The sequence below is a fragment of the Lithobates pipiens genome, unplaced genomic scaffold (assembly GCF_037356315.1).
Source record: "Lithobates pipiens isolate NorthernLeopardFrog02 unplaced genomic scaffold, aLitPip1_a1.2 Scaffold_19, whole genome shotgun sequence".
Classification (NCBI taxonomy): domain Eukaryota; kingdom Metazoa; phylum Chordata; class Amphibia; order Anura; family Ranidae; genus Lithobates; species Lithobates pipiens.
This window is the reverse complement of record NW_027507764.1, coordinates 220,563,303-220,685,198: the sequence shown is the minus strand read 5'-3', so window position 1 is coordinate 220,685,198 and position 121,896 is coordinate 220,563,303. Positions and strand designations below refer to the sequence as shown.

The following is a 121,896-nucleotide window of genomic DNA, read 5'->3' as shown; positions in this document are numbered from 1 at the left end:
ACGTCAGAAACATGGGAAACGCAAGAAGTTGCGTGAGACACGCAAATAACATCTAATACGTAAATTGCCTGAGAAATTTAACATGCCTGAGAACCATAAATTCATGAGAACCATAAATGCGTAAGAACTGTACGTCGTTTAAAAACCGCCAACTGCCTGCGAAACGCACGAGAAAACGCAAATGCCTGAGAAACCGTAAAATTGCATCGAAAACCATCAATTGTATGAGAAACAACAACTTCATAAGAAAAGTAAATCACATGAGAGACCCAAAACGCATGAAAAACAAAATTGCGTAAGAACAGTAAGCAACGTGCTTGAAACCAACAAGCATGAGAACGTCAACTCGAATGAGAACGGAAAACGAAACGAGAACATGACCTGCATGAGAATGTAAATGAACGAGAACATACCTGCATGAAAACGTAATCGAAACAAAACGCAAATGCAAGAAACGCAGATGCAAGAAACGCAAATGCCTGAAGATGCAACAGCCTGAGAAACGCAACAGCCTGAGAAACGCAACAGCCTGACAGCAAGAAACGCAACAGCAAGAAACGCAACAGCAAGAAACGCAACAGCAAGACACGCAACAGCAAGACACGCAACAGCAAGAAGATGCAGCTGCATGAAACGCAACTGCAAGGAAATGCAAATGCATGAAAAACGCAAATGCTTTGAGAACGTGACCGCTAAGAGAACGTGAATGGCCTGAAACCGGAAACGCATGGGACCGAATCGCATGGGAAAACCATAAAATGCACCAGAACGTGAAACTGCGTGAGAAAACAGTGAATAGCACGAGAACGTGGAGCTCAGGCGGGGGCAGGCCACGTGGAGCTCAGGCGGGGGTTGGGCACGCCACGTGGAGCTCAGGCGGGGGAGGGGCACGCCACGTGGAGCTCAGGCGGGGGAGGGTCACGCCACGTGGAGCTCAGGCGGGGGAGGGGCACGCCACGTGGAGCTCAGGCGGGGGAGGGGCACGCCACGTGGAGCTCAGGCGGGGGAGGGGCACGCCACATGGAGCTCAGGCGGGGCACGCCACGTGGAGCTCAGGCGGTGCGGCTGAGTGTCGGAGTCTCGCACTTACTGATCCTCATTGACAAGAGCAGACCTGTCCCTGGGATCCCCCCCCCCAGCTGCCCCAATATCAGAGCCCCCTCCGCTCCCTCCCTGCGCTGTATTCAGCCACTTCGGCAGCTCACAATCCCTCCAGACAAGCTGACTGTAGTGCAGAGACAATCCACGTCCCTGCATTGTATTGTGGCCCCAATACTGGTCCCTCTGAATAGGCCTCTTCTCTGGCCAGGCACCAGTCTGAAGGCTGCTGGGCCTCGCTAGCATCTTCATGAAGACACAGGGGAGATCACAGCTGAAGAGCAGCTTTCTGCAGCATGATAAACACAATTAGAGGCAGTCGGGAGATAACGCATTGTCAACTTTTAGCAGCACAGAAATGAAATGCAGCCAGCGATTTAAGGGGGGGGGGGGGTGACCCAGGCTCTTTGTTTATGTGGATGCAATGAAAAACAGCAGATTTCCTGTGTGATTTGCACAACAGCATACCCTCATACATGCTCTTCTTCCTCTTCCTCTATCCCGCCGAACATACTCACTACCACCGCCCCCGCGGGCAAAGTGTGTGCAAATACACACCGTCTCCCTGCACTAGAGTGGACAAGAAGATGCGAGGGGAGAGGGGGAGCCGGCGGCCAGCCGAAACCCCTCCCTCTCTCCCGGCGGAACACCAGGAGAACCCAGGACAGAGGAGCTGACGGCAGCAAAACCCCCCCCCCTTCTCCCGGCGGGAGAAGCGGGCGGGCAGCCCCTACGTGGAGTCAGGACAGGGAAGTTGATGGTTGCCGAATCCCCCCCCCCCCTCCCAGCGGAAAAAGCGGGCGGACGGCGTGTCCCCCTCGTGGAGCCCCCCCCCAGTACAAGGAACCGAATGCACCCGCTGGCGGCTCCATCATGGAGCTGGATGAGCATACAGACGCCCCCCACAGCTGGATCTGCCCCGGGATAGGCGGCATATCACTTCCCCCTCCCCCCAGGAGAAACGGTGGTAGCACCATGTATGTGAGGGGGGGGGGGGAGGGGGAGCCGGCGCGGCCGAAAACCTCCCCCTCCCCCCACCAGGAGAAACGGCGGGCGCACTGCATATGTGAGGGGGGGAAGGGGAGCCGGCGCGGCCGAATACCTCCCCCTCCCCCCACCAGGAGAAACGGCGGGCGCACTGCATATGTGAGGGGGGGGAAGGGGAGCCGGCGCGGCCGAATACCTCCCCTTCCCCCCGCCAGGAGGATCGGCGGGTGCAAGCCCCCCACTGAACAAGCGCCTGCGGCAGAATCACACGGAGGAAGCCTGGGAGAAAGCCTCCCCGTGCAGACAGCCGCCGGTGGGTGAAGCCCCCCCCCCCCGCCCGCCCGCAGCACCACGCGGGGGAAACCAGTGGCTGGCACAGCGGGAGAAGGAGGCGGGTGGGCGGCGCCCGGAGAAAGAGGCGGGCAGAAAGAAGGCTCCCCCGAGCAGACAGATGCCCATAAACGGAGCCGGCGGGGGCCACAAGCATCCCCGTCCATGAACTCCAGAGCAGAAAAGTCCTCCTCCTCCGACCCGCCGGAAGTGACGTCAGCCACACGAGATCTGACGTCCAACGAGGAGGAGGTGGAGGAGGGCAGGCTTTATGCAGCCTGACTCCTCCTACAAATACAGGCTTACCCTGCGGTCAGCCTTACACGTATCTTTGAAATTGATGCTTTGAAATAACCAAGGATATTAGGAATCCATCAACAAGGGGTGTGATGTTCTAATTTTCCAAACCTATTTGGTCTATCTAAGGGTGCTAACCCATAGCTGTCCCCTACAAATCCATGTCTCACACATTAATGCCACGTACACATGATCTAAAATTCTCGTCGGAAAAATCTCTGATGGTTTTCCAAACAGAATTCCGCTCAAGCTGTCTTGCCTACACACGGTCACACCAAATTCTGATCGTTTAGAATGCAGTGACGTGCAACACGTACGTCGGGACTAGAAAAAGGAAGTTCAATAGAAAGTAGGCAATAGCTTCCGTCTTGTAGTTGAATGTGAGCATGCACGATTTTTGGTATGTCGGAATTGCATACACACGATCGGAAATTCTGACAGCTAAATTCCAATGGAGCATACACACTGTCGCATTTTCCGATGAAAAGCTCTCATTGGTCTTTTTCTGGCTGGAATTCCAATCGTGTGTACACAGCATTAGTCTGTAAGTGTATATCCTTAGTAATCCAATGCAACTGCCAGTATAATCCCAATCAATAAATGGTTGTGGTGACAATTTATGCCATGCAGGATAGGCATAAGCTGGAAAGAGGTGTTTGTGTGTACATAACTTTTTAGCATTTGGATATGGTATTTTTATAATAAATTTTTAGTACAATAAAAACAATATTTCTAAGATATAATTTGTATGTCATACAGTATATGGGGGTTATTTACTAAAACCTGGTGCAAAATCTGGTGCAGCTCTGCATAGAAACCAATCAGCTTCCAGATTTTTTGTCAGAGCTTAAAGGGGTTGTAAAGGTACCGTATATACTCGAGTATAGGCCGACCCGAATATAAGCCGAGGCCCCCAATTTACCCCCAAAAAAACTGGCAAACTTATTGACTCGTGTATAAGCCGAGGGTGAGACATGCCTGTCCATCCCTGTGTGTGTGTCCGTCCATCCCTGTGTGTCCGTCCATCCCTGTGTGTCCGTCCATCCCTGTGTGTCCGTCCATCCATCCCTGTGTGTGTGTGTGTCCATCCATCCATCCATCCCTGTGTGTGTGTGTCTCCATCCATCCATCCATCCATCCCTGTGTGTGTGTGTCTCCATCCATCCATCCATCCATCCCTGTGTGTGTGTGTCTCCATCCATCCATCCATCCATCCCTGTGTGTGTCTCCATCCATCCCTGTGTGTGTGTGTGTGTGTGTGTGTGTGTGTGTGTGTGTGTGTGTGTGTGTGTGTGTGTGTGTGTGTGTGTGTCCAGCCTACCTTTGTCCCGAGCCTCCGTCCCGTGCCTTGCCTCCTTGCCTCCGTCCCGTGCCGTGCCTTGCCTTGCATCCGTCCCGTGTCGTGCCTTGCCTTGCCCCCGTCCCGTCCCGTCCCGTGCCGTGCCGTGCCTTGCCTTGCCTCCGTCCCGTGCCCTCTTCGTCGGCGGCCATTGTAAAATTCAAAAGCTGCGCCGCCGCCTTCGCCTGTGATAGGCGGAACACTGAATTTCCCAGCAGCCTGTGTTCCGCCTATCACAGACGTCGTATCATCCTCGTCCGTAGTACGAGGATGATACGATGTCCGTGATAGGCGGAACACAGGCTGCTGGGAAATTCAGTGTTCCGCCTATCACAGGCGAAGGCGGAGCCGGAGGCGCGGCTTTTGAATAGAATGGCCGCTGTCTGTCTGCTCGACACGCTGATCGAGCGGGCAGACAGCGATGACTCGAGTATAAGCCGAGGGGGGCACTTTCAGCCTCAAAAAAGAGGCTGAAAATCTCGGCTTATACTCGAGTATATACGGTACGTGTTTTTTCCCCTTAAAGCATCCTATGCATTAAGAGGAAAAAACACCTGGCAGTCACCGGCCCCCTACCCCCCCCCCCCCCCCCCGTTTTACTTACCTGAACCTCTTCATTCAGTCGACGGGGACACGCTGGCTCCTTCTCCATGGGGTTCTGGCTTTTGATTGGATAGATTGATAGCAGTGCAGTCATTGGCTCCTGCTGCAGTCAATCAAATCCAATGACACAGGCGCCTGGGGGCGGGGCCGAGTCTGGTATTCTGTGTCTATAGACGCAAATGCTGGACTCTGGAGAGCACCTGCAAGGTAACCCCCTCAGAGAAACGCTTCTCAAAGGGGGTTATTAGATGCGGGGAGGAGCCGCGATAGCCGCCCGGGGACCCCAGAAGAGCAGGTTCTGTTCAAAACGAGCTGCACAGTGGAGGTAAGTATGACATGTTTGTTATTTAAAAAAAATAATAATAATAATTACCCTTACAATCACTTTAATTGAACAAGTTGAAGTTAGAAGCTGATTGGCTACCATGCACAGCTCCAACAGATTCTGAGGCCGCGTACACACGCGGGGACTGTTCGCTCAACTTTGTCCGCTGAACAGTGTTTCGGCGGACAGTCCGCTCGTGTGTGGGCTTCAGCGGACAGATCAGCGGACAGTCTGACGAACAAAGTTTTTCGGAAATTCCGAAAAACTGTCCGCTGAAACTTGGTTTGAGCGGACAGTCCGCCCGTGTGTAGGCTTGTTCGTCAAACTAAGTCTCGCGCATGCTCAGAAAGAATTTACACGCCGAAGGTTGCATTGCAGTGTATAGGACGTCGTTTTCTAGTCCCGTCGTACGTGCCGTTCACGTCATCGCGCACGGTTTCAGCGGACTGTTCGTTCGTCGTGTGTGGGCAAGTCCGTCCATGCTAATTTTGAGCGGACTGTCCGCTGAAACTGTTTGACGAACAAAGTTGAGCGAACAGTCCCAGCGTGTGTACGCGGCCTGAGTGCTTCAGTTTTAGTAAATCTCCCCCTTAATACCATTTGGAAATTCCATTTATTCTTTTGGAGTTTTTCCTGTCTTTCTGTTAGCATGTATTTGGGAGGTTGGTACAAGAATAATAAAGTTTATATCTATCTCACATGCCCATCATTAAAGTTTGTAAATCTTCACCCTTTTTTTTTTTTTGTGAACATTCTCAATTCATTTAGCAGATCAGCCTCGTTATGTTTTGTGGTGATATGCATATGTAGCAAGGTCTTTTACCTCCTTTGGTCTAATGAGAACCTCCAAGGCCAAAGATAGCTGATATCTTTCAATATGTAGTGGGTTGTGAGGCATAGTGGGTGCAAAGATGATGAAAGTCATTGGGCGCCAGACACTTCTTGGATGTATAAGAGGTTTTATTTATTTTGACAGTCCTTTTTATATATTTTGGGAGAAAGAGGGTTAGGGCCAGGACATTCTTAGATAGTTGCAAACTCAATTGACAGACTCCAAGACTTCAATAGGAGAACAGCTGTGCAGGGAAAGGCCCCAGCAAGGCGCCACTTCTGCACGTGCAGGATTGCTGTCTCCTATGGTAACGGTGCATTAACAGTTCCTAACTCAAACATATCAGTTTCTTCAGCTCCACCACAACTGCTCCTTGTAGTTTTTCAATACTGAGCTCCTGGACTCTCACTAGACCCCATGATTCACTGACTATGAATCCCTTGAGTTCCCCCAAGGTTTGTGGTGGTATCCCCTCAAGTATCACCCTCGTTTCTCTGCTGGGTCCCTAGCTTGGCACTCCAGATGCTCCTCAAGCTTCCCCCCTGCTAACCGACTCAGTCCCTGGCTTGACACACAAGGCTGCTCTGCAAGTGTCTCTTCCGCTGGTTGGGTCCCTGACTTGATCACCGCCTGAAGTTTCCCGATTCTCCACTGTGTCCATCGGTGAGAATATTATTCCGGTACTTGCTTCAGTTACTCACTGTGGTCCCTGGTAAAGGCGATTGGCCCCTTCTACCTCCAATCACTGAACGGTTCTCCGGCCGGCAGAATCATCACTTTTGGTTGGACTGCAAGCCATAGTCCCAACCCTGCGCTGCCCTCTTCCTTCTGGATAGACCCTCACACAGCCTGGCAGCCAGATGACCCATGATAGGCCCAATCTCCAGCCTAGCAGCCCAGGGCAGACGACACACATCCACCCAGATGGCAGACCGGGTGGCACAGAACACAGATCACCTGACCTCATCCGAATATATAGTCTCTCCCAGTAGGCCAAGGGATTAAAGAAAACCCCTGCCCATTGGCTGGGACACCCACATACCCAAAACCTGACCTTGGGTTGCCCTTCTCATATCTAGTACCATCAAGTACCCGGCCACCTAATGATAGAAGAGAAAAGTGCAACAAGGCCAAGCTTAGGGAGAAATCAATAGATCCATATCAATCAACCAAGATAACTTCTTAACTACTCTTGGCAAGTAAATTTGTGAGGAGCTCCCTTACTAAACTCCAGGGTGCTACACATAATTTAGGATACATCTAAATGTTTAAGTTGGACTTTTATACCTATTATGAATTTGAATATTAATTTTTACATTTTGGTGCTATAATCTCACCATGCATGCCCGTTCATGTATCCCTCCCCTAAGCACAGACTTACATTTCAGCTGAGTCTATCATCATGACAATGTGGTAATGCTGTTTAGATTTCAAATCATTACATCACATATGGGTATATTCAACAGGAGTTGTTCACGATCCCAGTGTTGATCCTAGCATTTAACCAACCTCCAGGACACACACACCAAAGTGAATCCAGATCGTTTGAGCACGTTCCCAAGAACAAAATGATTTGAAGGGAGTTTTTCCGATGGTTAATGGGAACAATTAAAAAGAAAGTGCTTCCATAGTGAAGTATGACACAGTTTTATTCCATAAAAACAGCAAATTCTTGCAGCTCAGAAATCCATATGCATGGAAACACCATAGTGTATTCCAGCTGCGCTTCAAGGGGTCATAAAGTGTCTGGTGAGTAGGATGTGTGACAAGTGATGGTGGAAGATATTTCAGTCAAATTTACCAATTGTTCAGCAGGGATTTGAAGAGTATATACAATATCTGAAGAAGTTGATACATTGTCTGAAGACTTTGATACATTGTTTGAATATTGATGTGCACTACTGAACTTATTTTGTGTTTGGACTTTTTCTACACATATTATTATATTATCATGTTGGTGCTCAGTTGAAATCACTTTTGCATGTTTGCACTTTATAAGGGAAGGATTGCGGTTTAATCATTTTAGTATTGATTTTTACTTATCCATTTCTCTTTTCTACAAGGTGTGGCTCCTTACCAACTTTCACCTGTTTAATTATTCTAGTTGCACTAATTATTGTTCCATTTTGTGCTGGTTCTGGGGTTTTTAACCCCTCATTCACATTTATTACATCATATGCTGTTGTCGCTTCCATGTGTTGTGCTTGGCCATACCGAAGAGCACTGTATGATCCCGTCAGTTGTAAACTTGGTTGGAATGCATTCCACCTCCATGTCAAATTATCACTATTCCTCTATGTTCAGCCTTCAAAGCATGTTCCTTAGATATTCTTCTTCTAATGCCCTGTAAACACGGTTGGACTTTCCGATGGAAAATGTGCGATCGGATCTTGTTGTCAGAAAATCTGATCATGTGTGGGCTCCATCGGACTTTTTCCATCAGAATATCTGACACACAAAGTTTGAGAGCAGGATCTAAAATTTTCCAACAACAAAATCCGATCGTTTAAATTGCGATCGAGTGTAGACAATTCCGATAGACAAAGTGCCACGAATGCTCAGAATAAATTACGAGACGAAAGCTATTGGCTACTGGCCTGTTTATAGTCCCGTCGTATGTGTTCTACGTCACCGTGTTCAGAACGATCAGATTTTCCGACAACTTTGTGCGACCGTGTGTATGCTAGACAAGTTTGGGCCAAAATCCGTCGGAAAAAATCCAACGGATTTTGTCGTCGGAAAGTCCAACCGCGTGTACAGGGAATTAGAGATTGTCTTTTTATTGTTTATGACTGCTTGATGTTTTATTCAGAGCAAGAGGGAGGTGTTCTATCCTCTCAAATGGGGGAATGGGTGGTGATTAGGAAGGCTAAAGTTAGTATTTATTGTCACACTTTTTGTTACTCAATTGCACTTAGGAAGGTAAACTATGTCTCACCAAATGTATGTCTATTACATTAATAAATTAAACAATAAAATAATCTATTATTTATTGTCTAGCAATGATACTAATTTGTATTTATGTTAAAGTGGAAGTAAACCCATGGATGTAAACAGTTAAAAAAAAAAAGGCATGCCGGGAATGCTAACTGCACATTGGCTGTGCTCTTAGCCAAACTATCAAACCATCCAATGGCTGGTGTCATAACGAATCACATGTGCAGCATCATAGCACTTGAAGATTAAACAGAGGCAAAGATGGCAGCTTCCTTGGCTGAAACGATAGGGGAGTTTACTTCCACTTTAAGTGTAATATTCACTATATGTCTTATATTTGTTTGTATGCATATTTATTTTTTTGCATGTATATTTATCGGGAAAGACAAGATTATTGGATCAGACAGAAAACCACTGAACACAAAACAAAATAATGCATGAATAATATGTAAAGATATAACATAATTGGAGGTTACCACCTATGATAATGAAAACAATTTAAACAGTAACAAAAGCAAAAATAAATAAGTTAACTAAGTAAAATAAATGTATTCAAATATATGGGAAGGTAAATGGGATGATAAAGAAAATAATATGACAGTTTACTGTATATTCGTAAGATATATCCTATGAATAAAAGTACATTTTCATACGGATATAAGCGGATGATTTTATGTGTTATTAATATTGCTTGCTTACAACCTGGCTTTGCTGTAATAACCAGCTACAATCATTTTAAGCACCTCTAGAGAAACAGAGAGTGCATGTCAAGACGGAGACTTCCTGTCTTTTTTGAACTGCTCTCAAAGGGATGGTGGAATTGATCCATTTATTGATTAATTTCTTTTCTCATTAAATCACGTTGATTTTCTGGAATACATATGACTTCATGTAGAAGTGCAAAGCCACCCTGGATTTTCCTTTTGTTTGTATATTGGTACTTGCACATACCTCCCAACTTCTTGAGAAGAGAACAAGGGACACCTATTAGCAAAAGTATGTAGGCATAGGACACCCTGCCACGCCCCCTTAAATGAGAATTATACAAAAAATGATTTGTTAAACCCACAAGTGCTCTTTTTTACCACTATTCCTTTATATTGGCTTTTGAAATTTACAAATGCAGCAATTTAGAAATTGTATTAAAGGTTTAGCACTGGGAAACACTTTTTGAAAGGTAAAAAGTGCATTTTATATACAGCTATATAGATTATACCAAAATGAGGAGGAAATAGGAGCAGAGGGACTTTGTTCCAAATCAGGGACAGTCCCTCAAAATCAGGGACAGTTGGGAGCTATGCTTGCAGTCTTTGGTTGATATTCATACAAAGTAGTGCCTTTTTGGCTTTTGTTTTGAGTGGACAAAAAAGGAAATTTTCTCTATCACAGTAGACACAATGCACGTACATTGGAGTTGCAGTGTCTTAACGCATTGGATCGCCTTTTTAATGGCTTGTCACCACTACATGCTAACAATTGTAATGTGGTTGCGCTAATATGCACATTACTGCAACACACTACATCTTAGATGTGTATGTAAGCAGTTGCTTACGGAGTACCACTTAACATATTTTTGTTAGGTGTACTGGGTAGCCATGTAGTTAGTTCATGCTGCCCGGTATGGGAAGGGATTAACTGTGTCTCAGATCTTTCCAGAGTTTTCATAGGTCCTACCCCCTGGAGTGGATCTTTAAATACCATTGGAGGGCTCAGAGGAGGGTTCTCTTCCTCATGGGATTTCAGAGAAAGGACTACTCCCATGTAGTCCTACTGGAGCACATGGTTCCTTCTGGGTCACCCTGCTGGGATTCTCCCTGGAACCGGGAACCTAATATTACTGGACTTGAGCTAAATGGATTTTCCTTTAGGCAAGGTAAGAATTTGATAGTTAGATAGTAAGTACTGGACTCTATTTCATGTGTGCTGTGTTGTTTAACTTTACTGAGCATTCAGTAACACAGTTTGTTTCATTACCTGTTAAATGCCTGGTCTGAAGCTTATCTAAAGGGGTTCATGAAGGTACATGCCATGTCTAAAGAACTGGGCCTGTAACATCTATGGGAATGAGGAGGAGAAGCAAGAGTGCCACCAAGGAAAGGTTAACCCTGCAGAGGAAATGGTGGGAAGTCATGTCTTACAGGTGGTTGCTATAGGTAACCGGGACTGGTGGGAATGCGATAGCAGGAGAGTGGTACTGAGTTTGGGTGTCGAGTCATCTGGTTAGCAAAGGGGTTGGTGGTCAGACTCCCTACTATCAGTTGGTACCCCACAGCATTCAGGACTGAACCCGCAGCACAGAGACCCCATGAACCTAGGGGCAGGTAAAGGAGAGTGAAGGAGTTAACTTGTGCATGCATGGAGATCCGTGCTTAGTGTGATCTCTAATCCACCACTGGGATTGAGGTGGCAGGGTAGCAGGGCTGGTGGAGTGGGACACAGGCTCTGCAATGTCGCCCTTAAATGCTGCATTCAGGAAGATAAGGTGTATAATAGCACAGCTCTCACAGCAAATAAGCTCCAGTACAGGGTGCCACCTTCTCATGACCTGGTCCAGGGCACTAGTCAATGTGTTCACAAAAGAGTCCCTCATTTACAGGGTGAATAGGCCCCACCTATAACCAAATGGGCCTTTTACTGCACCATGAGATGTGGCAGTAGAGTTGGGGCTGCACGTGGAGTTGTTGTGATATATAATTGCACTGGAGGCATGTGTGTAGGCAGGTTAGTTTGTTAGTTGTTCAGGTTGCCCAGTAGGGAAGAGGTTAAGCCAGTCTCTAAATTTTCCCAGCCGTTTTTTGGGCTTTGTTCCCTACACCCTGTGCTGTATATACAAAGGGGGGATGGCTCTGCTCAGGGGGGCCTGAAGCCTGCATGGGAAAAATCAAGAGACCAACTACAACCAACTATGATAGGTTTGTGGGTGGGGCCTACTCATCCTGTACATGGGCTACAAGCTCACTAATGCCCAGGACCAAGCAGGGCCACCGTCATGTGAATTCAACATTAAGGCAGAACCCCAGATTAGAAGTGAGCTGTACACCTTGTGCAGCTGTATAGCAACAAACAGATTCTGTAATAAAACTCTGTCCCATATGCTGTACACCTTGTCTTCTAGAATGTAGTATTTAGAGTGGGACACCACTGAGCCCATGTCCCGCTCCACGAGTCTAGCTTTTCTTCTGCCACCTCATCCCCAGTGACAGAATGGGGTCCTGTCTTGCACTAAGCGTGAACTTCATGTGTGCACTTAATTATTGCCTTCAGCTCTCCTATATCATGTGGCTGGGTCCTTGGGGTCTCCATTCACAGGTTTGGTCTTGATTGCTCTTGGAGAAATGACCACTAGGGAGAGAGTCAGAGTACCAACCCCGCTGCCTGGCTGCTATTACATTCCCACCAGTTCACGGTTAACCATAGTAACTATACACTTCCCACCAAGTCCTTTGCTGAGTTAACCCTTCATGGTCGCCTTTTGTTTCTTAAACTTCACCCCGTATGTGCTTTACAGACCCTGAGCTTTTGATATGCCATGTACTTCCAAGCTCCCCTTTGAACAACTATGCAAGAATCAGTTGAACAATCTTTACTGAACAACCCGAAGAATACAGTCTAACAATGCAATGCAGTTCATTATTGACTAACTAAACCCAGGCTGCTCGATGCACACCTTTCCAGAGGTGAGAGTCCTTGCTAGGAAGGTTTCAGTGTAGTCCAGGTGCCAATTATTCTTAATAACCCCCCCCCCCCCCCCCCATTTAAAAGTGCAGCATATTTGCAAGTGTAGGACCCACAGGGAAATCACATGGTACAAAAGCACCATGCAATTTCCTGGCCACTGCGTTTTTAAAATGCTGCAGCAAGATGGTGAGGTATCTCATCATTATGGTGTTGGAACTTCACTACATTCACTTTGCAGTCACAGCTCACTAGCATGTCCTGGTTAGATCACCCATACTATGTCTCTACACCATTGACATAAGCCAAAAATCTGTTGGAGTAGCCTTTGCAAAGTGTTTTAGGGATTCTTTTTTTACCGTGTTCATACTGTAGGTACAGTATATAGAGCTGATTAATTATTAAATCCTTTTTTAAACTTAGAGTGCTACTTAACCCACAACAGTAAAATCAAAGAAGTTAATCCTCTGCACTGTGTAAAAAGGCTGTTTGATCCTGCCTTCTCTGACCCTCCCCTTCTTCCACTGTACCTAAAAAATCATCTCCTAATAGAACAGAGCCTTGGGGGCACTCTGCACATGCTCAGTCTGGTGCATAATACTAGAGTGTTTTTTTTTTTTTTGTTGTTCTTGGGAGGGTGTATGTGATCAGCACAGGGCCAATCGGCACTGTCCAGTTAGAGGGTCAGGGGTCATGTAACCTCATAGGTCAATCAGAGGAGAATGAAAACTCCTTCTACAAGCTTTAAACAGAGACTGATAGAAGTCACAAGACTGATCTAACTGCTGATGAGAAAAGGTATTTAGTAGTTCATATTTACTAAAACTATTGCATTTCCATATTCTGTGTACTGTGGAAGACCAGATATAGTGAATGCAGGGCCTTGGGTTTAGTAACATTTTAAAGGATAAATTCCCCTTTTACATAACCTGGCCCATGCAGAAAAGGTGCTGCAGTAGTTTAAACTGAACTGTGCTTATTGTAAAAATATTGTTTAACCACTTGACCACTGGGCACTTAAACACCCTTAATAACCAGACCAATTTTCAGCTTTCGGTGCTCTCACATTTTGAATGACAATTACTCAGTCATGCAACACTGGACCTATATGAAATTTTTGTCCTTTTTTTCACACAAATGGAGCTTTCTTTTGGTGGTATTTAATCACCGCTGGGTTTTTTATTTTTTGTGCTATAAAAGTACAGAAAATACAGAAAATTCTGTAAAAAAAAAAGAATTTTTCTTCGTTTCTGTTATAAAATTTAGCAGATTAGTAATTTTTTCTTCATAAATTTTGGCCAAAATTTATACCACTACATATCTTTGGTAAAAATAAGTACAAATTGGTGGATATTATTTGGTCTTTGTGAAAGTTATAGAGTCCACAAGCTATGGTGCCAATATCTGAAAATTGATCACACCTGAAGTACTGACGGCCTATTTCAATTCTTGAGACCCTAACATGCCAGAAAAGTACAAATACCCCCCAAATGACCCCTTTTTGGAAAGAAGACATTCCAAGGTATTTAGTAAGAGGCATGATGAGTTTTTTGAAGTTGTCATATTTTCCCACAATTCTTTGCAAAATCAAGATTTTTTTTTTACTTTTTGTCATATTATCAGTTTATTTCTCACACAGCATATGCATACCACAAATTACACCCCCAAAACACATTCTGCTATTACTCCCGAGTACGGTGATACCACATGTGTGAGACTTTTACACAGTGTGGCCACATACAGAGGCCCAACATGCATGGAGCGCCATCAGGCGTTCTGGAGCACCCAGGACAATTCTGACATTTCTCTCCTACATGTAAAAATCATCATTTATTTGCTAGAAAATTGCATCGAATCCCAAAACATTATATATGTTTTTTTAGCAAACACCCTGGAGAATACAATGGTGGTCATTGCAACTTTTTATCTCGCACGGTATTTGCGCAGCAATTTTTCGAATGATTTTTTTTGGAAAAAAAACTGTTTTTTGCTTAAATAAAAAAAAACACAGTAAAGTTAGCCCAATTTTTGCATAATGTGAAAGATGAAGTTACACCGAGTAAATCGATACCTAACATGTCACTCTTCAAAATTGCACAGGCTTGTGGAATGGCGCCAAACGTCGCTACTTAAAAATCCCCATATGCGATGATTTCATTTTTTTTTACTGGTTATATGTTTTGAGTTACAGAGGAGGTCTAGGGCTAGAATTATTGCTCTCGCTCTAACGTTCGCAGCGATACCTCACATGTGTGGTTTGAACACCGTTTTCATATGTGGGCGGGACTTACGTATGCGTTCGCTTCTGCATGCGAGCACATGGGGACAGGGGCGCTTTAAAAAAAAAAAAAAAATGTTATTGTTCATTTTACTTTATTTATTTTAGTTTGACATTTTTTTTCCCCAAAAATAAATTTTTTGATCACTTTTATTCCTATTACAAGGAATGTAAACATCCCTTGTAATAGGAATATGGCATGACAGGTCCTCTTTACAGTGAGATATGGGGTCAATAAGACCCCGCATCTCACCTCTAAGCTGGGAAGCCTGAAAAAAAAAAAAAAAAGATTCTGGATTTAATCCTATTGGCGAGTCGGTAGAAGCTCCGGAGGGCGACGGGAGGGGGGGGGGGGTGTCTATGGCTGGGTTTTGCAGGGTATCACCGACTATGGCTGGGTATGGCTGGGTATCTCAGAGTATGGCGTTGCAGAGTATTGCATTGCAGGGTATTGGTGGGTGTTGCAGAGTGTTGCAGGGTATTGGCGGGTGTTGCAGGGTGTTGCAGGGTATTGCAGGGTATTGCAGGGTATTGCAGGGTATTGCAGAGTAATGGCAGGGTATTGCAGAGTATTTGCAGGGAATTGAGGGGTTAATTTTCGGTGAGCAGCGATGTGGGCACTGCAGATGCAGCCCACATCGCTGCTGACACCGATCTCTTCCCCCTCCGCTGTTCCGATCGGTACAGAGAGGGGGAGGGAGGAACCGGCGTCATAACATGACGCCGGTTTGTTTACAAGTGATCACTCCGTCATTTGACGGAGCGATCATGTGGTAAACGGCCGCTATGAGCGCCCGTTTACCGTGATCCGTGATGCGCCGGGTCCTGTGGACCCGGTGGTCACGGATGCTCTCGAGTGCGCGCCCCAGGGGGCGCGCGAGAGCGGAATTCTGGGAGGACGTCATATGATGGCCTCCCAGAGTTAAGAAACCGCCCTGTAGCTGTCATTCGGCTATAGGGCGGTTATTAAGTGGTTAATGTAAATGCCATGCCTGTGGGCCTTTTCTGTCACCCAGGAAGCCTAGCTAAAATACTCTGAATTAAGAATGAGCCAAAGGTTCAGTCTGAACGCAAATTAAAGCCATATCAACCTTGGACGAACACTCAAACATTTACCCATTCGACCAGAGATGAATGTCAGTATTATTTCCACTATATACATGACAGCTTACCCTTGTCAACGGTTCTTCAGGATGCCAGTGGGTGCAGGCACCTCCAAATCCTTAACAACCAGTGACATCACCAACCACATTCACTTAAATGGCATCACCCCCCTCTCTTGAATCATACCAGGCAACATGCCCTTAACATTTTTATTTTCTTCTCACATTTAACAGTCAGTTCATAGCATCTCTCATTTACACCTGTAGCTTGTCCTATGAAAATGTAGTCGATACTGAGTTTCTGGTTCCTTTTCATAAACATAGTTCATTCAGGATTTTGTTTCATTAGCGTTGCTTACCCGAGGAAGCGCTTACTTTGCCTGAAACCTCATACATTGATGGAACCCTGTTGAATTACACTGTGATTTCTTAATAAATTTCCTAAGTGCTGCAACCTGGGACTTTTTCTTCTCTCCCTTTCTCGTTCTCTCTCTTGTATTTCTCAATTCCTGTCAATGGTTGTTAAAGTGACTGTAAAGTATTTTTTTTTTTTTTTATAAGTAACAAGCATCTCATACTTGCCTGTTCTGTGCAATGGCCCCTAGGCATGCACTTCCCTGGTTTGAGGTTAAGGGTCACATCAGAGGGCTCCAAGGGCAACAAGTTGAGCACCCCTGATCTAACCTTTTCTTATTTTCAGAATGTATTGGCAATGACATCTTTTCTGAGAAGTACAACTAAAAAGATTACATCTCAACTTCAAGCACAAAAATGAACAAAAACGTTTAATAAAATATATACCTGAATAATCAAAAAAGGATATAAATCCACTTTATATGCCACAAATACCTTTCAAACCCCAGATATTACCTTGTAAAAGTAGCAGTGATATCGGCTGTGTATAACCTGTACAGAGCGCAGAGTTGTGGGAGGGGCCCAGCAGCTCCACCCACTGCAGACTGCCTGCAGGAGGGGGCGGAGACAAGACTAGCCACCCTGCACCAGGATAGAGAGCACCAGTGACTGGTCTTTACTACAGGAAGCTCCTGCACAGAGGAAAAGTTTCACACTGGATTACTGTCAAGATCTGGAAAAAATACACAAAACACGTCAAGATTAAAGTAAGAATACACATGCCTCTTGTATTTAGGCAACATTTGGTTATCCTGTAGTTCAGTTTTAAAGCGGGAGTCCACCGGGACTCCGCGTTTTTTTTTTTTTTTAAAAGCCAGCAGCTACAAATACTGCAGCTGCTGACTTTTAAAATAGTGACACTTACCTGTCCAGCGCGCCCGCGATGTCGGCCCCCGAAGCCGATCGCTAGGTCGTCTGTCGGGTCCTGCCGCTGCCATCTTGGGTATGGGAATCAGGAAATGGAGCCTTTCGGCTTCATTTCCCGGTTCCCTACTGCGCATGCGCGAATTGCGCTGCGCAATAAGGACGCTCCCCGCTGCCTCTGGGAGCTGTGTGTTTCCCAGCAGGCAGCGGGGCACTTGCGGAAAGGGGCGTAAGTTACGCCCCTTTCCGCAGAGAGCTGTCCCGGAAGTGGGTGCAGTTACCTGGATTATCCAGGTAACTGCACCCCCCCTCCCCCCTGAAAGGTGCCGATTGTGGCACCGGAGGGGGGGAGGGTTCCGATGAGCGGAAGGTCCACTTTAGGGTGGACCTCCGCTTTAAGTGAATAAATGAGATACCAATTTGTTAAGGGCCGTTTTGTTACTTTCATTGTTATATTTTCTTTTATTTATTTTTATTGAAAGGTAGAATTTGATATTAGGGTGGCTATTTTATATTTAATGTGTGTATATATATATATATATATATATATATATATATATATATATATATATATATATATATATATAAATAATGTTTTAAACACACTAGGCTGCATTATTAGAAATGTCCCATTAAAGAATAGCTTATCCACTGTTCTAACTCATTCATGTAACTGTCAGTAAACTTGCATCATCTTTGTGTGATATCATTGTCTAAAACCATTGCAGACATCAGTGTGTGGCTCTTTTTTTCTTTTCATTATTTTCTTTGTTACAAGATTAATTATGTTTTACTTGATTACGTAAGGTCAGAATCCCAACAAGATTATGTATGAGAAGCTACAAATACTTTTTGAAGCTCTTTGCTTGGTCCCAGACAGACTGTTTCCATGGTAACTCATGTTCCAATCATTTAAAAGGAGTGCAGAACAGAAGGCACGGTCAGCTGGACCAGCAACAAAGCCTGCACAAAGCTCCCACACAGTCCTGCGCTACTTGTAAGTACCACGTCTTTGATCAAACTTCAATCTTCTTTCTACCTACTGTTTTCTATTTCACGATTCTCAATAATAAGCCAATGCTACCATTATTGCAATATATTATATTTCCTTTTAAAAACAGTAAAAACAAAACAAAAACAAAAACAAATATATATATATATATATATATATATATATATATATATATATATATATATATATATATATATATATATATATATATATATATATATATATATATAATAATTTTTTAAAACGGTTTTTGAAAGGAAATATAATATATTGCAATAATGGTAGGTTTGACTTGAGAATTGTGAAATAGAAAAGGGTATACCATTTGTTTTAAAACTGTGTGTGTGTGTGTGTGTGTGTATGTGTGTGTGTGTGTGTGTATATATATATATATATATATTTATATATATATATATATTATTGTGTAATTTTAACATCTGGTGAATATTTGTTTAAAAAAAAAAAATAGACTGGAATAAAGTGATAAAGTGTCAAAGGTTTTCTTACATTTAATTTAGCACAGCCTTGTATTTATGATAGCATTCAGATCACTTTAGGATATATATATCTATATATATATATATATAGATATATATAATATGTTTCTAGCTGTCTTCTTTCGACCTAGCTATGTACTAAGGATGACAGGAGCACAGAGGTAAGGTCTGAAGCAAAATAAATAACCAGCAAAGAGAATGAGAAGATGTCAATTGACAAAGATTTGTATTTTATCATCTACTGTAATTTTATATCCAGAGAATGGTACAAAGTGTTTTGTTTTAAAGTGTTTTTTTTTTGGGACTAAATACAGTAGTTACAACTCTAAACTTTGAAATAGTTTAACATTGTATAAAATATGAATGGCTCGGTTACACCCTGATATCATTTAATTTTTCAAAACTAAAAAGGACCATACACTGTTATATATTTTTGTTTGTTTGTTTTTATAGAAAAAAAAAGTTGTATTTTATTTATTTATTTTGCGCCATTGGGATCGTTTTGCTAGCAGAAAAGAAAGCTCCTAACTGCTGCTCAAAAAACTATTATGAACATTTTTAATCCAGCATTTGCTGTCATTTTTTTTAGTTTATAGTGTGCATGGAGTCTAAGGCTTGATTCACACCTATGCATTTTTAGTACTTTTTGCATTTTGCAGATTTGCACTACAGAACGTGTTCCATAGGAAACCATGTTAAATGGACTGTAGTTCAAATCTGCAAAATGCAAAAAGCACTAAAAATGCATAGGTGTGAAACCAGCCTTAAGCCCCATACACACTATCAGATTTTCTGCAGATTTTTTCCTTTAGATTTACCAAAACCATGTAATATGAGGTCAAACCTTAGGCGTTTCAATTTGTATGCAATCAGGCAGGCCCTTGCACTACATGGTTTTGGTAAATCTGAAGACAAAAATCAGCAGAAAATCTGATAGTGTGTATGGGGCTTTAGTGTTGATATAGATAACCACCAAAGGGAGGAGGATGTCACTATTTAATCAGGTTGGGTAGCACTGACATGTTGATGGTAACAGTGGATTTATCAAAATGTTAGATATCTTGCATAGAGATTTTCCAACTTAATGGAAATCTGTCTGATTAATTATGGACTTTCCATTTTTATTATGAAGCAACTCATCCACTGCACACTAGTCAGGGCTAAACATAAAAAATAAAAATTTAGTGGATTTGAAAGTGTGACAGCTGTGATAGTGGACAGCTCTCTCACTTCCCATTGTAATCGATATCACAACTGCCCGTCTCCCATTATTCCTGCAATTAATAATTTAGATGAACTTCTCTGAATCATAGTGAATCACTCAACTTTGGAGGTAGTGCGACCTTGCTCGTGGGGAACATTGGTCCTTTTACTTAGAAACAAAAGATATTAGAAAAGAAGTAATTTGCTAGAATGTATGTTTTTTTTTTTTTTTTTTTTTTTTTTTTTTTAACAACCATATCATAGCTTTGAAACAAATTGGAACAAATTAGGTTCTTTATTCAAATATACAAAGGGAATTGTATCAGTAACCCAAAATAATCTCTGCAAGGTTCTCATAATACATAGTCAAACTATGTACAATAAAATATTCTTCATTTACAGATTTTTTTTTTCAAGCACGTTGACTGTTTTATACTATTATCTATTTTATATCTTCATATCCAGCCAACAACTTCAAATAAATTATTCATAGATATTGAATCAACAAGCCCATATCTACAGTATGATATATAGTAGACATGTCATGATGTTGTAGAATCATTTTTTAATTCTGATATAATTTCAAAATGATCAAGAAAGATATGTATGTCACTGTACTAAATACTGTATGTGTCAGTTTAATATACTACATTTGTAAGTAATTGTAAATCCTCATTTATTTATTTTTAAGTAACAAACAGTGATGCCCAGTGCCACCACCTGGGATGTGGGAGCTGGCTGTGATTTTGTGCTGTTTCACAGCCGGCTCCCTACAGAGTATGCCCAAGATTGCACTGCACTGTCGGATCTGCAGTGTGACTTGTCCCAGAAGGTTGCAGGTGGGCATGGGGCAGGTCATGCTTACGTAATTTAGGTCTAGGAGAGAATTGCAGAAGTGGGAGCAGGTACCTGGTAGAAAAATGTATCCGCGGGGAAGGAGGAAAGTTGATGAGCGGTGCTTTCACTTTGAAGTGAGGGTCCACTTTAAAATGAAGAAATAAAATATGGATCTCTCCAATGAACACTATGGGGGTTATTTACGAAAGCCAAATCCACTTTGCACTGCAAGTGCACTTGGAAGTGCAGTCGTTCTAAATCTAAGGGGTAGATCTGAAATCAGTTGAAGCTCTGCTGATTTTAACATCCAATCATGTGCAAGCTAAAATACTGTTTTTTATTTTCCTTGCATGTCCCCCTCGGATCTACAGCGACTTTACTTCCAAGTGCACTTTAAGTGCAAAGTGGATTTTCCTTTCCTAAATAACCCCTTATATGGGCACCACTGTATCCAATGTTGGGTGGAGAGATTTTTTTTTTTTTTTTTTTTTTACATGTCAAAAAAGGTGCAGCTATAGTACCATATTCAAATTACACTTTCTACACTAACCATCTTAAAGTGATATTAAAGGAAAAATGTTTTTTTTAAAAACAATACTGTAAATATTATTCTTGGTTTTGCACAGAACACCCCCCAATCCTCCTCTTTTCGGGTCCCCTGCTAGTGCTCCTGGCCCCTCCCTTCTGTTGAGTGCCCCCAGAGCAAGCGGCTTGTGTCCATTCACACAGAGAGCAGCGACTCGGCCCTGCTCCCTCTCTCTCCTCATTGGCTCACTAGCTGTGACTGACAGCAGCAGGAGCCAATGGCGCCCACTGCTTTCTCAGCCAAAGAGGAGGGAGAGTCTCCAGAGAGCCAAGGCTCTTTTGCACATTACTGGATTGAGATGGGACTCAGATAAGTATTAGGGGGTCTGTTGCACACAGAGTCTTTTGCCTTCATGAATAGAATGCATGAAGGTAAAAAACCTTGAGCCTTTAGAACCACTCTAACCACTTGCCGACAGCACTAAAGCCAAATGAAGGCTACAGCGTGGCCAGCCGTGTTCTGGGAGGGTGTCATATGACGTCTTCCAGACACAGCTGATCACAAATCTGGGTAAAGAGCCACTCAGCAGCTCTTTACCACATGATCAGCTATGTGCAATCACAGCTGATCATGATGTAAACACAAGCCACATTGGGACTGATTATCAGTGCAGTCCCAACAGTGCCCCCCCCCCCCCTGTGCTGCCCAATAGTGCCTCATCATCAGTGTCACCTATCAGTGCTGCTAACCAGTGCCCATCAGTGCCTCCTCATCAGCCCACATCAGTAATTGCAAAATGTTATAACAAACTATGAAAAAAAGTTTTTGGGGTTTTGTTTTCAAAAATGTTGTTCTTTTCTCATTTATTTAGCAAAAAAAAAAAAAAAAAAAAACAGTGGTTATTGAAATGCCCAGTCATACAACACTGTACCCATATGAAATTTTTAAAAAAATTTTCACACAAATAGAGCTTTTGTTTGGTGGTATTCACAGTTCAAAAGTGTTGAAAGCTGAAAATTGGCCTGGGCAGGATGGGGTGAAAGTGCTCAATAGGTAAGTGGTTAAAGACATAAGAATTAACAGGCTAATTCTACAACTTGTATTACAAATACATGTGTGTGATTATTTAACCCTTATTGGGGCTTTTCTTCTTACAGTGACAAAAAAAATCAGTTATGTCAACAGAATTTGTGCCGCCACTAGATATCTCAGAAGACATTTTGGATAAACGAGAACAGCACTGTAAGCTTTTAGGTAAATACCATTATTTGAGTGTCTTATAATTCATTGGCTATGATGAGTCATCCGGAGTCACTCTCAAGCACAATAGATAATGACTGACCCTGCCGAAATTTAGAAAGCCGATATCACATGTCTTCTGGTAACAGACATCCTGCCAGATGGGAAGGGAAAGTGTACTGTTTCTCCTCCTGGGGTCACAAATTGAATGACTGGGATTGTTAACTCTTGATGGGATAGTTCAGACAGATTACATGCTCCATGGGGTTACATACGGAATTGTGAATGGAGATTAAACTGTATTGCACCCTGTTAGCAATATATGGCAACAGTAACGTGAAATTAGAGGAAATAACTTTTTTTTGGCTAAGGGATTATACTATGTCATGCAAGCTTTTTAGAATGCTGAATGTATTTCTATCCAGTTTAAACCATTTTGTAGAAATGGTAAAGTCCTGTTGTTCTTAGCGAAAGAAGCCCATTAAAGCAATTGCAGAGAAATATTGAAACCTGACATATAGATCAGTGAATCCGAATATTTCTGTTACAATACAAGTCAATATGTTTTTTATATAATACATTCTTTAACCACTTGGGATCCGCGCTATTGCAAAATGACGGCAACAGCGCGGACCCACATTTCCGGGACTACGTCTATTGACGTGGTCCCGGTTACGAGCGGCCTGCGCGCCCCCTGAGGGGCGCGCGCGGCGCGCTCTGTGATCGGCGAGTCCGTGAGACTCGCCTGATCACCGATCCGTGTAAGGGGTCGATCCCGACCCCTTATCACGTGATCAGCTGTCAGCCAATGACAGCTGATCATGTGATAAAACGGAGCCGGTAATCGGCTAGTATTCCTCCTCGCGCTGACAGCGCGAGGAGAAAAAAAAAAAGCCGATCGCCGGCGGCCGTGTTCGGGACATCAGTCCCGATCACGGCCAGCAATTCAAACGGACACCTGCCCCCTGCCAGTGCCCACCTGCCACCCGCAGTGCCATCCTGAAATAAAGTAAGTGCCCCCCTGTCAGTGCCACCCAGCAGTGCCCATAGTGCCCACAGTGCCACCCAGCAGTGCCCACAGTGCCACCCAGCAGTGCCCACAGTGCCACCCAGCAGTGCCACCCACAGTGCCACCCACAGTGCCACCCAAAATCTGCCTCAAAGGTGCTGCACCCCAGTGCCGCCCATCAGTGCCCAGCAGTGCCGCCCATCAGTGCCCAGCAGTGCCGCCCATCAGTGCCCAGCAGTGCCACCTATCAGAGCCACCTATCAGTGCCACCTATCAGTGCCCATCAGTCCCATCTATCTGTGGTACCTATCAGTGCCCATCAGTCCCATCTATCTGTGGTACCTATCAGTGCCCATCCGTGCCACCCATCCGTGCCACTTATCCGTGCCACCCATCCGTGCCATCTTATCTGTGCCCATCTTTGCCCATCAGTGCCGCCTTATCTGTGCCCATCGGTGCCGCCTTATCTGTGCCTATTAGTGCCGCCTTAACTATGCCTATCAGTGCCCACCAGTGCAGCCCATCAGTGCCCACCAATGCAGCCCATCAGTGCCCACCAATGCAGCCCATCAGTGCCCACCAATGCAGCCTATCAGTGCCGCCTAATCAGCGCACTTCAATGAAGGAGAAAAATGACCCGTTTGCAAAATTTTATAACAAACTATTAAAACATGATTTTTTTTTTTTTTTTTTTTGCATCTTTTTTTGTTTGTTTAGCAAAAAATAAAACTCCGAGCTGTAACTAAATACCACCAAAAGAAAGCTCTATTTGTGGGAAAAAAATGATAAAAATTTCATTTGGGTACAGTGTTGTATGCCCGCGTAATTGTCACTCAAAGTGCATCAGCGCTGAAAGCTGAAAATTGGTCTGGGACTGAGGGGGGTTTAAGTGCCCAGTAAGCAAGTGGTTAAATACATTACTCATTGCTCAATAAAGCATAGGAAGGACAAAACATGTCTAGTGTTTGTCCAATAAACAACATTTGGTTTTGATTAGTGTGTCTCTCAAATGACATTTGTTTCATCAAGCAATCTTTACAAGAAAACTTTTGAAGACAATAGGACAATTGGATAAAAATGATAAAAAGAGCACATATCTGCAATTGTTCCTATTATGGTAGGGAAAACATCAGATCCAAATATTGCTGGTCTTGCTTTCTAGACAAGAGCGTATACCTTTTGTTACAGATGCTTTCCAAATAATAGTTTGATCTGGTCATCTGTCTAAACCAAAGGACGGGATGGAGACTTAATTTCACAAATTATTATAACATTTTCTAATTTTTCACTTTTATGTGTAGCATTACCCCCGCACTAGTAACTGGTTCCCCTACTCCTGCACAGCCAGGCAACACATTCTCCGATTGCATCCAAACACAAGGAGTTAGCCCCTTGACTTTGTTTTTATTAGGATGGGGTGAAGGGATATATGGGATGCCCAACTTGACTTAAAGAACAAAAACCTGGGACAACTTCCACCCTATGTACAAGGTCTTGAACTGTCCTACTTTCCGGATACTGGCAGTCTCTGAAGATAGAATGCAAAAGCTCCTTAAGGACTAGGATCTCTCATTCCCTTAGAAAGTAGCACACTGTGTTGTACGCTGCATACAGCAGTCTCTCCAACTCCATCATAGACACTGATCCCAGCTCATATGCCTGCAGAACTACCAGCCCACCCATCCAATACAGACTAGGAGCTCTCAGCCACTCTTGAAAATAGCACAAAAAGATGAGGCAAACTGCATGCAGGAGTGTATCCTCTCCTTGTGTAGGACTGCTCCCAGCTACACTGCTTGCGGGCACTACCAGTCCTCTTGGCTGCTCTGAAGATCTCCCAGGGCAAGGATAAAATTGTTAAGCACAATATTGTCCTTTAGAAAGCTTGCTACATGTGGCAGTCTCTCCCCTTGAAAATCCCTGGGTGTGCTTATGTACTCACTCTGTCCTCCTTTCTCCCACTGCTCTGAGGCAAGATTCCAAGTCAAACTGCTTTGCTGAATGGATCCTCCTGAGCCAGCCAGGGCCCAACCTAGAGCTGGGGTCTCCCCTAGACCTAGGAGACCCCTTCTAGGCCACCAACAGCCTCCTCATTACTCCATCTTCCACTCAACTCCCCTGCTAGTGTGACTCATTCATATTTAAGGGTTGACTCAACCTCCCTGCCAGGACATTCTGCCTGGGGATTGGTTAAGTTCCCTCAAGTATGCAGATCAGCCCTCCTGGCCTCCACCCCCCTAACTCCTAAAAGTCTCCCCAAACTTCCAGACCCAGGGGGAGATACCAGAGACCTCCCTGTATGAGTCATCCAGCCTGACCTGCAATAAACCCTGACCCAGATTACAGACTCACACTTAACATGAGTCATAAATTTGCCTGCACTAAACTAATAACACACTACATATACTATTACAAGCATTAGCATTAAAGCGGAGTTCCAGCCACAAACATTTTTTTAAATTAAAGTCAGTAGCTACAATCACTGTAGCTGCTGAATTTTGTCCAGGGAGCCCCCGAAGTCGATCCGGCAGTGGAGCCTTGCATTTTCACAACCGGTTTCCTATTGCACATGCGCGAGTTGCGCGGTGCTTTGTGAATGGCCAGATTGTCTTCTGGGACACACTCAGGTCCCAGAAGACAGCAGGAGAGAAGGAGGAGGGCTCGCTGTAGAAAAGGACATGACGTCCTGGGCCGCGGCCGACCTAAGACGGAAGTACACTTAGTACTTTAAAAAAAAATATCCAAAAATTAGGGGTGGTCTTTAGCTGAAGACCACCTTTCAAAAGTGGGTGGAACACTGCTTTAACATGCATACAATTCATGGTCATATGGGCATAATAAAGACAAAAATGTATTCAAGAAATATAAAATCAGTACTTTGTTTCATAGATGAATCAACATGGAAGTGTTCTACCAGGGCATTATAAGCCCCTGTACACGCGGTCGGAGATTTCGACAACCAAATCCGTCGGATTTTGTCCGTCGGATCTTGTCTGAAACTGTTGCATACACACGGTCGGACTAAGTTGTCGAAAAATCCGATCATTCAGAACGTGATGACGTAATATCGTTACGATGGGACTACGTTCAGGCTAGTAGCCAATAGCTTTGATGTAGGAATTTGATCTGAGCATGCGTGGCACTTGGTCCGATAAAAATTCTCTACACATGATCGGAGTATGTCCGATCGAACCAGTTGGTCGGGAAATATTTCCAACAAGTTGGAAAATTGGGTCCGACGGATATTCTGACGGAATCAGTCCGATGCATACCACACACAGTCGGATTATCCGACAACACGGTCCGATAGGACACATTCCGACGGATTCTCTGACCGTGTGTATAAGGGCTAAGAAGTTTTGGCATCGAACAGGAGCTCCAGTCATGTCTGTAAAAATTTAAAGTCAGCAGCTATAAAAAATTTACCTGCTGACTTATAGTAAACAGACACTCACCTGTCCCAGAATCCAGACTCGAGCCTATTTCTCCACCTGTTTTCATTCCCCAGTGCCAGAATATTAACTGTGGGTGCCCAGCTGTTAAAGCTTGCAGTTTCACAGCCAGGTGCCCGCTGCACATTGTAAATGGTCCCACAGTCTTCTGGGACCTGTGATGTGTCTCAGAAGACTGTGGAGAGAGAGGGGGAGAGGACAACTTCCGCTCAGATGGCCTAGGCTGTCAAACCAGGTACCCACTCCCCACCCCTCCAAAAAAAAATGCCACTTCTAAAAGAGGAGCCAGGGAGGAGATCTTGAAGTGGAACTTCTGCTTATGGGTGAAGCTCCACTTTAAGTACTGTTAAGAGGTGTTGTGCTATTGATTATATCCGGAAAGTATTCACAGCGCTTCACTTGTTCCACATTTTGTTATGTTACAGCCTTGATCCAAAATGTATTAAATTCATTATTTTCTTCAAAATTCCACAAACAATACCCCATAATAACAACGTGAAAGAGGTTTGTTTGAAATCTTTGCAAATTTATAAAAAAAAAAAAAAAAAAAATACATCACATGTTTATAATATTCACAGCCTTTGCTCAATACTTTCTTGAAGCACCTTTGGCACCAATTACAGCCTCAAGTATTTTTGAGTATGATGCTACAAGCTTGGCACACCTATTTTTGGGCAGTTTCTCCCATTCTTCTTTGCAGGACCTCTCAGGTTTCTTCAGGATAGAAGGAGAGCATCGTATCACAGCCATTTTGAGATCTTTCCAGAGATGTTCAAGTGACTTCAAGCCTGCGCTCTGACTGGGCCATTCAAGGACATTCACAGAGTTGTCCCATAGCTGTGTGCTTGGGGTTGTTGTCCTGTTGGAAGGTGACCCCATGCCCCAGTCTGAGGTCCAGACTGCTCTAGAGCAGGTTTTCATCAAGGATGTCTCTGTAAATTGCTGCATTCATCTTTCCCTTGATCCTAGGCATGTACTGGCCATTGGGACTACCGGGAGTTTCCCGGTGGGCCGATGGCTCAGTGGGCCACTCTGATGTAAGGGGGTTGGTGATAGGACACTCTTATGTAAGAGGGCTGGTGATGGGACATTGATGAAAGCAGGTGCTGATGGGACATTGATGAAAGCAGGTGCTGATGGGACACTCTGATGTAAGGGGGTGCTGATGGGGCACTCTGATGTAAGGGGGTGCTGATGGGGCACTCTGATGTAGGGGGGTGCTGATGGGGCACTCTGATGTAAGGGGGTGCTGATGGGACACTCGGATGTTAGGAGGTGCTGATGGGGCACTCTGATGTAAGGGGGTGCTGATGGGACACTCTAATGTAAGGGGGTGCTGATGGGACACTCTGATGTAAGGGGGTGCTGATGGGACACTCTGATGTAAGGGGGTGCTGATGGGACACTCTGATGTTAGGAGGTGCTGATGGGACACTCGGATGTTAGGAGGTGCTGATGGGACACTCGGATGTTAGGAGGTGCTGATGGGACACTCTGATGTAAGGGGCTGCTGATGGGACACTCTGATGTAAGGGGCTGCTGATGGGACACTCTGATGTAAGGGGGTGCTGATGGGACACTCTGATGTAAGGGGATGCTGATGGGACACTCTGATGTTGGGAGGTGCTGATGGGGCACTCGGATGTAAGGGGGTGCTGATGGGACACTCTGATGTTGGGAGGTGCTGATGGGGCACTCGGATGTAAGGGGGTGCTGATGGGACACTCTGATGTAAGGGGGTGCTGATGGGACACTCTGATGTAAGGGGGTGCTGATGGGACACTCTGATGTAAGGGGGGTGCTGATGGGACACTCTGATGTAAGGGGGTTGGTGATGGGACACTCTCATGTAAGGGAGTGCTGATGGGACACTCGAAAATGTAAGTGGGCCGGTCTGGATGAAGTCCAGGGCCAAATTTCTGTCCCAGTCCAGCCCTGCTTGATCCTGATTAGTCTACCAGTTCCTGCTTCTAAAAAAACATCCACACAGCATGATGCTGTCATCACCATGCTTCATTGTAGAGATGGTATTGGCCAGGTGATGAGCGGTGCCTGGTTTCCTTTCAGACATGACGCTTGCAATTCAGCCCAAAGAGTTCAATCTTTGTTTCATCAGACCAGAGAATTTTGTTTCTAACGGTCTCAGAGTCCTTCAGGTGCCTTTTAGCAAACTCCAGAATATATAATAGTTATCATTTACTAATAGAAAATGCTCAGTTTTGAACATTCTATTGTTGCTTACAGAAAACCTTTCCGAACAACTGATGAGGAATTGTGATCTTCAAATGAAAGCAAGAAGTGGCAAAAATAGTCAAGTTTCAACGGTGATGAATGAAATGGTTCAAAAACAGCCTAGAAGAAAAGATACACCAGCCTTACACAAGCAGCCATTTGTACCAGGCAAGTACAACAATTATAATAGGCCCTCCTTATTTACAATAGCAAGGCTTTCTAGTAACAAACACAGTGACATAAGGATCACTAAATTCATGGATTTAACCAAACCAGAACAAGACAGATCTTCTGCCACTCAAAGAATAAAGAGACTCTTATGGGGACCCTGATGTAAGGTGAGGAGCTGATGGGGATTTTCATGTAGGGGGTACTCTCATGTAATGGGTCTTGGGTGGGGATTGAGAAGTTAAGGGGACCCTGTAAAAAAATGTACAGAAAATTTTTCAGGTTCTAAACAATGTCTTGTTGATAATAAAAAAAAATATTCATAAACCATTTTTAAGGGTCTATGATTATTTGTAAAATATATGATGTGGCCCTTGTACTGAAAATTTTGGAGATCCCTAGGCCACTGTTTGAAACCATGGCCATGTAATTACATTACCATTTGCTGAATTAAAATATATTAAGAAAAAAAAAACATCTGAGACTCTGTAGTTAGATTTGTAAGTGTTTAATACCCACATCCACATATTCTTTAAAGGTTTAGTGTGCATTTTACATTAGACCTAAAGTGATTGTAATCATCAGACATGAAATATGAACACATATCCTCCCGCTCTCCTCGCTGTGTAAAGTGTAATTTCATCTCCCTGCCCCCTGTTTTCTGAAAACTCAGAGAAGTTAAATAAATTCTGTATTTTAAAACTAAAAACAAAGTCAAGGGACTAAGCTACAACATATGTAGGAGGATTTGTTTCTCTCTCTGTTTCACCTGGTGCCAAACACTTCACTGGGTATATGTAAGGGTTTAAAAACACTTTAAATAGATCAGAAGGCCTTTCATGTTGTTTTCGGAGGTATGGGTTTAAATTTCTTGATCAGAATATAAAATAATTAGTCTGATGTTGTGTTTTTTCATTTATTCTAGATTTTTCTGAAATACTTTTGAAAAAGTTTGATGAAATAGAGAAAAAACAAACAGCCAAAATCTCCCCTGTTCTTTCTAAAGAGCCAAACTTGATGAAACCCAGAAGAAAAGACACTCCTGCACTACACACGTCACCACTTCTCCCAGGTACAGATTAATACATTTTGTTTTACAATTGAATGCTAAAAGAGCAAAAGCCCCTTTTAATTTGATCAACTTGACCTTGATATAGAAAAACAGCCATTACTGGATATCTACAGTCCAATTTCTTGGCAGACTTATTTTCCCAAAGATTAGAACAGATAAGAGTGGTGTCTGTATAACTTTTGCACACTATAATAACATCTATGTTTTGGGAATAATAACATTTATGCATGTGCTGTGATCATTTATTATATTTCTATGTCCAGTCTAAGAACTTATTGAGATGGAGTGTGGCTTACTTCTGATGGCTCTGGGTGTTTAGATCTGGAGCTCCTCATCTTATACTCCTAGAGAACAGCAACTACAGTAAAGACCTTACAGCAGTTGTAAACTACTGGACTTTTTTTTTTTTTTTTGTAACTGCAAGGTAATATCATAATGTTCTAGTATGCATTGCATATTAGCAAATTATGTTAAACTTACCTTTAAACAAAGCTCTTACAGTGCCTAGAAATCAGAGCTGTAGGCGCTCCCATCTTCGCCCATCTTGCTTCCTGGTTCACGGACTCTGGCTCTGTGACTGGCCGGAGCTGCGATGACGGTTACCTATAGGTAAAAATTAGTGATAGAAGTTTACGCAAACTTTAAAATGGGTAAAACCAAGCAGCAAATAATCCCAAAAATCCCAAGCAGAAAAAATAACGAGAGGAAAGAGAAAAAATGCCTATCACAGGATAAAAAAGGCTGGAAGCAAGAGGTGATGAAATAGTGACCTTAAAACTTCTGTAGTGACCAGCCAGCCCCCCCCCCCCCCCCATTTTACTTACCTGAGTCTCTTCATTCGCTCGGTGGAGAAGTGCTGTCCCTCCCTGCACAGGGTCTTGATTGGATAGATTAACAACAGCGCAGCCATTGGCTCCCATTGCTGTCAATCAAATCCTATGACACGGGCGCCGGGGGGGGGGGGGGAAGGGCTGAGTCCGGCATTCGTGTCTATGGCCGCAAATGCTGGACTCGGGAGCGCGCCCACAAGGTAACCGCCCAGGAAAGCACTTCTCCTAGGTGGTTATCTGATAAGAGGATCCGCGATAGCCGCCCAGGGACCCCAGTAGTCGATGATTGGGACCACTCTGTGCAAAACAAGCTGCACAGTGGAGGTAAGTATGACATGTTTGTTATTTAACCTCCCTGGTGGTATGATTATTTCAGATTTTAGGTGCTGAAAGCGGTACAATTATTTTGCACATAAATTTGGCGTTTTATATTATAGGCCTGTAATTCTTAGGAATAACTCACTTAAAGCTGTCCAAACCAGAGTCTAGTAGACAACCCGGGTATGATAAAGTTTGAAAAATGAAATCATAAATTATAATATAATAAATAACTATAAGTATACCAAATAATAATCTAACAATAATAAAAAATATGCAATAATGTGATCAAATCAAAAACACTGAAATTTGCTCAGTTGCAGAACTGTCACTGTCATTACTTTTCAATATTTGATGACGGATCTCCCCACAAATCATTATCGCTCAATTCTGTGAGTGATTCTAATTTATTATCGCTGTTTTCTAGCTGGTCTAAAACCGTTTTTGATGTAAAGGGACAGTTTTGGTTGCTATGGACAATCTCCAGTTTCAAGGCATAAAGAACAGTTTTTATAATATAAAACTGCATGCAGGGCACTGGAGAAACCATTAGGGACAAAGGGGATGTGAAATAATTACCGTATATACTCGAGTATAAGCCGAGATTTTCAGCCTCTTTTTTGAGGCTGAAAGTGCCCCCCTCGGCTTATACTCGAGTCATCGCTGTCTGCCTGCTCGATCAGCGTGTTGAGCAGACAGACAGCGGCCATTCTATAATTCAAAAGCCGCGCCTCCGGCTCCGCCTTCGCCTGTGATAGGCGGAACACTGAATTTCCCAGCAGCCTGTGTTCCGCCTATCACGGACATCGTCTTATCCTCGTACTACGGACGAGGATGAGACGATGTCCGTGATAGGCGGAACACAGGCTGCTGGGAAATTCAGTGTTCCGCCTATCACAGGCGAAGGCGGAGCCGGAGGCGCGGCTTTTGAATTTTACAATGGCCGCCGAGGCGCCGACGAAGAGCGGCGATCCTGGCAAGGCACGGGACGGAGGCAAGGCAAGGCACGGCACGGGACGGGACGGGACGGGACGGGACGGAGGCAAGGCACGACACGGGACAGAGGCAAGGCACGGCACGGGACGGAGGCAAGGCACGGGACGGAGGCTCGGGACACAGGTAGGCTGGACACACACACACACACACACACACACACACACACACGGACACACACACACAGGGATGGATGGATGGAGACACACACACACAGGGATGGATGGATACACACACACACAGGGATGGATGGATGGATGGAGACACACACACACAGGGATGGATGGATGGAGACACACACACACAGGGATGGATGGATGGATGGACACACACACACACAGGGATGGATGGATGGATGGACACACACACACACACAGGGATGGATGGATGGATGGACACACACACACACAGGGATGGATGGACGGACACACAGGGATGGACGGACACACAGGGATGGACGGACACACAGGGATGGACGGACACACACACAGGGATGGACAGGCATGTCTCACCCTCGGCTTATACACGAGTCAATAAGTTTGCCAGTTTTTTGGGGGGTAAATTGGGGGCCTCGGCTTATATTCGGGTCGGCCTATACTCGAGTATATACGGTACATACAGCAATGTAATCTGTAAGATTACATTGTACTGTATGTAATGTGTGTGTTTTACTTTTTGAATTTGGCACCGTTCTCCATCCGCATGCGCCGCAATGCTCGCAGGGAACAGAGCTCGGCGATGTGATAGATCAAGCGGAGCACGGCTCGCTCGTACAGCGGGGGGACATCGCTGGATCCAGGGGAGAAGGTAAGTAAGCTCTTCCTGGATCCAGCGATGCGGTCCCGAGTCTGGCTCAGGGTTACCGCTAATGGTACTAAAATTTCACCCCGAGCCAGACTCGGGAATAGCGCCAGGGGAGTTTAAAAAAAAAAACTGAAGCCTTACAATCACTTGAAGGAATATGAACTGAATGTCACTCAGGTCAATCATTTCTTTTTTTCAAGCAGCAAAAAAAGTCATTTAAAAATAAAAGCTGAATTCCAAGTATGGATTTTTTTTTTTTTGCATAGTCCAGCTTGCAAACTGTAAGTTTGCATATTCCATACCTGGCCTATCCTTGTGGAAGCAAAGAATCAGTGTAATAGTCCCTGCTACTACTGTGATCCTCATTATCTTCCAAATCCCACATTGAGTGGTTGCCCTGCTGCATAGTTACTACAGGGAGTTGCCCCATGTCGAGTGGGTGCCATTTGGAAATTGCTTTGCATTTTTCTCAATTAATTCAAGGCATTCTGTGATTGGACAAAGTGAGAATCGTGTTGTCACTCTCCACCTTCTCTATCAGTATAGATAGAGGTGCTATAACTATGCAAAAAAAATACATGGAATTTAACTCTAAAGTGGTTGTAGGCTGAAGGTTTTATATCTTAATGCATTCTATGCATTAAGTTAAAAAACTTCTGTGTGCAGCAGCCCCCTAATACTTATATGAAGCCCCATTTAGATCCAGCAATTTTGTAGCAGTGTCTCGGCTACCTAGGACTCCCCTCCTCATTGGCTGAGACAGCAGTGCGGCACCATTGGCTCCCGCTGCTGTCAATCAAAGTCAGTCAGCCAATGAGAAGAGAAAGGGAGCAGGGCATGAATGGACACACAAAGCTGTGATTTGGCTCAGGTGCCTCCATAGTAAGCTGCTTGCTGTGGGGGCACTCAACAGGAGGAAGAGGCCAGGAGCACAGAACAGGGACCCGAGAAGAGTAGGATCTGGGCTGCTCTATGTAAAACCATGTTTGTTAAAAAAAACAAGACTTTACAATCACTTTAAGATTGTATATAAGTGAACTCTAAAACAGATATAACTGATACAATATTCTCACCACAGAGCGTCCATAAAGGTTTTGTATACACTGCAGTGTTCTCTTTTCATGACATTAAACCTGTCATGAAAAAGATATGGAGGATGACTTTGTTGATCTCCTTCAAAAAATGGAAGCTGTTTGACTATCATGCTGACATCTCTGCCTCAGGATTTTAGGTCACTGGTCCAGAAAAAGTATACAGATAAGGATTTCTGATTTTCTATATATGTGTATTTTAGATTTATGAGTTATAAATTATTACAGCCAGCCAGTCAGCATAACAGCCAGGTGGCTAGAATTTTCAGAGAGATGACCGTTTTGGTAGCCACTGTAACAGGTTTTTACTTTAACACTAATATGAGGTTATTTTACCCCAGTCATAAAATATACAATTTAGCCACAAGATGGCAGCAGACTTCAAGAAACATCACGATATCCTCTTTTTTTTTTTTTTTTCTACAGTATATATATATATATATATATATATATATATATATATATATATATATATATATATATATATAGGATGTGAAGTATTCTACTTTGCTCACTATGCTCTGACCATGAGCACCAGACTATAAAAACTTGACTTTTCTTTAATGGTTTTGAAATATAGCTGTGAAAGAGGTGGCTTAAAGTATATCTGTACTTCTAGTACAATTATTCCTAAAATGTTGCCTTCCCCCTGCAACTTTCCTGTCCACAATCCAGAGAGATCTTTGCTGTGAGGCTGCTGGGAGCTATATAGCCTTTCCAAAGACAGTAACCCAGTCAGAAAGCCATTGATTGTTATAGGAGGCAGAAGGCATAATGGATGCACAATGCATTGCACAATGGGCAGCTAAATAGGTTTATGGATGAGTTGGGTTAAACGGAACATGCACGCCTTACGTGCCAAACTTGAGCAATGGGTATGCCAATTGGAACAAGTGTTTTTAGACAACCCTACAGACTCTTCTAGGGGTCTTTGTTGTCTGCCAAGGATGCTCTTAATTGTGTGGATCATCCACAGTGGATAAGAAGTAATTCTTCTCTAAATTGGCTTTCTACAAGGAAGGTGAACAAACTGGGAGGCTACTTGTCAAAATCGGCAGAAAACAGAACTCAGGGAGTTCTTTAGGAGCATTACGAGATGCGGATGGTAGGTCAATACACCAGATTCTGACATGACAGGATTGGTCTCCTTCTACTCCACTCTCTATCAATCAAAGCAGGCTTGTACAGCTGATAAATAGCCTCGAGTATTTGAGCAGTATCCTCTTACCGATACTGTCCACCCAAAACAGGAAAAAGATAAATTCTCTGATTACCATGGAGGACTTGCAGCAGGCAACTGTTGCATTCCCCAACTGCAATGCCCCATACACACGATTGGATTTTCCGACAACAAATGTTGGATGTGAGCTTTTTGGCTGAAAGTCCGACCGTGTGTATCTTCCATCGAACAGTTGTTTTTGGACTTTCTGTCAACAAATGTTGACTAGCAGGTTCTCAAATTTTTCACCAACAAAACTTTGTTGTCGGAATTTCCGATCATGTGCACACAAGTCGACGCACAAAAGTTCATGCATGTTTGGAATCAAGCAGAAGGAGCCGCACTAGCTATTAAACTTCATTTTTATCGGCTCGTCATACGTCATCATGTTCCCACATAATTACGTAATTGTTGGCCAACATTTGAGTGACCGTGTGTATGCAAGATAAGTTGGAGCCAACATCCTTCGAACAAAAATCCAGTTTTGTTGTCGGAAAGTCTGATCGTGTGTACGGGGCATTAGGCACCAGGAGATGATGGTTTACTGGTAGAGGTATAAAAATGTATAGGGAACAGATCTTGCCTTACCTGTTAAAGGTGTTGAATGCTGCCAGACAATGTAGTGTTTTACCTTACTCTAGGAAAAAATCAAATATGATTCTTTTACTGAAGCCAGGTAAAGACCCCACAGACCCTGGTTCCAATCTCCTTACTTCAGAATGACATAAAAATTCTAGCAAAGGTACTGGCACTACGTCTTAAAGCTATTTCTACAATTGTCCATCCAGATCAAGCCGGCTTTACACCCCAAAAGTAAATAGATTGTTCCTTAACCTGCAGACCAGAGCAGATAATATGGGCAGTAGAGCATTGCTATCCATGGATGTGGCCAAGGCCTTTGATAGTGTGGAATGGCCCTTTCTTTAGGCTATCCTATCTAAATTCAGCTTTGGCCTTCTCTTTACATAATGGGACAAAGTGATGTACAGTCATCCGGTGGCGGCTATTAGGGAGGCTGGTAGGATCTCTCATATGTTCCATCTGGGTAGGGGCACTTGCCAAGAATGTCCCCTGTCACCATTAATGTTTGCACTGGCAATTGAGCCCTTGGTTGCATCCATCAGAAAAAACCCTGGTATAGTAGGATTTCAATTTGTTGATTTGCAGGAGAAAGTCATGCTTTATGCTGATGACACTATGTTATTATTGGGGAATACCCATTGGTCACTAGAGGTGGCAATGAGTTCTATCACCAAATTTGGGCAATTCTCAGATCTCTTTACAAACTGTGATAAATCAATGTTAATGCCTCTTGGGGATAACCCCTTGAGAGCCATCACTCCCTTATGCCCTGTACCTATCACATTAACTTTTTTAATACCTAGACATACAGGTTCCTCCTCAATTGGGAGACTTTTGGCCCTTGAATATAGTGCCTTTGCTATGTCGCTTCAGGAACAAAATAAAAATGTGGAACAAATTTGGGCTATTACTGGCGGGTAAAGTTAATTTAGTAAAAATGATCTTCATGCCCCAGCTATTATATTTCCTACATAACACCCCAATAGTTATCCCATTCCAAATCTTCCAAGAGGTGAATTCCATTTTTTAGGCACCTGCTCTGGCATAATAAGACACCTAGATTGAGTTTTGAATACTTACAAAGACCTAAGGATGCTGGAAGTCTAGCCATGCCCAACCCTTGGTTGTACTAGTTGGCAGCACAATTACAAAACTTATGTAAGGGCATAGTACTCACTAATCTGGGTCTTAACCAGGCTAACCTAGGGTCCTCTCTATACATTTTGCTACATATGTCAAAGGTATCTAACCTACCTGCTGGTTTGGAGGATGAAACTTTTGCTAGTTGCTAATCTAATCATCTTCTACCCACCTACACTCATCTAAAAAGTTTGGAATAAAGCTAAGCAGCACCAGCAGGTCACTGGCTTTACTTGTTTTTTTTTTTTTTTATCACAATAAAGTTTATTAAAGAGAATGTAGTAGATACAAAGGGTGTAAGCGTTACAGAAAATGTATAACAAAAAGGAAATTATGGACATTATGGACATTAATGTTAGTCAAAAAAAAAAGAAAAAATCTTAGAGATGAGTCATATGATTATAGTTACAACAGAAATTAGGATATAACAGCCAATCTATAAGTATGAGCAATGGTGAGTATGATCATACTATTGTGTTGTAATAGTCTGGGTATGAATGGGTTGATGGTTCGGGTAGTATGGTGTAAGATATATGCAGCAGAGTGAGGCATGTATTGTGCAGTATAACAGAACTTTCCCAATAATATTCTATTATAGAAATAGGAAATAGTCATGTGTACACATCATGTTATGAGATTACGATAGAATTGTGACTCGCAGAAATTACACCAGGGGACCCACAAATGCCGAAATTGAGTGATAGAGCCCTTTTTGATGGCAATAATTTCTTCCATATCATAGATATGATGGACTTTACGGAGCCAGTCTCCAGTTGAAGGTAGGGAACTTGAGTTCCAATGCAGTGGGATCAGATTTTTGGCTGCGTTGAGAAAATGTCTGATCAAGGATTTTTTATATGAACTATATGAGAGGTTGTTTATATGCAATAGGCACCAGGCTGCGTCAAGGTTTGTGTGTGAGCCTATAATGTGGTTGGTCCAATAGCGGACTTGGTTCCAAAAGGGTCTCAGGAGTTTGCAGTTCCACCAAAGGTGTAGAAAGGAGCCCGTTTCGGAACCACATCTCCAACAGGATCTGGAATGTTGATGAGACCAGTTATGTTTGGTGATAGGTGTAATGTACCATTGTGTGCGTATCTTATAAGAGATTTCTTGCATTTTTGTACTGAGTGCACATTTATGTGTGAAGAAATTTGCTTTTTCCCATTGTTTTGTGGAGAATTGGGCGTTAAGATCTTTTTCCCATTTGATTTTATATTTGTCTCTTTCAGTTTTGTTTTGACAGAGAAGCCATTTGTATAGTATAGAAGTTGTTTTTCTAGTTGGTGTTTTCTTTAAACATGTGAGTTCAAATGTGGACATAGGTCTAAGGAACTGGTCTTTGTGTTTGTTGTTGGTTATGAAGTCATGTATTTGTCTGTATGACCATTCTGATAAGGGATGTGTTGAGAGTGATTTGTTCAGTTCCTGTCTAGATTTTAGGTTGTTATTGTGGATACAGTGAGTTACTAGCAGAGGGTCAGAGGGGCAGGTAATGTACATCTTTGGGTTGTTAAGACCGGGTATGAAATCTGGGTTATTGGCTAGTGACGAAAGGGGTCCGTGTCTGATGATAATCCTAGCAGGACTGCAACTTTTTTTAAAAATTTTAGAGTATTATTAATAGTGAGGTGTTTTTTGATTGAGAGGGGGAGATTTGAATAGGTAGTCCAAGGTAGATGTGGTATGTCTAGGATGGAGTGGGCTTTTTCTAGGTTTACCCAGTCCTTGTGATTGGCATGGCAATGCCAATCTATAATTCTGGATAATTGTGCAGCTTGATAATATTTTCTGAAATCTGGGAGTCCTATTCCCCCTTCTTGTTTTAATCTATGAAGGTATGTAAGTTTGATTCGTGGTTTTTTATTCGCCCACAGAAAATGTCTTTGTATGCGGGAGAGACGTGTGAAGAAATACTCGGGTAACTCTATTGGGAGGGTATGAAATAAGTATAATAGTCTTGGCAGGATTGCCATTTTTAAAATTGCGGCCCTGCCAAACCATGAAAATTTCCCTTTCGTCCATTTTTTTAGGTCTGTTTCTATTTTTGTCAGGAGAGGGTGGAAATTAAGTGAGAATAAAGAATTAGGGTCCTGGGAGAGACGTATCCCCAAATAGGTCAGGGAGTTTGGTTCCCATTTAAATGGGCAATTGGATTTAGTCATTTTTTCAGTTTGTGTATCTAAGTTCAGACCCAAGGCCTCACATTTTTTTTTGATTAATTTTAAAATTGGAAAGATGGTTAAAATCCTGGAATGTTTTCAGCAGGTTGGGAATTGATATATGCGGCTGTGTGATGTAAAAGAGCAGGTCATCTGCATACGCTGCAGTTTTGTATTCTCTGTTCTGGACCTTGACTCCGTGAATCGCTTCGTGTTTGTTTATGGTTCTGATTAGGGGTTCGATCGAGAGGATGAAGAGTAGGGGTGAGAGTGGACAGCCCTGTCTTGTACCATTTTTGATAGAAACTTTTTTTGATAATGAGCCATTCACTTTAATGTTAGCACTAGGGTTCGCATAAATAGCATGCATCCATTTCATTAGATTTTGTCCAAATCCCACGTATTCACAAACTTTGAACATGAAGTCCCACGCGACTCGGTCGAAGGCCTTCTCCGCGTCGGTCGACAGGAGAAGGCCTCCGACACCCTCTCTCCTCATCCTGTGTATCAGATTGATGGACTTAGTGGTGTTATCTTTAGCCTCCCGATTGGGCATAAAACCTACCTGCTCAGGTCCAATAAGCTTATGTAGTAATGGTCTTAATCTGTTGGCGATAATTTTAGTTAAAATTTTGAGGTCTAAGTTGAGGAGTGATATGGGTCTATAGTTTGTGCACTCTGAGGGGTCTTTGTTAGGTTTGGGTATGGCTGTTATGTGGGCTGCTAAAAATTCATTGGAAGGTCTACTGCCTGAGGAAATTGAATTAAATGCAGTGGCTAAATGTTCTGATAAGGTGTTGTCAAAGATTTTGTAGTATTGGGCTGTCAGGCCGTCTGGGCCGGGGGTTTTCCTGTTAGTCAGGTCGCGGATAGTCTTGGAGACTTCATCTGTGGTGATCAGTGTTTCTAGGGAGTTAGTATCAAGTAGAGGCAGAGATGGCATTGTACATTCCGTTAAGTAAGAGATGATTGCTTTATCTCTAGTGTTGAATCCTGGTTGCATCCTTGTTTGTGTTGGTATGTTATATAGAGTTGAGTAGTAGTAGTGGAAAGTGTCAGCTATTCTTCTAGTGTCATGGGTAATAGAGCCTTGTCTGGTGCGTATCTTGTAGATATTGTTTGAATTCATAGTGTCTTTAAGTGCTCTCGCTAGTAATCTCCCTCCCTTATCCCCGTGTTCATAATATAGGGAATTTCGGAAGAACAAATTCCGTTTAGTTTTATTATCAAGTAGGTCTTAGAGTTCTTTCCTGGCTGATGTGAGTTCTGCTAGGCCTGAAAGAGCTAAGGATCTTTTGTGTGTTAGTTCAAGCCTGTAATTTTTTTGTGCAAGGTCAGTTATCTGTTTTTCTTTCTCCTTCTTTTTTCTGGCCCCCCATCTGATCAGTTCTCCTCTTATGACGCTTTTGTGAGCTTCCCAGATCATTATTGGGGAGGTTTCACAGGAGATGTTCTCCGAGAAATAATCTTTTAATGTTTTGAGGGTCTGGGCCTGAATAGCTGGGTCTGCCAGAAGTGAAGGGTTTAGCCTCCAATTAAAGGAGGAGGGATGGTTGTTGAGTAGGTTGAGGTGGGATGCAATTGGAGCATGGTCCGAGAAGCCAATAGATCCAATTTTAGCCTTTGTCAAATTATGTATATCTCTTTGTGTGATGTAGAGGTGGTCGATTCTAGTGCATCTATTGTGGACTGAGGAATAGAACGTGAAATCCCTTCCTGTGGGATGCCGTGATCTCCATGTGTCAATGAGGGTAAGAGATTGTAAGAGACTTTTAATTTTTTTTAAGGCGGAATAGGCTATACTTGTTTTGCCAGAGGAGGTGTCAAGGTGTGGTTCTAATGGAATGTTGAAGTCTCCACCCAGTATTATACATCCCTCTGCAAAGCCTTTAAGTTCGTCTACTACTAGTTTACAAAACGTTACGTGGGAGGAGTTCGGGAAATATACGTTTGCCAAGGTGATCGGCTTGTTGCCTATTGTCCCTTTCAAGAATAGATATCTACCTTCAGGGTCGATCAGTTGGTGGTGGACATCTAATTTAAAGTTTTTGTTTAGGAGGATTGAAACTCCTTTCGTTTTAGCCTGTGGGTTTGTAGCGTGGAATGCTCGTGTGAAAAGGTTATTCGTCAGTTTGGGGACTTGCGAGCTTTTGAAATGTGTTTCTTGTAAGAATATTATCTGTGAGTTGCTTTTTTTGAGTTCATATAATAATTTATGCCTTTTTGTGGGAATGTTTAAACCATTAACATTGTGTGATATTATGGTGGGTGCCTTACCCAGTTCTAGATATGCCATAATTAACAGCTAAGAGTTGAGAGAGTAGAAAGAAGGGTATAAAGAGGGGAGAGGGGGGTAAGTCTAAGTAAAGAGTATAAAGGTGGAGGGGGGAAAAAGAAGGTTGGGCTACAGAAAAGAGGGGAGGGGAAGAATTTAGAAAGTGAAATAGGGGTGACAACGTATGTGACGTAAGCGTTGCAACAGTCGCCTTTACGTCTTTACAATTGTGAGAAAAAACTTATAAAAGGATGAAATCCGTAAATAAGCGTGGTAAAAAGAACGTTTCTCTGTGGGAGCGTGGCGTGAACCCACTGAGAGCAAATACCTATAGATATTTACCAAATATGAAATAACAATAAGTAAAACAAAACTGTGTAATATCATAAAAATAACCGGGAAAGCAACGGCTCTCAATTAGAAAAAGAAAAAGTTAGATCCGGGAGGACAAGTAGCTCAGGGCCCTGAGCAACTCCGCTGGTCCGGGAGACCAAAAGGTTAGCCTGTGAATTAAACGTGTGCAGAAAAAAGGGTCGTATTAACAAGTTATGTTGAAGTATATAGAGTTATTTCCTTACAGGCTTGAAATAAGCAGGAAGCTCATCTGGTGTGCGCAGCATGTGGTTTTTCCCATTGTAAGAAACCTGTATGGCGAAAGGAAATTTCCATCTATACTGTATTCCTTTTTCTCTGAGGACATCAAGCAATGGTTTGACAGCTCTCCTATTTCTCAGAGTGTTAGGAGAGAGGTCTTGGAACAGTTGAATTGATGTGTCATTGAAAAATATCTGTTCATTTTGTCTCGCTTTTTGGAGAATTTCCTTTTTCAGTGTAAAACTTGTGAGACAGCAAATGATATCACGAGGTGGAGCAGGTTCAGGAGCTCTAGGACGTAGCGCCCTGTGTGCTCTGTCGAATTCTATGGGGGATTCTTGGGGCCTTTCTAGCAGCTTGTTAAAAACTGAACAGAGTACTGGTCTGATTTGGTCGGGGGCGATCGTCTCCGTTATTCCTCTGACTCTAATATTTGATCTCCGTCCTCTGTTGTCTAGGTCCTCTAAATGTCTATTAACGTTTATCAGATGCAGGGAGTGTTGTTGTGAGACTTCTTCTAGCCTTTGGAGCGCTCTATCTCTCTGCTTGCCTGCCCTCTCCCCTGCTGCCATCTGCTCAGTCAGCATAAGTAAATCTGCTTTAAGGTCTGTAATGGCCGTGGAGAAGGACGATTTAATGTCTGCAGCTATCTCCATCATTGCTGCGTGAGTAAGAGGGTGGTCTGAGGTGGAAGAGTGTCTTACCAGCTCCTCGGAGTTCGCCAGGGATTCTGTGTCAAAGTCCTCTTCCTCCTCCTCCCTCGTGTCAGCCTGCGCCATTTTGGCTTCCGACGGGCTTCTCCTTCCTTGGCCCTGGGACAGAAAAATATCGGGGATCGCCTTGTTTTTGGCAGCTCCCGGTGTCCTCATGTGGTTGTGCTGGGGTCCCCCCTTGGAGAGTCTGCCCATGGTGCGCTGTGTCGTTCCGGATTGCTGTTAAAGCCGTCGCTCTGTACCGGAGCTCCGTCTCAGGCTTCCATCACCCTCGCGCGCCAGGCCACGCCCCTCGGCTTTACTTGTTTTAGACCCATATGGCATAATAACCACTACCCTGAGTTAGCTAAATTACAACAAGCTCCAAGGTGGCATAAATGGGGTATAACTCACCTCCGCCATATTTTTCAGAATGGGTTCCTATGCTCATTTGAGGAGTTAAGTACAACGTTTTGTTTACCTAAGTCTATGTACTCCTATTATATACAACTTAAACATGCTGTGGTGGCACAGGGCTCTGCGGTAGAGTGGCAGCAATCCCCTACACCAGTGTTTAATATGATGGCTGAAATTGTCTCCACCAAAGGATTTATTTTTAGATGCTATACAATGCTATTAACTGATTTTTTTTTATACTAATTTCAATTGAGGGCGGCGGCGAGAGATGGGAGAGGGATGTTGACCCCTTTTCTAGATGACCAATGGGAGGAGACCCTACAGGCAGTGCTCCAATGTTCCCTTAATGTGACACAAAGCCTCACGCAACTGTACCTGCTCTTAAGAGTGCACTTTATCCTGGCCAGATTACGCACAATAGGTATCCTAGACTCCCCAACGTGCAAGTGTTCCAGAGATCATGGGGATTGGATCCACTTAACTTGGAGATGCCCCAAGCTCCACCTATACTGGGTGGGAGTGCTGAATACCATCAATTGCTGGCCCCCACGAGAGAGAGAGAGGCGGTAACCAGAGCTCTTTTCCAAGCGCAGAGGGTAATACTCCGAAACTGGAAGTCTATAGACTCTCCTTTACACAAATAATTGATGCAATGTATGGGGAAAACCCTAAGATTAGAGAAGTTTATATATCAAGTAAATTTGTTAACTTATGGGGTCCTTGGTTCTATGCTCCAGGTTTGAACCCGTTGGATCTGGTGATGGACAGACTACTCATTGCCTAGGTTTGCTTTCTATTATTACTGTACAATTTACCAACTGTATTCAAGGAGGGATTTATATCCTGAATGTCTATGTTGGTGTGGGCACTGTACTAATGATTGTGTGGATAGCTGGGATTGTTATTCCATCTTTCTCTTTTTTATATGCTAATTGTTGTATGTTGTGGTTATTTTCGCATTCCAGTGTATCTTTAAGACAGCCCTTTCATTACCTTGTCTGTATTGTTTTTTTTCTTTATTATTTCTTGATTTAAAATGGATGGAAGTGCAGTCGCTCTAAATCTAAGGGGTAGATCTGAAATTAGTGGAAGCTCTGCTTATTTTATCATTCAATCATGTGCAAGCTAAAATGCTGTCCGGATAAATGTGGGAGTGATGGGGGGGGGCATGGGGTTTTTTTTTTTTTTTTCCTTTTTTCTTTCCTTTGTTATTCCCTCTCTATATGTGCTGGGTTGTATGTTGTTATTGTTGTCTATGATGTTTGTATATAAAATAAGTAAAAAAATTATTTGATTTAAAAAACAAAAAAAAATGTTGTTTATTTTCCTTGCATATTCCCCTCGGATCTACAGCGACTTTACTTTCAAGTGTACTTGCAGTGCAAAGTGGATTTGCCTTTAGTAAATAACCCCCTTTGTCTCACAAATGGGACCATGTGATACAATCAAACCCTTATGGTTTATCCCTGATCTTTTTTATTTCATTTTTTAAACACTAGCCGATCAGCCAGTTGCAATTTGACTGCTCCTCTGGACACCGCAATGTACCAGTACGTCACGCTGACCCTCTTTGTTTACACACACATGTTTGTGCACCCCCTGCCTTTCATGCTATGGTTGGGCACAGCATGAGTTTGGCAGCAGTCTCACAGCCAATTATTTTTTTTGTGGCCAATCACAGCACAGTGTGTGTGTGTGTGTGTTTGTGTCTGTGTGTGTGCGTGTGTTAGTAAGCACAACACAGATCTGGCTGTTTTTATCTCTCCCTGATTTCACTTACCATACAGAGCTGAAATGTGGAAGAAAAGCCAGCTAGTCTGTATATGAGTAAAATGAGCACACATACACTTGTTAGGCATACAGTTAACACCCTTTGATTGCCCTCCTGCCGACCACTGCCACCTAGCCAGTGCCATTAGTAAGATGTCAGTGAACAATATTATCAATAATTACTGTATTAGCGTCATTAGCGATGTCGGATAGTGTCAGTTAGAGAAAGTTAGCGTCCCTTCTAGCCAGTGCCAGTCCCTGATTGAACACCATACTATCACAGAAAATAAAGAAGACAATTACACAATAAATAAAATTAGATTTTTATTACAAAGATAAAAAACATGAGAACATTGTTTCATCCATATCAAAAGTCGATTGTTCTATAGGAAGGCCTAAATTACGGACACTACCACTCAACATGTTTAACTTTACAAAGCTTCCTCTGGAGATCTGGGGTGACATTTTATATGCTATAGACAACAAAAATATTTGAATGAATGCTCATGTTGATTTGTGTTGGTACACAACATTTTTTTTATCAATCATATTGACATAAAATAAATATTCAAATATTCAAAAATAATAATGAAATCAATATCATTATATGGAAATGTATAGATATTAGGGATGAGCCGAACATCCCCCGGTTAGTTCGCACCAGAACATTCGAACGGACTGAAAATTCGTACGAACTTTAGAACCCTATTAAAGTCTATGGGACTCGAATGTTTGAAATCAAAAGTGCTAATTTTGAAGGCTAATATGCAAGCTATGCAACAGACATCACCAGCAATAAGGGGTATCTTCAGGTGTATACTGTGCTGGAGGCACACAACACCCACTAACTCCTGCAGATGCCTGTATTAGAGAACACCAGCAATAAAGGTTAGATACAGGTGTATACTGCGCTGGAGGCACACAACACCCACTATCTCCTGCAGATGGCTGTATTAGAGAGCAACAGCAATAAAGGATAGATACAGGTATACACTGTGCTGGAGGCATACAACACCCACTAACTCCTGCAGATGGCTGAGAAAAGAACACACTGTCCCTGCCTATCTAGCTCTTTGCCTGCATGCCAACACACTACACAAGGCCACCACGCTGGCAGCCTTATATAGTGTGGGGCGTGTACTACATCCTGCCTGTGGCCAATTATGGTCCCCCTCGCTGCCGGCGCTGTGATTGGCCAAGCATTCGGGGTCACAGTGCATGCTTGGCCAATTATGAGCCAGCAATGCACTGCGATGGTGTAGTGCATTGTGGGCCGTTCATGCCACACAAATGTGTTGCGAATGGTCCACAAAGTTCTGAATTTGCCAAACAGACGAACGACCGATGTTCGAGTCGAACATGCGTTCAAATCGAACACCAAGCTCATCCCTAATATATATATATATATATATATATATATATAAAAAGAAAGATGAACCTCACCCGGGCTGCTATAAACCAATATACAAATTGAACATATATGGAAGTACAGGTTTCATATATGCACAAGACATCCCATTATAGAAATGTCCTCCAGTGTTTGCAGACGGAAAATTAACTAGTAGTAAAATATTTTTTCCTGAAAAACAGGAAAACCTATATATAATGGATGTATAAAATGTATGTATAAATAAATGTATAAAACATCTATTTGTAATATTGAGGAAGAAAAAAACATCTAATGATAATTCAAGGGAAGACTGTCACAGTGAAGTTACCTTAAAGAAACTTAAGAAGATTGAATCCATTTATAACTTGTTATACTTGCTGGTCAGGATTGATGTCCAGCATACATATGCTAATCCTGAAGGAGGAGTTACTGCAATTCAAACATACACTGCAAGATAAACTCCAAGCATGATAGTATAATCCAGGAACTGATGCTCCCAAACAGAAACCTAAAAGATAATAATAAATCATCATGAGGTATACAGCCTCATGAGTGTCGAAAGACAGAGACAATGTCTGCTTTGTTTGAAAAAAGGGAGGTGCGGTATCCATGAAGGAAAAGCAGACTTACCAGCATGAAGAGGACAAATCAAATTGAGAGATGTTTCCTCTCCCTCTCACTAGATGCCTCTGGCAGATTGTAGCGGCACAATGCCGCAATTTATAGTTTCCTTCCGACCCAGCGGCGTCTGATGTCACCACCGGGTCACGGACTTAATGTAGGGATGCCCGCGCGCATGCGCCAAAGCTTTAGGCGGCACATGTAGTACGACGCTGTGACACGTCATGCATGTGGCCACCATTTTTGAAAACGAATGCCCTTAATAGATGGAAGGTTTGGGACACAGACGATGTATACAGATGAGGGCAGCAAGAATCATTTTCAAACCCAGATCTGCCAATACGGAGGAACAAAGGATCGTAATGAAAACTAAGGCTTAATGAGCAAAACCAGGATCATTGATTAAAAGCCGACCGATGGGTGCCCAGGGCGTCCGTGCAAACAACAGGATAAGGACAGGAATAAATGGGAATATATTATGCCTACTGGATAGTTTAACATCAATTTGTTAAAATCAATTTAATATAATATGATGTTAAAGTACTATGATCTGTTAAATTAACATGATCAAATAAACAGCAGCTTCAGGTGAGGTTCAATCTATACTCACATCTAGAAGGGAATATACAACTTTACAGCAAAGATCATCATTATACAATTTTGTATTCAAAAAGGCCAATAATTCAATTAGTTTTTGAGGAACATACAAATATATATATATATCTCATTATGGCCTGGAGCAAAGTAATATATATATATATATATATATATATATATATATATATATATATATATATATATATATTATTTTTTTATTTTATTTTTTTTGCTTTGTACATATTTAATTTTTCTATTATTGTGAGGATCCGGGATGATTAGGTTCAAGTGGTGTATGCAGTTTTCCAGAAACGTGCCACTCCAGACTTGCATTTTTAGGGCATGGCAGCCCACTTTTATTTAAAGGTAAAGAAAAAGTTCAAACAAACAGTAATCTTCCCTTGCAGGGGTTCCACCATCACTGTATAACCAACGATAGCCTCCTGGCTTACTCACTGTCAGCTTCGTGCTGTTTTGGTCACAGTCACATATGCCTGCTTCAGACGTACACACAGACTGCCACCTGCAGTCTTAGCCCTTGTACACACGGTCTAAGATTCCGACAACCAAATCCGTCGGATTTTGTCAGTCGGATTTTGTCTCTTGCATACACACGGTCGGACAAAGTTGACGGAAAATCCGATCGTTCGGAATGTGATGACGTAATTTCGTTACGATGGGACTACGTTCAGGCTAGTAGCCAATAGCTTTGATGTAGGAATTTGATCTGAGTATGCGTGGCACTTTGTCCGATCGGAATTCTCTACACATGATCGGAGTATGTCCGATAGGAGCATTTTGTCGGAAAATATTTCCGGCAAGTTGGAAAATTTGGTCCGACGGATATTCAGACGGAAACAGTTCGATGCAGACCACACACAGTCGGAATATCCGACAAAACGCTCCGATTGGACACATTCTGTTGGAATCTCCGATCGTGTGTACAAGGGCTTAGACTCCGAGACCTCCTGTCTCTTTCTCCTGGAGCTGTTTCCTACTGAAACCCTCCCAACCTCCTAGGCCAGACTCCCTGTCTGCCGGGCGGAGCTGTCTCCAAGTCTGGGCACTGACTTCTCTTCCTGGGACTTTTATGAACCCAGCCCACTGGTGTGTAATTAGTATTCCTGCCAAAATCAGGCATACACTGCACATATTTAATGGGAAATGTTGTTCCAAAACATCTGGGGTACCAAGGTTCGCCATCACTGCTATAGGACATCCTGGTGGATTTACGGAATTTTTGTGTATTTTAGAGAGGGCATACAGGGTTGGTGTCCTGGGGGCTGGCACATTCAAAAATATCCACATTTTCTTGTTAATGAGTTCCTGATAGTAGGTTGAACCAATTAGTTGTCTGTAGCCGATCACAATGTAGTTAACATGGCTTTCCAGTACTTTTTTTGTACCATTCCCAATTCTGTAGTAATCTCATAATCATTGACTCATATTGGTGGCTTGCCATTATATCCAATTTGCCTCCCTTGTCAGACGGTTTTATAATCAGACGCTTATATTGTTGCAGGGTGGTTAGCGCCTCTTTTTGTGCTGGCGTTAGATTTGATTGGGATAAACCCTTCCATTTGTTTTTACAAATCTCGTTTTTTATTTGTTGGGTTAAAGCCCACACATTAGGGTTACCCTGTAAAGTTGGAAAGGTCCTAGATTTGGGTTTATAATCTTTGGGTATTGATAATACCCAAAGTCACCATACTATCATAGTCACACTATAAGTCACTGATCACTGCCGTTACAAATATAGTTTCTGCCCGGGTCCATATCCTGGTTACATTTATATCCTTATAGTGCAGTGCTATATAACCTATAAATCATTCTTTTAATCACCAATGAAAATTAGAAATAAACTAACTGCAACATTCCTTACAGTATATACGTGAATAAAAAAACACCAGTGTAACCAGTTCATATATATAATTTTTTTTATTAGTAATGGCGGCAATCTGCGATTTTTTTATTGTGACTGCGACATTGCAGACACATCGGACACTTTTGAACTATTTTGGGACCAGTGACATTTATACAGGTATCAGTACTATAAAAATTCACTGATTACTGTGTAAATGACACTGGCGGGGAAGGGATTAAACACTAGGGGCGATCAAGGGGTTAAGTGTGTCCTGGGGATTGATTGTAACTGTGGGGGGGATGGGCTCACTAAAGCATGACAGAGATCACTGCTCCTAATGACAGGAAACAGTAGATCCCTGTCATGTTGTTAAGCAGAACAGGGAAATGCCTTATTTACATAGGAATCTTCCCTTTGTACCACTCCGTGTCACGATCGCGGGCCCCCCGGGAGACTTTGAGTCCATGAGACACGTGGGCACGCTCACAGAGTATGCGGCGGGTGCACGCGTGCCCACAATGCCATGTCTTAAAGGGAATGTACAGGTACGCCCATTTGCCCAGCTGTGCCATTGTGCTGACCTACATAGTCGTGCGCTAGTTGGCAAGCAGTTCATTTGAGCGGGGTCCCCCTGAATAGAGTACTAGATAAGGGATTAAAATTTGCCCCCACAAAGAATCTTAATAAATTTGAAACCTATGTTAACATTCAGAAGTATATGCGAAAGTTAAATATAAAAAAGTATTTTATCTCTAACACTGAAGACAAGGCCACTCAGAATAATTCATCAGGCACAGGTTTGCACAATAGATCAAAATTCAAGCGTAGTTCCAGGTAACCCCTGGACATGGCACATTTGGCATGTCATTTTTTTTGGGGGGGGGGGAGCTCTCACTTCCTCCTGGGGCACCGCAGCACCGGAAGCAAGTTCACCTCTCCCCCCTCAATCATCATAGGTCCCAGATGATAGCCTGGCCAGTCACAGTGCTCAGCGTGGCTTGCGCATGTGCAGTGCGTGCCCGGCTGTGAAGACCAGTGATGTAAGTAACTCAGTTAAAATAAACTGAGTTACTTAACGCAGTTACTTTAGAGGGTAACGAGTAATCTAACTGATTACTCTTCGCCTCATGGTAACGCCATTCCCATTACTTGGGCGGCGTTACCACAATTACATCCTGTCTGGACCGTCCCATCCCGCCTATCCAGAGAGAGAGAATGTAGGGAGGCAGGGCGGACACTGAAAAATGAAGTCATCTGACCAACTTAATTTTGAACGTAACTCCAGGTAGATAGGACCAGCGAAGGAAGTGAATGTCGCCGCCTCCATCGGCGAGATTGACACCTCGCGAGTGCCGTCGCCTGGTATGGATTTAAAGGGGAACCCCTATGCCGAAAAGACGGCGTGGGGGTCCCCCTAAGGTCCATAGCAGACCCTTATCCGAGCACGCAGGCCGGCTGGTCAGGAAAGGAGGTGGGGTCGAGTGGGCGCCCACCTTCCTGAACCGCACCAGGCCGCGTGCCCTCAACATGGGGGGTGCTTTGGGGAAGGGGGCCCTGGGGTCCCCCCACCCCAAAGCACCTTGTCCCCATGTTGATGAGGACAAGGGCCTCTTCCCGACAACCCTGGCCATTGGTTTTTGGGGTCTGCAGGTTGGGGGCTTATCAGAATCTGGGAGCCCCCTTTAATAAGGGTGCCTCCAAATTCCGACCACCTACCCTATGTGAATGAGTATGGGGTATGATGTACCCCTACCCATTCATCTGGGGAAAAAAGTGTTAATAAAAAAAAAAACACAACACAGGTTTTTAAAGTACTTTATTAGACAGCTCCGGGGTCTTCTTCCAACTTCGGGGGTCTTCTCGCCAGGCTCCTCCGCTATCTTCTGCTCTTTTACCGCTAGCTCTTTTACTAGCGGAGGAGCCCGGCTTTCTCCTTCGTCACCGCCGCCTTCTGGGGGTCTTCTTCTGACTTCGGGGGTCTTCTTACGACTTTGGGGGTCTTGTCCCACTCTTCGCTTCTTCTACCAGGCCTCCGCTATCTTCTTATAGCTCTTTTACTAGAGTTGGCTGCTGCTTGAGGTGGCGACAATCACTTCCTTCGCTAGTCACATCTATAGAATATTAAAAAAAAGGCACAGTTACTTTGCTGAGTAACTAATTACTTTTGTAGTAACCAAGTTAATAACGCAATTACATTTTGGGAGAAGTAATTTGTAACTTAACTTATTACTTTTTTAAAGTAAGATGACCAGCACTGGTGAAGACACAGCCGGGCGCCCACAGTGACAATGCCGGCGCCGCAGAGAGCAGGGGGAGAGGAGCAGGGCTTTGTACGCCCGCATTGCTGGATCGTGGGACAGGTGAGTGTCTGATTAATAAAAGTCAGCATCTACACTTTTTGTAGCTGCTGACTTTTATATGGGTGGAACTTCGCTTTCAATCCCCCGGCCTCAAATAATAAGTTTACAGAAGTTTTGAGGAACATGGTTGATTTGGAACAAATAAAGATTAAGAAAGGATATGATCCGGAGTATATTAGGAGAGGTATTCAGTCTTTGGAGGAGAAAAAAGGTGGTCATTAGACCGGCAGATAAAGGGTGGGGGGGATTGTTTTGATGTCCATATCATTTTACAAGGGAGGGATGGAGAGATTATTAGGCGATACCAACACATATATACCACTGATGGCTGAAGGGGTTGTAAGGGTGATTTTTTTTTTTTTTTTAAACAACAAACATGTTATACTTACCTCCACTGTGCAGCTCGTTTTGCACAGAGTGGCCCTGAACCTGGTTTTCTGGGGTCCCTCGGCGGCTGTCTCCGCTCCCCCCGCAAGGACTTCTTACGTTCATGCGAGCTCCCTCGCATGGTGAGGAGTGCTTGCGGGCATGCTCCCGTGATACAGCCGGTGGCCATAGCCGCTCACTGTATCACCCGGCCCCGCCCCCCGGCGTGCCACTTCATTGGATGTGATTGACAGCAGCGCGAGCCAATGGATGCGCTGCTTTCAATCCATCCACTGTAACGAGTCAACGGCCAGGCTGAGCGGCGAAGAGGATGTCGGAGGCGAACGCGGGACTTTTGAGAGGTCAGGTAAGTAAAACCTAGAATGCATTAAGGTGAAAACTTTTTTTACCTTTACAACCCCTTTAAGCAATATAAAGAAGCGCTCTCAAAGTTAGTAACAAAAGGAGTAAAGAAAATATCTTATGTTAAAAAGAAGCAGAATATTTAAATCCTTCCTCATGTCAAACCCCAGTAATATACTTTCTCCCAAAAATACACAAGGATAATCAAAATCCACCAGGGCGGTCTGTAGTTAGTGGGGTGGATTTCTTATCAACTAGATTTAACCAATACCTGGACATTTTTTTTTTTTTCAACCTTTGGTGATAAAGCCCCCTGCCTATTTAAATGACACCAAGCATTTACTGCAGAAAGTGAAGTCTTGGTCGGTTAGGTGAGTTAGACACCAGATGTTGATTAAGTTCATTAACCTCCCTGGCGGTATGATTATTTCAGATTTTAGGCGCTGAAAGCGGTACCATTATTTTGCATGGAAATTTGCCGTTTTATATTGTAGGCCTGTAATTCTTCGGAATAACTCACTGAAATCTGTCCAAACCAGAGTCTAGTAGACATCACGGGTATGATAAAGTTTGACACACAAAATCATAACTTATAATATAATAACTGTAAATAATAACAAATAATAATAATAATACTTTTTATTCAATAAATTTTAGTAAGTAATATAATCAAAAACACTGACTTTTTTTTTTATGCCAAACAAGGGTGCAATATTGGTAGTCATATTGCTTCAGTAAACGTCCCGGGTATGGAAAATTTTAAAACATGGTACAGCACAAAGTCTTACGTCACAATCAGGACAGTAGAACCTGGTTTCTTTTCTGATTTTCCTTCCAGTGTCATCACGCTTAGAGAAGCAAACCATACACATCCTTGTGGGTGATGCCTTATTTTCCATTGGTGGAATGTGGTCCATAAAGTGCCGACCAGTCAGGCATTCTGGGTTCACAACGCCAGCAGCACGGCGTCCAGATCTGTTTACAGTCGTCGGTGTTTGCTGCTTGAGAAATATAAGTTCGGCAACTTTCCAAACAAAGTCAGCATGAACAACAGGCTTGTCACTTTTTTTTTAGAAGAATGAAAGCATTCCACAGGCACTGCTCCAGAAGGTGCCTGAAGATTTTTTTGTAATATTTTTTCTGTTGCTTCCTCATGGCTGGGTAAAAAGTCATGGCTTGGTCAGCTTGGTAAACACCTCCCATAGTATGGTTGTAGTCCATCTCACAACTTGGGGTTTCATTATGTCTTTTCCACCTTTTGTCTGTACCATGACAGTAGAGTTGGGATTCGGGAATAGTACTCATTAGGCACTCATATTTTTTGTAGCGCCATCTCAGTGCCATCATTTTGCCTTTCTGCAAGGCAACTATATCTCCTGCCTTGAGCTTTTTATTGCCAAAGGCTGGTGGCATGTCACGACGGTTAGCTCTAACGGTCCTGTATGCATCTGTCTTATGCTGTAAAAGGAACTCTTAGCCCTTGTACACACGCTCGGAAATTCCGACGGAAAATGTCCGATCGGACCGTGTTGTCGGATAATCCGACCGTGTGTGGGCTCCATCGGACTTTTTCCGTCGGAATGTCCAACCAACAAAGTTTGAGAGCTGGATATAAAATTTTCCAACAACACGATCCGATCTGACTTTGTCTGATCGTTTGTAGAGAATTCCGATCAGACAAAGTGCCACGCATGCTCAGATCAAATTAGGAGACCAAAGCTATTGGCTACTAGCCCGAACGCAGTTCTGTCGTAACGAACATAACATCACGTTCCGAACTATCGGATTTTCCGACAACTTTGTCCGACCGTGTGTATGCAACACCAGTTTTAGACAAAATCCGTCGTAAAAAATCTGACGGATTTTGTTGTCGGGCATAGAGTTCTGGAGAACTGTAAAAATGATCTGTGGTTACACAGTAGCCCTGATTCAGCAGTGGTTAAATCAAAGTAAGAACGGAAGTAGTTTCTGTTCCATAGTTACTGAATCTTTCATTGAACTTGGTTCCTTTCCCGTTGTAAAGTATCGAATTCCATATGTAACCAGTGCTGGATTCACAGAGCATGAATGATTTTATGCCAAAATGTGCCCTCTTAGACGCAATATACTGTATCCAGCTGAGTCTTCCTTTGTAGGCCATCAGACTTTCATTGATACTGATGTCTCTGTCGGGTACATAGGTCTTCTGGAAATTTTGAGAAATATAAAAAATCTGCGCTTAGTAAGAAAACAATAAAAAATCAGCAGCTGAACACCATAACCAGGATACTGGGCACAAAGAAAATAAAAGAAAAAAAGTGCAGCGCTTAGCCACTAAGTGTGAATGTGACCTAAAAAATGTGCTAAAAAAAATTATATCAGAAAAAAGCTGTGAAACCGAAAACACAAATACTGTGAAAAAATGGAAAAAAAAATTTAAACTCAAGTGTCCAATAAAATAATATAATATAAAAAAAACAATTGTGAGTTCAAATGTCCATATGTAAATAAATACAAAAATATAAGTAATGTCCAGTGTATATATAAAGTAACTGTGGAAATAACTGAAACTTGTTTATTCAATGAAATTATACTTGACCACGTGGATTCATCACCTCTAAACACCACTAATAGATGGAGGCTTACCAGATTCCCAGTGACCCCCCTGCTAGGGGAGGTCAAACTGCGCGAATTCGATCACAGACCACATAGACATCCCGATGACCAGATGCCAGAGATTATCTCGATCGTTTGGATGTCCCATGCCTCCAAACGACATGACACCATAAAGAGACAGAAATGTGCCAAATCATGTGATATGGTTTCAACAAAATGTATTTAAGCCGAATACTCAAGCGTTTAAAACGACTCCACCGAGTCATAAGAAAAAGTACAAATGCCATTCAAAAAACGAACGAAAATGCTAGCAAAGATAAACAAAATGAAAAAAAAAACTCATCAACGTGAGTATGTATTGCGATCGCAAATGCACAATGGGTGTGAGCGTGGCATTTGCGATAACTTTTCGCCCAATAGTGAGGTTTAGCTCACATTACAAAAACATTATAACAAAAATCAATACATCATATCTATCAAATTCCTATGTCACCAGCAAGAAGAATTTAACCAGTAGGGCGTTCATTTTAACCTATGGCAGGGCTCCTTTCCTTACCAGTAGGCTATAAAAAGCTTTGGCACAATGGCGTGGGCGTACCCCTGATGACGTCAGACCTTTGACGAAACGATCATCGGGTAGCCACGCTCACACCCATTGTGCATTTGCGATCGCAATACATACTCACGTTGATGAGTTTTTTTTTTTATTTTGTTTATCTTTGCTAGCATTTTCGTTCATTTTTTGAATGGCATTTGTACTTTTTCTTATGACTCGGTGGAGTAGTTTTAAGCGCTTGAGTATTCGGCTTAAATACATTTTCTTGAAACCATATCACATGATTTGGCACATTTCTGTCTCTTTATGGTGTCATGTCGTTTGGAGGCGTGCTGACAGCATCTGTGCGGATCCGAAGATCACGGGACATCCGAGCGATCGGGATAATCTCCGGCATCTGGTCATTGGGACGTCTATGTGATCTGTGATCGAATTCACGCAGTTTGACCTCCCCTAGCAGGGGGGTCACTGGGGATCTGGTAAGCCTCCATCTATTAGTGGTGTTTAGAGGTGACAGGTCTATGTGGTCAAGTATAATTTCAATGAATAAACAAGTTTCAGTTATTTCCACAGTTACTTTATATATACACTGGACATTACTTATATTTTTGTATTAATTTACATATGGACATTTGAACTCACAATTGTTTTTTTATATTATATTATTTTATTAGACACTTGAGTTTAAAAACATTTTTTAATTTTTTTCACAGTATTTGTGTTTTCGGTTTCACAGCTTTTTTCTGATTTTTTTAGCACATTTTTAGGTCACATTCACATTTAGTGGCCAAGCGCTGCACTTTTTTCTTTTTATCTTTTTTCTTTTATTTTCTGGAAATTTTGTTGAATAATTTGATATACCCCCCAAATTTTTTTGAGTTTTGGTGCTGGATGAGAAGTCTCGTCAAATTCTTCATTATTCTCAAAGTACAAATATTTCATAATAAGGGAAAATGACAGTGCCAAAAAAAGGAGTGGCTAGTAATTTGTTGGTTGTCCAGTACCACTTCTGCAGGGGTTTCCCCACCACTCCCTGAAGAATTATGAGGCCCAGAAACTTCCAGATTTCCTCCTTGGTTACTGGTTCCCACTTTCTGCTCCTTGCAAACCTCTGATGTGTAGCAGCTTGTTGTTCCTGTTACCGATTTGTCTCCGTAACAATTTTTTCTATAACCTCATCCGTCAAAAAGAGTTGGAGGTATGCCAATGGGTTGTCATCTTCCACATCCACTTTGATACCAAGTGTTCCAGTAAATGGGAATCTTGGGGGCGCTGCGTGCTGCGTACCGCAGTCAATCGAGCACCAAGTCCGCACATCACTGGGCAAAGTCGCAGGATCATCACTAAAATCGCTTTCCGTGCCTGATGACGAACTTCCCCACGAATCGCTATCACTCACTTCTGCAAGCGATTCTGTATCGCTGTTGCTGTTTTCCAACAGGTCATATGCCGCTTTTGAGGTAGAGGTGCACTTTTTTGATGCCATAGGCGCTCTGCAGTTTCCAGACACAAAGTACAGTAAAACTGCAAGCAAGGGCAATAGGATTACAAAGTATCAGTGTGTTTGTGTTTTATACTTTTTGAATTTTGCATGCATCGGGCGGAAGATCCGGCCGCCGTACACAGCGGGAATACATTGCGGGATGCCAGGGACAAGGTAAGTAATGTCTTCCAGGATCCAGCGGTCCAATCCCAAATATGGCTCGGGGTTACCGCTAATGGTACTAAAATCTCACCCCGAGCCACACTCAGGAATACCGCCAGGGAGATTAATGAGACAGCTCGGGCAAGGGGTGTGGTGTCTGTTGTTGGGGGTTTGGGGTTACATGTTGTTTGAGAATTCTGGCCTGCCCGGTCTTCTACTGGGAGCATGACAGAGTTAAAATCTCCTCCGACTAGGTGAAGAGTCTCAGGTGAGTCTAGAATCCAGGCCACCATGTCCTGAAAGAATGTTAGGGGCGTATATGTTAGTGATAGCAATGCCTTTAGATGCTAATGAGAGGCATAGCATTAGCTTACGGCCAGTTGAATCAGCCCGGACGTTCCGGATAGTATGTCTCAGATTTTTGTGTAAAAGTATAGCTACTCCTGCTTTTCGGCTTTCCGCTGGGGAGCCATAAACCTCTCCAACCTATAATGTACAGAGACGTGGGAGATCGTCAGCGGGCAGATGGGTCTCTTGAAGTCCCTTGACTTCAAGAGTCTCTTGGTCTCTTGAACTACATCCACCCGTTTTCCAGACGTTTTAAATGTCTGAGAACTTTCATATGTTTGTTGGGAGACCAAAGCCCCTTAAAGAGGGGTTCCACCCTAAAGTGGAACTTCCGCTGATCGGAACCCTCCCCCCCTCCGGTGTCACAATTGGCACCTTACAGGGGGGAGGGGGGTGGAGATACCTGTCAAAGACAGGTATTTACACCGACTTTCGGACATAGACTCCCATGGGAGTCTATGTCATTTCCTGTCCTGCCGCGCTGTATGCTGGGACACACACGGGTCCCAGTGACAGTGCGGACAATTCCTATTGCGCTGCGCGACTCGCGCATGCGCAGTAGGGAACCGGGAAGTGAAGCCGATTCGCTTCACTTCCTGATTCCCTCACCTAGAATGGTGACGGCAGCAGCCGAGAGCCGAGCGATCGATCGGCCTCGGCTGCCGGCATCGCTGGAACCCGGGACAGGTGAGTGTCCATTTATTAAAAGTCAGCAGCTGTAGTATTTACAGCTGCTGGCTTTTAATATTTTTTTTAAGGTGGAATCCCTCTTTAACGTTCCAAGAAATTATCCTCAAGTAGTCCTCTTCGTTGTACGCCATATCTGTCATGTAGGGGTTTCGGTATGGGATAGCATGTTTTCTAACTCTAAGAAAGTCACTGTGTTAGTAAGATGAGGAATACGCATATGTCGGAGGGTATACAGGTGTCGCAAATGATTCAGGGTAACATATGCAAAAACAGTCACACATAAACAACAAAGCCACGTGTAAAATCCAGCTGGTATACAGAACTGACTACATCTTTTTCCACATGAGGGTCGTCACTCACGCAGAGCTCCTGTCTAGCGCTCACTCCTCTTTTGGGGGTGTGCTTAAGCCCTCAGGGAGGGGAAAGGGAATCAAGGGGGGAGGGGGAGAGAGAGGCTAAAGAGTGACTCTCTAGAGGGGAGTGGAGAGGGAGGAAAGGGTTGAGAAGGGGGGACGGTTGAGTGGGACCCATGGGCTACGGATCTAGGCCGCCAGGGTATGAACTAATGCCCAAAGTGGTACTTTTTATCCCCCGAGAGTGGATAAGGGCAGCTGGGGTTGTAAGACGCAAGTATAAAGGGGGGAGAGAGTCTCCCCAACTGACTTAATTAACAAACTAGGCATTACTGAACCACAACTTATCTATCAGCAGTTAAGACAGCAGTGCTGTAATATAGATCTTATCACAAAAGTAATAGAGGAGCTGAAATGCATGTTACCAGTTCCTATCAGATCTCATGAACTCTGAAGAGACCAGGAGTATGTCAGCGGATCTCTGAGCGATGAGTTTGATAGGTTGATTGACTGCGTTTGTATGGGGGTTTTTCAGGGTCCAGTCAGTTCTTGATTGCAGCATGGGAGTCTTTGACAGATCTTAAGGAGGACAAAAAAGTGTCAATGTGACTATGACTTATATTATAAACCCATATATAGGGATAACATCTTAAAGCAAAAGAAAAAGAAAGAAAAAAAAGATTTTTTATAAGCAATCAATCACAGATAATGGTGAAAACAGCAAATCCAAATCTGTAGTAACCATAAGATCAATTCCACCATCGTGCCTATCCCACCACCTTATGGAGTACAGGCTTACCGGAAAAAAATTACCCAGATAGACTTATGTCTAGGGGGTCAACAATGGCTTTGCAGTACCAGCTACTGAGGCATTGGGTTCAACATTTCATGTTTGCGTGGATCACAGGATGAGTAGTCTTTGCGATGTAGTGGACTTTATATGGTCACCGTGTTTTAGAGAGACAACTCCGGCATCAACTCAGACATGGAGGACGGAAAGATAGGGCCAAGATAGTGTGATATCGTTTTTATAAAAAAAAAAATTTAATAAAAATAAAATATCAAACTCACATTTCCATGGATATAAATAGACATGTCACAAAAGATGGGCAGTGGTAGAGTCCTCCCGACGCGTTTCGACCTATGGGTCATCATCCCCAGATGATGACCCATAGGTCGAAACGCGTCCGGAAGACTCTACCACTGCCCATCTTTTGTGACATGTCTATTTATATCCATGGAAATGTGAGTTTGATATTTTATTTTTGTTAAAAACATTTTTTATAAAAACGATATCACACTATCTTGGCCCTATCTTTCCGTCACATTGACACTATTTTGTGCTATTTACATATATTTTCTGTGTCTGGCACGTATATTTTTCACTTCTGTATGTGTATGCTTTTGGTTTTTTTGGGTAAAAACTTCCCCGAATATTACATTAGTACGAGTTTAGGGCTTACACTCCACATTTTGATATTTTCCTTAGATAAAAAATCCTAGTTTTAGTGTGTTGGCAGCTTTATTTCTTTATATATTTTTTGTATTGCGCAGTGTTTTTTGTTTACACATAGATCTTAAGGAGGGGCTTCCTGTTGGGTGATTGTGCTCTGTATCCATGTCCATAGGATGGTTGAGGTAGTGCTCCGCTTCTGCTGGAGATGTGAAGGTGTGGCGTGTTCCTGTTGGAGAAGTAATATGGAGGACCGCCGGATAGGTCAAGGTGAATTTGACATGGTTGTTGAATAGGGTCGAGCAAATTGGAGAGAATGCTTTACGTTGTTTCATGACTTCTATCGTATAATCGGCAAACAGCAGCAGGTCTGCTCCATCAATGAAAAGGGTTAAAGGGTTCTCTTGTTGCGGAACTTTTGTAGGATGGCGTGTTTGTCTGCATAATTGAGGTATCTGATGATGATTGCTATAGGTTTAGTATGTTGCTCGGTGCGTTGGCCCATGCTGTGGGCACGTTCAATAACACACGGTGTGCAGAGGCCCAACTGCTCAGGGATGGTTATTGCACATATGTCCGCAAGCTTCTCGCTGGAAAATGATTCTGGTAGTCCAACAATCCCTAAATTATTTCTTCTCCAACGATTCTCTAAATCGTCCATTTTTCTCAAGTCATCTTCCAGGACGGCACACCTGAGAGATGAGAGGCTCCTCCCTACAGGAAACACAATCAATCGACAGCTGTTTTAAGTCCCCACCCTTCCCCTTGATCCTCAGTTTTTTGATTGTGTTTCTCCCTACACAGCGAAACTGTTTGTTTTTTTCCAAATGACCCGAAGCCTGGGGCTGGTGGTCTCCCCCTGGGAGCCGGACCACAAGCCTGGGAAGCCTCTGGGTCTGGTAGGATATTCTTGTCCTTCCTGGGGGGTTCCCCTATCTTTTCCTCAGGGCGGGCAGCAGAAATTGGAAGAGCCCCCCTGAGAGCTGAAGGACCCTGGGTACAGTGGTGTACCCAGAACTTCAGGGGCCATTATCCTGTCTCCCCCTCCTTACCTGTACAGGTGGCTGTTCAGACGGGGGTGCTGGCCATCGGTTCTTTCCAGGGGGCTTGTCCCCGACTCCTGGGTCCCCGGTAGCTCGCGTGGGCTGCCGGAGAGGGCGTGGCAACAAGCACCCGCGTCATTTTCAAACTTCGGGAAAATGGCAGCGGCGTTCTTACCCAGGAGGGAAGGCTGAGAGTCAGTAGGAGCAGGCGCCCACATCCTCCTTTCTCTAGAGCGAGGAGGCACCAGTTTACTACGGTGGATGTCTGCCTTAACCACCTCAGATATGAAGATGGGAATGAGGAATGGAAGGCATTGCCCCCCCCCCCCATGTATATAGACTGACTGGTACAGTGCAGGACACAGCCTAACCTGGCACCTCCCTATGGGGACAGCAGTTGGGGGGGGGGAGCACTTTGGCGGCTATCCTCCTTGCGTGTGGACCATAAGGATGGAAAAGCAAGCCCGCTGGCTGTGGCAAAAAGAGGAAGACGACAACGGTGAGTACTTTACTTTCCTTTTGCCGTGGGAATTTAGCTGCAAAATCCCCAATTCCAGCCAGAGGGTTTCTAGGCATTTGAGATCTCACCTGGGGTCTGGATTCAAATAGCCCTTAAGCTTCTGCTAAAAACACCAGCTGCAGCCCCTCTTACATCAGAGAAGCTGTATGGTGGACAGGTGGTGCAGAGGAACGAGTGTGCCTAAACCACCTCAGATGAGAAAGAGGTAGGTAGGCCATTGCTCCCCCTTCCCCGTGTATAATATACTGACTGGTGCAGTGCAGAACCTGGGGTCGGGATACAAATAGCGCAGACGCCACTGCTAAAACCACCAGCCACAGCTCCCTCTTACAGCAGAGACACTGTGGTTATCGCAGCAGTAGGTTGCCAGCCTCTCCCTACATGCCCAGTTGTGGTACATTTAGTAGGGATGAATATAGCGTACAGAGGGGACCTGGTAGATACAAAGTTACTTACAGGCCAGGTATACCACTGAACAGGTTATTAATTGGGCAGTGGTTGGTGGATTCAGAAGCTCCCCTGGTCAGCAGGTGCACTAGGTTACCGGCCCTATTAGCCCAGCTGCTAGGAATCTGAAGTTGCTTCACAATGTTTAAAAGCTGACCTAAAATTCAAGGATGGGCAGAGACCAAGCTACTGTGTGGCACAGTAGGGGTTCCCTTGTCACAGATCCTCCTTTTGGAGGTTGCCTGCTATAGTTAACTTTCATAAGCTCCAACCTCCCACTCCACCTTTACACTGTGTTTATATTATAGTGTAGGAGGTAAGAAGAAACTTTTTTTATTGGTTTGGGCTACAATCCACTCAGTGGCAGATCTAAAGGCGATTCACCATAGATCGCTCCCTACATCCTTTTAATTGAGGATTTTCTGTGCAAACCTATGCAAGAGCTACATAATTGATTGTTTGAAGCCTGCAAATAGCTATTTACCTCCCAGGCTAAACTGGTAACCACCTCTTCTAGAGAGGTCTTAAATCGGTCTCTAGGGCTGGGCTCATTGAGACTTTAGTTGCTAATCAGCACCACCTGGATATGTGCTGGCTAGCGTTTGCTCAGTCTATGGAGGTAAGGTAGGACAACAACTACTACTAATAGTAGGGTGTCCAACCATTTTAGGATCTGTTCCTTCTCTGGTGGTGAAGGTTTAGTATCTACAGCCCAGGCTATGCCTATGAAATAAATTGCCTGTTGGTTATTTCATAAAGGGATAGACCATGACTCCTCATTGGCTGCACACCAGTAGACCTCAGTAGTGAAGGTTTGTGCTTGCTGGGATGTTTTTGTGGCACAGCAGAAATACACATTGAGATTTGTGACATCTCTGCTTAATAAGGGCTATATTGCTGTACATCAGAAGTGCACTGCACTGAAGCTTGTTTTCTGTCCTTTATATACTAAAGGTACTGCTTTGTTTGGCTACAGATCAGAAAAATACAACAGTGAAGGTGGTCTGTACTTTCTGGTTTTGTGTTGCACAGCAGAAATGCACATCGTTGAGTCAGGTGACATCTCTGCTCATAATGGTTATATTGCTGCACATCAGACATACACAAGATTGAGGTCTGTCTGTGGGGCTTTGTGTCCTGTTTTACTGCCTTGTTGGTTACTTATCAGAAAGGCAGCAGTGAAGTCTGATGGTCCTGATTTGCGTGGCGCTGTGCTGATTCAGACAGTGCTATTAACAGCAATGGCTGCCGAGTTTAAACATGCGATTTGACATGTTGAGTCGCATGACAAATCATTTCAATATGGATGTGCTATCTCTATTCATAGTGTTTTATTGTTGCACATCAGATTTATACAGCATTAAGGTCTGTGAGGTTTTTGTGTCCTGTATTACTGCCTTATCAGAAAGGCAGCAGTGAAAATTGATGGTTCGAATTTGTTGGGCTACATAGTAGAAATACAAATTGAACCCCTGCCAGGTGTAGTACATATACTGCCTTTGGTAATCCATGTAGCACCACAAAGTGGTGTTGTGCTGATTTTAGCCATGCGATTTGACATGTTGAGTCGCAAGGCCAAATCGCTTCAATATGGATGTGCTATCTCTATTCAGAATTGTTATATTGTTGCACATCAGACATATACAAGATTGAAGGTTGTCTGTCCTTTTATGTCTTGCATATACTGCCTTATTGGCTGCATATCAGAAAGGACACAGCAGTGAAGGTTGCTTGTCTTTTTCTGATTTTGTTTTTGCTGCTCAGCTGAGAGACACATTGAGGATGGTGGCCTCTCTGCTCAGTATTGGTATATTACTACACATCAGACATACACAAAGATTGAATGTTTGTGTCCTGTATGTCCTATATTTACTGCCTTATCGTTTGTATATCAGGCACAGCAGTGAGCAGTGTTTCTCATGGATCTACCTTTCTGCATCTTAGGGATACACAGCAGGGGTTTGTTGGCTGCAATCCTCCAGGGAGTCACAGCATTGGGGACCCCTTACTTGTTCGACCTGAAAATTGCTATTTGTTTTTTTTTTTTTTCCCTGCGACCTGTGTAATCTTGAGGTCTGTGGATCCAGGAATCAGGGACTGCTGGTGTCGCACAGACACAAATGGTACCCATTGGAAGCCATAGTATATGACTTCTCATGCGTCTTTCAGTCCCAAGTCGCAGGTTGGGTCGCACGGGTGTGGGAACCCTAAACTTATCTGTCCCTTCTGATTGAGGTTTTGCTACACAGCAGGAATACTCATCATGACGTTATTGTTTTATTTTGCAGCAGACCAGAAAGATTGCAGCTGTAAAGGTTGTCTGTCTTTTTCCTCAGTTTCTGCTTTTATGTTGTTGCACAGCAGAAATACTCAAGATTGAAGCTTGTTGGTGCTTTCTGTTTCAGAAAAACACAATGCTGCAGGTTGCTTGTGTCCTTTCTCAGTGTTGGTTCTATCTGAACTACACTACAGAAGTGCATGACAGAAAGGAATGTCTTGTGTTCCATATTTTTTCCCTGTGGCATAGCAGAAATGCACAACACGGGAGTTGGTGTTCATATTAATCTTATAACTGTGGTGGTTTGTCAGAAATACATAACATAGAAGTTTGGGTCTTTCTGTCTTTATAGCCTTGTTTTGCTGTACATAGGTAAAGCACAACAGTAAAGGGGGTTCCTGTCCTTTCCGTATTTATATATCAGTTATGACCTAGCTAGCTGCACTAAAGAAATACGCAGCATTTAGGGTTTGCTTGAGTCTTAATGTTTTTACGTCTTGGCAGCACATCAGAAAACCAGACTATGAGGACTGTTTGTCAACATTGAGGTTCAGATTTGGGTCTCTTCCCATATTTGATATATTGGTTTAGATAGTCACACTCAGGCACACAACATTGTTGTCTATGCTTGTGTCCTTTCTGTCTAAATCTATTGTGCCGTGCCCACAATCTATGATCATTTTATTTGTGATATTAATAATGCATGTATCACCTTTTTGTATTTCAGCCTTCTTTTCCATGGAGGGGCCAGGAGTTCGGGCTGCAGCTGCCACATGTCAGAAAACCTTGACCACTTGCATTCAGGGATGCCAGAACCATTTCCTAGGGTTGAAGCCCTGTAGGGTTATGGGACACTGGAGGAAGGGGATAATGAATCCCCCTTTTAGTAAGAACTTGGAGAGCTCTGTTCAGAGGAGTATTAGGGCCTGAGGATGAAGTATAAAGATGTATACCCGATCGAATAGGTTTCGGCTTGGTGCATGGCCTTCATTTTGCCCTTTTAGCAAAACTAGACATAGCAATATGGGTAGTCTACTCCTGCTAGGGACTTTAATCTCCTGAAGAAGGCTCTCAGGCGTAAGTAAGGACATAGATTGGGCGTGCCTTAAACCCAGGGTTCAAGCTTCTGTTAATCTATTTCCCTTAAGTAGGCTTCCCTTTAGTCTTTTGCTGACATAAAGATAAAAAGGAAGCAGTTTTATTTCCCTCAACAGGATAGTGTTAAGACAGGCCCTCTTACTGATTAATGTAGTGTCCTTGTCTTACACAGGTCTCTTATTTATCTTTTTAGTGGTTCTAAGTAGCACCTACAGGCATAATAGGCCATGGTTGTTAGATGTGTGAGATAGGCAACATTGCTAACCTACAAGTTTAACATGTTTTCTGATTCCATTTTTAAGAGCCCATTTCACCTAGATACTGCATCTGAAGCGGAAAAGGCAGGAACATCTGTGGAGCAGACCTGCAGATCAGCCGCATGATCCAGCTAAGATGCCTTCATCAAGCATATGAGCGTATGGAGTGGAGGTAAAGCTCACTGCAGAGCCAATGTTCGCCAAGAGGGTTTTGCAGTGGCCCCACCCTAAGGTAGGCCTGAGGTACTTGTTTATCCTCTCAGGTGTGCCGTCCTGGAAGATGACTTGAGAAAAGTACCAGTTACTTACCGGTAACTGTCTTTCTGGGAAATCTTCCAGGACGGCAGGCCTACTTCCCGCCCGTTGGAGGAGGGAAAATTCTAGAACACTAGAAGGTGAGTACCTATGAGGAATGATTTCCCTTGTGAACCTGGTTCAGGAGTTACTTCTCTACAAACTGAGGATCAAGGGGAAGGGTGGGGACTTAAAACAGCTGTCGATTGATTGTGTTTCCTGTAGGGAGGAGCCTCTCATCTCTCAGGTGTGCCGTCCTGGAAGATTTCCCAGAAAGACAGTTACCGGTAAGTAACTGGTACTTTTTCCCACAGTTCTTTGTTAGAATGAGTGAGGCGTGCAATGGTGGCAGCATGGGCTGTGGTGTCATCCTCTAACAGAGAAATCCTCTCCTCTGTCTGTGTTATGTGCTGAGCCTGTGAGCGGAGTTCAGTGTGGAATTGTTCCAGTGCTTTCTGCACTGCTGTATCCACTGTGGCTGCCAGTGTGGGAGTCAGGAAGGACACTACCACTTGGGCTATGCCTGAAGGGGAGGTGGAATCAATGCCCGGTATGCCGGAGGGGGACAGAGCCAAGTCTGTGAGGGCTGGTGCGGGCGCCATCTTGGCCGCAGCCGCCGCTGCTGAATGCAAGGTGGTGGAGAGCGATCGGTTGTGGGACAGCTCCACAAAGCGGTCCATGTTCATCTCACCCTTCTCCGGTGAAAGAGGGAGGTGTCCCCAAGGTTTTCGCCGGCTTTAATCACTGGTTTAGAGGGGTGTGCGGCGGGAGCTGTGTCCGCTTACCTCCTCCTCATGTGGCGCCAGAACCGGAAGTTTTATTTGAGCTTTTTAAACTTATCTGTGAGGTAAGCAGGCAATTTGGCTGGTGGTGATGTGCACATGATACTGATTCCAGTGAGGACGGATGAGCACAGCGGTGGATGGTTTCACACACTGTTTGATATGAACCAGTTCTCTATCAACACTGATGTTATTTATTTTATGATATATATGGACTGGTTGCACTGGTGTTTTAAAAAGTCAGCAACTACAAAAAGTGTAGCTGCTGATTTTTATTAATCGCTCCTCTCCCCCTGCTCTCTGCAGCGCCGGCATTGTCCCTGTGAGTACCCGGGCACACACTGCGCATGCGCGAGCCGTGCTGAGCACTGTGATTGGCCAGGCAATCATCTGGGACCTGTGACGTGTCCCAGATGATGGCCCAGAGGGAGGGGGAGAGGTGAACTTTCTTCCGGCGCCGCGGTGCCCCGGGAGGAAGTGGGAGCTGGACACAGCATTGTCGGCGCATGCACACCAGCCGCGTACTCCGTGAGCATGCCCACGGGTCTTGTGGACTCAATGTCCGCCCGGGGCTGCGATCGTGACACGGAGTGGCACAAAATTGAGATTATTATGTAAACACGGCATTTCTGGGAGCAATGATCTCTGTCATGCTGTAGTGAGCCCTCCCCCCCCCCCCACAGTTTCAATCACTCCTTAGGACACACTTAACCCCTTGATTGCCCACTAGTGTTTAACCCCTTCCCTGCCAGTGTCATTTACACAGTAATCAGTGCATTTTTATAGCACTGATTGCTGTATAAATGTCAATGGTCTCAAAATACTGTCAAAAGTGTCCAATATGTCAGCCGCAATGTCGCAGTCACAATAAAAATCGCAGATCGCCACCAATACTAACAAAAAATCTATATATGAACTGGTTACACTGGTGTTTTAATCGCGTATATAAGAATATACTGTAGGGAATATTGCATTTAGTTTATCTCTATTTTTCATTGGTGATTCAAAGAATGAGTTATAGGTCATACAGCGCTGCACCATAAGAATATAACTGTTTACATTTCTGTAGTGGATCACTGTGAATCTTACAGCAGCTGTGGAAGTTTTTTTATACATTTTATAATTTTTGTACATTGCACTTTAGAAAGATATTTTGGCGCTGATTGTTATTATACACTTTATATCCTGGTTTCGGTTAAAACTAAGTGACACTAAGTGTCCCCAATAGTACAGTGTCCCTAAAAATGCAATCTTAGCAGGATCAGCCCCGATCACTGGCAGCACGTGCAAAATTTAGCAGAATACATTTTGGCCTAAATTTATGTAAAAATGGAAATTTATTGGATACGTTTTATAACAAAAAGAAAATACCAGGAAGAGTTTTTTTCATTTATATAATAAAGAATAAAAAACCCAGTGGTAAACAAATACCACCAAAAGGAAGCTCTATTTTGGTGAAAAAAATAATATAAATTGTATTTGCGCACAGTGTTGCGTGACTGAGCAATTGCCAGTTAAAGTAGCATGGTGCTGAATAGCAAAAAAATGGTCTGGTCATGAAGGGGGTAAAACCTTCTGGAGGACACTTTATGTCGTTAAAGATATTCTGCAATAACATCTTGCAAACAAAGAAAAATTATTTCTTCATATCTAATATTATCTAATCATGAATTGTGCAAATGTAATTTAGTGTGACATACTGTATATTTTAAATGTAATGAAGTCATTAACATCCTGTGTACATTGCATTTAATCAGTGACTTTGCTAGGACTGTGAAAGACCTGGGGCAACCTTGAGCGCTCAAAGCAGAGGAATGAGGTGGCGTGTGTATCGCCAATTATTGGATCTCATTTATTTTATGCACAGCACACATGTCACTGTACCTACAAAATTTGCTTTAATTATTGTGCCTCAAGCAAGAGTCTAGCAGACACATACAGTATAAACCTCAGCGCTATCATTAAAAGACAAATAATCTCTTTCATTATATATACTTTTCTGCACATAGCCTACCTCAAATAAGAACTTTACTAAAATAGTTAGTGACTACTTAGCAACCACTAGGACAATAAATACTTTGCGTATGTAATGTATAATTAGCATAAAGTGAGCCGTGTTTTAGAATATATAATGTACTTAGAGCGCAGGGGTCACGAGTGTGAAATGCACAGAGCATAATGGTCAGGAATGCGTAAGGCACAGGAGTCAGGAGTATACAACACACAGAGTGCAAAGCTCAAGATTGAGTAATGCAATGACTGTAGGAGTCAGGAGTATACAACACACAGAGTGCAAAGCTCAAGACTGAGTAATGCAATGACTGTAGGAGTCAGGAGTATACAACACACAGAGTGCAAAGCTCAGGAAGGCATAGAATGCATGGATCAAAAAAAGGTAATGCACATATTTATGTACACAGTAAAACAAAAAAATTACCCCATCCTTCCAGTATTTTAATTCCCCCAGTAAAGATCACCTCCCCCAATCTTCTAAGTAGAGATTTCTCCTCTCTTCTAATACAAATATCCCACTGCAGAACAGACCCCCTCCCAAATCCTCCCTACAGATCTTCATGTGACACTGCACAAGGAGCCAAGGAGGAGCTTAGAAGAACTCTCTACGGGCTCATGCATGCGGCATCTCAAAGAAGTGGCTCCTACAGGCTTTTGAGTTCTCATTTTTTTTCTACCTGGAAACTCTCCTCCATGTTAGCCAATGTGTCCATGCACACTATGGCTTTTTCAAGCGTTTACAAACATATGCTCCTACAAACAGAAAAAAAAAACAACCAAACGCACATTTTTGAGAGGCGCTTTTGAGCAGAAAAGATGCCTAAATGTCCAATAAACTTGTGAAAAAAGCGCAAAAAATCTCAGAGAAGTTTGAAATAGCACAAATAAAATGGGAAAAAACAAGCTGAGAGGAGGGTTTGTGGAAAAAAAATGCTTATGCACAAAAAAAGCTTAAAAAGCTCAAAGAAGCTCAATAAAAATGTGCAAAGGAACATAAAAAAGCCCAAGCTTCTTCAAGCTGAAATAAAAGCTTAAATGCCTGTAAAATCCGTTTTTTGGGGGGGGGTTTTTGAGCTGCAGCGTGCATGAGCCCTACTGCTGTGGTTACTGAAGTCTGAATAAGATGGCGGCTTGTAATAAATAAATATAAGCATCATGACCCAAAGTATCCAGCAAGAAATATGGGACATGTGCTCGGCGTGTACAGTGCTAGTAAGACCCATGCTTTTAAAGTGGTAGTAAGCCACAGCATTAAAATAAAAATTTCCCTGCAAGGAAATGGCATAATGTGCTAGTATGCATCGCATACTAGCAGATTCTGAAATACTTACCTTAGAATGCAGCCCTCCAGCGGTGCGCTGTCACTGCTTGCAGAGCATCCTTCTTCACCTGGTCTTCGTTCTGGGTTTGCACGTTTCGGCTATATGAGTGGTCGCGATTACGTCACTCCTGCATATGCACGGGAGCCCTTGGTTTTGGCACAGTATCCCGGACCTTCAGAGCGCATGCGCTGGTGACATCTCTGGCTACATCCAGCGTGACAGCGTGACAGAAAATTTACTTTGTTAGACGTATTATATAAATTTAGACGTATTATATAAAAAAAAATGCTACTCATTATAGTTACGGCCAAATGCAACCAAACTATTTCACAAATTAAAATGTTATTTTATTGTGCCGTTTAGATTCGTTTTTCATCAGGACAAAATCTTTTATCATTTATGGATGGTAAAAGAAAAAATGACCTTTATCGTAAGGATCTAATACAAAACTAAACCAACATTATGAAGAAAAATGTATAATTCATATGAATAGAAAACAGGAAATGAGTTTAATGAATACAAATGAGGGTACAACACATTATTGATGACTCTTTTCTTACAGGAATAATTTATAAAGTGCCCCTTGGGACCTGTGTTCTTAAGACTATCATTAGTAGTGTATTACTGACATACTTACAAAAGACTCAGTAGAAACAATTAACAAAATAATAGACATTTTGAGTAATATATCATTCTGTAATTCACATTGAATGGCACCTTGGTTTTAAACACGGATATTCCCATGCATATTAACAGTAATGTGCTTAAAGTGGTATTAAACTGTCACATTTGTTTTCCTTTTTATGGGCCCTCAGAAGGTTTATGTCATAATGTGCTAATTTATGTACTGCATTATGACAGAACCTGTCAAATGGAGCCTTCCAGCGCTGCGCTCCATTTGAGCAAGCCCTGGGCACTTACATCTTCGACTCGTCTTTCTTCTGAGGTTTGTGCTCTCTGGCCGCGATGACGTCATTACACTACGGCACAGACTGGGTCCCGTAAATGTGGACTGAGCTGCACAACTCAGATTAACCAGTTCCCGTCTGCTCACAGTACATTTACTGTGGGTTGCACAGGCAGGATAAGCGACGTACATATGTCGCTTAGCATATGCGCACTGATGTGCCCCTTGGGGCACTCAGCACACCGCTCCTGTGACCGATGTGTCCAGTTTGTGTATTGCGAATCCCTCCTGCCAAGCCGCTGTCCCCACCAGGAGAAGACAGTGATTATTGCTATCGGCTATACCAGCCGCTAGCGATAATCGTATGTACAATCTGGCAGGGTGGTTTTTCCCAAGTTGATCAATCGATCAACTTGGCACATTCAGTCTGCCTATATATGGTGCTCAAGATTCGAACCAGAGATTTGAACGTCTATGGCCAGCCTTAGGCTCATTCGCACTTGGCATAGTGGGAACATGCGTTCCCGCTCTTGTTTTTTTTTCTGACTTTCCATGGGTAGCACATACTGCAGCCCATTCACTAGAATGGACTATCCTATGTGTGACAAACACGCCAAAGAAGCTCCAGAGCCTTTTCGGGTGTAGACCGTTGAGCAACAAAATGCACACCTACTAACCACATTTGGGGTTCCATTAGAAATCCAATGGCACCCAAACACAAGTTATGAGTTTTGCATGACTTTAGTGAGATCTGCCCACAATTCCCATACACTAAGGTGTGAACATAAGACATAGATCAAGGGTTCCTTGTTTGGGTTGATAAGCACATGATCTATCCTATGTCAGTGTCAACAAAACTGTTATGAATGTATGAATCTCCATACATTTCATTTTTCACTTTTTGTATGAACATATTTCAACAGGCTGCCACGCGGTGCACACGCTGAGGTGCTTTGAAAAAAAGTACAGCCTGCCGTATGTATTTCTGGCGCACGTCATCCGTACACCACTGCAGCGCAGTGCTGTGAACTGGGCACACGGAAGACAAGACTTGGTGTGAATGGACCCTGAAAACTGAATCCTGCACAGGTCAAGGACACGTCTCCACGGGCCTGCCTCCAACACTACAAAAAATGTTCCACTCTCAAGCCACCAGTTAGATAGATCATATGCTTACCAACCCAAACAAGGAACCTGTGATCTATGTCTTATGTTTACACCCTAGTGTATGGGAATCGTGGGCAGAATCGCTTGATTCTTCCCGCGATTCCAAATCTCACTAAGATTAATTGTGTTTGGGTGCCATTAATTCTTAAATGTGGTTAGCAAGTGTGCATTTTGTCTCTCGATGGTCTACACCCAAAAAAGCTCTGGAGCTTCTTTGGTATGTTTGTCACCCACAGGGCAGTCTATTCAAGTGAATGGGCTGCCCTATGTGCGACCCATGGAAAGTCAGAAAAAAAACAAGTGCGGGAACGCATGTTCATAGTGATGCCAAGATGAATGGGGCCTAAGGTTGGCCATAGATATTTGAATCTCTGGTTAAAATCTCAGGCGCCAGATATGGCCAGACTGAATGTACCAAGTTGATCAGTAGATCAACTTGGGTACAACCAGCATGCCAGATCTTACATAGATCATCGCTAGCGGCTGGTATAGCCGCTACCTATAATCACTGTCTTCTGATGGGGACAGCTTTGCTCGCTGGAAGAATACAATGGCTCGCCAGGAGGGATTCCCTTATCAACACTGTCTGTTAGTTGCAGAAAAGAAATTTGCTCTGTGTATGACCTGCCTAAGTGGTGGAATAATCTATCTTTATAAAGTGTTAAGATTATTTTTCACATATTCTGTGAAGGCTTTGGACTCTTTTTTTTAACTATATTATTTTTTTCTCATAATAGGTGGTAAACTGCTGAAAGAGGACAGTGGAGCCATAATTGTGGAGAGTGAAGAAAATGAAGGCTAACAAGTGAAAACAGCTGTCCTTAATTTCTTTAATTTATACAACCACTATTCCATAACACCAATGGAAATATCAAAACGGGTTTTTAAAATTTAGAACAACAAACTGTATTGGGGTGTTTTGTAAGTTTTATATCTTATTTGTACACATTTTGTTGCTATAATACATTAATACATTTGCGTGAAACCATGTTTGCAGTATAATTGTTTTTTATTTAATATAGATCATAAGGCTCAAATACATACCATTTTATTGTGCTGCTATAAAATACCAATAACTCAATGAAGTAGCAGTACATTTAAGTATATCTAAAAAAAACAAGAAATGGTGGTTGCATTTGTTTTTTTATGCTTTTTTTTTTTTTTTTTTTTTCACCTGGCAATCCTATGATATACTGTATTTAACAGATAAATAGGAAAAAAATAACGAGTTAATTTTTAGGTTTTCTGTGTACTTTTTTTTTATTCCATAAAAGTTTTTATTTTAATCCGTAAGAAAAGAGTGTACATAAAGAAAAAAAGGTACAGAAAGTCAGTACAGTCTCAATATTCATAACAAAATGGCTTTACAGTCTAAGGATACAGTTTAGTAGAACAGCCTGGGATAAATTTACCAGGAATCAAACTTGTGCATAAACTTTAGCATCGTTGGTTGGAGGATCTCTTTTTCATTTTCACCTCCCTCCCCAAAACCCCCCCCCCCCCCCACTGTAGGGGACCGAACGTAGGAGGTAGCTTAGGCGTTCGCTCCAGGTCGGAAAGGCGAGCCTATTGTAACCTAGGATGGCATGGTTAGTGACGACAGAATGAGCATAGGGAGGATTGGGGTGGGAGGTAAAGATAAGATTCCAGTTGATTCTAGGGTGATCGACTCTAAAGAGAGAGAAAAATGGGGTAAGACAGTATATGAAAAAAAGAGGGGAAAAGAAGTAGATAGGATCAGTGTATACAGAAAAATGGGGGGGGGGGGGGGGGGCAGGTATGATTGAAGTGATGGAGGGGCATAAAGGAAGAGGTTGAGTTAGTGGGACATTCTCATGTGGTTTCACCACCCAACCTCCCCCAAGTCCTCCGGAGCCTTATGGAGGTTTGAGAATACTTCTGCGCGGCCATTCTATGGAATGTATTGCCGTTATCTGTCAGATGTTGTAAAGTGGTTCCAACATGGCCAAGTGAATGTAAATTTGTGCATTCTATCTTGAGAGATATAGATCAATTCTTCCATGTTGTTAATGTTTGAGATACTCATCAACCATTCCCTAATTGTAGGGACGTTTTTAGAACGCCAATGGTTCTTTCTGTGTACTTTAAATTGAAGTAGAACTAAAGTCTTTTTTTTTTTTCATTCTGGTTAGAGTAATGGAGGGTTATAAGTTTTTTTTTTTTGGCATTGTTGACCCATTTGGGCTATTTCCCTTCAGTTCCTGTCCCATAGCCAAAACAGGAAGTGAGAGGAAATCCCTACAAAGTGAGGGAATTTTTGGTTGCCTCCAGGGTCACTATAACTTGTGTCCCCATTGGAAGAGTTCCTCTCTGTCCTGGGGGCAACCCAAACTTTTGGATTTTCTTTCACTTTCAGGCTGCCATTACACCTGAGCATTTCGCTTTCAGGCAGAAAGTCACGTTTTCGCACAGGTCAAAAGGCCACCAATTTAAAAAGCAGAAAAACGCCTGTAATCTGACCAAAAAGAAGCTCATGTACTCTTTTGAGCTTCATGCATTTTGCTGCAGGCTACAAAATGCTCAGATGCGAACAGGGGCCATTTAAATGAATGGGGAATTTTTCTTGTTGGGCATTTTTTGGGCGTTTCTTTGCGTGTTTTAGGAGCTGAAAACACTCAGGTGTGAATGCAGCCACAATGATAATGCTAAACATGACAAATAGAGAGAGTGAATCTCCTTAATAGGAACACAGCAATAAGAATCTGACAAGTGTTCTACTACTTCTCCATTTTATCCAAAACAAAAAATAAAAATTGCATTATACTTTAACATATGTTTTGTTTTTTATCAGCTTAGTACCTATACAACAGAATAACCAAGGATGCAATGACAATGAAACAAATAATTAGAAAAGCAAAACTAAGTTTATATTTATTGTTTTTTTGGGTCCCAAGGGCCCATTCACTATATTACATGTGACCTAAAACACATAGAGCACCATGCAAAGCACCAGCCTAGACTCATCCGGTGACTTTCACTCCTAGTGGGTGTCGGCATCGAAGATGCTCATCCTGGCTTACTCAAGAGTATCTAGTATCGGAGGGTGGGATGCTACACACTGGAGACAGCCAAATCAATGAGAGAAAAACGGCTTCAGCCTGTCTCCTCCCAGACCACACTCTTCTGATGCATTTTGCCCCACTCACAGGGCTTAATTGTAGAGGTCCTCTATGGTTAAGCCCTATCGGCAGGACAAAATGCGTCAATGATATGCGGCCTGGGAGGAGACAGGCTGAAGTCATTTTTCATTCATAGATTTGGCTGTCTTGGGCTGCTTTGTATCCCACCTTCTGCTACTAGATACACTTTCACATGTGTTATTTATAATGACACCTTTTTTGATGTATCAAGATGGACCATTCATTTGAATGGACTGCCTAATACAATGCATGCTGCAATAACAAGAGTTAACACATGTGCGCTACAATGGTGGAATTAGCTCTTTTGCATAAGGTACCTTTCATCCTTATAAAGATGCACTTTGTAAGAGGTGGAGCAAGCAGGATTTTAGAGGCCACTATCATAACTCACCATTCTTATGCATTGCATTAACACATGTTGCATCTAGTGCTAATGCGTATGCCATTAAGGCAATCCAAACAATGCAGCAAAAGCTACTATACTGCAAATTTTAAACACAATGCATGTACCAGTTGGTGGCTTAAAATCTTAAAGTGGTTGTATAGCCAAATTGGGGACTTTTACCTACAGGAAAGCCTATAATAAGGCTTTATTATAGGTAAAAAAAAATCTCCTAAACCTGTACGGTTTCGGAGATATTCCCCTCGCATTGCGCTGCTGACTGCAGCGGCGCATTAGCACAGACGCCGGACCCTGCCGGAGAGAAATCTCCCACGCGCATGCGCGGGAGTGAGGATATCGCGGCTCCAGGCCACTCACAGCGCCGGAGCCGCGATACCCGGAAGAAACGCAGAGGGAACATGTCAGCTCCCTCGGCGTGGATCGAGACAGATGTCGGGGCCTCATTCTAAGGTAAGTATTTCATAATGAGCTAGTATGCAGTGCATACTAGCTCATTATGCCTTTTGCTTTGCAGGTGAGCAAAAAAAGTAAAAAATTCTGCGGGTATACAACCGCTTTAAGTTCAAAATAACTCACAACAGACAGAATGGGGCTGATTTACTAAAACTGGAGCATGCAAAAATTGGGTGCCGCTGTGCATAGTAGCCAATCAGCTTCTAACTTCAGCTTGTTCAATTAAGCTGGCCATGCACCATACAAATTTCTTATTAAGCCCCTTTCACACTGGAGGAGTTTTTCAGGCACTTTAGTGCTAAAAATAGCACCTGAAAAAAGTTTCATCTGCAATTCCAATGTGAAAGCCAAAGTGCTTTCACACTGGAGCGCTGCACTGGCAGGATGTAAAAAAAAAGTCCTGCAAGCAGCTTCTTTGAAGCGCTTTAGGAGTAGTGTATACACCACTCCCAAAGCGCCCCTGCCCAATGAAATCAATGGCTAGCGGCACTTTGTGGGAGCTTTTAACCCTTTATTCGGCCACTAGTGGGGGTGAAATGCGCTGCAAAAACGTTGGTAAAGCGCCGCTAAAACTAGAGGCAATTTATTGCCGACGCCCGGGCTCTGGCAGTGTGAAAGGGCTTTTAGTTACATAGTAGGTGAGGTTGAAAAAAGACAAAAGTTCATCAAGTCCACCCTATGTGTGTGATTATATGTCAGTATTACATTGTGTATCCCTGTATGTTGGGTCGTTCAGGTGCTTATCTAATAGTTTTTTTTTTTTAAACTATCAATGCTCCCCACTGAAAAGAATTCCACATCATTGCAGCTCTTACAGTAAAGAACCCTCTACGCAGTTTAAGGTTAAACCTCTTTTCTTCTAATTTTAGTGAGTGTCCCCGTGTCTTATTAAACTCCCTTCTGCAAAAAAAGTTTTAGCCCTAATGTGGGGTCACCAGTATGATATTTATAAATTTAAATAATATCCCCTCTCAAGTGTCTCTTCTCCAGAGAGAATAAGTTCAGTGCTCGCAACCTTTCTTCATAATTAATGTCTTCCAAGCCCTTTTTGTTGCCTTTCTCTGTACTCGCTCCATTTCCAGTACATCCTTCCTGAGGACTGGTGCCCAGAACTGGACAGCATATTCCAGGTGAGGCCAGACCAGAGTCTTGTAGAGTGGGCGAATTATAGCTTTATCTCTGGAGTTAATCCCCTTTTTAATGCATGCCAATATTCTGTTTGCTTTGTTAGCAGCAGCTTGGAATTGCATGCCATAGCTGAGCTTATTATCTACTAGGACCCCCAGGTCCTTTTCCATCCTAGATTCCCCCAGAGTTTTATCCCCCTAGTATTTTTGTCACCCAAATGCATTATTTTCTACATTAAACCTCAGTTGCCCACCCCATTAATTTGTTCAGATCTTATTGCAAGGTTTCCACATCCATTATTCAATTTTCTTTAGATTTGCCTTCAACTATGTAGTGCAAGCGCCTGCCTGATTGCATACACATTGAAAGTGTTTAGGTTTGACCTCTTATTATATGGTTTTAGTAAATCTAAAGGAAAGTTGTACAAGTAAATTGTATAATGTGTGGCCAGCCTTAGGCTTTGACAATAAAATCAGATTTTGCACGCTCCAGTTCTAAACTCTAAGGCCCCTTTCACACTAGCGCCTCCCTTCTAATCCCCGCTGAGGAGGTGGATGACAGGTCCATCTCTGCTTACTGTGCAGAGCGGAGATGGGCAGAGTTCCGCCCTCCTCTATGGGGAGATTGGATGAAAATGGACTACTTGTCCGTTTTCATCTAATCCACCAGACAGATGCAAAATAGGACCTTCATCCATCTTGGTTTGGTGGAAAGGATGGGATCGGATAGCAGCAAGTGTCAGCAGGCATGTCACCGCTGACATCCTCCGATCTATAGAGATGAATGGAGTGTCCGATCAGGTCCGCCTAAAAAACTGACAGACCTGATAGGACAGCTTGTGTGAAAGGGGCCTAAGTTGCAGGGATGACAGCTGTCTTAAGAACTCCAAAAGACTGTTCCAAATTCTTCAATTTTGGATGAACCGTGTAAGGCTTAGAACCCCTGTCAATTTTTACTAATGTCTGGTCAGTGTTCCAGGAACAACCTTTCAGTCAAACAGGAAGTATAAGAATCTCTCAAACAGCAACACAGATGGAAGTAACAATGCACTATTGAATCCCTGTACACTTTTTACTATTTGCCCCTGTTGTCTCCAGAACAGAAAGTGAGGAAAAACCTAAGTCCCAGTTAACACTGATGGGGAGTGGGATTGGCAGTGATTCCTGTACTTCTCCCACACCACATCACAATCATACACCGTTCATGTGAAACGCTGTGCGTGGTAATTGAATTGAACTGGATTGCATAGCTGTGAACATCAAATTCCAGTACAGCAAAAAAATGCATGTGGTGCGATTTAAGCCATACAAAATGAATTAGCTAAAATTGCACTGCAAAGAATCGATTTGAACAGGAATGTGTTGCATTTCCTTTTCAAATCACATGTAGTTCCCTGCACCGCAGCAGGGTGAACCGGGACTTAGGCTCGGTTCACACTAGTGTGGCGCTGTGGCCTGCGTTTGCTTGGGCATGACAGCTTATTCATTTGAATGGGCCGCTGTGCCACATGAACTGCAGAAAAAAAGGTGCACGCAGCTTCCCTATGGTTCCTGATTGCACTACAGACTGAGATGTGTGGAGGGTGCCATTCAGAATGAACAACAACCCCACGCATCCCACAAGAGCAGCGCGATTCAGCTGCAGGTGGTTGGGGGTGTAGGAATCTATGCAATTCCCGCACTCGCAACTGGAACACTGCTGGCTAGTGTGAACTTTGTTTTATAAGTTGTACAACCAAACACATAAAGAGCAATCTGACAGCTCTGGGTTGAGATTTGGAAACACTAGAAAAATGGTTCCTGAAGCAATCACAAATCATGAGTGTTAAATATTTTTTACAGAAAACATAAAAATCAACCTTTTAAAAGATGCAGTTCAGAAAAAAACAAGGAAGCTTGACTACTCCTCCATGCTCGTATTAATTGAATGTGTTTACCACCTTGCATTTTTAAATGGTCAGTGATTACAAAGTAGTGAAGGATATGAATATTTATAGGATAACAGACTGTAGATAGTTTAAAGTGTAAATGTTTAAAAAGCAAATATTATTAGCCTATTTCCTCTGTTGTTAAAGTGGTTATAAACCCTTACAAACCACTTTGACCTACAGGTAAGCCTAGATTAAGGCTTACTTGTAGGTCCAAGAAATATCTCCTAAACCTATACGGTTTAGGAGATATTTACAAAAGGACAGGCACCGCTGTCTACGGCGCGCAGGTGCACTGAGCACGCCGCAGGTCACGGTGATATGCCGCTCGTGTCGGCTCTCGTGCGCATGAGCGGGAGTGACGTCATCGCTGCTCCGGCGAATCACAGCGCCAGAGCAGCGAGACCCAGAAGTCACTCTGGGATACATGGCAGCGGTGAAGTCAAAGGAGGACCACTTCGGGGTGTTCGTTCTCAGGTAAGTTATTCATAATGAGCTAGTATGCTATGCATACTAGCTCATTATGCCTTTGCCTTGCAGGTTGCATTTGTATTTTTTTTTTTTTAAAGTGCCTTTGCTTCCTCTTTAAATTTTGTTTGTTGATTTAACCTGGAAAATTCTGTATTTTGTCACTAGGCGGCGCTAATATACAAGCATGGATAAACAGAGCAGGAATGTATTAAACTGCTCTGGTCCAAAGTGTAAACAGGTGTAAGAGCTGATGTGGTTACAATAAGCGGAACGTTTTCTTGTTAAAAAAATAAATAAGTGGAACGTGATAAAATGTATTTACATAAAAAGGTAACCTAAACATTTAGCCCCCGTTGACATCGGGATGATTTGATACGTGATTTGACATGTCAAATCGGAGCCTTTTGCCAGCAATGGCACCGTCCAAATTAGGGATGAGCTCCGGCATGTTCGCACACTCCACATGCAGAGCCCGCCAGGAAGTCGGCGCAGCGTTGCACTAATCACAGGCAGTGAGACATTTCCCGATGTGTAGCTGCAGAGATCAGGAAATGTCTCACTGCCGGTGATTAGCGCAGCTCTGCGCTATTTCCCGATCTCTGCAGCTGCACATCGGGAAATGTCTCCCTGCCTGTGATTAGCGCAGCGCCAACTTCCTGGCAGGCTCTGCACGTGGAGTGTGTGAACACGCCAGAGCTCATCCTTAGTCCAAATCGAATCGGACCGCATTTCCGAAAGTGGTTCCTGCACTACTTCTGGCGACTTCGGGGGCAATTTAAAAAAACATCTGTGCACGAACCCGCACAGATGTTTTTCAAATCGTGTGGGTTCAGTTGAATTTGCGTGATTTCAAACCCGTCTCCAATGTGAACGAGGGCTTAGGTGGCATTTTTTAGGACTAAACTGTGAGAAGAACATAAATGATATGGTTAGGGTTCACAGGCTGCCAGCCTGTGAACCTGTTTAATATGTTAATAAAAGTTTAACAAAGTGAGCGGTTTAAATGGTTAAAAAGTGACATCATGAAGGTGACATAAAGATATTGTATAATTTTATTTTTAGGGCTAATATATTTGTTAGTTAGTATTAGTTTAACTCCTTATGCCAGGACTGTATAATAAAAGAACACTGGGCCATTAATAAGATATGGAGAAAAGATATTGCTGCATCACTCTGGAAATGACACTCTTAATCTACCAGGTTGTCCACACCTGGTCTGCCGTTAAATGTCTTTCCAGCTGCCCCCTATGATCCCAAACGAGATCGTTTGAAAGCTGCTCCTTTCAAATTTTAAGGATGGTGGTTCTACTCTAGACAAACAATTGTTCTATGGCTGGCCATACATGGTCAAATTTCAAAAAATTATTTTCCTTTGAAAATCAGAAATCTTTTGCGTTTTGTAATCCGATGGTGCCACCATTGATTTCGAAATTTGGCCAACCAAGCCTCAATTTCACCTCCTGTTACTACAGAAAATAATTTTTGTGGCTGGGAATCTTCTTTTCTTTCACGTGCGCATTTCTTTTTCGATTACATTTCTTGCACGATTCTCCCATCAGTGGTTTAGAAAATCATTTGTTTTTCAAAAAAATTTACAACATGCCCGATTATTCAAATTTGATCGCCGCACGAAAAACGGCTGTTGCTGCAGCCCACTAATGGTGTGAAATTTGAATGAAAATGTTTAGATTCTTTCAAAATTTGACCCATTTATGGCCTGCCTAAGGTCACTTTCACACTGGGGCGGGTAAAGTAGTAAAGCGCAGCTAGTATCAGAGGCGCTTTACCTTTATTAGGCTCCATACACACTGGACATTAAAATAATGTTATAAAAAAGCCAGTAACTTTGCAGTGAGTTTTTAAAAAAAAAATTAAATTTGCAATAGCGTTTATTAGCAGTTTTTTTTTCACTGGATCAAAAACGTTAAATGCTGGTGAGCCACGTTTTTGAGCGTTTAACGATGTTTGCCGTTTTTTGTGGTCAGAAAAACGACTCCCGACACCCGATTTTATGACGTTTAGAAAATAGCCTGTCCTAAGGGATCGCGGGTGTCTGGCAGTCTTCCCACCCGCCGCGCACTCGTATCGGCTCCGGGCACATGCTGGCCCTAGTGGCCAAAAGGCAAAGTAACGTAACGTAAGGTAACATTGTTTCGCCCAGCCGTGCCATTCTGCGGCAGTAAGGCCTGATTCACGCCTATGCATTTTTAGTGCTTTTTGTATTTTGCAGATTTGCACTACAGTCCATTTAACATGATTTCCTATGGAACACGTTCTGAAATGCAAATCTGCAAAATGCAAAAAGCACTAAAACTGCATAGGTGTGAATCCAGCCTCAAACTGTTGTGGCTGGTCGGAAAACAGTTAAATCAGTGATACAGTTTTTATGCACCTTTATATTTATAACCCTTATACTATAACTGTTACTATAAAACCGGGATGAGAAACAGAGAGATCTTTAGTAAAAAGCAGCACACTTTACACGCATTACACATAGTTAAGCAGAGTTTTAAGCCTTTGATCGCCCTAGAGGTTAACCCCTTCCAAGCCAGTATCATTAGTACAGTGACAGTGTATAGCATTATCACTGAACACTGTTCTAATGTCACTGGCGATGTCATTGGCAATTAGTCAGTCCCCCCCCCCAGCATCAGTTAGGCTACTTTCACACTGGGACGCCTGGCCGTTAGTGACAAAGCACCGCTCGTTTCAGCTGCGCTTTTGTAGCACTTTTCAGATGCTAGCGGGGAGCTTTTTGCCACTAAATATTGTTAAAAGTCCAGTTTTGCAACGCTTTCAAAATGCTTTTAAGGCGTTTTGGAAATGTTGCCCATTCATTGCAATGAGCAGGGCGTTTTGGAAGTACTAAATACAGCGCTCCCAAACCGCCCCAAAGATGCTGCTTGCAGGACTTTTCAGAACATCCCGCAAGTGCACCGCCCCGATGCAAAAAAGACACACTGCAATGAATGGGAAGCAGATTTCAGGCACTTTTCAGAGGCTATTTCTAGCGCTAAAGCACCTGAAAACCATCTTAGTGCCAGATTGATCGCCACACTATTACTGTCCCTAATGGCTGATCGCCGCCATTAAAGAGGAAGTAAACCCTGATGGGTTTACTTCCTCTTTGATTCCCTGCAAAGGTAAAGCATAATGGACTACTATGCATCGCATAGTAGTCCATTATGTGTCTCTTACCTGACACAGGAGCCAGCGAAGTCACCGCTGTCCCCTGTAGTTCCGAGCGTCCATCTTCTTGGTGGGTCTCGCTGCTCCGGCGCTGTGATTCGCAGGAGCAGCGATGACGTCACTCCCGCGCATGCGCACGGGAGCCGACACTCGCGGCATTGCCACGATCTGCGGCCTGCCCAGTGCGCCTGCATGTCGCTGTCTACAGTGCGGTGGCTGTCTTCAGGTAAATATCTCCTAAACCGTATAGGTTTAGGAGATATTTCTTGGACCTACAGGTAAGCCTTAATCTAGGCTTACCTGTAGGTCAAAGTGGCTTGTAAGGGTTTACAACCACTTTAATAGTATATATAAAAAAAAATCCAGTGTATATATATAATGTATTACCCAGAGGTGATGAAATACCACCAAAAGAAAGCTCTATTTGTGTGAAAAATATATATCCATTTTGTTTGGGTACAGTGTTGCATGACCGCACAATTACCAGTTAAATTAGCACAGTGCTGAATAGCAAAAAATGGCCTGGTCATGAAGGTTGGGGGTAAACTCTTGCGGAGGTGAAGTGCATAGATAAAGATTTTACCATTCTTACTGACATGTGCACAACCACCTGACACCCACAAGACTGGCACATCTGTATGCATATAGCAGCCCTTTATATGGTGAATGCAGGGTGTTATGTACAATCAGCATTAACGTATAACTAGAGGATTCTTCCAGTGGGGACACTCGTTCCAGTGATAACTAAGGGCTTGTTTACACCAGCGACAAGGACTGCCACTCCTTTGAAAGGCAACCCTCAGATCGCTTTTCAGAGAGTGCTTGACAGGCGAGTGGATATATTGCCTCTTCCCTGTCCGTTTTAAGCCCCTAAATGCACCCATGTGCATTGTGTGTGGTGGTTGCTGTGGGGGGTCCCATTCACTTGAATAAGTCATGTAACAGGGGGTAAAATTCCTGCCCCAGGCATGAAGCAAAACGCTGTGGCCATGGCATGCATGTCTCCCCCTGGCTGCTTTCTTTAAAGGGAGAGTGGTAATGGTCAGTAAGCCAGCATCTAAACTGCAGGGTTTTACTGCCCCTAACCATGAGTGTAAACAAGCCCAGAAAACTTCAGGTATAAATGCACTTCAGAAAATAACCACAAACTGGGTATATATTTGTATTTATTTATTCTAACAATACAATCTCATACCAAATTGTATTAGGCATTAAGCCATCTCTGATGATAAATCAAAACACCTGTGTACATGAGCACTGCTATACATGAGCACTGCTACTAAGATTAGGATCCCCCCCCCCCCACAGTAGAATGCCATCTAATTGCCAAAATCCTTTGTACACACCCACCAATCAGTGCAAGGAAGCACTCTGACATTCCTAGTTCAGACAGAGCTACATTAAGACTCTGATAACAAAAGTGCGACTTTGCACTCGAATCACAATAAAGTTGCATTAAAGTAGTGCAGGAACCTTTCCTAAGTCGCATAAATTGGACCAGGTGAAATCAATGGGCTACGACGTGTTCAAAGTTGCATGACACTAGTGCGAACAAAGCCTAAAGGTTAACTAAACCCAAGAACAAAAATTGAATATATTGTAGCTTAAAGACCTTTAGAACCCTTTCCCTGGAGGCAGTTTTCAGGTGTTTTACAGCTAGAAATAGTGCCTGTAAAGCAACTGAAAACTGCCTCCAATTCTCTGCAATGGGTCCTTTCACATCGGGGTGGTGCACTCAGAAAAGTCCTGCAAACAGCATCTTTGGGGTGGGTTGGGAGTGCTCCCAAAACTCCCAGGCCCATTGCAATGAATGAGCAGCGCTTCCGAAGCGCTGCAACACGGAAGTTTTTAACCCCTTTTTTAGGGTTAAAAGCACCCCGCTAGCAGTTTAAAAGTGCTGCATAAACAGTGGTAAAGCAGCGCTAAAGTGAGCAGCAATTTACTGTGAACCCCAGTCTGAAAGGGGTCTTAGTTGTGCTGAATATAAGGGCTCTTTTACGCTGATGCACTGCTGTTTCCTGTGTGTTTCTGCTGCATTTTTGGGTTGCCTGCACCCGCAGAAAATGGACATGCGACTCAAAATCGCACCAAAGATGCAAATAGCCGTACATTTTTATTGCGATATTGCTGCATGTTTAACCACAATTTTACAGCGATTTCCATTAATTTTAATGGGAAGCTGCGCTTTTTTAAAATGCATCAAAGATGCAGCATGCAGGACTTTTCAAAAAGCACCGCACCTTTAAAACAGTGGTATGAAGAGTCACATAGGATTTAAAGGGAAACATTTTTCTTGCAAAATAAAAACGCAGGAAAAATGTGAAAGGACCCTTACATGCTTGTACTCGAGAAAAGATCTTTATGGGTTTGAAACTGTAGCACAAGCATGTAACTTTTGTTATATTTACAAGGTGCTGCAGATTGGATTGTTTTTCCTTTATTCAGTGTGTGTGTGTTTATATATATATATATATATATATATATATATATATATATATATACTGTATTTATCGGTGTATAACACGCACCCCAGGTTTAGGAGGGAACTTTAAGGAAAAAAACGTACATTTAAATGCCCATCAATGCAGCCTTATCAGTCAGTATCCATCTGCAGTCTTGTCCCAGTGTCATTTTCAGACTTTAAAAATGGTGCCGCGGAGATACAGCTCCGGATGTCCTGTGTATCTGGCTGAAAGCTGCCGAGAACGGGCGAGAGTCGCGGCCGAGAGGCTCACATTCGGCAGGGGATCGGTGTATAATACGCATCCACGATTTTCCCCTGATTTTAAGGGGAAAAAGTGTGTCTTATACACCGGCAAATACTATATATATATATATATATATATATATATATATATATATATATATATAATATTATATAACATGAGATATAAGGGCTGCAGAAATAAACGATTAATTCCTTGATTAATCGTGAATTTTTTTTGATCAATCAAAATTCTTTTGATCGTAAAGTGTCAAAAACAAGCATTGAGAAATGGTTCTGGAACAGACTTGGAGTGCGTTTTTGTGGTGTGAGAGGCAGGATCACCGTGCAATGGAGCAACGAGTGAATTGGGGAGAATGGTGCCGGAGACGCATGAAACATTGGTACAAGTGTACGGGACAGAAGCCGCGAGCAGAAAATGTGTTTATGACTGGTTCAACCGCTTTCTCTGCAGGAAGGAAACGACTGCGAATGAGCCACGTTTGGGTCAGCTGTCAGCAAGCAGAACCCCACACATGATTAAGCTATTACATATATATATATATATATATATATATATATATATATATATATATATATATATACACACATATATATATATATATATACATATATATATATATACACATATATATATATTTATATATACATGTATATATGTATAGCAAACAGCTGATAAGTAAATCGCTTTTTCCTGAGGCGTGATATGAATGGCATATAAAGAAGAGCACACAGCTGCACACCATCAACAAAACTATCCATCACATCAAGGGTTAAACTTTTAGCTACGTCACGTACTTCCTCCAAAGAAGTCAGGTGACGATGAAGAACCTATTAGAGAGCACATAGTACACGTGATCTGAGCTAGCTAGAGAAGGCATTTCGTTTCATTCACAGTGCGATGTGTGGGGGGAAGGATGGGAGTGAGGGGAGTTTGGAGCTCGGTTAGAAGTAATGTTGGCTGACTCACATGTACATATAGGCTTGCCGCTTCGCCCAGCACATGAATACTTTCTGATATAACACAGCCTGCAGTGTATCAACGTGTTTTATGTCAGGAGATTCGGCGTGCATGCAGAAATCCCTAGCGAGGTGTACTAATCACTTCAGCAGTTGAAGGGCTTGAACTGAGGAGTAACCAAGTGATTTTCGAAGGGTTTATTATTAAAGGCATGCAATGCTAGAGAGTGACGGTGTAGTAATTGAGGTGTACTCTGAGGCAGTTTTGTAGTTGAACCATATAATGGCCCTTTTGAAGTGAACATGTGCTTTAGTCCAGGTAGTGTGAATTGACCACTTCACTTTGCACACAGGCACTTGTAAACCGCCAGTAAAAAAAGTGCTTTTGAAGAGCTTTCCGTTGGTTTCAATTGAGAGGGGTGTCTTTACACTGCACTGCTCAAGTGTAAAAGCATTCATTGCGTTTAACCCCTTTTGCCAACTGGCCCATAGCCGAATGATGGCTACAGGGCGGTTGCATAACTCTGGGAGGGCGTATAGTGCCATCCTTCCAGAATCCCGATCTCTCGCACCCCCTGGGGTGCACATCTGAAAATATGCGTGACCGCCAGGTCCAGAGGACACAGCGCATCATCATGGTAAATGGCCGCTGATCGCGGCTGTTTACCACGTGATCGCTCCGTCAAACGCCAGACAATTAGTTGTAAACAAACCGGCGTTATGACGCCAGTTCCTCTCTCCACTCTGTGCCAATCTGTACTGTATGGGAGAGGGGGGAGATCGGTGGCAGCAGTGCTGTGGGCTGTATCTGTAGTGCCCACAGCACTGCTCTGTGACAATTGCAGTCACATCCATGCCCTGCCATACCCTGCAATGCTCGGTTATACTCAGCCTCTGTATGTTGCCAGGCTGTTGAAGTCTCACACATGTGGTATCGCCATACTCCGGAGTAGGAGAATCTCATTTGGGTTGTCATTTTTGGTATGTACATGTTATGTGTTAGAAATCTTGTATAAATGGACAACTTTGTGTTTAAATTAAAATGTAACCACTTTCCACCCGCCAGCTGTAATATGACATCCTTGACTTTGTGCAGGGATATCTGAATGATGTCTGTCTGCAGCTACAGGCATCATACAGACATCGGCTTTTTCAGTCGGTGATTCCCTACACCATAAGAATGATCATAGCAGCTGTTCCACTGCTTGATCTTACAGGAGGCGAGAGGGGATGACCCCCACGTGCTTCTACCTACTCACTGCTACTACTTTCCTGGTGCTGTACATAGTACAGCGTATAGTGTAGCATGGTTTTGCTAAACAAAATTTACAGCATGTCCGGAAGGTCACCAAGGAGAGGTAGACACTCACAGGCCACTAAAATAGGGCAAGCAAGCTCTGTCTACAGTCGACAGTGCTGGTTGTGGACACGGTGCATCCTCAGCATGTGGCCGTGGGGCACACTTGTCCTTCTTTTCTGGGACTGGCCATGTTACTGAGCCACATGTAGAAGAGTTGGTGAAATGGATAACCAAGCCCTCCTCATCCTCTGTCACCCAGGCTCAGAGTAGTTTGTCTGCCAATGCGGCCTATTCCACCGGCTCTATCTCAACAGTCACTCCTTCCCTAGCCCCATAAAGGAACGGAGGAGTCCTCTGAATTATTCGACCACTGTGTCGGTACATGCCGCAGTAGGATGCGCAGCGAATTGAAGGCTCTGATGTTGGTACTCAGGTTGAGGAAGGGAGTAACGTGAGCCTAGAGAGAGGGGGTGCCCAAGAATGTCAAGAAACTGGCAGTCATGTTCCCCGAGCTGCAGCATACTGCCACGTTTGGTCCAGCGACGAGGAGGGAGGGGATGATGAGGTCACTGATTCTACTTAGGTGCCTGATAGAAGAGAGAAGGGAGGACATCTCCAACGAGGCAGGATGCCCTACAGGGGGCAGATTAAGGGCAGCCACCATATTGCATCACACCACAGAGCTAAGCAGGGTGCTGCTGATTTCCATTTGGTGTGGGCCTTTTTTGAGACGTGTGCAGCATGCAGATCACATCGTTGCTATTTGCAACATGTGTCTGATGCGTATCAAGCATGGCAAAAACAGCAGCTGCTTGGGCACTACATGCTTGACCAGACGTGATGACCTCCCATGCAGTCCATTGGCAACAGCACTTAAAAGACCCACATCAAAGAACAAGGGAGACCCCCCTTGCTTCTCATCAGCTGGGATCTCTAACCCTACTATACCTCCAGTCCTCTCAGAAACCTGCACTGAGAGGAATGAAGGTATAGAAATTGGCCGCAAGTACTTGGGACACCTATCTGCTAGCAGTACACCAACATCTAAAACTGTCCAAAGAAATTTGGTCACAGCCATCCACATGCGCTGCATCTGATTGCTAAATTGGACAAATTGCTAGCACTGCAACTGCTGCCTTTTCAGCTGGTAGACTGCCCCCTTTTGTGAATTTGTGGAATGTGCGGTACATCAGTGCCAGGTTCCCAGACTCCATTTCTTTTCACGGAAGGCCATTGCGGGTCTCTACCAGCATGTGGAAGGCAATGTCTTGGCCTTGTTGGATAGGGCAGTCAGCAGTAAGGTGAATATTACTGCTGACTCATGGTCCAGCAGGCATGGACAAGGATGTTGCCTTTCTTTCATGGTGCACTGGGTAACTCTGCTGGCAGCTGGGAAGGATGCAGGACAGGGTTCAGTATTGTTGGCACTTTTTCCACCACCACACCTCCAAAATGCTAGTAGTGGGGATTCTGCCACAGCTCTTTCATCCACACCCTCCTCCTCTTCTGCAGATTTCTTCTCTGAACCAGCGGTGCTCCGTAGGCGTTCCAGGGGCTTTGCAAGCACTCAGGCAAAAATATGCCATGCAGTGCTTGAGTTGGTCTGCTTAGGGGACAGGAGCCACACTGGGGCAGAGATTCTGTCAACACTGCAGGGGCAGGCTCAGAGTTGGTTTATGCCATGCCAGCTTCAGCTTGGAATGGTTGTATGCGACAACGGCACCAACCTCCTCTCCGCCCTCCGACAGGGACACTTGACCCATGTTCCCTGTTTGGCTCACGTCCTAAATTTGGTGTTGCAGCGGTTCTTGATCAGGTACTCGGGCTTACAGGATCTACTGAGGCAGGCCAGGAAAGTCTGTGGCTATTTCAGCCGGTCATATAATGGCAATGCTTGGCTGGGTGACATTCAAGGAGAATGTAACCTGCCCAAGAACCGCCTCATTTGTGACATGCCCACCAGGTGGAACTCCACGTTGGCAATGCTGCAGTGCCTGCACATGCAGCAGAGGGCCATCAACGAGTACCTGTGTTAGTATGGCACCAGGACAGGATCAGCTTGTGTGTGTTTTTTTTTTTTTTTATTGTAATTTTTTTTTTATGGCTACTGATCAAGGATGCATGCACTGTCCTGTCACCATTTGAGGAGGCCACAAGTATGGTGAGCAGTGACAGTGCATGCATCAGTGATACTGTCCCTCTAGTCTTCCTGTTGGAGCACATGCTTCACGGAATAATGGACAGGGCACTTGAGGCAGAACAGTGGGAGGAAGAGGACGAATTCCTTACCTCTCAAGGCCTCTTTATCCAGATACTAGTATTTCTGCAGGCCCGCCGATTACACAGGAAGGAGGAGAATTGTGTCAGCATGGAGGTGGAGGATAACACACTGCATCAGCAGCAGTCTTCATGGGATTATTTTCAGTCCCCAGAAACCCATGGAGTTGTCCGTGGCTGGGAGGAGGTGGTTGAGGATCATGTGATCCTTAGTAAATCAGAGGACTCAGGATCTAATGCCTCTGCAAACCTACGCTGCATTGCCTCCCTGATCCTGCAAAGCTTGCAAAAGTACCCTAGGATTTGTCGTATCAAGGAGTGGGATCATTACTGACTGGCAACCCTTCTTGATCCATGTTACAAGGGTAAGGTTGTAGAACTTCTCCAGCCTTCGCAGAGGATGAAACATCCTATTATGCTGAGTGGCTATCCTATTCCTCCTCAATCTTAATGATGATAGCTTCTATGAATATTTTCAGTTCAGGGCACCTCTGCCTAAGGCCCAATTTTTCTGCCCCTGTTCAACAGGGGCACGTAATTTTTACAATTTTTGATCTAATATTTCACAGCAGGGCTTGTTCCTGTGCTCAACAGTATATGCAAGGCTTTACAATCTTGTGCCACCACTGCCTAAGGCCCAATTTTTATACCCCTGTTTAACAGGGGTATGTAATTACAGTTCTTGATATAATTCACATCAGGGCCCTTTCCAGCACCCACCAAGAGTAACTGTGAGGGCTTACGGTGTTCTGGTACCACCAACACCTAGGGCCCAATTTTACTCGGAGTGTATAGGGCAGGCCGTATAGTATATACAGGCGGTCCCCTATTTTTAAAAAAAAACGACTCCTACTTACAAATGCAGGGAGACAACAGGAAGTGAGAGGAAATTTACCCATCGGAAGGGAAATTCTCTCCTGTAAGAGTTATGGGGCAAAAGGTGTCTCCGCTGATGCTTTATCACCAATCCTTGTTTATACAACAACCCAAAATTTTCAAAATCCAATTGTCATTGGGAGAGAAAGTGAGGTGAAATCTTTTGAATAGGGGCACAGACATCAAAACAAATGTTACAGGAGTGATAACCCTTCCTTATGTTATCCAGAAAGCTTAAAATAGCTTTTTTGGTTGGAGCTACACTAAGATCCCTTGCACACTGCTAAAAATAGCGGTGTTTTACCGCCAGTGCACCCACCGCCCCAGTGTGAGAGGGGTCTTACAAAATCTACCTGTTCCAAATTACAAACAGATTCAACTTAAGAACAAGCCTACAGTCCCTATTTTGTTTGTAACCCGGGGGCCGTATTTATACTGCTGCTGTTCATAGTATATAGGGCCTAGGGGCCCCACGCTTTTTTATTTATTTTTGTGCAGGGTTCACATTAATATCCATACCAGACCCAAAGGGGCTGGGGGGGGGGGGGGGCGCGCAACATTAAATTACAGCTGCAAGCAGTTTTAAATAACTTTTTTATTCCTTTTTAGAAATTTCATTTTGTGAAGGGACTGTTATAAACAAAGGGAAAAAAGTGCCACTTTACAGGCATACTATAGACACCCCTGGCACGATATTTAAAGGAATATTTCACTTTTTAAATATTAGATGGGCTCCCGCGCTTTATATGGAACTGGGGGGCAATACTCAGATTAGCTGGATGCCGCAAACACTTTCATGAGACACCTGCTCATGTATTTAGACCGAAAAGAAGGGGAGTAGTGTTGCGCTAACTTGTTGCTAACTTGGACAGCTTAGAACCATCCCAGAAAAATAAAACTAATAAAAAAATGGAATTACCCAAACACAGCGTGGGAAATGGTATAACCTCTAAAGTGCTCATATGCATTGAGCTGTATATAAACAATAAACATAAGATTGCATATCAAAGTGCTAAGTGCATCTTGTGCCTATAGAACACATTTAGTATCAAAAAGTGCTGAGTGCATATATAAAACAAAATTTCAACACACATAATGGTCTAATTGTGAAACGAATATGCATAAAAAATGCTAAGTGTATATAATAAACAAAAAATAATTAGGACACCCATAATGGGCAAACTGAGTGAACACAGTCCAGTGAAAATATAAAATATAAGTATAAAGTGACTCCGTGCTTATAAAGTGCATAACCAATCTTCTTCCACACAGGTGAATCCACGTGTTGGTGTACACACTAGGAAATTACCTCCCCGCTATATAAAATATAGCGTATATGTAGCCGCCTCGAAGATACACCAGGGGTCAGAGGGGGGGGGGGGGGCAAGGGGGAACTTCAGGGAACCACTCTCAGAGCTCCGTCCATGTCAATTCCATCAATATACTCCAGTATGGCTCAAAGAACAAATATAAGTGCAACTATAGTGTAGCAAGTTTAAAAACTGTCACTATTTTATTTAAAGGTTAAAATACTCACAAACAAATGGGGTGAGTCAGGCAATACTAGCAGCAAAAACAATTCAAGCGAACCGCTCAGGTTGCAAGCGCCACTTCCGGTCTCCGTATCCTACGCGTTACGTCACTTCCTGTGACTTCAACTGGGATTTACACAGGACGATGACGTCGGCACATTCAAATACAGGGATATCTCCTAAACCATGTACCTGTTCCAAATTACAAACAGACTCAACTTGACGACAAACCTACAGTCCCTAACTTGTTTAACCCGGGGACCACCTGTATACTGCTGTTCAGAGTATATAAGGCCTGGGGGCCCCACGCCTTAATTTAATTTTTAAGCATTATTAAAATCACTGCTCCTGAAAACCTCAGTTTTTAAAACTTTTTTTTTTTTTTTTTTTTTTTTTTTTGCATTGATTCATGTTCCCTGGGGCAGGACCCGGGTCCCCAAATACTTTTTATGAGAATAACTTGCATATTAGCCTTTAAGATTAGCACTTATAATTTTTCACTTTGAGTACCATAGACTTTAACGGGATTCACGTGTTCGCACAAATTTTTGGTCTGTTGACATGTTCTGCCACAAACCCAACCTCATTGCATGTACCCTAGTGTGAACAGCCCGGTCAAATGCTAACCCATACAGGGTCAGTGAAAGACTGTCCCTTCAGTCAAAAACACAGACAACACTGATGCGCTCCACTCATCCTTATTTTCCTTATAGAGATTAACAGAACTCCACAGATATATGGAATAAAGGAACAAATATAGTGCTCTCTGCATCCAACTTGATTTATTTAACCGCTTGCTGACCAGCCGCCGTCATTATTATACTGCGGCAGGTCGGCACATTCCCACAAGCCGTTGTAGCTATACGTCGGCTCATTTAGTGGGATAGAAAAGGGGTGCTGATGCTCGTGGCCAGGTGTAAACGCACAAATCCCTGTTCTGTGAGGAGAGACCGTGAGTTCCTAATAGCTAGGAACCACGATCTGTCATCCCCTCCCACTACAGTTAGAACACACAGGGAACACAGTTAACCCCTTGATCGCCCCCTAGTGTTAACCCTTTCCCTGCCAGTGACAGTTAAACAGTAATCAGCACATTTTTATAGCACTGGTCGCTGTATAATTGTTAATCGTTCTAAAAATGTGTCTAAAGTTTAAGATGTGTCCGCCATAATATTGCAGACACGATAAAAATTGCCGCCATTACTAGTAAGAAAAATAAAATGCCACAGATCTATCCCCTATTTTGTAGACGCTATAACTTTTGCACAAACCAATCAATATACGCATATTCCAATTTTATTACCAAAATATGTAGAAGAATATATGTAGGCCTAAACTGAGAAAAAAATTGCTTTTAAAAAAAATTTAAAAAAATGGGGATATTTATTACAAAATATTAATTTTTATTTATTTATAGCGCAAAATAAACAAAAACACAGATGATCAAATGGCACCAAAAGAGAGCTCAATTTTGGGGGAAAAAAAAAGGATGTCAATTGTGTTTGGGTACACCGTCACACAATTCCCAGTTAAATCGAATCGCAGTGCTGAATCGTAAGAAGTGCTCTGATCATTAAGGGGGTAAAAACCTTCCGGGGCTGAAGTGGTTAAAGGAACACAATACTGCAAACAAAATATACCTGCAATGTCTATTTGAGAATGAAGGAAAAAGGAAGGGGTAGAATAGCCACAGTCTCATGACAGTGGGTCCAAAGGATTGTGCCCCTCTGAGACTGCAGGCCGCAAAACCCCCACTACCCATAAACACCATTAATACTAATAATAAAAACACTACACAGGAGATGGCATGAAATGGCTGTGATACTTTATTGATCTACCAATAACAACATAAATCATTGTAAAAACAGACAAATTCGCCAACTTCTTTGCTCAGTTATCAGAACTCCAGCATAGAAGGAGAAAAACCATGCCCACCAGCCGGTCCTCATGCAATGAACAGGACTGGCCTATCCCATACCTGTGGCCATTTCAACACATGTTTGAAAACCTAAGTTGAAGATTTCCAGTCCCACAGCCTATAAATGAATCCCTGTCCTGGCGATACAATCCACCAATCCCGCTCTCCAAGTCTATATGAAAAAACCATCAAGAGGAGGCAAGAACTTCTAGAACACTATTTTTATCGTCTTCCTAATCTTATCCATAGCAAGGCATTGCGGAGAGTGAAGACAAGACAAACGGGTGACAATCTCGGAAAAAATTACATGTGTAAAATCTTTATTTGTGAAAGACAAGGCGTTACATCTCAATAAGCAGTGCCATTGGCATAAGCAAATGATATTTCAAAGTATAAAACCTAAACAACCTAATTAGAATAGGTAGCACCACTAGAAGTGTGAAAGGCTTAGCAATCATGTAGCAGGGCGGTGGGGTACCCTCCCTTACAGGGAGTGAACTCCAACTGCGCCATTTTTCTACATTTTTACATGTCTCCTTAAAAGGAGTTGTAGTGTGGGAGTGGACAAATCAGCTTTCCAAACAAGTAGTTTGTGGTTTGGGTGGAGTGCAAGGGAAGGGGGGGGAGGGGGCGCAACTATGGGCCTCCAACTGACCTTACTCTGCACACCACCTGTACCAGGGCCATCCTAAGGTAGAGTGATTGCTCCATGTTGGCAAAACTATGCCAACCCCCGGGTAAGCCGGGCTGTCTCATGGTAACGAGCTCTCCAGCTTGCCGGTCCCCTCACCACCAGATATATAAACAAATAAGCAACCATTGGTCAGGGGACCAGAGTAGGTAGAGGTAAAAGTAAGAAAAAGTATAGGGAGCAGGAAAAAAGGAAGACTGATAACTGGAGCATACCTGGAATCTCGCATCCAACACCACCTCTCACGCTCCGCCTCTGATACCTAAGAAAAATATTATGGGTAACTGAGAGATTATCCCCCCCCCCCCCCCCACCTCAGATGGCTAGATTAGGTCTCTGTTCTCACTTGTGGAGTCTGAGTGCGTCACTTAAGGGATGGCTCTGCCAGTTCCAGTAGGGCCACGTCCAAGCTGGAGGACGCTTATTCTATAATTTTAAACAGCAAGTCCTCAATTTCCCAAAATCATTTCCTCCCAGGTGTACAATCCAAAATACAAGGAGGCCAATTTTTGATATAATCTGGAAAGCGTTAGGTACAGTATAGTATACCCTTCCACATTACCGTGAAGTGATCAGGGGATACATTTTAAAGGTTCTCCGAATACTTCAGTTGAGTCACACTCTTGCGCGTCAAAAGATATACGAGTGCCCTATTATCCAGACATAGCATGGACCACTTGGAGAAAATCAAAGAAAATGATTAGGACAGACATATACTTGGAAACGCTTATACGGGAGGTGGGAGCCTACCCAAAGACCTGATGTCTAAAGTCCCGCCCCTCAGAGCATCTTCAGAGGCAGCTCTGATGATAAAAGAATGGGATGTAAACTTTTTAAACCTGAAGTCTTTGTAAACCCAAGTAAGTTTAAACCTTACTTGACAAAATATCTATTTTGTTTTTGAGAGACCATCCACATGTATCAGTAATTGACCCAAGCCCGAAGGGCTAACCAAAAGGTATTGGCGGACCATCCTGACTGGACAAATACTACCATCGTCGTCGGCAGGAATGGAGAGCCAATGACCTCTTCAGATCTGTTTTGGATAGTCTAATAAATATTTTAAATAAACGATCAAAAACAGCGCATCAAAGAAACTCATAGTGTAATATGAAAAAAACATTTAAAACGTCATTTATTAAATATAAAGAGTAAACAAAGACATCTGATCCTCTCAGGATCTGGAAAGCATAAAGTACACCAATCGTAAAAAATGACGGATGTTTGGTGATGAAAGCCCCTCGGGTCTCTCAGTTGTGACTTCGGGGTAGTGAGAACAAAGACAAGTCTGCACTGCTACCAGTTTCCTGTACCTGATAACTATAAACAATCTTTTCTCATAAAGAAGGGGGAACACAAAATGTATGTGAAAACCAGTGCAAATGAATGGAACTGTGTTCCTAGAGTCACTCACTTCATTGATGATCTGTTGGACTGAGGCGCCACCGTGCCGAGCCTGTGGAGTGGGGGGGGAGATGTTTAATTCGACTCGCTTTGGGGCAGAGGTGTAATGCACGCTGGATGGTGTGTGTCAAAGTTGAACACCAGGTGGCGTCCGCTTGACGTGATGGAAAGCTTGGAGCGCACCGCACTGCGTGTAACGCCGCTTGTCCGAGCGGCTGTTTGTCACGTGGAGGGCTGCTGGATAGGAAGCGTTGCTATGCCGACTCTCCTGCTTACATGTTTCGCGCGTCTGCGCTTTGTCAAAGCTGGAGCGGCATACGGCAACCAAGAAGATAAGAAGCATCGGGTTGTGTATGGGGGCGGGGATTGTCGGAATGACTCAGGTTAACCCCTTGTGTGTCACTAAGCCTCCTGAGTTGAAGACTTATTGAACGGGGATCTGTACCAGTAAAAGAGCTATTGAGAAACAAATCACTGGACAGATCACCGTGGGTGAAGCTGGTGTAAATGCATGTGGGAGTGAGGTAAAGGTGTATGTGAAAACATGATTAAAAGAAAAATATATATAAAAATTATTTCTAAAAATATATCTAAAAACATGTGTTTGAATAAAAATTGTTATTGAAAAGTATAGAAATTGAGATGTGGAAGGAAAAATGCTATGGGTAAGGAAAAAAGGGAGATAATAAGAAAAAATATGGAAGGCAAGGAAAAGGGAGGGGGGAACTTTTTTTTTTTTTTTTTTTTTTTTTTTTTTAAGGAAGCTAAATGTTGTTTCATTAATATTTGGATATGCTATTGTATCCTTTCCTTGTAAAGTGGTTGGGATAAGTATTTTGAATACTCCCCCATCATGGTAATAATTTGTAAAAAAAAAATGTTTGTAAAAAAAATGTATATAAAAGTAATAACAGGATAAGAATCATAAACGATAAGTTGCGTTTATGTCTGGGTGGCCTGTATCAAGAGGTTATGCTGAGGATATCAAGATCTTCGTTGATATCCTCAAAGAGGATCTGATCAAACCAAACACCATTTCTACTTTATTATGTGGAATCGGCACAGAAATCCTTAAGGCTGCAAAAAGGTCAGTACAAAGGCTGTCCTAAATGCCAAATCCTCATATGAAGAAAAACACAAATGACAGGTGTTACACTACACAATTGCGCTAACATTACCCTGGATACAGGATGCCTGGCATCTTACACGTAATGTGTCCATTTATATCCTTTTTCAAGGACTGCTTCACTGTAAAGAATTGCGTTCAAGCCGGGAGCTTCAACCAAAAAAAGAATGAAAGCACTGCCAGTGTTTTTAGCTATGTGAGCATAAGAAAAGTGCAACTCCATCAGAGAAGAGAGGACAAAATAGTAACCTCAGAAGAATCAGTCAGAGAGACCGCTATTCCTGCAGAAAACAACCCATTTTCCCCAAGTGGATGAGTAATCTGCCCAAGTATGCGGTGCAACTGAGTTCTTGATAGTCTAGAGTACCACTGTCAAATCAGGGCCATGCATGCCCATAGGTGCACAGGGCATGCATGGCCCACTGGGTCTGCACTTGGAAGCAGTTGACAGAAAAGAGGGACCTCAAAATGAGATGGGGAGTCAGCGAGAGATTTTGATTTTCCCAGGAACAAAATTTTGCCTTCAGCCAAATGTATTTTATATTTCAATATGTTTATCAATGAAAAAAGAACAAATAACCAAGTTCCATACAGCCAGACATTATAGATAGATATACTGACATTAATTTTTCCAAACAGAACGTAACAGCCTTTTAATATGTGTTCATAGAGCTGGTAGAACATACCAGTGGTATCCCACCGTAGCCAAAGTATTTTAATAAGAGGGGGTAGTGGAGACCCAAAGTTCTGGGAGATTTTGACTGCAGTTTCTGCAATAATCCCAGGACCCACCATATTGTAGGGCCTCCTACTATATCATTTGTGTTGTACATAAACATTTCAAGAAATAAAATAATAAATAGAGAAGAGGAGAGAAGAAAGGGAGAGAGAAGGAAGAGAAGAGAGAGAGAGACAGAGAGAGTCATCCTGGAGTTCACTATGGAGTTGAAATGTAATCAATAGACGTGCATTCGTTTTCGTCCGAATTTCAGGTATTTTCATTTTGACAAACGATAACGAAAGTGCAGATTCCGAAAAACGAAAGATCCGACATAAATAAATGCTTTTTTTCGTTGTTGTTACAACAGTTCGATATAGAATAGGAGATTCGAAGTGACCGTTCGATATAGAATAGGAGATTCGACGTGACTCCATATGTCTGTTGAACCTGTGGTCGAATGTGCCTAAGTTTCGTTTACCTCTATTAGTCCTATTTATATAGAAAAGCTTCGACAGAGAGTAAATATTCGACATAGAGAGAACAGAATCGACAGAGAGAAACGATACTGGAATTGGGTGGGGGAAGTAAAATAAAAAAAAAAAAAAAATGATGATGATGAATGTTATTGGCTGACTGTAACCAGAGAGGAGGAGCAGTAAACTAACAGAACACGTGTACAGCCAACTTACATTCACTTACGATTTGCTAGCAGAGAGAGACAGACACACTGAATTATTTCAGAAGACAGTCAATCTTAGCTAGTCCATTTGTGTTCCTGAATCATTCAGCAATCAAGCATAAGCAAGCTACAGTTGAACTTAGCTTTTTCCTAAAAATCTGATGCTATAGTGTTAGTGTGAGAAGCTTAGTGATTCTAGTGTTGCTGCTATAGCCTCAGAGGCTGCCTGTGTTGTGTGGGGATCTATTAGACTTGTGTTACCTGTCTGATCATCAGTGATCGCTATCACCAGTCCACCAGTTTCTGTTCGAACGAGTAGTAGTATATAATATATATACAGAAACAGCAATGTACCGTTCTGGAAACGCGAAGGTAGGTAGAGGTAGTGGTTGTGGACGCGGTCGCGGTGGACGCCTTGCTAAAAAGTGGCAAGGTCTCTGCTACTAGTGTCTCTGACACTTCTGCCACCACAAACATGCTGTCCACAACAGTGGGTGCCACCACCACCACCACCAGTTCTACTATGAGTTTTCCTGCCAGACCACCATCTGCTGCAGCTTCCACTGCCAGTGCAGTGCTTCCTTCTGCTTCTACAGGTGTCATGGCTTCTTATTTTTATGGGATAGGCAAGAAACCTAGTGTAAAACAAGTGGCGTTGCCTGTACACTCACAACCACCAATCACACAGCCAGTGACACTGCCCAGCTCCCCAAAGAAGCAATTGAGGAAGACAGCAGCAGAGACAGAGTGCGAGACTTTTATATCATTGTCCCAAGAGAATGATTCTGAATGTGATGCTCCTCTTTCCCCAACCACTGCAGACGTTTTATACACTCTTACCCCACAAGAGTTGCAGCATGACGTAGAGCACGTGCAAGAGGAATATTCTGTGAGGAGTAGGACAGGTAGCAGTCCACTTTTTTCATCTGCTGCTAACTCCCCTTCTCCCTCTGTTATTATAGAGGAAGAATCCTGTGATAACACCGACCTCCCCAGCACCCCTGCAACAGCTTCCACCACTGGTGTGCTACCTGCTGCAGCTATATCAGCCCATACTACTACTAGTGATCAGGGTAAAGGGGCTGCATCCCGCCGCAGCAATGTGTGGAAATACTTCCAAACAGTGGAAGGCGGGTTCTTTGCAAAGTGCAAGTTGCGTGGGAAGCAAGTCAGCAGGGGTAAAAAGTTGGGACATTTAACCAACGCTGGTATGAACCTGCATCTCAGAAATCACCACAGTTCTACTTTACTGCGGGCAGAGGCAGAAAAAGATGGTAGAGCAGGAAGCAGCATAACAGACTCTGACTGTACTGGTGGTACCTCCTCAGCCACACCACAGACTCAGAGCACAGCCCATAGAGAGGGTTCAATTAGGACAAACCGTCCACATGCAGTAGTTCCACTGCAGGCCCAATCAGGCTCCTCATCCTCCCAAGGACATTATCAGCCCACCCTAGATAGTTTTGTTGGCTTTAGCTCCAAGGGCATGTCAAAACAGCAGGCCAACAAGATCACCCGCCTCATTGGCCAATTCATTGCTGTTGGAGGAGCCTCTTTTCGCATGATTGAAGGGGAGCCATTTAAACAGCTGATGCATGCCCTTGCTCCACGATACGTTATTCCTGCACAAACAACTTTCAGCAGAAAGATTGTTCCAGCACTGTACCATTCGTGTGCTGCATTATTAAAGGAAAAAATGGCCAAAGCTGAGGGTCAGACAATACATTTGACCACTGATTTGTGGACAGCTCCCAGCGGTCAACATGCTTTCCTGTCTTTGACTGCACACTGGTGGCAGGCCACTGTGCCTGTTGGTGGTGGCACTACTGCAAGAGCTCAAACTTCATCAGGAAGCAGGTCTGCAGCTCAAGACCAGCAGGGTTATCAAGCTTTCCTGCTGCACACAGAAGTCCGCGATGATAGACACAGCTCTGCCAACATATTGCGGGCAATTAGAGCGATGTTGGCCAATTGGTTTGGAGAGCAGGCAGACACCAATGTTTCTGTTGGGTTCATAGTGACAGGCGGAGGTTCAAACATGGTCAAAGCACTCCAAGATGGATCTTTTGTTTGGTGTGCGCTGTTCTGCACACATACTGCATTTAGTGGTCAAGGGTGCAATCCCAGTGGAGAAAAACAACAAGATTGCTCACATTTTGGACCTTTGCAGGAAAATTGCAGGGCATTTCCACCGCAGTGTAGTTGCTAGTCAACTGTTGAGGGAGGAGCAAGAACAATCAGGGCTCCCCATACATCGCCTGAAACAAGATGTCAGCACCCGGTGGAACTATACCCTGGAAATGCTGGAACGCATTTTGGAGCAAAAGACAGCCATCCACAATATATCATCTCACCATAGCATTGGGATTGATTCCACACTGGGACGTGATGACTGGTGTATAATTGGCCAGCTTGTTTCTGTCTTAAAACCTTTTCGCAATGTGACGGAAAACTTGAGTCAGAGCAATGCCAGCCTAGGACAGGTCATACCCTTGTTTACCTATCTCATTGATAAGATGCGATCATTCCTAGAAAGCAGTGAGCCGGTTTGTGGCAGCCCACTTCATGCCGATGTAGCGTCTTTCATCAGAAAGCTACAAGACAGTTTAAAAGATCGGCTAAATGACCGTGTCCGCAAAAGCCCTGAACTCATGCTGGCTACCCTGTGTGATCCCAGGATCAAAGGTAAACTGGCACTCAGAGACAACAGCCTTTCCTACTGGAAAGAAAAACTCATTGAAAGAGTCCATAATTTGCAGCAACAAAGAGGTATGCTGAATGAGGCCGATTTGGAACATTCACCTGCAATGACTGCTATTTCAAGGCCTGACACCATCACTCAAAAACAGAGTGGAACATGTGCATGTTGGGTAGAGGCACTTGACAATCTGGTGGATGCAGGTCAAGCAGCAGGTAATCGAGAGGAGAGCAGTGCCTCTGAAATGGTCAGGGCCTACCTATATGAAGCCCCTTTGCTTCCTACAGAGGACCCTTTGACCTATTGGGATGGTAAGAAAAGTGTGTGGCCTGGTCTTTGCCTGGTTGCCCAGAAACTACTATCCTGTCCTCCAACCAGTGTGCAAAGTGAGAGAGTTTTTTACTGGGAACATCCTTAATCCACACCGTGCACAACTAACACCCCATTTGATGGAACAAATAACTTTCCTCAAATTTAACCTCCCCAAGCTGGGTTACCCTACCCTTTAACTTGTGAGACCCGAATTATTGCCACCATGTGAAGAAGATACATGGAGCTCAGAGGAACCATCCAAATGTTGAGGAAAAGCATTTTTTTTTATTTTCTTACCACTTGAAGTTGACATTCACAATAGCAGTTCTCTTCGGTGTGACCCCAAGATTTAAATAGAATTTGTTTTTGTCAAGCAATCCAATTACTCCCTTTATTCCTTCCATCATCCTTTTTTGTAATGAATGTGTAATTGTGTATGTGTAGAGTGACTAGAGTGTGTGTGATTGCATGAATGAATGTTGTGTGAATGGACAGTAGCAAGGGTTGAAGCCTTGACGTGGCGCTACTGCTCACGTGTTGCTGTCTTTGTACATACAAATAGCAACCTGTGCTAATTTAACCATTTTTTTGTATGATGGTCTGGAAATAAGATGTTACCAACACAACATAGAACAAAGAAACATACAGCTGGAAACGTGATTCTATGCAAGATAGATTAGTTGGTCACTGCTGAGCTGCACCCAGATGCCCATGACCCCTCATATTTGCCATCTCTGACCCAGGGGACACCAGGGCCCTCTCTTATCCTCTGCCTGTAAGGTCTCCTGAGACCAGGTGACAGATGCACTCCATAGAAGTGCACTGCTAGGTACAGGTAGCTGATCTTAGGACTGACTGCTGCGGATTGTACCCAGGGAGATTCAGGACACAGGTCTACAGGATCACTAACACAGATCCCAATGGGAGCTGGAGCATAGATTCCCCCTGGGCGCGGAGTCTAAGAGCCAGCAGGTGTTCACCAGAGCCTCCAGTGGTGAGGATGGACTTCGCAGCAGTCTGGCTCCAGGACGCGGCCCCTAGGGTCTCACAGCTCACACTCTCAGTAGACTACAAGAGAAGGAAGCAGCAGGCTGGGACAACAATGATAGTAAGGGTATAAGGCAGAGTTCAGGGCAACTAGCAGACTGGAACAGAGTACACACCAAAGGTTCCGGGTCACAGGCAGACAGGGATGGTTGTGGACATGCCAAAAAGTGAAGGTCACAAGCAGACAGGAATCGCTGAGAACACACCAATGTCAGTAACAGAGACAAACGTAGAGCACACAGCAAGCAGGAACCCAACCACACCTTGGATACTTTAGTGGTTTCTAATCACTACTAGCTTGCGGTGCACAGGTTAATATAAGGTTCCCTGATAGGGCCTGGGGTGGAGCCATGCTTAGAGGAGAGGTTATAAAAACCACCAGGTGGAAGTGTCTGGCCTCTTAGTCTGAACACATGAGGGGAGGTATTGGTAAGCAGACAGAGGAAGATCACTGCATAACAAATAACAATTACACCGCCTGTTTCATGACCATCTGCAATTGTCTGAAGTCACTGGTGTGAGTAATCTACCCTGCTGCCATGTTACTCAAGCCCTGGAAATGATGCCTGCCCTTTGAGCTGTTTCCCCTTGTGATTGAGCTAGCCTCAGCCTGTGAACCTCTGTCCAGTTAACTGTTGCCCTCATGATTGCAAGCCTTCAACCTATGCCCTGTAAACTGTTGAGGGCTGTATGGTTAACCCCTGCTGTAACTATCTGCTGTGTATTCTGGTGGAGGGAAAGCTGAAAGGCGTGACTGGACACCAGAGGCGTAACTAAAAACCTCAGGGCCCGGTGCAAGAAATCAGGAAGGCCCCCCCCAAAAAGCATTATTTTGATACTTTTTTTTTTTTTTTTTTTTTACAATGTATAACAAAAGTAAAACATTTCTGCTTCTGATTTAAAGTAACCATAACTGTCAAGAGGAAGCTTCTATGAACAACTTTATCCATGCCCAAAAAATGCAGCCTGCTCATGTCCACCAGTGCAGCATGTGTCCCCCCAATGCAGCCTGTGACACCAGTTCAGTGTGTGTCCCCCAGTGCAGCGTCTGACCCCCCATGCAGCTTGTGACCCCCCATGCAGCTTGTGTCACCAGTGCAGCGTGTGACCCCCCATGCAGCTTGTGTCCACCAGTGCAGCCTGTGTCCCCCAGTGCAGCGTGTGACACCAATGCAGCGTGTGTCCCCCAATGCAGCCTGTGACACCAGTGCAGTGTGTGACCCCCCATGCAGCTTGTGTCACCAGTGCAGTGTGTGACCCCCCCATGCAGCTTGTGTCACCAGTGCAGTGTGTGACCCCCCATGCAGCTTGTGTCACCAGTGCAGTGTGTGACCCCCCATGCAGCTTGTGTCACCAGTGCAGTGTGTGACCCCCCATGCAGCTTGTGTCACCAGTGCAGTGTGTGACCCCCCATGCAGCTTGTGTCACCAATGCAGCGTGTGACACCAATGCAGCGTGTGTCCCCCAATGCAGCCTGTGACACCAGTGCAGTGTGTGACCCCCCATGCAGCTTGTGTCACCAGTGCAGTGTGTGACCCCCCATGCAGCTTGTGTCACCAGTGCAGTGTGTGACCCCCCCCATGCAGCTTGTGTCACCAGTGCAGTGTGTGACCCCCCCATGCAGCTTGTGTCACCAGTGCAGTGTGTGACCCCCCCCCATGCAGCTTGTGTCACCAGTGCAGTGTGTGACCCCCCCCCCATGCAGCTTGTGTCACCAGTGCAGTGTGTCCCCCAGTGCAGCGTGTGGACACCAGTGCAGCCTGTGTCCCCCGTGCAGCCTGTGTCCCCCGTGCAGCCTGTGTCCCCCGTGCAGCCTGTGTCCCCCGTGCAGCCTGTGTCCCCCAGTGCAGCGTGTGGACACCAGTACAGCGTGTGACCCCCCATGCAGCGTGTGACCCCCAGTGCAGCCTGTGTCCCCCAGTGCAGCCGTGGTACTGCAGGGGGGCAATGGTGGTACTGCAGGGGGACTTCTTACTGATCCCATCCCCCCACCGATCTCATCCTTAAACACTGTGCAATCGCAGAGGGGAGAGCTCCTCCGTCGCCTTCAATGAATTGGTCAGCCCAGTTTAAGTGTCTGCTCCACATCCCTTACAGTATCTCTGCCTATGGATAGGCGGGGGCGGAGTGCTTCTCTCTCACGGTCTCTCCCCTCACAGTTGATGAAAGCCCCCCCTCCCCGCGGCATGAACCCAACAGACACAAACCCCTGACAGGCAGGTGTGCCCCCTGAAGTGGTGAACTACAGGGCCCTATCTCCCGGTAGAGGAAGACACCTAAGGGGCTCAAAGGTCCCCCTCTGAACCCTGAAGCTATTGAGACAAGCTCGCCTACATTTTACCTTGTTGGAGAAGATACAGGAATTGGCTAACTGAATTTAAGAGTATGGTGCAAAATCACCTCCCGTTGATGCCTTATACCATAAATATCTGAAGCCCTTATGCCAACCGCAGGCTCCTATACATATAAAAGTGTGATGTCGATGTGAAAATCGCTCTATCTGCCTAGAGAAATACTTTCTTGTGGTTCTCCTTTTTCTTCCTGCATATTTCTCTTGGGGTGCCCCCATGAAGAAATGTAAAAAATTGATAAAGCTCCTAAGGAAGCGTTGACCAAAACACGAAACATGTAGAGCGCCAGAATATATTTAAGATCGGTTCTGTAATTAATACCCTGTCTAGCGTAATCCTTTCTTATATTGAATATTAATGTACAATTTTTCATTCTTCGGGTATATATAACTGATAGATATGGTTAGGTTATTGCCTAAAATGTACTAATGTAGACAGGATATAAAGCAGTACTTGATATGCTTTTACTCTTCTATATTTTATATAAATAAATATTTTTTTCTATATTCCTTTTTCTTTTCTTGTTTTTCCCTTTTGTGTACTTAAATATAATATTATGCCTAAAAAGTCCAACATAACCAACAGTTTTTTGAGGTTTTTTTTGTGTGTGGGTTTTTCTCCCCTTTCCCTGTTTTTTTTTTCCCCTCATTTTGCTTTATTTCAAGCTATTTTAAGGATGTGGCAATTGGATTTTTTAACTTTGAGTGTATCCACAGAAACCACCCTGTGATAGATACACACTACTTTTATTGTTAACTACAGGGCCCAGTCACGCTTGCGACTGTTGCGACTCTGATAATTCCGCCACTGCTGGACACAATATACATGGGATTACCCTCTGCACAGTGAAATAGTGTAGAGAGAAATCTCTTAAATTTTCTAAGTTCAGCCTGATGGTTTAAATGTAGGAAAAGCACAATTTTATAAGGCCTCTACTAAGTTTATAACTATAAATGGAGTAGTTAATTTAGAGAAACAACATCACATACATATCATAATGAATCGAACAAGGAAAGCAAAACTCAAGAAAACAAGTAGTTTTAAACAACAATTTTTTTTAATGTAGAAAAATAAAAACAGACAAAAATATATACAAATAAACTAAAAACTATTTACATATCCTGATCCTCCCCCAACCTGGTGAGCAGACGCTGTAGGGACATATTGATCCCAGCCATCTGCTCACCAAGGTGCCGAAGGCTCCTTCGGCACCTCTCCAGAGCCACATACTGACGGCGATTGTGGAGGCCCAAGGAACGCCCTAGCCTCCTGGAATAGGCGTAATGTCTTTCTTGGACCTCCAAAATGCACCGCAGGTAATCTATATGTGGCTCTGGAGGGGGGGGGGAGGGGTGGGGAAACCGCGGCTTGAGGCACGGAGGAGGAGGAGGCAGCACCCATGGCTGTATCCAGGTGGGGGGAGGATACTGGAGGATGGAAGGGCCCTGGAGAAGCTGCTGAGGAAGGACGGTCAGGCCAACCAGACGCGGGCAGGTTGGACTCATCCACCGGGTGAAGTTCCAGGATAAAGACTTCACCTGTGAGGAAAAGCAAATACATTAGATAGATAATACAATACATACATTACACATGGCTTCTTCACTCTAACCATACATAACATGGTAACATGGGGACGGTTACTTTGATTTAGTTAATCGGCGCAGAGCACTAGCCTATTGTCAGATTAGCTCAGTGTCATGAATTTTGGTGATACGCAAACAACTGTGTTAGGCTGGGTTCACACTTGTGCGATGCGGGAACCCTGCGATTCCACTACGGGTTCCTCCATCGCACCCGACTCGCACAACAGTTCACAACGACCTATGCGAACTGCTGGGGAGTGTCATACAATGTTAATGACACCCCCATTTCAGTTAGCATGTCGCACTGCAAAGTGTCAGTTTGGACATGAATCAGATCGCATGGGTGCCATGCGATCCGATTCTGGTGCGGAAACAAAAAAGGTTCCAGTGCGAGTTTAGTCCGAATGCGATACGATTTCAGTCATACTATCTGTATGGCTGAAATCTCATTGCACGGACATCGCCTGTAATTTGCACTGCAGTGCAAATCGCATGCGATTTTGCACTATGCAGCAGTGTGAACTGGCCCTGAGCCTAGGTTTCCACAAATTTGATGGTTAGCAATGTTAACTGTAAAGTTGACTCAGAATGCAGTTCACATGCACACTAACCCCGCTTTTCATTTAGGCCATTTTAATGTGACTTGAGGTCCATATACCTCCAGAATACACAGGCATGGCTTCAAGTTACGGCAGAATCGTGCAACTTTCAGGCTTTTCAGGCCAACACAGCCTGAAAGTTGTACAATTCTGCCGCAATTTTGATGCGACTTTAAAGCAATGCCTGTGTATTCCAGAGGTCTATGGATCTCAAGTTGCATCAAAGTGGGGCCAAAGTAGTGCAGGGACTACTTTGAAGTCGCACAGATACGAATAATACTCATTGGAAATCATAGAGTACAAAGTCGCAGGACAAGTTGCACAAGTGGAAATGGAGCCTAAATGAAAAGTGGGTTTTTGTGCATGTGAACTGCATTCTGATGGGCCAACTTTCCAGTTAACATTGCTAGCCATCAGATTTGCCCGTAGCCTTTACAGCGCATGCGCAGGAATGATCAGATTTTACTACCACTACCATGAGCTAGTTTCACACTTGTGCGACTTGAAAGTCAAATGCTTTTGCCATGATTTTTGCCATGACTTGAAGCAATGTTTGTGTAATCTTGATGTCTCTGCCACAAGTCGCATCAAAGTCAGACAAAAGTAGTACAAAAACTACTTTGAAGTCGCACAGATATGAACTGAACTCGTTGGTAATCATGGTGTGTGGCTTGTCATGCGACTTTGCAGTCTCAAGTCGCAGGACTAGTCGCACAAGTGTGAAAGGGCCTGAGGCTGTCCGTACCACCTGATCACTGGTTTAGTGTATTTTTTTACTGGTGGTGACTCGTGATTCTTTCAGTGTACTGGGTTCTAAAAACTGATATGACTCTTTAACTCGGTAACAACTTGTATGATTCTTTATTTAACCACTTGCCGCCCGCCCTATAGGCAATTGACGGCGGCAAAGTGGTTTCATAATCCTGACCGGACGTCATACGACGTGATCAGGATTATGAGCCGCTGCGCGCCCCCGGGGGCGCGCATCGCGGCGATCGTTGTTGCGGGGTGTCAGTCTGACACCCGGCAACTACCATCTCGGTAAAGAGTCAAAGTCGTACTCGTAGACGGAGACTCTTTACCACGTGATCAGCCGTGTCCAATCACGGCTGATCACAGTGTAAATGGGAAGAGCCGGTGATCGGCTTTCCCTCACTCGCATCTGTCAGACGCGAGTAGAGGAGAGCCGATCGGCTGCTCCTCTGACAGGGGGGGGTCTGTGCTGATCGATTATCAGCACAGCCCCCCCGAGGATGACCACACTGGACCACCAGGGACACCACCAGACCACCAGGGAAAAGGTAATCCTCCCTAGACCACCAGGGATGCCAGTTAGCACAATGGGTGCCAATCAGTGCCCATAATGGATGCCAATCAGTGCCCACAATGGGCATCACTGATTGGCATCCCTTACTATAGCATAACACCTGTGCCGCCTATGAGTGCCCACCTGTGCCGCCTATGAGTGCCCACCTGTGCCGCCTATGAGTGCCCACCTGTGCCGCCTATGAGTGCCCACCTGTGCCGCCTATCCATGCCGCCCATCCATGCCGCCCATCCGTGCCAATTTGTGCCGCCCATCCGTGCCAATTTGTGCCGCCTATCCATGCCGCCCATCCGTGCCAATTTGTGCCGCCTATCCATGCCGCCCATCCGTGCCAATTTGTGCCGCCTATCCATGCCGCCCATCCGTGCCAATTTGTGCCACCTATCAGTGTCCGTCCGTGTCGCCCATCAGTGCCGCCCATCCGTGCCGACCATCCGTGCCAATTTGTGCCACCTATCATGTGTCCGTCCGTGTCGCCCATCAGTGCCGCCTATCAGTGCCACTTCATTGGTGCCCAACAGTGCCGCCTTATCAGTGCCCATCAGTGAAGGAGAAAACGTACTTATTTAAAAAGTTTTGAAACTGAAACAAAAAAATATTATTTTTTTCAAAATTTTCGGTATTTTTTTATTTGTAGCGCAAAAAATAAAAACCCTAGAGGTGATCATATACCACCAAAAGAAAGCTCTATTTGTGGGAAAAAATGATAAAAATTTCATTTGGGTACAGTGTAGCATGACCGCGCAAATGGTCATTCAAAGTGCGACAGCGCTGAAAGCTCAAAATTGGTCTGGGCAGGAAGGTGTTTAAGTGCCCAGTATTGAAGTGGTTAACTCGGTGTACTGTGAACTCCTGACTCTTGTTTTAAGTTTGTATCCAGTTCCTGAGTGTCACTGTGCTTAGAGTCAGCTGATCTCACTCAAGGATCATATTACCAGGCCTGCTCTGCTATGTACTGAGTGCACAGAGTGAAGTGTTTCAAACGAATCAGTTCACTCAGATAAATCGATTCATCCAGTTCACTGAAAATAATCGATTCAAAAGAACGATTCATTCATGAACTGGACATCACTAAATCAGACATCATGAGGAAAGTGTTTTTTAACACCCTAGGCGAAACCTAATTTTGCCGCCCCTTTGGCCCCACCACTGACTCCACCCCTTTTGCCCTGCCCATGTATACCCCACCTTTTTATAGATTGCTAACATTTTGGGGGTGGAGTCCGTCACTGAGCCTGGAGGTGGTGGGTGGGGGGCATCGGTAAGGCACCCAGGATTGATGTGTGCTCTAGGCCAGCACCTACCTTGTCTATAGGTAGCACTGGCCCTGTACAGGGGATATGTACACAGATAATTTAAGGCACTGATAATCAGTGCAGGCCCTTCAGTACCACCTATCAGTGCCCATGGGCACTGAGTGATACCTAGGCTGCACTGATGGAGGTGACACTGCATATATCGGTGGGAACCCGTCATAATGGGCACAACAGGTGTACAGACCTGGGAACTCGGCACAGGGATGGTGAGAACCCCTCATAATGGGCACAGCGGGTGTACAGACCTGGGAAATCAGCACAGGGATAGTGGGAACTCCTCATAATGGGCACAGCGGGTGTACAGACCCGGGAACTCAGCACAGGGATGGTGAGAACCCCTCATAATGGACACAGCAGTTGTAAAGACCCCAGAAACTAGCACAGGGATGGTGGGAACCCCTCATAATGGGCACAGCGGGTGTGCAGACCTCGGGGGGGGGGGGGGGCAGCATTTTAGAAATTATTGGCTATATTTTTTTCCTGCAGCTGCTGGTGGAAGGGAGAGGAGAAAAAGACAATTTCAGATGCTGCAAGTGAAGGAAAATACAGCCCAGTTCTAGTAAATGCTGCACTAGTATCAGCAGCAGTAACCTGGAGAATCCCTATGGACTAGTAGTGGGCAGCAGCCTGGTCGCCAGCAGAAGAAAGAAACAAACAGAGCCAACACACTGACTGCCCTGCACAGCACTGATATCAGTAATAGCATTGTGTGTGTAGCTGGACACTGATCATCACTCACACACATCCTCTGCTTCCAACCTGCTGTGCAGTGATCAGGGGAGGGGGGACATTCCAGGGAGCTCAGGGGTTATCAGGAAGAGCTGAACTGAACACTGATATCATATCATACTGTCCTTAAAGTTGCAGACAGCGAAGGAACGATTTACTGTGCCATGTAATGGGTGGGCTGAGTGTGTACAGAGCAGTCAGTGTATGCCACCAGCATTTCATATTTAAAATACTATTTCCCTGGAAAATACTAAAAAAGTTGTACTTACTCCCTGCATCTGCCCCTTCCGGCGCATCCCCAGCAGCCTCTCCAGGGCAGGTCTCCTCCACCTCCTGCTCAGCAGCTGTTGATCAATTAAATATAGAAAAGACAATTACAATCTGCAGTGTACAACAATCTCGCACACATTAGTACAAAAACATTGAAACATGTATGATCACTCAGCAGCAGATATACCAGCAAGATTATACTAACTTACATGTGGGTGTTGCTGCCTCAGCCTCCTCCTCCTCCTCAGTCTCCCCTTCGGACTGCACGATGACGAGACCTATTTAATAATAAAGGAGAAATGATGAACTTTACAATGTTCAAGCTTTAAAGATATTACTATAAATAAATACTGTATAAAGATAAAATTAAATAATTATCCATTAGCATGGCAATCCAAAAATAAATTACAAAAACAGTAAAAAAAATTAAAAACAGGGAGGCACTTACCTGTCCTGGTTCCAGCGGTGAGTGCTAGGTGCACGACACTGATCAGGCGCCTCAGTTCAGAGCGGCGACGTTCTGTCAGATTACGTAAGTTACACAAGCGCTTGCGTTACCTGACAGAACGTCATAGAGGCTCCACCTGTCACTGCTTGGGTGAGAAGCAATGACATTGGAATCGACAATGGAAGGCTGGATAAATGGAAAAGGATCCACTGTATTAGTGTCACTACTACAGTACTACTTACTGGGTGTTGATGCAGAGGATGATGATGAGGAGGACTCCTCCTCCGGCCTCGGCTTCCGGCGGCGCTCCTGGATACGATCTTTAAATAAAATCAAACACAACATGGTGAATGCCTGATGCTTGACAATCAAAAAACCCTCCTGCACAATGTAATGCTGACACCAACCTTGATGAGCCAGGAGCTGGCTGATCTCCTCCTCCCCTATGCCCTCTAACAGCTCCGCCTCATGGGGGAGGAGAGGCACCCGCTTCCCTCTGCGACCCGACTGCCTGCGTTTACGTGCAATGGAGCTGCAAAACAAAAAGAGAAGAGAAACGGGTTCCATAATTAATCTACAATTGTAATCTGAAAATGACATCAACACAGGAAACAATTGTAGAATGAACCAGTAGTATGAAATGCAAATGGAATTTTTGGATTAGGCACTTTTTTTCATTTAGCCCAAGATTTTCACATTTTTTTTATTAACCAAATTCATTTTAAGAAAAAGGTATGCTTTTTTGGTCCATAATAAAATATAAAAGACACGATTGGGATTGTGCCGAGTAAATAAATATTCATATAAATGTCCACTGTCCAGTCCACCTTTCTAATTAGGCGCTTGTGTGAACTGTGTATGGTGTAAATTTCCTTTCTTGTGTCTTTTGCATTAACCACTTGTGGATTTGGACCCCTCCACATATGGTGGCAGGTCCGCAAGCTGGTTAAGTCCAGCCACCATAACAAATATTTTTATTTTTTTTTATACTTTAGGGCCGGTTCACACTGCGGGCGATGCGAGGCGACACAACTCGCCTCGCCGCTATCTTACAAGTCGCCCCCGTTCTGTACAATGGAACCGTTCTGAGAGGAGCGACTCGAGTCGCTCCGACTCAGAAAAAAGGTTCCTGTACTACTTCTGGGCGACCTCGGGGCGACTTGCATTGACTTCTATACAGAAGTCATTTGCAAATCGCCGCTGAGGTCGCGGCAGGTCGCGGGGAGGCAAGTCGGTGTCGCCTCGCATCGCCCGCAGTGTGAACCGGCCCTAACTCTTTTTTTCAATAACAAAATATGTAAAACCCAGTGTGGTGATCTAATGCCACCAATAAAAGCTCTATATGTGGCGGGAAAAGGGCATACATTTAATTTGGGTAGTACATCGCAGGAGCGTCCAATTGTCAGTTAACCACTTCCTGACCGGCGCACGACCATGTACGTCGGCAGAATGCCACGGGCAGGTATGGGCATTTCTATATGCCACCCTGCCATCGCGTGCGTGCCGCCAGTCGGGACCCCCATGAGTCCGGTCGGGGGTCCCGCGGGCTCCATCGCTGTGGGGATACCCGCGATCGTCTCGCTGGGCGGATGAACGGGGAGATGCCATTGTAAACAGCATCTCCCCATTCTGCCTAGCAACAAGTGACTGATCTCTGCTACATGTGATTGGAGCAGAGATCAGTGTTCAGTCACTAACACACAGCCACGCCACGCAAAGTTAAGGCCCATACACATGGTGGGACTTTTTGACAACAAACATGCAAATTAGCTGTTTTGGAGCAACATCCGACTGTGTGTACGCTCCATCGGACAAACTTTTTCTGTTTTCATCGGACTTTTGTTGGCTGTGCGAACGGACAAACTTTCTGGCAACAAAAGTCCGATGGAGCAAAGTCCGAACCGTGTGTACGCAAAAGTATCGGACTTTTGTACAAGGTACAAACACGCATGCTCAGAACCAATGCAAAAGATCAGACTACAATACAGAAGTTCACCAAAGGTAGCGCTGGAGTCACTGAACGTCCTCTTTTGAAGCAGCGTCAGTACGTTGTGACGTCATTACGTTCGTGTTTGTTATCAAAAAGTCCGACCGTGTGTATACAATACAAACTTGTGGACCACGCCCTTTGTACAAAAGTCCACGGAAAAGTTTGTACAAAGTCCGACCGTGTGTATGAGGCTTTAGTAACACTCCCCTAGGACAGACTTAACCCCTACACTGCCACCCCCTGGTTAACCCCTTCACTGCCAGTGTCATTTACACAGGAATCACTGCATTTATATAGCAGTGATTGCTGTATAAATGACAATGGTCCCAAAAATGTCCGATATGTCCGCCATATTGTCGCAGTCACAATAAAAATCGCTGATCGCCTCCATTACTTGTAAAAAAATAATAATAAAAAAAATGCCATAAAACTACCCCCTATTTTGTATACGTTATAACTTTTGCGCAAACCAATCAATAATCCCTAATTGAGATTTTTTTTTTTTTTTTTTACCAAAAATATGTAGAAGAATACGTATCGGCCTAAGCTGAAGGAAAAACATTTTTATAAATAATTGTTTTTTTATTGCAAAAAGACAAAAAGAAAAAAGAGAGCTTTATTTGAGGGGAAAAAAAAGCCAATTTTATTTGGGAGCCACGTCGCACGACCACGCAATTTTCAGTTAAAGCGACACAGTGCAGAATCGCAAAAATTGGCACTGTAATTTGGCAGCCAAATCCTCTGGGGCTGAAGTGGTTAAAATGTAAATACATTTTTTTTTAAATAAATCAGAAACGTTACTTACCGTTTTTAGGTCGCTGAATTTTTTACGACAGGCAGTCGGGTCACGCTGGTGGTGGTACATCTCCTCCACCTTCCGGGCTATCTCCTCCCACTTCTGCCTCTTCCATTCTGGTGTGGTCTCTCTAGAGCGGGGGCCACACAGCTGCATCCAGCAAGGAAGAGTTTCTCTTATGAGGACCTGGGACTCTATATGAGGTGATATTCCTCTTCCTGCTGGATGCAACCTGTTTCCCCCTCTTGCCCTGTGATCTCCTGACTGGTACATCTGCTGCCACAGTAGATGGCCCTGCCAGTGCTTCCTCCGATGAATCCGAGGCCGAGCGCATGGTGTTGCTGCTGCTGCTCGCCGCCATTTTCGATCTCCAGTCTCCACTGACTGCCTGGACGGCGGACGCTGGGGCGGAGACGCACGGAAATGAACGACGCAGATTCGACATGAGCGACGCAGTTTCGACATAGCAACTTAAAACATACACGTATAATAATATTCGACGGGATCGTTGCACGTTTATAATAATATTCGACGGGATCGTCGCAACTATACGACACTGCAATCGTACATTTCGGCAATCGAATGCTCCGCCTATAGGCTATATAGTTTAGCAGCTCCATCGAATCTTCTTTATCCATTCGACAGATACCATAAGCCTTCCAAGACAGATTCGACCATAATTCATGTGGATTTTCGGACGAATGCAATTTTTGCACGAAAAACGAAATAAATAAAAACTAATTTCGGGAGTAACTAAATAAATTAAAATTTACGGACGAAAACGAAAAAACGAAACAAAATATTCTAGTCTGCACATGTCCAGTAATCAATCCATGTATCCCATATCTTATTAAATATCTTTGTTTTGTTAAGAATATGAGTGAGCTTATCGTTGATCATAATCCAATTAAGTTTACTTTTAACCTGGTCAAAACGAATTCCAGACTCCAGTGTCTTGCAATTGTAATTCTCGCCGCCAATAATATGTAATTTATTAGTCTTGATGATTTTTTAATTTTTTTTGGGTGTTTCATCAGGTAAATTATGAAAGCGCACTCTCCGGAGACCTGCGGATGTTTACTCCTGTCACCGAATTGATTAAATTAAAAAATCCGTATCCAAAATCTGATTACTAGTAGGCAGTGCCACCAGATATGATGCATTGTCCCAATCTGTCCGCAGCATTGGAAGCAACTAGGCGAGGTAGAAGGATGCATTTTAGCTACTCTAGTGGGTACCAGGTACCCACGTAAGAGCATTTTGTAGTTGGCCTCAAGGGTGGTATTAATGAAAATTTTGTATAGCTGATAAGCAATATCTTGCCTATCTGTCAAATCAAAGGTGAGGTTCAGATCCCTTTCCCATTGGTCCATATAAGCAAGCTTAGTATCTGGTTCAGTAATGGAGGAATATATTGCAGATATCCGACCCCTCTGTAATCCTCTAGTTTGACAAGTCAGTTTGAATGTGGTAAGCGTAAGGGGGCCCACCACTTGCTTAAGCTTGGATTTAACAAACTATGAGATTTGATTGTATCGAAATATCTCAGCAGGCGGCATTAAACAATTGTCTTCGAGATACCCTGTGTAGTGTATAGTTGGATCCCATTAAGAAAGTCTCCAATTCTCAGCAGTCCTTTATTGAGCCGCCATTGAAACAATTGCAGAGCAAGACGAGGTGGAAACACCGGGTTGCAGAAAATGGGAGCCAGTGGTGTGTGTGTGTGTGTGTGTGTGTAGGGGGGGGTGGGGGGGGGGGTGATAAAAGCCTCGGTTTGTGCGTTTTATCCCATACCTCTAAGGAGTGTGATAAAATAGGTGGGCACTTACGGTTGGGAAGCCACATGTTGCAAGCAGGTGGCATGCAAGTGGCTCTATGTAGACCCAAAGGGGGACTGAACTTTTAGCTGGGGTGTAAGCCAGCTGGGCTATCTGGGCTGATTGATAGTATGCCTGTAGATTGGGAAGACCAAGCCCCCCATGGGTTTAGGTGTGTAGAGCGTTCGCTTCTGTAGCCGAAGCTTCTTGTTACCCTATATGAAATGTGGACTTCAACTTGTAGACGTTGCTTATCTCCACTCGGAATCGCCAATGTCCGGAAATAGTCTAGGTAAGAATGAGATTATATATATATATATATATATATATATATATATATATATATATATATATATATATATATAAATAAAAAGAGAAAATATATATTCTCCTTTTTTATTAATTTGCAATTAAAAGAAAAAAGAAAACAAACAAACATACTTTGGTCTTGCATGGTAATAAGGCCACCTGCATATCTTATCTATAATCAGCATACATAAAGCTCGATTCGTCATACCATATATAGTAGCACCGTTCAATGGGTCACTCTGTAATGCGGTTCATGCTGGAGCACAACAGGGGGGACCCTTGCTATATTTGCTGTGCACAGTCCACACCCACCCGAGAGCCACCGTGGGCCAAGTCTGTTAAGAGGGTTCCGAGGCAGAAGAGGGGTCCGCCAGCCATTTAGACCAGATTGTCATATTTGGGGCAAACTCTATTTGCGTATGTGTCCTTTTTATAGAGAGGTAGGCTGTTGATGAGTTGTTTCCATAAGGAAAGAGGAGGGGGGGGGGTTGGTCTGCGCCAGCTAAGGATTATGGCTTTGTGGGCTAGGAGTCCCACTAGCGTGCGACGCGCCACCTTAGGGATTAGTTGTTAAACCAGACCTAGTATGCAGATCGCCATGAATGGTTGTATTTGCACAGATGTAATTTGCGTGGCAAAGTCCAATACCTCCAGTAATCGACAATTGCCAGGCAGGTCCAGAAAATGTGAGTGAAGTCACCAGGAATCCCACCACATCTCCAGCACCCAGGAGGTGAGTCAGGGTTCGTTTTCTGCAGTCTATGAGGGGTAAAATAAAAAAGGTGAGCTATTTTTTTAAATTGTATCAGGTGGTCTCTTGGAGAGACCAGGGATGTAAAAGGGAAATCCCATATGTCGTCACTGTCCAACTCCCAGATGTCGTGGAGCCACTTAGACCTCAGCTTTTCCAGAGTTGGGAGAGAAATGGTGATCAAATGTGAGTATAGTTGAGAGGTGTTTTTTTTTTGCACAGTCGGATCTAAGGAGGTCTGTAGGAGGAGACTGTATCAGTTGAAGAGGGTAATTAGAGAATTGGTAACCAAAGGCATGTGATAGTTGCATGAATCGAAAAAAAAATAGGACTGTGGAATGTTAAAATCGGAGTTCAGTTTGGAAAGCGGGATTTTTGATTTTGAGACCTGCCCCCACATGCACGCAAAGTGGTGCGCATGGAGGGCGTTTAGCTGGTAGGGGGCCGCGAAAAAGTAAGAATTGGAGCTCTTCAAGGGATCCTAGCACTGCCATCTCAAGTTGGGTAGTTGGATTGGAACTGTCCGGATTGACAGCATATTTTGGTGCATTATTTGTGGTATACACATGCCACGTGAGAGAAATAACCTATTACAATGACAATTTTGTGGATAAAATTAAAATTAAAATAAAAAAATCTTCATTTTGCAAAGAATTGTGGGAAAAAATTACATCAAAAAGCTCACCATTCCTCTCACTAAATACCTTGGAATGTCTACTTTCAAAAAAGGGGTCATTTGGGGGGTATTTGTACTTTCCTGGCTTGTTCGGGTCACAAGAAATGAGGCCACCAGTACATCAGATGTGATCAATTTTGTGTGATTTGCACCACAACTTGTAGACTCTCTAACTTTCACAAAGACCAAATAATATCCACTAATTTGGGTGATTTTTACCAATGATATGTAGCAGTATAAATTTTGGCCAACATTTATGACGAAAAATTTATAATTTTGCTACATTTTTTCACAGAAACGAAGAAAAATGCGTTTTTTTTTTTTTTTAATTTTTGGTCTTTTTTTAATTTATAGCGCAAAAAAATAAAAAACCCAGAGGTGATCAAATACCACCAGAAGAAAGCTCTATTTGTGGGAAAAAAAGGACAAAAAGTTAATTTGGGTACAGTGTTGCATGACTGAGTAATTTTCATTCAAAGTGTGAGAGCACCGAAAGCTGAAAATTGATCTGGGCAGGAAGGGTGTTTAAGTGCCCAGTAAGCAAGTGGTTAAGCGACCACGTAAGGCGGATGTGAGAATAATGGGATTTCAAACCAGCAGTAGCTAAATACAAGCGCCTGGAAAACACCCTACACATAGGCAGAACTCTGCATGTGAATGCTAAAAGGCCCAGCAAAGACTGCATCTCTTAAATGTGATCTTTTTCCATCCAAAAAGATCGCAATCGTGGAACTGATTCTGTCCATTTTTGCTGAAGGTAGCAGAAACCCCATTGACGTATCAATAGTAATAACTAGGTATTCTAAAGATGCTGATGGGAAAACCGTTTTTTCGGCTTCCAAGGGAACACCGAAAAACATAGTTACCTCAACAAATAGCTAAAGCAACTCTGCACAAACGCTGGGTTCCAGACGGCCTATGAACAAAAAATCATCTAAATAATGTACTATACCCTCCCAACCTAATTCAAAACACACTACCCAATTCAGGAAGGAGGAGGAACCCTCAAAGTATGCATATGATAAGCAGGCATTTATCAAAAAAATTAAAACCAAAGATTTGAACGCCAAAGGGTGAATGGGCAAGAGCCAAAAGGCCAACTTTGCCAACAAGACCCCAGCACCAACCGATCTAATCAGAGATCGTATCTTTGAAAGTGGAATAGGATACAGAAAAAAAACCTAATCAATCTCATAATTAAGCGAAGACCCCTTGGGAAAGGAAAGATGGTGAATTAATCAAAACAAACTGGGTTATTTTTTGGGGACCACAGCCAAAGGCGAAATTTGAAAACGGGGATAAGAAAGGTGATCCTCCTCCATCTCCTCCTTTTTTAGTATATTTTTTCCTTCTACCTGCTGGAAACAAGTGACAGATTTAGGATTAGGTAAAAAAACACAACCTTCATCCAAGAGTTCAGGCAAAGGCAAACCCATTGCAAAACTCTGAAGCAGAAAAAGGGCCTTCGCCATGTTTAGGTACTGCTACAATCATTGGAGCATGTTTTGTAGCCTCACTAGAGTGCAAGCTTTTCTGAAACATATCGCACTTAGTGGGAACAGCGCTTGAAGCCTTATGGCATTTTGCCACAGGATGAACGCCTGTACAAAAAGAGCATTCATGCCTGTAGCGACAGAATGTTCTTCACTTACATTGCAACTCATAAGCAAAGCAAACTCCTTTCCAATAAGCTTGAACTGTCGATTGACTAGCAGGCAATCTAAACACAGGTTTTTTTTTTTGGGTTTTTTTTTTGCAGTAGGATAAGGTTTAACCACAACCCTGCATCCTTCTTTCCCCATCTCAAAGATGGATGTATTGCTAGCTTTTGACATAAAGACTCATCATAGTGAATCCACCCAAAACCCCCAAAGTTTTGGAAGCCTCTAGTACATCGACATGCTGGAATAAGCTGCCACATAACTTAGGGCACTTTTCAGCTATAACACTGGTGAATGTGCAGAAACCCTGCAACCAGTTAAAAAAGGAACGTGGGATTGGCCTGCGCCTATCCTCATTTGACCCGTCATGAACTTTGTCAGGGTTCCTAAAAGAAAAATCCTCAGCCGATGGCAACAGTGACAATGTCAAGGAAATCCCCTTGCCAGATCTTTTCCTTTAAAGCACCAAGCAGGTGAAACCCCTGTGGGAAATCTTTGTCCTGTAAAAGCCAGTCTGCTTATAACAAACTTCTGGCGCATGTATCTGTACAGCTGCTTAACAGGCCTCAGTGAAACCTGTAGCGGCTGTGTAAGGAGCATTAAGAGACTGAAAGCCAAAAATATCCACAGAATCAAGGCGCAAACATGGGTGACCAGGGTAGTACTATTGGCAAATTATTTGCCAAACTAAGGCTACTGCTCCCAATCTCAAAAGACAAAAAGAGAAGAAACATATGAAAAACAGGTGGAGTGGTGTTTGTTTTCGAAGGATGGTTAAGCAATAATGGAAAATCCATATATGATAACTATTGGCAAAATAATCAAAATATATGTAGCTGACAGGGGATACGAATGTATCCAAAATAAAATAAAATTGATAGTATAACAAAACTTCAATGAGGCTGTAAAAAACACTCAGGAGCCCAGGGAGATGGACGTGAAGAGTGGAACCAAGATGCCAGAGGCGAGGGACTGTCCACCAGCCAAAGACCACGCAGCACAAGACGCCTGGGGAAGACTGAGCAGGATTGCCAGCGTGTTCCAGGGAAGATCGGAAAGGGTCTGCAGCACAGGTAAGACTGAAATGACTTTTTTAATTCAGAAGTTGCCGATGCTTGAATAGTGCAGGGACTACATGTTTACCCTTCCTCAGATCACGTGTTCAAAAGCCAGCAGGAAGCAAACATATAAATGACCATGGGGGGGCGGAGCAATCACCCCGACCACCTCCCCAGGGATGACAATAAAAAAAATATAACAAAAGGATATAAAAATATCATTCCTCTAGGTTCCTGATTTAATTCTAAAATAGATGACTGAAACAAATTTAAACTAAAAAAGGTGTATGTATAGAAAATAAAGTTGGTGTGTGTATGTGTGTATGTGTATGTGTGTGTGTGTGTATGTGTGTATGTATATGTATGTGTGTGTATATATGTATATATGTATATATGTATATATATATATATATATATATATATATATATATATATATATATATATATATTAATAAGTAGATAGTATCAATATACTCACATACAGATTAAAGCCTCGTACATACGATCAGATTTTCGGCAGACAAAACCTTGTCCGAAGGGTGTTGGAAAAACTTGTCTTTACAAGCGGCACACAATTGTCTGCCAACAAACACGAATGTAGTGACATACTAGATGTACTACGAGGTGATAAAGAGGAAGTCCAGTTGTCAAGCGCCACCTTTTGGGCTCCTT

The 121,896-nt window shown here is 43.6% G+C and overlaps 1 protein-coding gene across 2 annotated transcripts; it reads left to right on the top strand.

Annotated features, from left to right (window-relative positions):
• The first annotated feature begins 17,923 nt into the window (after positions 1–17,923).
• Positions 17,924–75,335, top strand: PPP1R17 (protein phosphatase 1 regulatory subunit 17). Of its 2 annotated transcripts, XM_077491712.1 has the most exons (6): positions 17,945–18,079; positions 22,126–22,210; positions 22,315–22,411; positions 29,102–29,257; positions 30,183–30,329; positions 73,283–75,335. In XM_077491712.1, exons 3-6 carry the CDS (start codon positions 22,333–22,335, stop codon positions 73,345–73,347), a joined length of 447 nt encoding a protein of 148 aa, XP_077347838.1. In that variant the 5' UTR covers positions 17,945–18,079; positions 22,126–22,210; positions 22,315–22,332; the 3' UTR covers positions 73,348–75,335. The 2 variants fall into 2 exon arrangements, with proteins under 2 accessions (XP_077347837.1, XP_077347838.1); XM_077491711.1 differs by lacking the exon at positions 22,126–22,210 and having other exon boundaries at positions 17,924–18,079.
• The last annotated feature ends 46,561 nt before the right edge of the window (positions 75,336–121,896 follow it).

Excerpts from the sequence above, each read along its gene's own strand:
- PPP1R17 (XM_077491711.1), top strand. The coding sequence starts at position 22,333 with ATGTCAACAGAATTTGTGCCGCCACTAGATATCTCAGAAGACATTTTG. Across the intron at positions 22,412-29,101 it reads ACAGCACTGTAAGCTTTTAG|AAAACCTTTCCGAACAACTG; the intron begins GTAAATACCATT and ends TGTTGCTTACAG. Across the intron at positions 30,330-73,282 it reads CACGTCACCACTTCTCCCAG|GTGGTAAACTGCTGAAAGAG; the intron begins GTACAGATTAAT and ends TTCTCATAATAG.